Source organism: Ceratotherium simum, chromosome 12 (assembly GCF_057802395.1).
Source record: "Ceratotherium simum simum isolate JZ-2026a chromosome 12, ASM5780239v1, whole genome shotgun sequence".
NCBI lineage: Eukaryota > Metazoa > Chordata > Mammalia > Perissodactyla > Rhinocerotidae > Ceratotherium > Ceratotherium simum.
In genome coordinates this window covers 17,383,215-17,527,393 of record NC_141911.1, presented here as the reverse complement: position 1 = coordinate 17,527,393, position 144,179 = coordinate 17,383,215, and the positions used below count along the sequence as shown (strand labels likewise).

At 40.2% G+C, this 144,179-nt stretch overlaps 3 protein-coding genes across 6 annotated transcripts; 1 reads left to right on the top strand and 2 right to left on the bottom strand.

Moving 5' to 3' along the window:
- Nucleotides 1–50,627: 50,627 nt before the first annotated feature.
- MFAP3L (microfibril associated protein 3 like) lies at nt 50,628–89,464 on the bottom strand. Of its 2 annotated transcripts, none has more exons than XM_087437430.1 (3): nt 89,304–89,464; nt 66,147–66,572; nt 50,628–53,390 (listed from the first exon to the last, which is right to left on the bottom strand). In XM_087437430.1, exons 2-3 carry the CDS (start codon nt 66,439–66,441, stop codon nt 52,459–52,461), a joined length of 1,227 nt encoding a protein of 408 aa, XP_087293556.1. In that variant the 5' UTR covers nt 66,442–66,572; nt 89,304–89,464; the 3' UTR covers nt 50,628–52,458. The 2 variants fall into 2 exon arrangements, with proteins under 2 accessions (XP_087293556.1, XP_087293555.1); XM_087437429.1 differs by lacking the exon at nt 89,304–89,464 and adding an exon at nt 80,859–82,011.
- A 213-nt stretch (nt 89,465–89,677) lies between these two features.
- Nucleotides 89,678–121,769, top strand: LOC147915788 (uncharacterized). Of its 3 annotated transcripts, none has more exons than XR_015553781.1 (5): nt 89,678–90,112; nt 91,180–91,230; nt 101,824–101,925; nt 120,598–120,733; nt 121,640–121,769. XR_015553781.1 is itself a non-coding variant. In XM_087437428.1 (5 exons), the coding sequence occupies exons 1-4, from the start codon at nt 90,720–90,722 to the stop codon at nt 120,730–120,732; spliced, it is 321 nt and encodes a 106-aa protein (XP_087293554.1). In that variant the 5' UTR covers nt 90,486–90,719; the 3' UTR covers nt 120,733; nt 121,640–121,769. The 3 variants fall into 3 exon arrangements, 1 of the variants encoding a protein (XP_087293554.1); XR_015553782.1 differs by lacking the exon at nt 89,678–90,112 and adding an exon at nt 90,486–90,801; XM_087437428.1 differs by lacking the exon at nt 89,678–90,112 and adding an exon at nt 90,486–90,752.
- On the bottom strand, nt 119,359–142,005 carry AADAT (aminoadipate aminotransferase). Its single transcript, XM_014789881.2, has 13 exons — nt 141,696–142,005; nt 140,846–141,014; nt 139,527–139,659; nt 135,704–135,778; nt 131,212–131,421; nt 129,223–129,288; nt 127,778–127,860; nt 127,211–127,307; nt 125,919–125,980; nt 125,593–125,657; nt 123,714–123,820; nt 120,689–120,790; nt 119,359–119,731 (listed from the first exon to the last, which is right to left on the bottom strand). Exons 1-13 carry the CDS (start codon nt 141,760–141,762, stop codon nt 119,690–119,692), a joined length of 1,278 nt encoding a protein of 425 aa, XP_014645367.2. The 5' UTR covers nt 141,763–142,005; the 3' UTR covers nt 119,359–119,689.
- Between the last annotated feature and the right edge of the window lie 2,174 nt (nt 142,006–144,179).

Here is a 144,179-nt window from a genome sequence, read left to right as displayed (position 1 = left end):
GGTGGTTATGGGATTTAAGCAATGTAAGGAGGCAAATAGTAGGCTCAATAACACTAAGGGAGTGGTATAGAAAAGAGAATTTTGAAAATTCTTAATCTTATTGAATTTCCAACAAAATTGGAGACACTTTCTCCTTGAAATACTCTCCTCCCTTGGCTTCCATAACATGTACTCTCTGGGTTTCTTCCTACTTCTCTGGAGTCTTGATCTTGTTCAGCAACTCTTGTTCCTCTGTTCATCCTCAGGCGTCTTCCCTAGGCCCGTTTCTCTTCTTATCCTCTCAGGGTGATTTCATCCACTCCCATGGATTTAATTACCATCTAAAGGCTGCCAACTTCCCAAAGTTACATTTCTAGTCCAGATTTTCTCATTAATTTCAGCTTATGCCCAGCTGCCTGCATGTCCCACAGGCACTAAAGCTGGACATTTCAAAAATAGAAAGCATAATTTCTCCCTCTCTCTTTCCCCTCCCCTTTCTCCAATGTTCCCTATTTTGGGGAATGGCACCAAAACCCACTTATTCGCTTAACTAGGAAACTCAGTGTCATCCTTGAGGCTACCCTTTTCTTCACCCTATATTCATCTACAACCCTTTGCCACTTTCCTCTCTTCTGTATTTCTGCTCTTCTGCTCCAGCTACCATGATATTTTGTCAGATTATTCCACCAGGCTCCCACACTGCCTCACTACTTCTAATATTGATCCTTTACAATCTATTTCCCTCCTTATAGCCAAAGGGAGCTTGCAAAATGCAAATCTTATTATATCAATATACCCCACCCTGACACATATACACCACTTAAAATCCTTCATTGACTTCCTATTGCCCATAGAAAAAACAATAAAGGATAAGATTTACTGAGAACTTATTTTGTGCTAGGCACTAGGATTCACACTATACAGGTTAAAGAACAACTCCCTTAGCAGTGTATTTCAGGACCTTCATTATCTGGTTTCAGTGTGACTCTCCAGCCTCATCTCTGTCTCTACCGCCCTCTTCACCTGGCTCCTTCCAACTCACCCTTCAGGAATCAGCTTAGAGGTTACTACCTCCAGGAAACCCCTCTTATCCTGGATTCTGGAACCTGTCTTATGGAACATAAACTTAGCACATTATATAGTATTAACCTTCTCATTTGTCATTCTCTAACACTACTCTGTCTTATTAGTTATTGTTCCTGCAATGTCTTTTACAGGACCTGGTTCATAGTAGTGCTCAATAAATATTTGTTGAATGAATGAATGAATCTTAGAGTTAAAACAATTTCAAGCATTGACAGAGTTCAAAGGAGTGGCTCTATCTGTGTGTGGCTCCAAAGCTTCTCTTATCATTTTCCATGTTGACAACCTTTTTGTGTCACATTTTGATAATAGATGTCTAATATTTAATTTTAAGTTTTATTACATTGGGAAGTTGTGAAATCCCCTACTATTACCCACAAATCTTCAGTATAGCACACAATACAAGAGGGCCTTGAATGAGGAGTGTTTGGGAAGAAATACAGGTTCAACAGCCATATTTCCCATGCTGGTGATTCAACTATGCAGATAAAAGGTCAAATTCAAGAAGTGAGGAATGAGAGAGATCTAGAATTGAGTAGAGAGAAAATGGTAGCTAGAGATGACTAGGCAAAAACATAACCCCATGAAATCCATAGAGACATTGGGAGGGTCAGAAGATTTCCCAAAATATATGGGTTGGGGATTTGAGCCAATTTTATCTGAATCTTGAAGCACAAAGTGACTCCAATTCACACTGAGTTTTGAAAATCAAGTATATGTCTATGGATATCCTTATCGTTAATATTATGACTGCAAACCATTCAGCATTGTTTTTAGCTACACGGAGCAATGGAAGGGATGGGAAGAAAGAATTATCCATACATTTGGGTAAAGACAGTATATTTTTGAGAAGATTCAAACAGAACTTCTGTAAGTGAGATAGCTTTTATAAGTCTTTGCAGAGTAGCTCAAAGGAAGGCATGCCCTACCTTTGACAGAGTGTAAATTTTGGTGTTGTAGAATGCATGGGAAATGTATTTTTTATTTTCTTTCTTACCAACTAAATGTATGTCTTTCCTCACTTCCATTTTTCATAACCCCATCTCTTTGTTATGTTCTTATTTTTTCATTTAATTACTTTTTTTATTGAGGTAACATTAGTTTATAACACTATATAAATTTCAGGTGTACATCATTATATTTCGACTTGTGTGTAGACTACATCGTGTTCACCACCCAAAGTCTAGTTGCTCTCCGTCACCATATGCATGTCCTCCTTTGCCCCTTTCACCCTCCCCCTTCCCCTCTGGTAACCACCAATCTACTCTCTATGTCTTTGTGTTTGTTGTTGTTGTTTTAATCTTCCACATATGAGTGAAATCATACAGTATTTGGCTTTCTCTGTCTGACTTATTTCACTTAGCATAATACCCTCAAGGTCCATCCATGTTGTTGCAAATGGCAAGATTTCATCTTTTTTATGTCTGAGTAGTATTCCATTGTATATGTATACCACATCTTCTTTATCCATTCATCCATTGATGGGCACTTAGGTTGTTTCCAAGTCTTGGCTATTGTGAATAATGCTGCAATGAACATAAGCGTGCATATATCTTTTCGAATTAGTGTTTTCATGTTCTTTGGGTAAATACTCAGGAATGGAATAGCTGGATCATATGTAGTTCTATTCCTAATTTTTTGAGGAATCTCTATACTGTTTTCCATAGTGGCTGCACCAGTTTACATCCCACCAGCAGTGTATGAGTGTTCCATTTTCTCCACATCCTCTCCAACACTTGTTATTTCTCATCTTTTATTTTTTTAATTTTTTGGTGAGGAATATCAGCCCTGAGCTAACATCTATTGCCAATCTACCTCTTTTTTCTTGAGGAAGACTGGCCCTGAGCTAACATCTGTGCTAATCCTCCTCTATTTTGTATATGGGATGCCGCCACAGCATGGCTTAACAAGTGGTCTGTACGTCCGTGCCCAGGATCCAAACCTGTGAACCCTAGGCTGCCAAAGTGGAGAGCACAAGCTTAACCACTAAGCCACCAGGCTGGCCCCATATTTCTTGTCTTTTTAATAACAGCCATTCTAACAGCTATGAGGTGATATCTCATTGTGGTTTTGATTTGCATTTCCCTAATAATTGGTGCCATTCAACATTAAAAAAAATTTATTGAGGTCATATTGGTTTATAACATTGTGTAATTTCAGGTGTACATTATTATATATCAGTTTCTGTATAGACTGCATCATGCTCATGACCAATAGTCTAGTTTTTATCTGTCACCATACATATGTGCCCCTTTACCCCTTTTGCCCAACCCCCCACCCCCTTTCCCTCTTGTAACCACTAATCTTGAAGATCTTTTCATGTGCCTGTTGGCCATCTGTGTATCTTCTTTGGGAAAATGTCTGTTCAGAACATCTGCCCATTTTTTAATCATGATGTTTATTTTTTCATTGTTGAGTTGTATGTGTTCTCTGTATATTTTGGATATTAACCTATATCAGATACATGACTTGCAAATATATTCTCCCAATTGGTATGTTGTCATTTCATTTTGTTGATGGTTTCTTTTGCTGTGCAAAAGCTTTTTAGTTTGATGTAGTTCCATTTGTTTATATTTTTGTCTCCCTTGCCAGAGGAGACATGATATTCAAAGAGATACTGCTAAGACTGATGTCAAAGAGCATACTGCCTATGTTTTCTTCTAGGAATTTTATCGTTTCAGGTCCTTACATTCAAATCTTTAATCCATTTTGAGTTAATTTTTGTGTATAATGTAAGATAATGGCTTACTTTCATTTTTTTGCATGCAGTTTTCCCAACACCATTTATTGAAGAGACTTTCCTTTCTTCATTGTATGTTCTTGGCTCCTTTGTCAAAAATTACCTGTGCATAGATGTGTGGGTTATTTCTGGGCTCTTGATTCTGTTCCACTGATCTGTGTGTCTGGTTTTCTGCCAGTACCATGCTGTTTTGATTACTGTATCTTTGTAGTGTATTTTGAAATCATGGAGGGTGACACCTCTAGCTTTGTTCTTTTTATTCAGGATTGCTTTGGCTATTTGGGGTCTTTTATTGTTCCATATACATTTTAGGATTCTTCGTTCTATTTCTGTGAAAAATGTCATTGGGACTTTGATAGGGATTGCGTTGAATCTGTAGATTGCTTTAGGAAGTATAGATATTTTAACTATGTTCATTCTTTCAATCCATGAGCACGTAATATCTTTCTAATTCTTTGTGTTTTCTTTGATTTCTTTCAACAATGTTTTATAGTTTTCAGTGTACAAATCTTTCACCTCCTTGGTTAAATTTATTCCTGGGTATTTTATTCTTTCTGTTGCAAGGGATTGTATTCTTTATTTCTCTTTCTGCTATTTGGTTATTAATGTATAGAAACACAACTGATTTTTGTGTGTTGATTTTGTACCCTGCAACTTTACTGTATTTGTTGATTATTTCCAATAGTTTTTTGGTGGATTCTAATAGTTTTTTGGTGGATTATTTAGGGTTTTATACCTATAGAATCATCTCATATGCAAATAGTGACAGTTTTACTCCTTCCTTTCCAATTTGTATCTCTTTTATTTCTTTTTCTTGCCTAATTGTCCTGGCTAGGACTTCCAATACTATGTTGAATAAGAGTGGTGAAAGTGGCTGTCTTTGTTTTGTTCCTGTTTTTAGAGGGATAGCTTTCAGTTTTTCACCATTGAGTATGATGTTAGCTGTAGATTTGTCATATATGGCCTTTATTATGTTGAGATACTTTCTCTCTATTCCCATTTTTTTCAGAGTTTTTAACATAAATGGATGCTGTATCTTGTTGAATGCTTTTTCTGCATCTGTTGAGATGATCATGTGATTTTTATTCTTCATTTTGTTAATGTGGTGTATCACATTGATTGATTTGCGGATGTTCAACCATCCTTGCATCCCTGGAATAAGTCCCACCTGATCATGGTGCATGATCCTTTTAAAGCATTGTATATGATGTGCTAATATTTTGTTGAGGATTTTGGCATCTATGTTCATCAGTGATATTGGTCTATAATTTTCTTTTTTTGTGTTGTCCTTGTCTGGTTTTGGGATCAGAGTAATGTTGGCCTCATAGAATGAGTTAGGAAGCATCCCAGCCTCTTCAAGTTTTTGAAAGAGTTTGAGAAGGATAGGTATTAAATCTTCTTTGAACGTTTGGTAGAATTCACTGGGTAAGCCATCTGGTCCTGCACTTTTGATTTTTGGGGAGGTTTTTGATTACTATTTCAATATCCTTACCAGTGATGGGTCTGTTTGGATTCTCTATTTCTTCTTGATTCAATTTTGGAAGGTTCCATAATTCTAAGAATTTATTAATTTCTTCTAGGTTATCCAATTTGTGGGTGTATAGCTTTTTATAGTAGTCTCATAATCCTTTGTATTTCTGTGGTATTTGTTATAATTTCTCCTCTTTCATTTCTGATTTTATTTATTTATTATTTACTTTAAAACTTATTTATTATGATTTTATTTATTTATTTATTGTTTTATTAATTTATCTTTTTTTCTTAGTGAGTCTAGCTAAAGGTTTGTCAATTTTGTTTATCTTTTCAAGATCTTAGTTTCATTGATCTTTTCTATTGTCTTTCTAGTCTCTATTTTATTTATTCTTGCTCTGATTTTTATTATTTCCTTCCTTCTACTGATCATGGGCTTTATTTGTTCTTCTTTTTCTAGTTTCTTTAGGTGTAATGTTAGATTGTTTATTTGAGATTTTTCTTATTTTTTGAGGTAGGCCTGTATTGCTATAAACTTCCCTTTTAGTACTGCTTTTGCTGTATCCCATAGATTTTGGTATGTCATATTTTGATTTTCATTTGTCTCCAGATATTTTTTGATTTCTCCTTTGATTTCTCCATTGACCCAATAGTTGTTTAGTAGCGTTTTGTTTAATCTCCACACATTTGTGACTTTTCCAGTTTTCTTCTTATAGTTTCTTCTTGTGATTTCTAGTTTTATACTGTTATGGTCAGAAAAGATGCTTATTTCAGTCTTTTTAAATTTATTGAGACTTGCTTTGTGGCCTAATATGTGATCTATCCTGGCGAATGTTCCATGTGCATTCAAAAAGAATGTGTATTCTGCAGTTTTTGGGTGGAATATTCTGTGTATATCTATTAAGTCCATCTGGTCTAATGTGTCATTTAAGGCCAATGTTTCCTTATTGATCTTATGTCTGGACAATCTATCCATTGATGTAAGTGGAGTAATAAAGTCTCCTACTTTATTGTGTTCCTGTCAATTTCTCATTTTATGTCTGTTAATAAATGCTTTATGTATTTAGGTTCTCTGATGTTGGGTGCACAGATATTTTCAAGTGTTATATCCTCTTCTTGGATTGTTTCCTTTATCATTATGCAATACCCTTCTTTGTCTCTTATTACAGTTTTTGTTTTAACGTCTATTTTGTCTGATATAAGTATTGTTACCTCAGTTTTCTTTTCATTTCCATTTGCATGGTATATCTTTTTCTATCCCTTCACTTTCAGTTCATGAGGGTCCTTAGGTTTGAAGTGTGTCTCTTGTATGCAGCATATATCTGGGTCTTGCTTTTTTAATCCATTTATCCACCCTATGTCTTTTGATTGGGGCATTAGTTCATTTACATTTAAATGATATTACTATCATAGTACTATTGATAAGTATGTACTTATTACCATTGTGTTTTTTTTTTTTTTGTGAGGAAGATCAGCCCTGAGCTAACATCTGCCAATCCTCCTTTTTTTGCTGAGGAAGACTGGCTCTGGGCTAACATCCATGCCCATCTTCCTCTACTTTATATGGGATGCCACCACAGCTTGGCTTAACAAGCGGTGCATCGGTGTGTGCCTGGGATCTGAACTGGCAAACTCCAGGCCACCGAAGCAGAGTGTGCACACTTAACTGCTTGTGCCACCGGGCTGGCCCCCATTGTGTTACTTTTTTTCTTGGTATTTTTGTAGTTCTTCTCTGTTCTTTTCTTTTTCTCTTGCTCTCTTCCCTTGTGATTTGATGACTTTCCTTAGCATTATGTTTGGGTTCCTTTCTCTTTATTTTTTGTGTATTTACTATAGGTTTTTGGCTTGTGTTTACCACGAGGTTCATATATAATAACCCATGTAAATAGCAATCTATATTAAGTTTATGGTCTCTTAGGTTTGATCTCTTACTAAAAGCTCTACACTTTTCCTCCCCCCCATTTTTTTTTTTTTGTGAGGAAGATCAGCCCTGCACTAACATCTGCCAATCCTCCTCTTTTTTTGCTGAGGAAGACTGGCCCTGGGCTAACCTCCATGCCCATCTTCCTCTACTTTATATGAGATGCCGCCACACCATGGCTTGCCAAGCAGTGCGTTGGTGTGCACTCGGGATCCAAACCAGCAAACCCCGGGCCGCCGCAGCGGAGCGCACACACTTAACCGCTTGCACCACCGGGCCAGCCCCCCATTTTGTTTTTGACATCACATTTTACCTCTTTTATTTTTGTGTATCCCTTAACCTCTTATCATAGATATAGATGATTTTAGTACTTTTGTCTTTTGACTTTCATACTAGCTTTATAGGAGGTTGATCCACTACCTTTATTGTATATTGGCCATTACCAGTGATAGTTTTTCTTTGGTAATTTTCTTATTTCTATTCGTGGCTTTTTCTTTTCGACTGAAAGAAATCTCTTTAACATTTCTTGTAGGGCTGGTTTACTAGTGATGAACTCCTTTAGTTTTGGCTTGTCTGGAAAACTCTTTATCTCTCCTTCCATTCTGAATTACAACCTTGCCAGTTAGAGTATTCTTGGTTGTAGGTTTTTTCCTTTCAGCATTTTGAAAATATTGTGCCACTCACTTCTAGCCTGTAATGTTTCTGCTGAAAAGTCAGCTGATAGCCTATGGGGTTTCCTTTGTATGTAACTTGTTGCTTTTCTCTTGTAGCTTTTAGGATTCTCTCTTTATCTTTAGTTCTTGATATTTTAATTAGAATGCATCTTGGTGTGGGCCTCTTTGAGTTCATCTTGTTTGGAAATCTCTGTGCTTACTCTACCTGGATGTCTCTTTCCTTCCCCAGGTTAGGGAACTTTTCAGCTATTATTTCTTCAAATAAGTTCTCTGTCTTTTTGTCTCTCTCTTCTCCTTCTGAGATACCTATAATGCAAACGTTAATATGCTTGATGTTGTCCCAGAGGTCCCTTAGACTGTTCTCATTCTTCTCTTTTTTCTTTTTTCTGTTCAGCTTGGGTGATTTTCTCTACTCTTTCATCCAGATTGCTGATCTGTTCTCCTGTGTTATCTATGCTGCTGTTGATTCCCTCTAGCAAACTTTTCATTTCCATTATTGTATTCTTCATGTCTGATTGATTCTTTTTTATATTTTCTAATTCTTCATTGACGTTCTCACTGTGTTCATCTCTTCTTCTCCCCAGTTCAGTCAGCTACCTTATGACCATTAGTTTATACTCTTCATTAGGTAGATTGTTTATCTCTGTTTCACTTAGTTCTTTTTCTGAGGATTCATCCTATTCTTTTATTTGGAATATATTCCTTTGTCTCCTCATCTTGTCTACTTCTCTGTGCTTATTTCTGTATATTAAGTAGATCAACTATGTCTCCTGATCTTGGAAATGTGGCTTTATGTAGGAGATGTCTTATGGGGCCCAGCATTGCGCCCCCCTCTTGTCACTTGTGCCAAATGTTCCAGGGGTGTCCCCTGTGTGAGCTGCATGTGCCCTTCTGTTGTGATGGGGTTGCTACAGGCATGCAGCTAGGCCGGGCTATCCCCCAGGCCAGTTGGTTGTGAGGCCTGGCCACGTGCAGCTGCCATGAGTGCGTTATTGGGCAGGGCAAGACCCCGGCATGGCTGGCTGCGGGGTCTGGTAGTGCACAACTACTGTGGTTTTGCTGATGAGAGAATCAGGACCCCATTGTGGTTGCTAGGCCAGGGGGGGCACAACTGCTGCAGGGCCCCCAGTGTGGCTGGCTGTATGGATGCATTGGTGGGCAGGGCAGGCTTCCAGTGAGGCTAGCTGCACAGCAGGAGACTGTTGTCAGCTTGCTCTTGGGTGGGGCAGGCCTCTGGCATGAATTGGCTACAAGTGCATACCTGGCACAGCTGCCTTATGTGCACGGATGGGCAGGGCAGGCCCCTGGCACAGCAGACCACAACCATTTCAGGTGTTAGTAGGTGGGGCAGATCCCCTGTGTGGCTGTTGCTGGGCTCACTGGTGGGCGGGGCCTGGAGCAGGCTGCCTGTGTTGCCTGGCAGGGCTGAATTTCCTTGGGTGCAGTAGTGCACAAGGGCAGACCTCTGTGCTAAAAGGCTAGAGGAAGGGTTCCAGTGATGCCTGCCAGCATCTGCGTTAACACAGCTGAACTAGGTTACAATAATGGTTCAGTCCCTGGGGGGTGGGCCCAGCTGCCTCCTGCCTCTCTGGGATGCACTCTGAGCTTAACAAGTGAGTCTCTTTTACCAATGGACTATGCACTTTTCTATCTGGTGTTTTTGTGCTGCTTTCCAGGTTGAGTGAGTCTGTGCATGGGCCCTTTAAGAGCAGATTTTCCTTTCTCTGCAGTTCCATAGTTTTCCTGGGCATATTCCAAGTTGGTTTTCAAACTTGGAATATGGTATTCCAACTTGGTTGCCAGGTATTTTGGGATCTCGTCTCTCTTGCTGGGTCCAAGATCTGGGGTACCTAATGTGGAGCTCTGTACCTTTGAGATCACTCCAGACCATGAAGTGCTGAGCTAGGGTGTCATTTTTTTCCTCAGCAGGGCTGTATCTCTGCCTCTTCTACCCCAGTCTGCGTTGTCCCTTGCTGTGGAGGTTCTCTTTATCCAGTATCCAGATCTCTCTCAGAGGAAATTGCCCACAGGTAGTTGTAGGTTTGTTGTGTCAGTGGGAAGAGGTGAGTTCGGGATCCTCTTATGCCACCATCTTCCAAATTCTCTCATCTTTATTATTTTATTTCTTTTCTTTTTTTTCCCCTGAGGAAGAATCACCATGAGCTAACATATGCTGGCAATCTTCCTCTTTTTGTATGTGAGCCACCACTAAAGTATGGGCACTGACAGATGAGTGGTGTCCCACGCCTGGGAACTGAACCCAGGCCGCTGAAGCGGAACGCACCGAACTTAATTACTAGGCCATGGGGGCTGGCCCTCCTCTTTGTTATTTTAGATGTACCATGCCTGGGCACTGTTGACACTCACTGCCTGGGACTGGAATGGCAGGAAGGGCTTATGAGAAGGCGTGCAGACCTACATGATCCTGCCTAGAGACCAGCATGGGAGATGGGCGAGGGCAGTGGATCTCCAAGTGAGGGACCCAGACAAGCAGCTTCAACATCAACTGAGATGAAGTTTGCTAGAAATGTGAACTCTTGGGCTCCAATTAAGATCTACTAAATCAGAGTCTCTGGGGGTGGGGAAAGCAATCTGTTTTCACAAGCCCTTCGTGAGATCTTGATACATGTCAAAGTTTGAGAACCAGGCTGGGCTGGGTTTTTGCGTGAGTCATTTAGTAACCACAAGTGATAGGTGCTTAAGATTAATTTGCTACTCTCTTCTGCCAAAAGACTTATTACTGAGATGGCTTTGGAAGTTAGATTCCTTATGTAATGAGCAAGAAAAACATATCTTTAGAACATTGAATAGTAGCCTGAGAAAACACGATGGTTGCCAACTAGGCTCTTTTTAAATTTTTTTTGTGAGGAAGACCAGCCCTGAGCTAACATCTGATACCAATCCTCCTTTTTTTTTTTTTTTTTTTTTTTTGCTGCGGAAGACTGGCGCTGGGCTAACATCCCTGCCCATCTTCCTCTACTTTGTATGGGACGCCGCCACAGCATGGCTTAACAAGCGATGCGTTGGTGCGCGCCCGGGATCTGAACTGGCGAACTCTGGGCCCCGCAGCAGAGTGCGCGCACTTAATCGCTTGTGCCATCAGGCCAGCCCCAGCCAACTAGGCTCTTTATGTGGAACAAAGTTTGGTTATGAAATTCCAGAGAGTACTTGAAGCAGAGCAGGGGGTGCCTACTACCTCTCTAACTTCCACCTTCATCATCCCACGTTTTGGGTTTCTGTCATTATTTTTCTAGTACAAGCTATAAAAATCATCCCACTTCCTTTTTCCATTCACTACAATCACTCACAGCATCAATGAACCTCAGTTCACTTTTAAGCGTCTGGGTTTCTTCTAAGCTCCAGAGCAGCCTTTATCCCAGCATTTCTGTCTCCACATGACTAGAGATTAAGATATGTCTATGTGTATGCTCCTGGGCTCACATTTAGTTTTCCTATTGAGGTTGGGTATGAGGGAGTGACGGATAAAAACTGATGACAGTTACTTTCACTCAAAGGGAAACTGGGGGGCATGAATTCAACAAATATTAATCATTATCATTTGTGTGCTATGCAATGAGAGAAGAAGAGATACTCATAAATAGCTAAAATACAATATTATAAGTGGTAAAGTAAGGGTGTGCACAGAAAACTAGATAAGGAGCAATTAATAAAGTGAGGGAGGAGCTAACAGGAAGAGATACAAAAAGGAAGTAACATTGGTACTGGTCCTTAAGGTCCAGTTCAACACCTAGACCAATGGGGGAAGGGAATGCTAGGTAAAGGGGACCTCATGAGCAAAGGGTTGCAGGTACGAGACGCGTTTTGGGAATAGTCCATAGTAGTGCAGTGTGGCTAGGATATAGGGGACAAAGCAAGAGTGGCTGCAAATTAGAAGTGAACCATACTCTAGAATCAGACCGTGAAGGCCCCTTCCTGCTCTCTTAAATATTTTGATATAATCAGGCTTTAAATGATCATAGGGAGACTAGTTTCAGTCGAGTAGTGGGGTCAGAATCCAAATTTGGTGTATAGATTGGGATATGGACTGTAAAGAAGGGGTGGTCATTTGAATAAATGATTCATAGGAGAAAATGGTTTTTGCTGTCACGACCAAAACATAAAAAAATAGAGCCTCCTTGTTTGTTATGCATATTACTAGGGTATTTTTAGCTCTAGCATTGTGTCATAGAAGCAAAGTAAGCTTCAGGTGAGCGTCAACATGCCTCTAAGTATCTTATCTCATTGAATTGGAGTCCCACTCAGGTTAGTTTTCATAGATCCTTCTTTCTTCCCTACTAAGATCCTAGAAGCTAGGAGAATGTTTGAGACATTTCCTTGAAATTATAACATGTCAGAACTTTGGCTGTTGGAGGCATGATGAGCAAAGGTCTTGTAAAAATGCTTGCAAATATTCAGGCTGTAAGGAGAATTATCCTTGTGTATACTGAATCTGTGGTGGGTTGTAACCTTGAGTACATTCTCCCAGACCCAACACGGCTAATCCCTACAAAGACAGGAAACCCAGAAACCATACTCCCCATCCTCCACAGCCCTGAAGAGACAACTAAGTTTTCTGAATGAGTTTATTTCTAAACATGATAGGGAATAGGTTACTCTACATCGATTTTCACCATGATTACAGTTCCCAATTTTTATTGTACATGGCAATATACAAGGCACTCTACAGATCTTATTGTTTCCAACTTGACATTTAGGATATTTTCCAAAGACGGCCACAGCAATATCTCCCAAACTACACGATCATCTGCAATGGAACTTGTCACTCTTACCTTGAATTTGGGCAGGACTTGTGATTTCTTTAACAAACAGAACATAGTGGAAATGACACTGTGCTACTCTAGTCTGGCAGTTTCTTGCCTCTTGAGATGCTCCCTCTGACAAACCAGTTGCCGTTGTCACGAGAAGCCCCAGCCACATGGAGAGGCCGTGTGTGGTTGCTCAACACTCCACTGCAAGCATCAACGGCCAGCTATGTAGGGAGCCATCCTGGACATCTAGTGCAGTCAACGCTTCAGATGACTGCCAACACAGCTAGCATCTGACGGCAACCTCAGAGAGACCCAAGTGAGAACTACTAAGCTCAGCCTAGAGAGAAAGAGCAATAAATTGTTTTAAGCCATAAAGTTTTTAAAATTAAAGCAATTAAAGCTTTATTGATCTATAATTCATACACTATAAAATTCATCTTTTATAAGTGTAAAATTCAGAGTTGTGTAACCATCACTACTGTCTAATTAAAAAACATTCTCATCACTCCCAAAAAGAACCCCCCTATTCATTAGCAGTCACTCTCCATCTCCTCCACTTCCCACCAAGTCCCTAAAAGCACTAATCTACTTTGTCTCTATGGGTTTACATATTCTGGACATTTCATATTGATGAAATTAAACAAAATATGGTCTTTAGTGTTTGGCTTCTCTCACTTGGCATAATGTTTTCGAGGTTTGTCCATGTTATAGCATATATCAGTACTTTCTTTTATTGTTGAATAATATTCCATTGTATGGTTAGGCCACATTTTATTTATCCATTAAGCCAGTAAGTTTTGGTGTGCAGCCATAGATACCTGGGGTACAACAGGAATCAAATATAGGAAGCATGAAGAGAGCAATTTTCATGTCCTAGTGATTGAATTGTAGTGCACTGGGTGCATTTTATGATTGCCTGGTCCTTAGCATGCATGATGTTTTGCACTAAAGCCATTATGTTCTTCCAGTAAAATGCTATGGTACATAGTAATACATTATTTTTGCATGTGTTTTTATTCATATAAAACATGAATGCTACATTGAAACATCCATATCTTAAGTATTAAAATGCAAGTTAATTCAATGAGTGACAAATGATAATAAAGTGTAAGTATATATTTCCTTGCCTGCTACCTAAAACTGGAGTTAGGCCCAAAGTCATAAATGACCAGTATATATATTAATTACTATATTCATGAGAAAGAAGTAAATCTTAACCAACATCCAGAGCATTACCTTATGCGATATAGAAAACTTGGGTTCCAAACACATAAACACATTGGGATTGTAACCATTCTCAGAGAGGCTTTTGTATATAAAGTGATCCTCTGCAGCCTTTTGTTTCTTCAGAGCACCTTGACACATCCTATTCTTTTTTTTTTTCGGCTGAGGAAGATTGGCCCTCAGCTAATATCTTGTTACCAATCTTCCTCTTTTTGCTGAGGTAGATTGGCCCTGAGCTAACATTCGTGCCCATCTTCCTCTATTTTGTATATGGGACGCCACCACAGCATGGCTTGATGAGTGGTGCGTAGGTCCGTGCCTGGGATTCAAACCTGTGAACCCTGGGCCACGGAAGCGGAGTACGTGAACTTAACCACTACACCACTGGGCCAGCCCCACACACATCCTATTCTTTTTTTTTTTTTTTTTTTTTATTGCAGTAACATTGGTTTATAACATTGCAAAAATTTCAGGTGTACATCATTGTACTTCTATTTCTGCATGGACTACATCATGTTCACCACCAAAATACTGATTACAACCCATCACCACACACATGTACCGAATTATCCCTTTCACCCTCCACCCTCCCCCCTTCACCTCTGGTAACCACCAATCCAATCTCTGTCCCTATGTGTTTGTTTATTGTTGTTATTATCTACTACTTAATGAAGGAAATCATACGGTATTTGGCCTTCTCCCTCTGACTTATTTCACTTTGCATTATACCCTCAATGTCCATCCATGTTGTCACAAATGGCTGGATTTCATCGTTTCTTATGGCTGAGTAGTATTCCATTGTGTATATATACCACAGCTTCTTTATCCATTCGTCCCTTGATGGGCACTTAGGTTGCTTCCAAGTCTTGGCTATCGTGAATAAGGCTGCAATGAACACAGGGGTGCATGTACCTTTGCAAATTGGTGTTTTCAAGTTCTTTGGATAAATACCCAACAGTGGAATAGCTGGATCATATGGTAGTTCTATCCTTGATTTTTTGAGGAATCTCCATACTGTTTTCCATAGTGGCTGCACCAGTTTGCACTCCCAACAGCAGTGTATGAGAGTTCCCTTCTCTCCACATCCTCTCCAACACATGTTGTTTCCTGTCTTGTTAATTATAGCCATTCTGACAGGCGTGAGGTGATATCTCATTGTAGTTTTGATTTGCATTTCCCTGATAGTTAGTGATTTTGAACATCTTTTCATGTGTCTGTTGGCCATCTGTATATCTTCTTTGGAGAAATGTCTGTTCAGGTCTTTTGCCCATTTTTTAATTGGGTTGGTAGTTTTTTTGTTGTTGAGATGCATGAGTTCTTTATATATTTTGGAGATTAAGCCCTTATCAGATGTATGGTTTGCAAATAGCTTCTCCCAATTGTTAGGTTGTCTTTTTGTTTTGTTGATGGTTTCCTTTGCTGTGCAGAAGATTTTTAGTTTGATGTAGTGCCATTTGTTTATTTTTTCTATTGTTTCTCTTGCCCGGTCAGATGTGGTGTTTGAAAAGATGTTGCTAAGACCGATGTCGAAGAGCGTACTGCCTATGTTTTCTTCTAGAACTTTCACAGTTTCAGGTCTTACATTCAAGTCTTTAATCCATTTGGAGTTAATTTTTGTGTATGGTGTAAGGTAAGGATCTACTTTCATTTTTTTGCATGTGGCTATCCAGTTTTCCCAACACCATTTGTTGAAGAGACTTTCTTTTCCCCATTGTATGTTCTTGGCTCCTTTGTCAAAGATTAGCTGTCCATAGATGTGTGGGTTTATTTCTGGGCTTTCGATTCTATTCCATTGATCTGTGTGTCTGTTTTTGTGCCAGTACCATGCTGTTTTGGTTACTATAGCTTTGTAGTATATTTTGATATCAGGGAGTGTGATACCTCCAGCTTTGTTCTTTTTCTCAGGATTCCTTTAGCTATTCGGGTCTTTTGTTCTTCCATATGAATTTTAGGATTCTTTGTTCTATTTCTGTGAAAAATGTTGTTGGAACTTTGATAGGGATTGCATTGAATCTATAGATGGCTTTAGGAAGTATGGACATCTTAACTATGTTAATTCTTCCAATCCAAGAGCACGGAATATCTTTCCATTTCTTTGTGTCTTCTTCAATTTCTTTCAGAAATGTTTTATAGTTTTCTGTGTACAGATCTTTCACCTCTTTGGTTAAATTTATTCCTAGGTATTTTATTCTTTTTGTTGCAATTGTAAATGGGATGGTATTCTTAATTTCTCTTTCTGCTACTTCGTTGTTAGTGTACAGAAATGCAACTGATTTTTGTATGTTGATTTTGTATCCTGCAACTTGACCATATTCGTTTATTACTTCTAAAAGTTTTCTGGTGGATTCTTTAGGGTTTTCTATATATAAAATCATGTCATCTGCAAATAGTGACAGTTTCACTTCTTCCTTTCCAATTTTGATCCCTTTTATTTCTTTCTCTTGCCTGATTGCTCTGGCTAGGACTTCCAATACTATGTTAAATAGGAGTGGTGACAGTGGGCATCCTTGTCTGGTTCCTGTTCTTAGAGGGATAGCTTTCAGTTTTTCACCATTGAGGATGATATTAGCTGTGGGTTTGTCATATATGGTCTTTATTATGTTGAGGTACTTTCCTTCTATACCCATTTTATTCAGAGTTTTTATCATAAATGGATGCTGGATCTTGTCAAATGCTTTCTCTGCATCTATTGAGATGATCATGTGATTTTTGTTCTTCATTTTATTAATGTGGTGTATTACGTTGATTGATTTGCGAATGTTAAACCATCCCTGCATCCCTGGAATAAATCCCACTTGATCATGGTGTATAATCTTTTTAACGTATTGTTGTATGCGATTTGCTAGTATTTTGTTGAGGATTTTCGCATCGATGTTCATCAGTGATATTGGCGTGTAATTTTCTTTTTTTGTGTTGTCCTTGTCTGGTTTTGGTATCAGGGTAATGTCAGCTTCGTAGAATGAGTTAGGGAGCTTCCCCCCCTCCTCAATTTTTTGGAAGAGTTTGAGAAGGATAGGTATTAAGTCTTCTTTGAATGTTTGGGTAGAATTCACCAGGGAAGCCGTCTGGTCCTGGACTTTTATTTTTGGGGAGGTTTTTGATTACTGTTTCGATCTCCTTACTGGTGACTGGTCTATTCAAATTCTCTACTTCTTCTTGATCCAGTTTTGGAAGGTTGTATGATTCTAAGAATTTATCCATTTCTTCCAGATTGTCGAATTGGTTGGCATATAGTTTTTCATAGTATTCTCTTATAATCTTTTGTATTTCTGAGGTGTCTGTTGTAACCTCTCCTCTTTCATTTCTGATTTTACTTATTTGTGCCTTCTCTCTTTTTTTCTTGGTGAGTCTAGCTAAAGGTTTGTCTATTTTGTTGATCTTTTCAAAGAACCAGCTCTTGGTTTTATTAATTTTTCTATTGTTTTTGGTCTCTATTTCATTTATTTCTGCTCTGATTTTTATTATTTCCCTTCTTCTACTGATTTTGGGCTTTGTTTGTTCTTCTTTTTCCAGTTCCTTTAGGTGCATTTTTAGATTGTTTATTTGAGATTTTTCTTGTTTGTTGAGATAGGCCTGTATCGCTATAAACTTCCCTCTTAGAACCGCTTTTGCTGTATCCCATAAATTCTGGCATGTCGTATTTTCATTTTCATTTGTCTCCAGGTATTTTTTGAGTTCTTCTTTGATTTCTTCGTTAACCCAGTCGTTGTTCAGTAGCATTTTGTTTAATCTCCATGTATTTGTGGCTTTTCTGATTTTCTTCCTATAGTTGATTTCTAGTTTCATACCGTTGTGGTCAGAAAAGATGCTTGGTATTATTTCAATCTTCTTAAATTTATGGAGACCTGTTTTGTGGCCTAATATGTGATCAATCTTGGAGAATGTTCCATGTGCATTTGAAAAGAACGTGTATTCTTCGGTTTTTGGATGGAATGCTCTGTATATATCTACTAGGTCCATCTGTTCTAAGGTGTCGTTTAAGGCCAATGTTTCCTTATTGATCTTCTGTTTGGATGATCTATCTGTTGGTGTAAGTGGAGTGTTAAAGTCCCCTACTATTATTGTGTTACTGTCTATTTCTGTTTTTATGTCTGTTAATAATTGCTTTATATATTTAGGTGCACCTACATTGGGTGCGTAGATATTTACAAGTGTTATATCCTCTTGTTGGATTGTTCCCTTGATCATTATGTAATGCCCTTCTTTGTCTCTTTTTACAGTTGTTGTTTTAAAGTCTATTTTGTCTGATATGAGTACTGCTACCCCAGCTTTCTTTTCATTGCCATTTGCGTGGAGTATCTTTTTCCATCCCTTCACTTTCAGTTTGTGAGTGTCTTTAGGTCTGAAGTGTGTCTCTTGTATGCAGCATATATATGGGTCTTGTTTTTATCCAGTCAGCCACCCTATGCCTTTTAATTGGGGCATTTAGTCCATTGACGTTTAAAGTAGCTATTGATAAGTATGTACTTACTGCCATTTTTTAACTTTTTTATTTTTTTCCTCAGTGTTTAAGTAGTCCTTCTCTGTTCCTTACTTCTTCTATACAGAATTGATGGTCACTTTAGTTTGACCTCTGTCTGAAAGCTGTACTCTTTAACTACCCTCCTCCCTCCTTTTATGTTTTTGATATCATATCTAACCTCTTTTTTGTGCATTTGTATCCATTACGTTCTAATCGTGGAAATAGATAATTTTTCCTATTTGTGGTCTTCTCTTTTCCCCTTAAATCAGTCCCTTTAACATTTCTTGTAACACTGGTTTCTTGGTGACAAACTCCTTTAATTTTTGCTTATCTGGGAAAATTTTGATCTCTCCTTCCAGTTTGAACGATAACCTTGCCGGGTAGAGTATTCTTGGCTGTAAGTTTTTTCCTTTTAGCACTTTAAATATATCGTGCCATTCTCTTCTAGCCTGTAAGGTTTCTGCTGAGAAGTCAGCTGATAACCTTATGGGGTTTCCTTTGTATGTAACTTGACATTCTCTTGCGGCTTTTAGGATTCTCTCTTTATCTTTAATTCTGGACATTTTGATTATGATGTGTCTTGGTGTGGGCCTCTTTCGGTTTATCTTGTTTGGGGCTCTCTGTGCCTCAGATACTCAGGTATACAAGGTACTCAGCATATGCTCCCATCCTTGCATCTACCTTTCTAAAACACAGATAGCTGAAAAACTCAAACCAGCAGTTTCTTGACTCCCTTGCACCTAGGGTTCTGGATATGAACACATTCCAGCAATGAATTTGTACTTGTGGAAGGTGGGAGAGGAACAGAGGTCGTCTTTGTGCTTTTGAGGCTGCTGCCAAGCGAGGCCATCGAGGCACGGAGGTTTACAGCTGGACTCAGCATTCCAGTGTGTAGTCCTCAGCCCAGTGAACGTGGGAGGCATTCGTGATCGCAGCAGGAGTGACGATAGGATCTGCCTTCTGGTCTCTGAACCTCACTAATGGTGGTGTATCGTTGAAATCAGGAGTCTGGTGGTGGCTCCCTAACTCCTCCTGCACTAAGCTATGATTTTGTAGGCACTTGATATCCTGTATGAAATTGCGTTCTGCTTGAAAACCCTGACTGCAACTGTTCCCTTGGTTAAAAGCCCATTAAGAGTGAATCAATTTCACCCTATAGGACTGCTTTGGGCTCTCCTTTACGACATAGGAAGCTTAACACATGAGTGCTGAATAAATATTTATTAAATGCAGTACCTATCCAATATAAAGAAGGTTTATTGGAAAATGAAATTATATGTTCTACATTAAGCAACTTAGAGTATTTTAAAATATCTAAATATTCCAATATCTCAATATATAAGACAAATATGGGGGATACAAAGATGATCAAAACTCACTTCTTACCTTAAATAAAAGGGATACTGCTCTTCATGCTATCACATAGATATAAGCAAAGTACCAATAGATCATATTTACAGTTATTTTCTTCTCCCCTCCCTGGAAGAGGATTAAACATCTCCACCCCTACACCCCAGTGATGCGCTCTGGCCAATGGAATGTGAGAGAGCCAGTCATGTGTCACCTTCAAGCAAAAGATGTAAGAGTCATTGTGAGTTTCTACCTACTCACTTTTTCTTTCTCTCAGCACAAGAATAACCCAGATTGGGCTGCTCCTTTAGCCTGGGTCCCAGAATGAGAGGATGTACAATCTACATGTAATGAGAGTAAGAAACCTTTACTGTAAGCCACTGAGATTTTGGGGTTGTTCATTATTGCACAGAAATAGATTGATACCCAGGGAAGAGAGAAATTTTATTTTACTGGCAGATCTTGAGTAAGTATTCTGGGAGGAGGTGCAATTTCGAGGTGTAAATAAGATTTCAGCGGACAGAGAAGGCAGAGGGGAGAGGATATGCATATACGCAAAGATACAGATGTGGAAAAATTCAGGCAGTTTGGGGCATAGGGTAGAGAACAACAAGTAATCTGATAGATCTAGAAAATACAGTATGAATGGAGGGAAGTGGAAGACAAGGTTGGGAAAATTCTTTCAACCATATTTAGAGGGACTTGAACACCATGCTTGGGGGTTCAACATTTCTTGAAGTAGACATTGAAGTGGGTCTCTGGAGGAGATAGCAGTCAATGGAGATGTTTCTAGATTTAAGAATATTTATAGGCTGAGGGGAAAGGACCAATTCAGAGATGATATTTGAAGATACAAGAGAAAGGAAAAGTGGGATCAAAGATGGAGCCTCGGAAAGTTTTTCTGAAGTCAGGAAAGAAAAACCACAACCAATACAAGTGAAGATAATGAGAAATTTGGAAGTGCAGTGAGTCACACCAGACAGCCCTGACCTCAGTGAAGGCAGGGGAGATTATTGAAAGTGAGGGACGGGATTTGGGTGAAATAGTCTTGGGAGGGAGAGCCATCACCACACATGAGGAGACAGGCTCAGAGGCATCAAATGACTCACCATGAGGGTGGTGCAAAGTACATGGGCCAACAAGTAAGGTACCTAGAAAAATTCCTGGCACATAATTGGTGCTTGGTAAATGTGTGACCCATCTTTTATTTTTCTTTATGTAATTTATGAGGTCCTGCAATATGGATTCTTTTAAGGCCAGAGCACACAGGTCAGTGGATGCTCTGCCAATGTGTTCTCTCTCCCTGGCGCACCACTTTCCATTGTGAGGTCTTGTAGGCACCGCCCCATCCCAGAAAATCCCACCTTCCACTTCTCGTGGTTCACAGGCTGGCATCCCTCCATAAATCCCAATCTCAAAGTCTGTGATGTCAGTTTTGAGTAAATTTCACGTATACTTTAATCTCAGCCCCTTTATATGCTTGTTGACTCAACGTGGCTTCTTGAAAATCTATTTACAGAATTAGACATTTGAGAAGTGGCAAAATCGGTTTGCATATAGACGCTGAATCAAAGATTTATTTCAAACCCAACAAAATAAATGAAGCCAGGATGAAGCTTCTGCTTGGCATTTAGCAGGGCTGGCAGAGATTTCTGCAGTACAGCACATGGAGGAGCGAGTGAACAGCGTTCCCTGAAGAATACCAGGAGCTCTAAGCTACAGAGTTGAGCCAAATCAGGCTGCTAACCCGATGGAGAAAACTTGGTGTGAATATACATATATATGTTATATATCTATGTGAGCATATAATGTGCATCTATATATAGTCAGCTAAGGCTGGCAATGAAAACAAAAGCTCTGTACTTTCTTGGCTTACTTAAACTGCATAAAAATAGAGAACAATGTGCAAGCTATGCTAGTTAAAGGCTGTGCGCATATCTCATGAAAGAATCTGTTAAGAATTTTGCAGTCTGACTGCCTGCTTGGTTTGGAAGCCAGAGGCGAGCTCTTTGTCACGTTCTGTGCTAATTTAATGTGGATAACTTCAAGAAGGGCTTTGTGCTCAGGCACGATTTATGTGGCAGGGAAGGAAGGTTTTCTCTAAGCTGGTTCAAATTAGGTTATCTCTTTGAGTAAAGAGCCCAATAAATACGTAGGTGCTGGTCAGATGGGGGCAGGGACTCTGGAGTGAATAAATGCACACAAACGTGTGTGTACATTCACATGCATTAAATGTATATGCAGATACAGAAGTACTGCCATCCATTATGTGCATTTTTGAGAATTCATAGAGTTTGAGGCATTGGACAAAACATTCTGGTGATTATAAATATAAATTATATTATAATTTAATATTATTTGACATCTCTACCCTCTAAGAAATAATTTATTCAACAAACATTGAGTATGTCTCATGTGCCAGGCACCATATTTGGCGCTAGGCATACAAAGATGAATGAAGCTGAGTTCCTGCTTTGGAGAGCTCACAATCCAGTGAGTAGGACAAACAAAAATCATTATTCTGCAATATTATTGAGTGCTATAATATTGGTATATGCAAAGTCTTTTGGAATCAGAAATTTTTTCCAATTACTTTGTGGAATAAATTAGCCCGGGACTTAGTGGTATAAAGCAACCATTTTATTATTCTCACAGATTTGGTGGGTTAGGAATTTGGAGAGGGCACAGAAGAGATGGAGAAGAGATGGCCTGTCTGTGTTCCACAATGTCTGGGACTTCAGCTGGGAAGACACAATGACTAGGACTGCCGACAGAGCACATACACATGACCCCTCCATAGAGCCAGCCTCAGGCTCCAAGACTATGTGTTCCAGCAAACAAGGTGGAAGCTGCTTCACCTTTTAAGACCCAGCCTCATGAGACACTAGTGTCACTTCTGCCACATACTCTGTGGGATGAAGCAGCTACCAGCCCACCCAGAAGCAAGGGGAAAGGACATAGAAACTAACTCTAAATGGCAGGAATTTCAAAGAATTTTGTGGCCATTTTTAAAAAATCTTTGTGAAAAGAGAGTGCCTTACTAGCTTGGGAAGTCAGAGGAGGCTTCACAGAAGAGGTGATATTGAAAGAGGAGCAGAAATTTGCTGGGAGAAGTGGTAAATGAGAAGTGATTCTTCAGAGGGAACAACATCTTTCAGGCTCACACATACACAGGGAAACACAGAAATACAAGAAGAAGGAATAGGAGGGGTGACTATGAAGTGGATCAAGCATCAAAGCAACATCATTCTCATTGCTGTCAGACAGCTTGAATACACCAACATGTCTGAACTGGTAACTCAACTCAACAATTGTCCATTGATTCTTAAACCATATACATTTATTTGGGAAAGCATTGTGGCACAGAGGGGTTTCAAGTCAGGGTTTCAAGTGAAAGGACTACTTTTTCTTTTTCTTTTTTTTTTGTGTGAGGAAGATTTGGCCGTGACCTAACATCTGTTGCCAATCCTCCTCTTTTTGCTGAGGAAGATTAGCTCTGAGCTAACATTTGTGCCCATCTTTCTCTATTTTGTATATGGGACGCTGCCACACATGGCTTGATGAGCTGTGAACCCTGGGCCGCCGAAGTGGAGTGTACAAACTTAATCACTATGCCACCTGGCTGCCCCAGGAATACTTTTTCTTTGACAAACACATAGCACTTATTCTTTGTCAGGTACCATACTAAGGACATGACCATTTCAACTCACTTAATCCTCACCACAGCCCTACAAGGTATGTAGTGTTATTATCTCTCATTTGCAGATCAGGAAATTGAGTCTCAGAGAGATTAAGTAACTTGCCCAGGGTCACACAGCTGGCTAGTGGCAGACCTAGGATTCAAAGCAGGTAGTCTGGTTGCAGAGTCTGGTCACCTTACCACTACACGAGGTCACCCCTCAGACAGTTGGATAAGAACAGTGGCTGAAATTGACGGCCACACTAGGACCTTGAATTTTGTCTGTATGGCAACTAGTAGCCACCTAGGGCATCTGAAATGGCAATAAATGTGATCTAAATTGTGTTCACATAGCTAGTTATTGACTGAGCCAGATAAGAAAACAATTCTCTTGCTTCTTAGTTCAATGTTCTTTGCTATTCCCTAAAGCTCTTGTGCTTGGAGAGAGTATTTTATGGTTCAGTACCACTTCTGAATCTCTTAAATGTTGACTTAAGAGCCTAGACTTTTAAAGAAGCAAGCAGTGAGGAAACTCATGCCCTGGCATTCGGGATTTATCTGCAGGGTGCTCCCCAGGTTAGGTCAAATCAGCTGACTTATGTGAGATGTTTTAAGGCAAATCTAGAACAATGCAAAGCATATTTCTACAGTTTGACTCTCAAAGATAAAACGCAGTATGTAAATAGAAGCAGTTTAATTTCTCCATCAATTCAGCACTGTTTTTTACTGCCATGAGCTGTGGCTGACCTAATATTTTGATACATGGTATGGTGCTATTTAAATACATATGCTGACGTCAGGACAGACAGCATTAATGTAGGCAATATATCTGAAAAAAAAACACAATTATATTATCAAACTGAAAAATGGCTATATCAGCAGAGTATTAGGGATGGAGGCTGAGTAAAAGAACATTAACCTTGCACTCAGTTTTACTCTCACATCTCTGACTCACTCATGTACTTATTAGAGAACATGAGATGCATAATGGTTAAAGAAAGGGTAGGGGGAGGCACACTGTAATGGCTACCTCAGAAAAATGGTAGGAGCAGTTGGCAGCTTAATTTCGGGTTTTGTGAAAGTGATTTTTAAATGGACATTGTGCTAATCATTTTGTATAAAAAATTTAAACCTTTTACTTTGTGATGACTTTACACTTTCACTGAAATATATTAGAAAGTGATAGGAATAATAAAAACAATGAAAACCATAACATCAAACCCCTGTCTCAAAAATGTCCACCACACAGACTCATGAAAAAAGACTGGACTACGTTAAGTTGATCATTCTGAAATTGAAGGTGGTTTATAAGAGCAAAGCAATAGTTCTAGAATTTGTATGTACAGTCAGTAAAGACATGACATGGGAGAAAAGTCAGGCTCATTTTGGTAGGAGAGGTGGAATCACTGGGCTGCGACTTGGTGGGACCAAAGTCATGTGTCCTTAATCTTACGAATCATCTCTGTTGAGTTTAAATGGACACCCAAATGTATATTTTTGGTGTTTTCTAAAAAGTGGTTAACCAAATAACTCTAAAACCATGCTGCCTGCAAGTATGTATGTATGTATGCATGTACGTATGTATTTCATTACATGTCTTTTTCTACGATGAAATGATCTGCACGGTGCCCTACCCTAGACTCTCTAGACCCACCTCCAGCTGACACGGAAATGGAGAAATCAAAGTATCCAGTACTGGTTTGTCAGTCAGACAAATGGCCAGCACAGGGATCTCCTTCTTTTCTTTCTTGAGCCCATTAAACATGTGTTTTTTGTGCAGAGTAAAAGAGAGCTGAGAATACACATTTGTATGCCACAAGCCTTCTCCACAGACTGTTATTTAAAAAGGACATTCACACACTCTGTACTCATCTCTTGGAAAAGCTAATGAGAATTTTCACTGATTTCTAAGCTGTAATTTCAAAGACACAGTGGTGGGAAAATTGATCTACAAGAATTAAAGTGTTCTTGGTTTTGTGGCATTGAGGTGACAGGAAAAGATCACATTCTCTTCTAGACTAGAATCTATTAAGTACTTATTCGAGTCTATTATAGACATTTTAATTTCTCTTTAGAAAATCTTTCGTGCTGACAAAACTAGGGTGTCACTAACAATGGAATATCAAAACTTCTACATAGATGGGCCCAAAGCACACATAAAAAGGAATATTGAGCATTTCTCTTTATTTGTAAGTTATCTTGATAACCAAGGGTTATCAGGAAGGATGTATCGTGTGGCCAGGGCATTTAAATCACCGCTGTTCCCAGCTCTTATGCTCTAAGTTTTTCATACATGTTAAAACTTGGCTACTAACATGGTTACTCCATGTTGAGACCATATATGGGATGTTTGGAAAGAGATTGTTATTCAATAGGTTGAGTTTTGGGAAGGAGTTTGTTTTACCTTCCAGACTGAATTGCTTATAAGAAAATGAGGCTATTTTTGGATTCCTTTTTATTCTATTAATGTCAGCTCTCTTGAAGCTCTTTGATTCTTCTATCTTGTTGCTTAGAAACATTTTATTAAATATTGTCAGTGCTTCAATCTGATCTGATTTAAAACGTTACTTTTATTTGTTACTGTAGAATGAAATTTTGCTTTGCTATTTTTTCCAGTAATGGCATTCTAAGTTATTTATCATTATAAATATTTTATTGACAGAAGAATGATAGGTAAGAGTGAACCAATATCTCTGGCTTATCTATTTTAAGGGCATTGGTTGGGGGTTGGTCTCGCAAAAGACTGTGATAGGCAAAAACAGGATTGATGGGGTGTTCTTAACATTCTTCATCTCTGACCTTCAGAACCTAAGAGTAGGCAGATGGGAGATTCACAATCCCCATTTCAGTTCCTTGCAACCACCCCTCCTGGATCCAACTGCCTAACCCCATCTCCTGGAAATTCCACCATTAGTGATATTTCTTTGATCTTGTTTTAAAAGTTATCAGGGTCAAACTTACTTGGAGATTTGCTAAATAGCCGGATGAGCATAAGATAGGGTGTAAGATAGGAAGTTAGTGAAAGCAGGGTCCTTAGGACTCAGGAGAGAAAATGAAAGGGAAGATGGAAAACTGACAAGACCGAGATTACATAGTTCACTTCCCCCCATACACACACACACCCACACACACTTTTATTTAATTTGGCCTGATTTCCTCAAAGAGCTACTTCATAAAAGGGTTAATATTTTTAAACTTTTTTTTTTTTTTTTTTTTGCTGGGGAAGAGTCGCCCTGAGCTAACATCTGTTGCCAATCTTCCTCTTTTTTTTCCCTCCCCGAAGCCCCAGTACATAGTTATATATTCTAGTTGTAAGTCCTTCTAGTTCTTCTATGTGAGCTGTCGCCACAGCACGGCTCCTGACAGACGAGTCGTCGTTCTGTGCCCGAGAACTGAAGCTGGGCAGCCGAAGCAGAGCACGCCAAACTTTAACCACTAGGCCATCAGGGCTGGCTCCATAAAAGGGTTAACGTGCCAGTAACTCATGTTAACCCTGAACTGCTAGTCTTGGAAAACACCAAATACTGTCTTTAAAAGTAACACCTAACTCGTACCTTCTAAATAATGAAACAACATTTGTTATCATAGCTACATTTCAAATTAATATATTTATATTATGCCCATGAATATAAAGGATTTTAGGTGGTTTAGAACTGTTACCTTAAGACTTGAAGCTTATTTAAAACCAAGTGAATAAAACTTCCTAAATGATCATTCCAATTAAATACACACACACTTCACATTTATATAGTGATCCCTGTACTTCATGCTCCCTGTTAGATAAAGGGCATTGTTTTGTTATACAATGGATTTGACCATTCTGATTGTAATACTCTGTGTAATATGTAATTCTAACTGTTTCAGAGTCTCTTATCCTGCTGGGTGATTGGCTTTGACTTTAGAGCCTTAGACCTAAAATAATAGTAGCTAGATCTCACACTAATGTTTTATAATGAAAAAGCTTGTTACTATAACTTATGCAGTAGGTCAGACTTTCTTAGGTTCAAGTTTTATGGGTAAACTGCCAATGCTTAGGAAAGGCTACTTTGTTCATTTATGAGAGGATTTCTAATTGGGAGCTGCTAATAGGGGCACAAGCTAGAAAGAAAATATTCAAATTGGTTGTAATTTGATTATGTCAATATCATTTGTAAAAACTAATAGATCTTAACCATGATTCAGGCAGCACAAGCTAATAATAACTTGGTGTGGAGTTACTATTTTTGCCCATATGCTTCTGGGTGGTTGAAGCAATCTGATTGTATGATTAGGCAAAAGTCCAATCTGTAGAAATACTATGGTCTAAAATAGTTATGTGGGAAACCATTGGAAATGTGTCTCAGACTCTGAGAGATTTCAGCTTGGTGAATCAGTACATTATTTCCCTGATATTTGATGTTTATACTTCATTGGCAAACAAGCACACAAAGAAACATAAAAAAGCATGTTTTCCATCATTTTATATTAATGGCCACAATCATGGTTGATAATATTGCATACTCTAATATTCTGGGGAGGGCTGGCGCTGTGGCTTAGCGGTTAAGTGCGTGCGCTCTGCTACTGGTGGCCCGGGTTTGGATCCCCGGCGCGCACCGACGCACTGCTTCTCCGACCATGCTGAGGCCACGTCCCACATACAGCAACTAGAAGGACGTGCAGCTATGACATACAACTATCTACTGGGGCTTTGGGGGAAAAATAAATAAATAAAATTAAAAAAAAAATTCTGGGGAGCTCATCAAGTTTGACAGTTATATTTGCTCACTGATCCTTCAGACAGCTGAGAAGTATAAGGTAACGGCAAGATGCTATTTCCAGACAAAACTTGGGCCATCTAAGTGGAAAGCTATTCATAAATAATAAATCTGTAGATAGATGGGATTTAAAAACCTGAGCCTTCCTTGTGAAATGTTGCTGTTTGTGTATAACTTCAACTTTTAAATTTCGTGAATAGTCAAAACGCACAGCACGTATTCTTAGTTTCCTTTTTTTCTGTTGTTTTAACTGATTGCCAGTTTCAGTGCCCTTAGACCTAGTAGACTGAAAAAGAATTGTCCCTTGACAGCTCTAGTGAGGTGGCTTGCTTACATAGCCTGACATACTGAAGATAGATGAAGGTTTCAAATCTGGCAGGGACTTCTGGAATTTTTTTTCTCTTTAGCAGCAACTGAGGCAGTCAAAATGCTAGATCAGAGAAAAAAGAATAGAATTTTCATAGATCCAAGGTTCTTTGGTTACAAAAACCATGAACCGATTTCAGGGATGACAATGGTAATAGGAATGCTTTAGATTTAGAGAATTGGAGTCTTTTCCCTGCATATATGGTCACTTAATTTATGACAAAAGGGCCAAGAATATAAAATGCAGGAAAGGATACTCTCTTCAATAAATGGTGTTGGGAAAACTGGACAGCCACATGCAAAAGAACGAAACTGGACCTCTATCTTACACCATAGACAAAAATCAACTCAAAATGGAGTAAAGACTTGAACAGAAGACCTGAAACCATAAAATTCCTAGAAGAAAGCACAGGGGGTAAGCTCCTCAACATTGGTCTTGGCAATGATTTTTTGGATTTGACACCAAAAACAAAGAAAACAGAAGAAAAAATAAACAAGTGGGACTACATCAAACTAAAAAGCTTCTGCACAGCAAAGGAAACCGTCAACAAAATGATGAAGTAATCTATGGAAAGACAAAATATTTGTAAATCACATCTGATAAGGGGCTAATATCCAAAATATATAGAGAACTCTTATAACTCAATAGGAAATAAAAAATCTGATTTAAAAATAGGAAGACCTGGGGCCAGCCCAGTGGCATAGTGGTTAAGTTCACACACTCTGCTTTGGCAACCTGGGGTTTGTGGGTTTGGATCTCAAAAGTGGACCCACACACTGCTCATCAAGGCATGTTTTGGTGGCATCCCATGCACAAAGTAGAGGAAGATTGGCACAGGTTTTAGCTCAGGGAACATCTTCCTCAAGCAAAAAGAGGAAGATTGGCAACATATGATAGCTCAGGGCCAAGAATAAAAAGAAAAAAAAAAAAAAAAAAAAAAAAAAAGGAAAACAAGAATAAAAAGGAAAAAAAAAAAATAAAGGGACCTGAACAGACATTTTTCCAAAGAAGACATATGAATGGACAACAGGTACTTGAAAAGGTGCTCAACATCACTAATCATCGGGGAAATGCAAAGGAAAACCGCAGTGAGATATCACCTCACATCTATTAGAATGGCTGTCATCAAAAAGAAAAGAGATGTGTGTTGGCAAAGATGTGGAGAAAAGAGAACCCCTGGTGCCCTGTTGGTGGGAATGTAAATTGGTGCAGCCACGATGGAAAACAGCATGGAAGTTCCTCAAAAAACTAAAAATAGAACTACCATATGATCCAGCAATTCTACTTCTAAGTATTTAGCCAAAGGAAATGAAATCACTATCTTGAAGAGATATCTGCACCCTCCTGTTCACTGCAGTATTATTTACAATAGCCAGGACATGGAAACAACCTAAGTGTCCACTGACAAATGAATGGATAAAGAAAATGTGATATATATATGAATATGATTCAGCCATAAAAAAGAAGGAAATCCTGCCATTTGTGACAACACGGATGGACCTTGAGGGCATTATGGTAAGTAAAATAAGTCAGACAGAGAAAGAGAAACACTGTATGATCTCACCTGTACACGGAATCTAAAAAAACCAAACTCATAGAAATAGAACAGATTGGCAGTTGCTAGAGGCAGGGAGTGGAGGGTGGGCAAAATGGGTGAAGGGGGTCGAAAGGTACAAAATTCCAGTTATAAGATAAATAAGTTCTGGGGATGTAATGTACAGCTTGGTGATAATAGTTAACAATACTGCATTGTATATTTGAAAGTTGCTAAGAAAGTAAATCTTAAAAGTTCTCATTACAAGAAAAAAACTTTGTAACTATATGAGGTGATGGATGTTAACTAAACTTATTGTGGTAATCGTTTTTCAACATATACATATATCAAAGCATTATGTTACACACTTTAAATTAATACAATGTTATATATCAATTATATCTCAATAAAACTAGGGGAACAAAAGAGTACAGAAGAAAGTAGATGTGAAATGTTATAAATATCCCATGTATTCCAGCAGAGGTCTCACCATATAAGGAACTAAATACTCTCTCTGCCATTATTTATTAAATACTCTCTCTCTACATTAAAAAAACTAAGACCTGATGGACTGATGGGTTTTGGCGGTTCCACTGTGTTCTGTGTCCATTTAATCATAAAGGAGTCTGGGATAAAGGAACACAAATTCAATCAGACATTAAACCCAGTGCCTATTTCTTTCACTTATTTAACCAAAATTCATTTACTGTGAGCTGATATTAACCCTGACACTGAGGAAGCATAGATGCGCAAGGTCCATCTCATCTTGGTAGACTGACTGTCGCGAAGGGCAGAGAGATTTACGAACAGGTATGATACGCTAACTGCAGCCCCAGAGATATTCAAAGGAGGATGAGCACTGCCTCAGACTAGGAAAGAAGGGAAGCATTCCAGAGAGACGATTCAGAATGAGCAGGAGTTAGCCAGGGATTTGTACAGGGAGGTTGGAAAGAAAGGTAAAGAGAAAAGGGAGACAAGGCATTCCAAATAGAAGGATTCCCCTCAGCAAAGATACAGAGGGAAGAAGCACCAGAGTATTCGAGTTTCTGAAACATAAAACTAGATATTAGGAATGGCAAATTATAAGGGTGAGAGAGATATGACTGAGGAGACTGAGATAAGCCTGAGAAGGTTGAAATAAAGATAGGGAGGGAGGAGACAGGCAGGCAGCAAGTCTTCAGGAGCCTTGTAGGCCAAGGTAAGGAGGGTTTTAAGTAGAAGGCAATGTGATCAGATTAGCTCAATTGGTAGATCTTTCTCTGAGCAAGTTGGAGAATATATGTGAAAGGGACATGACTACAGACAAGGAGCTAAGAGAAGATGAGAGCTGAACCTGGGTGATAATAATAAGGATGGAATGCGGAAGATGAGTTTAGCAGTAGGTGGAAGGTGTGCAGTTGGCCCTGATGTGAACGTTTGCCTCCCAGGAATGAGGAGATTAGCTATGATCCATTGAACCAAGGTCATTTGCATATATCATATTTTATTGACTTGTCTGGGGGATAAGTACTCAGGCGAGGTTGGTGTTTGTGCCAATCACAGTTGTTAGAGGCAAGCAACTAAAACTAACTCTGGATAATTTAACCAGAGAAAGAATTTGTTAAAGGATATTGGGTAGCTCATAGAATTTCTGAGAATGCCTAAATACCCAGGCTTAGGGACTGCACAGCCAGGAACAACCTCATGGCACATGGTTTAATAAAGACACTTGCAGTGATTTTTAAATATGGCTGCAAATTCTTTCACATTCTTCTCATCAAGAGGTGGAGTCTATGTCTCTTCCTCTTGTAGTTGGGTGGGCTTGTGACTGCTTTGAAAATTAGAATATGACAGAAGTAATGCTATGTAACTTCCTAGGCTAGGTCATTTGCTCTTGGAGCCCTGAGCCACTGCCAAGTCCAACTTCCCCGAGGTTTTGTAGAGAGACCATAGGAGTGGTCTCTGTGTGACTACAGAGAGAACGAGATGTTCAATAAGTTCACAGTTTTTTGAGTCACACCAGCCAAACACCAGACATGTGAGTGAAGAAGCCTCCAGATGATTCCAACCCCCAGACATTAGAGTCACTCTCAGGTATTTTACCTATCCCATCCATGGGGCCAGAAATCATGGAACAAAAACAAGCCATCCTCATTGTGCTTTGTCCAATTCCTGAACCACAGAATCTGTGCCTATAGGCAAATAGTTGTTAAGGGATGGTTTTTTGTGCAGCAATAGAAAACCAGAACAACACACTGCCTCTGTGGCTGGGTACAGACCCTGCAACTTATACCTCTACTATCATTTGGGCCAGGATGCAGAGGATGACAGAACCTCTTCCACTGCTGGCCTTGGAGGAAGAAAAGATGGAGGGTGCATGGCTTCTGCTTCCAGAAGTCACTACCTTCCTATTCAACCTCTAGGGAGGGTGTATCTTATTTGTAGAGCCATGTCCTAGCGGCAAGGGAAGCTGGTAGAGTATTAGGCATTTTCAGCTTCTAGAGTGAAAGTGAGGCTCTGTCTCAAAGGGCAGGGGATTCTTCAAACACAGGAAGGGGGTTTAGATACTGAGCTGCCTAAAAGAATGGCAAACGACCACCACAGGATGCACTGCCGAAGCCAGAGTGGAAAGGGGCAGAATGAACTACTCTTGGCTGGATGCTGCAGAGAGCACAGGCTCTGTACCGCAGAAGAGTGGTACAAAGGGATGGGGTTCCAAGAAGAGGTGCTGTGTCTACTGAAGGCAAGACTTTAGGGTCATTACACCACACGATTTCATTTTAATGCTTGGACTTTAAGTTATACTTAAGTTACTTCATTTTGCAGATTCCCTAGATCATGTCATTCCCGTGGTCAAAGTCCTCCAATGGCATCCCATCTCATGTTAAAGTCACGGTTCTTAAAATTGCTTACCAAGGCCTGTGAGATCTGCCTCTCCTCCCCTGTCTTACCTCCTGTTCCTCCCCCATCAGTAACTCACACTGGATCCTTGCTGTTCCTGGAACACACCAAGCCGTCTCCTCTCTGGGGATTTTGTATTTGGTCTCTCCTCTGCCTAGAAAGTTCCTTCTTCAGATATCCACTTTGGTTTGCTCTGTCAATTCCCTTAGGGTTCTGCTCAAATGTTACCTTATTGTTGAGGCCTTCATATAAAGACCACTACGCATGGAATAGGGACCTGTCTCCACCTTCTTTTTCTCTATACCCTACATTATTTTTCACCTTAGCACTTATCACTATCTGATAGATTACATATTTGTCTATTCCCATATTGTCTATTTACTCCCACTAGAACATTACCTATGTGAGGGAAGGGGCTTGGTTTTGTTAGCTGCTGAATCTCCGGTGCCTAGAACCATGCCTGCCTGGTACACAGCAGGCACTCAGGGAATATTTGTTGGATAAGTTAAAGAATTGCTAGGTTTGATGCCCTTGGTCTGATGCAACTTGTTATTATTGTAAAATATAATCTTAGACTTTGGCCAGTGAAGAGAGGTCTCTGAGTGGTTGCATGGACATCTATAATAAGGGTTTTAGTAATAATTTCTAAATAAGTGTGTGTGTGTGTGTGTGTGTGTGTGAGAGAGAGAGAGAGAGGGAGACATATACACATACAACAGGTTATGTTGTTATTATAACTTTCTACACAATTATACTGATTTATTTTCTTCATAGCACTTATAACTTTCTAAAATTATCTTATTCAATTGGTTGCATGTTTACTGTCTGTCTGTGTAAGATTGTAAGCCCCATAAGGGCAGGGACTTTGCCTTGTTCTCTGCAGTGTTTCCAACACCCAGAAGACTACCTGGCATATACGTTAGTAGGCAATTACTAACATTTATTAAATGAATGATAATTATCATCATCATTACCATCATTATTATTTGCTGTGGTATCATATTTTTATTTTGGTATTTTGATTTATATTATTCATACTGATTGATATGAGTAGAAGAGAATGGAGAACAGTACAGCAAACAAATAGGCCAGGGCCTCACCTGGCTGCTGTTGTATTTGTAGATGACCCAGCAAGTCGAGACAGGGTCTATTAACTTGCCGGTAAGGATAGGTGTCCAGTCAGTTGGATTTGGACACTTTGGCATGAAGTTTTCAAGGCCTTCATATTGCCTAATGATGGAAAATGCACAAATCTATCAACCTGACCTGCTAAAAGTACCATGTGCACTGACATGAAGATACCAAGAGCTCAGCTGTGTATGCAATATTTATCTTCCCCAAACTTTAGATGGGTATCAGCCATCACTAATCAAGTAAGAAAAGTCCCAGAGGCACGACAAATGGAAATGAAAATTGGATTCATGGGTAAATACTTTCATGAATCTGAGATGGACGGGTTTAAACAAACCCCAGACAGTCTAATTTATTGGGATGCTTTTATCAAGCGAGTGTAAATGGAACATCACAGGAGATAGGGCTGGTAGTTCTTTAGGCTGCAGAACTTGCATTTCTATTCTAAACCACACCATAATGATCATTAGTCATTCATGGTAGAAATCAATGATTCCACTTTTCTGACAGTGTTTGTTCGCTGTTCCCAGGAACTGCCTTCTCTCTTCTCTCAAGAGGGCATTTAGAACTTGAAGCTCTTTCCCTCGGCTTGTTTATTGTGTACTGTTCATTCGCAGAGTGGCTACGGCATCCTGTGCCAGTTTGGCAGCCTGAGGAGGACTCACTCTCACATTCTCCCAAGGATAAGCGCTAGCTCTCTGGTGACTTAGAATTCTCTTCCAAACAATGGCTGTGGCTGGAGAGGCCAAGAACTTTATTCCAATCAGTCCTAGTTTCTATAGCTACGAAAGTCCCCTGAAACAGTGACAGAAAATAAGGGCAGATTGTTCTCAATTTCTGAATTCATTGAGATAAAATGTTTTAAAAAATCCACCTTCTCACTCCTCTCTCAAGTTGATTATTCTTCTCTCTCTCTCTCTCTCCTACCATTTGGATTGTAGCAAATACCACTGGTTGCCCCTCAACCACCATTCATTTCTACTGTCTTCCTTTCTAGTATAACCCTGATTTTGTTCAGCCCTTTTAATGGTTGTGGATTTCAGGGGGAGACTGGTCCTATTGACAGAGTGTTTAGTATGATTGATATAAGCCAGTGACTGATTTAGGGATGGGCATTTCACTCAGTCCCGGACAATGAGATGTGAGAGGAAACCTGCTCAGTGTACTTATGAGAAAGACTTCCCTTCCTTAAAACTAAACAAATAAACCAACAAACAAGAATAAGGAGAAATAGCCCTTTTGTATTTTCTGTTTCCAAACGACAAGCATGAACAGGCCATGACTGCAGTTGCTTTTGCTGCCTGGAGACCATGAGGGAACCCACTGAAGGTCCAAGGAGAAAATGGGACTGTTGAAGGCTGGAGAAAACCTTAGTACGAAATCATTTGGATGATTTAATCAATCTGGGAAACTCCCCACCTCCAGAGTTCTTGTTATGTAAGAAAAAAAAATCCTAATGTTGTTTAAGTCATTCTGAATTGGGTTTTCTCCTACTGGCAGCCAAAAGAATCCTAACTAAGCTATTTCATTTCTAGTTGTTTGCACAACATGTCTTTATAATTACCCTTTCTTCATTGGTTTTGGGACTTTAAGACTTTCTAGTAATTAATCAAGATATCCAATATGATGAGTCTCTATTTCCAACAAAAGACAAATTATTGATTCTATTTTTATGTGCTAGAAAGTCCAGTTTTTTGTATTTTATTTTCAATACACAAAATGCCACTGCATATTTTCATATCACAACAGGCTCTTAAGGTCCTGCCGTGTGAGGGAGTCCAAGGACAAGACGATATTCAATAATTCCAAATGTCCTGGAGCAAACAATTCTGTCAAATTACATGTTTATATACACATATATGTCAACCTTAAGGAGCTAAAATGGACTTTAAAAAAATCACAATATTAATAATTATAATTGTTCTAAATGTTCTATTTTTTTCATGTTCTATTTCTGCTAATGGCACTATAATTCTCTTAGTCATCTAGGCTTAAAATCTCTGATTTATTTTTGGTTCCTCCGGCTCTCTTGCTACAGAAACAATCTGTTGCCAACCCTCAATGATGCCATCTTAGAAATATCTCTCACATCCCTTCCATTTGCTCTGTCCTCACTGCCACTAACCTAGTTCAGATCTTCATCAAAAGCCTTCTGAGTTGCTTTACAGAGAGCTTCCACTTTCTCCCCATTCACCTTCCTAAAGCAGAGATGTGTCATGCCCACCCTCTCCTTAGTGAGTCCACATTGTCCAAGGGTAAAGCCTGAACTCTGCATACTGGTGTTCAAGGTCCCAAGAGCAGGCTCCAACCGACCTCTCAACCTTCCTTCTCACTGCTGCCTGCCTCACATTCTACAAACTAGCCCAATAGAAAGTCCTGTGTTGCCCTTTATTGCCTCGACCCCTCATCTCACATTGAGTGTCTTCCTTAGAAATTTCCTCCCTTACCTTCATCTGTTCAAATCCTAACTACCTTCCACAGATTATCTGAAATTATTTTTTTCTTCACAAACTTCTCCCGATTTCTCCCAGCTAAAAGTACATTATTCCTCCTTTGAATTTTACCAAAAGTTCATCTATTAATGAAAGCATTTATTACTTTCTTTACCCTCTATTATAGTCATTTACTACATATCTTATGTACTTTCTAAAAAGGCGAAGTTCTTGAGGACAGGAACCCTCATTTTTATGTTCTTTTTGGAGCTTAATATTTACTTGACTCTTACAAACACCCAATAAATAAAGTTGAATTACTAAGGAGTGAATGGCTTTCTGTTGAATCCTCTTTTGTATGTGCAAACCATATCATCATCTGATTAATTAAAATATAATACAATTTTGGGGAAAAAAGGGTAATTATTTGGTTCAGCTGGTCAGTAATTGACCACAAGAGGGACAATTCTTTAAGGAATGATGAATTCAGAATCGTATTAACTACAAAACAGGGTAAATAATTTTGTTTTCTATTTCAGACATAGTCTTAATCTGAGAGTTTAAATAACATATATACTTCAGGATTATTCTCCAAATTTATAAGTACTTTTTGGTCTTTCATCTGAAGATTATCACTTGACCTTTACAGAAGAATGATTGTTTTGCTTTACTGAAAAATACCACTTTTCATTGAGTCAAGAGATCATATGCATCAATATCAAGAGGAAGGATAATTTTATAAAAAAAAAATGCCTATTTCTTCCCTGGGTAGATTTCCCTAGTTATTAAGGTTAGTGTGGGGCTATTCACTTGTAGGCATCATGATGAGATGCACAATTACCTAGTTACCAATTAACACAAGAATATCCTGTTGAATCTCAGGAATCTCTAACCAGCTGCTCTGAAGAAAAACAATGTAACATATACCCATGCATGGGGGAATTCTGAGAAATACCTAGGATTACTCTCCACAAATTTTTACTCTTAATTTTTTTTTTTTTTTTTTTTTGTGAGGAAGATCAGCCCTGAGCTAACATCCAAGCCAATCCTCCTCTCTTTGCTCAGAAAGACTGGCCCTGGGCTAACATCTGTGCCTATCTTCCTCCACTTTATATGGGATGCCGCCACAGCATGGCCTGACAAGCGGTGCCTTGGTGCATGCCCAGGATCCGAACCCGGGCCGCCAGCAGTGGAGTGTGCGCACTTAACTGCTACGCCACGCAGCCAGCCCCTACTCTTAATTTTTTTTCTGCTATTTAGCTTAAATTTAACACACAATATAAAACAAGTAAATCCAGAGGTTATTAAGTCAGGAAAACTGTATAGTAAATACGCTATATTCTTTTTGGTGAGTTTATTGCTTATTGGATAAGAAGATGATGTAACTCAATACCACAGTAAGATTTGTTCTGACGGTTTAAGAACAGATCACAAAGCAAGCACTTGATAATTGGTAAAATTAAATTCCTGAGTATTTAGCAAGAACAATTAAGATTGTATTTGTACAATATTCTCATAAAAGTAAAAACCAACTGGGCCCACCTTTGATCCTTATCTGGATCTAACACTTCCTTTATCAGGTGCTGATAAAGAGGTCAAGTGGAGTTCAGAGAAACACAGGGAATAAGGAGAGAGAAGTGATTTACAAAGAGAGTTCAAAAGGCTTTCTACCTCCTAGTTAAATAATACCTAAGGCCCAGCCTCTCGTGACTCTGCAAATGCTAGAAAAGAGGATTTACAATGAGATTGGGCAGGGCCGATGTTACATAAGAAAGCAGCCGCTGAGCCACTGCCAGATGCCAGGTCAATGGAGAGCTCTGGGATCCAAGACCCTTCTCAGATTCGTGAGCAGTGATTATGGAACTAGGCCATTCAGGGGAGTGTGACAGAGTGGCTGCAAATGGACTCTAGGAGAAATAAGTCTGGACTCTGGCTCTGAATGCCACCTTCACGACTACTTCTAGAATATTATTAAACTTTAGGATGGGAGGGTAGTATTAGTACCAAGGCAAAGAACTGGCTGACTTGATTATGAGTGTGTTTCTGTCCGGATGGGGTGTCATGGAGGATGTGAGAAGGGATAGGTTAATGGTTGCAGTTATTATTTCCACCATTGCAAGATCATATGTGTGTCATATCATGATGTGGTTCTGCCATTATAAGACCCGTCCTCTTGATTTTCCATAGTTGCTATTTCTGAGAACAATCAGAACAGCTCACAACCCTGTTAGCACTTTTTCCTCCTCTTTGTCTGCCTCTGGTTGCCAGTGGAATGCGGGGTTGTGTGTATGTGTGTGTGTGAGCGTGCACATAAGAATACATGTGCAGGTGTGACAAGGGAAGCGGTTCAGGGCCCAATAGCTCCAGGCTTCTAAGACGAGTTTTCTCAGTGTCTGGGAGAACAAGGATGAACAATGATGAGGATGTTCTGAGGGTGGTGACAACATCAGGACTCAAGAATCAAGAAGAGGAGAATGTGAATGACTTTGTGAGGTCCAGGGATCAGGACAGTAAGGAGGAGTCAGCCTAGTGGAGATAAATTAGGCCTGATCAGTTGTGACGTTTAGAAAGAGAGGTGGAATTAAGGAAGTACGCAGGCTTACCTTTCAAAGGCCCTTGTAAAATATGGGGGGAAAGTTAACCCACAGCATTGAAAGCAATTAATATTTGGACATTTTTATGTGTCTTAGTGGATGCATATAGTGACCAAGTGGCTGGAGGGGACCAGAGATAATTATGGCAAAAATATGAGAACCAATAAAAGCCAATATCTCCTGGGGTGTATTGAGAAGTTACCTGTGTGAATTTGAGCACCAGGCTACCTGTGAAGCATCTGGCTAACTTCAAGATAGGAGGGAAACAAAGGTGTTCATTACCCACTGGGGGCTGAGGCCAAAGAGGGATAACGGTCCAGCCTACCCCATAACAAGACCGAGATGGAGGGGCATAAAAAGACAGGGGAAACTGGATTTCTTTGAGGAAGGAGGAGGAGGTGGGGGAGGAAATGGTGGATCCTTGAGAAAATGAATCAGAAGCAAGCTGTGGAAGCTCTTCATCTCCCCGTGAATGGAGTGACCGGTGGCCCTTCACAAACACAGGCACTGGCTGTGTAAAGTAAAACCATATGGGCAACACCTAAGTGCACAGGCTCACGATTCTGGAGTCAATACATGCTTAAGTTAGTATATTGTGCCAGTTATGTTTCTATCCTCTCCCTTCTCAGTCTTTAAATAATTCTCTCACTTAATGAGTTGCATTTTCCTGTTCCTACAAAAAGGTTCACGTTTGTGCTCTGAAAACAAATCAGGGAAGAGAAACCCCTTATCATTCAGGAAATAAAACTTTAAACTCATCAGCATTTGTGGATTAATTTTCCATTGGAGGCAGTCTGCCTTGGTGAAGGTTAAGGAAAAGGTAGCACAGGCTCCAGGAACCGGATTCTCCAATCCTACTTTTCACTAGAATTTCGTTTTGTTTCTTCTGAGGTAAAACAAACCTAGAACAAAGCCAGGGCCATCTCAACAGTTAATGTATTAACCTATGACTGGGGTGCTCTGACTGTCCCCACCAATATCTGCACTGCAGAAAGGATGTGGGTTTATTCTGCCCCATCTTCCAGTGACTGTAAAGTGCTTGCAGAGAACATGACACACAATGACATAGAAGTAATTTCAATGTCACAATTCATTTCTCTTGAATTCACTGCTGATTTCTTTTTTTTTTTTTAAAGATTTTATTTTTATTTTATTTTTTCCCCCCAAAGCCACAGTAGTTAGTTGTATGTCATAGCTGCGCATTCTTCTAGTTGCTGTATGTGGGATGCGGCCTCAGCATGGCCAGAGAAGTGGTGCGTCGGTGTGCGCCCGGGATCTGAACCCGGGCCGCCAGCAGCAGAGCACAAGCACTTAACCACCAAGCCACGGGGCCGGCCCTCACTGCTGATTTCTAATTGTAGAAAATTGTCTCACCAGGACACCACTAGAGTGGACCAAAGACTTTAAACAGCCCTTTCAAATATTAGGTGAAAGTGTGAAAGAAGAGAAAATGGGAAGAAATGTAAAGTTATAGTCTACTCTGGAAAAAAGAAATCCATGCAGAAAAACCATCCTGAGAACGGGGGAGTCTGCACAAGTGTGGTTTTAGGTTCAAAGAGATTCTTCAACATGTACTTTTTACCCTTCACTGAGCCCTATGAATGAAGACATTTAATCCAATTCCAATAAATCCCAATTAGCTAGGAGACATATTTGTTTTCATCTAATTAACATTTACTAAAGGCCAGTAATCTTTAAGGTTCTGTGGGAAGCACTGTGGTGAAATGGATGTGCTTCCTGTCTGTATAGAGCTCACAGTCTAGTAGCTGAGGAATCTATTATGGTCTTGGGAAAATTACTTAACTTTTTTGTTCTTTAGAACATGGGATCATCTATTAGGCTAAAGTGCCTAGAAGACAGGGAGCAAGAAGGGTGTGTATTGTTATGGAGGAGAAATGAAAGAAAAGACTTAAAGGTTTACCTGGCTTTATCTAAATACTCTGATACAAAAATGTCAAGAAATGTTACAGGGCCAGCCCCGTGGCTTCGTGGTTAAGTGCGCGCGCTCCGCTGCTGGCGGCCCGGGTTCGGATCCCGGGCGCGCACCAATGCACTGCTTCTCTGGCCAAGCTGAGGCCGTGTCGCACATACAGCAACTAGAAGGATGTGCAACTGTGACATATAACTATCTACTGGGGCTTTGGGTAAAGAAAAAGGAGGAGGATTGGCAATAGATGTTAGCTCAGAGCCGGGCTTCCTCAGCAAAAAGAGGAGGATTAGCATGGATGTTAGCTCAGGGCTGATCTTCCTCACACATACACAAAAAAGAAATGTTACATCCCACTGTTGATAAACGACTATAAACAATTTTGTAAGACTGTGAAATACAGCATGTCCAGAGAAAACAGAACAGAACTTAGGTAATACAAAATAAAGTTAAAGGTCATAGTTAAAATATGGTGTATAGATTTTGTGCTTACTCCTGAGTTTTAAGTGGAAGATACAGAACAGCGATGTTAATGATAACGGCAATTATAAACATTTTGAACTTGATGGAAATAAAGTATCCTAATTAACGTATCACACTCAAAATAAACAAGCATTTGAAAAATGCTTTAATGTTGCTGCTTAACTGAAAGTCTGCCTTTCACTATCATTGGGAATCATTTCTTAGAAATGATTTAATAACTTGATTTTATAATGGGATACTGCTGATTAGCTGAGACCAAAATGCTTTAAGCATTGAGATTCACGTCAATGAGAAGACTGAGAAGACTTTAGTCCTCCAGGACTAAAACTGGAGGGATTTCTTGATTAGAAATTAGATAATGAGTATAATTTTCTATGATTTTAATGATTGATTCACATAAGCTAACACATATACTATTTGCCATATTTTAAAAATTCACTGATATCTGGGCATGGCTGGTCTTGGCTAACAGGATGAAGTAGAAGTTATTTTTCAGTTTTCTCATGCTTCCCTTAGGCAACTCCTCTTATGCTTCTAAGAGGTCAGTATTCATGAGATACTCTCTGGCTGCTCAGGACCTCCATCCAGGCCTGCTCTCCTGGAAGTCTTCTTGGAGTCAACATCACTCTTCTCTACTCTCTTAAACACTCCTGCCCCAAAGGCGCTCAGATTTCAGTTGGTTGTTAGGTAGAGTTCTAGGATTAAACCAATTCATATTATGCATTCATAATGCCTGACAGAGGCTGAATGTGATTACAAGTCTAGCACATTTGCATAATAAGAAAAAAATGTTACTCTGAAAGAATGAATCTTTCATGGTGGCAATTCAGTGGCTTTGAATGAAGACCTTTCAAGACTCCTTGTGACCCCGTTCAGGAATCTGCCTCCTGCACCTTCCCTTGAGTTGGGTAGAGGCTCTTTTCCCCCAACACTGTGGCCAGTTGTCTTAATTTCAATACTTGAGATGGTAGTTGGCATTAGGTTTTTACTAAGGCCCTTAATATAACATCAGAATTGACAGATATCTCATTATGGCCTAGGTGCTGGGCTCTAAATTCTAAGTCTCGTCTTACGCAAGGGAGAAGAATGCAAGGCTAACAAGGTCACCAGTATCACAGAGGTTGAGTCATTACTTATGATTTTTTACCACTCTGTGCCCTTAGTTTTGGAACTTCTGGAGTGGTGGTGAGTACTAGACTTTCTAGACACTGGAGGGAGTACTTTGTCTTTCCTTGAGACCTTTAAAGGCCTGTAGGAACCATGCCTTTGTTCTCTGTTCTGCATCTTTAGGCTGCGAGAGCAGTTTAGGGTGTGAATTGAATGTCCAAGTGTTCCTCCACCAAGACACTGTGACCTATTGCTGCCTCAGATCCCCTGCTTCTCAAGGATTTTCTAGGATTTCAAATATATGGCTGTCCTTCTGCTGTGTTTCAGAAAAAAATGTCTTCCTTGTATAAGTCCTTCTAAAGTGACAGGAAATCAGACATCAAGAAACTGATAAATTTGAACATATTTCTATGGAAAAACGCACTTATTACAATTGGTTCCAGATAAGCTTCAGTTATCTAATTAAGTAGTTTGCTGATTTAAAAAAATGTGTTCTAGGGAGAGAGGTGGTTATAGAAGACCAACATGGAAGATCCTTGTGGTGATGGAACTGTTCTGTATCTTGACAATGGTGGCGGGTGCACAAACCTACATGTGATAAAATTGTGTAGAACGAAATACACACAGGCAAACGAGTACATATAAAACTGGAGAAATCTGATTAAGATTGGGAATTGTATCAATGTTGGTGCCCTGATTGCGATAGTATACTATAGTTTTGCAAAATGTTACTATTTAAGGAAACTGGGTAAAGGGTACACGAGATCTCTCTATACTACTTTTTATCACTGCATGTGAATCTACAATTATCTCAAAATAAAAAGTCTAATTAAAAATGCATTTCATGTTCTAGGTTCAGAGTATTTAGAAAGATAAAATTCATACATGCAACCTATAAGCAAACACATATCTTCACAAACAGTAGTTAAGGTTCAGCCCACCATAGGGGGTACATACACATTTTTGGTACCAATTGGAGTGAGACAATTTCATGTTTAGGTAATGGATGGAATCTAAATTTGGTGTCATAAAGCACAGCCATCCTCTTTAGATCTCATACAAACAGGACAATCAGGACTATAATTTCTCTATGCTGGTGAATGTAAATATTTAATGAAGAAGGAAAATAATTTGAAGGTTTATAATTCTATATATATACATATTTTTTTTTTTGTGAGGAAGATCAGCCCTGAGCTAACATCCATGCCAATCCTCCTCTTTTTGCTGAGGAAGACTGGATCTGAGCTAACATCTATTGCCAATCCTCCTCCTTTTATTCCCCAAAGCCCTAGTAGATAGTTGTATGTCATTGCTGCACACCCTTCTACTTGCTGTATGTGGGACGCTGCCTCAGCATGGCCAGAGAAGCGGTGTGTTGGTGCGCGCCCGGGATCCGAACCTGAGCCGCCAGTAGTGGAGCGTGTGCACTTAACCGCCAAGCCAAGAGGCCGGCCCCCTATAATTATATATTTTTATCGATTTTTATATGGACGTGTTTAAAAAAATCTCATAAGGAAAATGTTTAAAAAGACAATCCAAATCCATATTTAAGAAATTGGAAGGAACACTGCATATTTTATGTGTTCTTGCACTGTTTTCCACATACACCCTGTCTTAGTCCATTCTGGCTGCTATGACAAAAATACCATAGATTGGGTGGCTTAAACAACAAATATTTATTTCTTAATGTTCTGGAGGCTGGGAAGTCCAAGAACAAGGCATTGGAAGATTTGGTGTCTGGTGAGAGCCCGCTGTCTGGTCCACAGACCAGGTTCACCTTCTTGCTGTTCCTTATATGGCAGAAAGGGCCAGGGAGCTCTGTAAGGGCACTAATCCATTCATGAGGGGTCCACCCTTCGTGAACTAATCACCTACCAAAGGCCCCACCTCCAAATACCATCACACTGGGGATTAGGATTTCAACACAGAAATTTTGGGTGGACACAAACATTCAGTCTATTTTTGAGCATATCATAACAGAAAGCCTTCCATTTTTAGCTACAGATTAAAAAAAACATAGATCATCCAGCTGTTCTGCTTTATAATCATACTGTAAATCTCTCATTGATTCAAAATATTGGGAGCAAAATGTTTGATTAATAATTAGTCTGGTTATTGACAGTTAATAAGCTTGAACGAAATAGCAATTACCAATTTCAACGGATTCACAGAAAGTAAAACATATTTAACTCAATCACCTCAAATCCATTATGGAACGAGAGAAGGTAACAAGATATTTAACATGTCGCAAGAATAATACACATATATTTTTTAATTTGGGGTTAAATTTGGGGTTTTTTTCAGGATCTGGCAGAGTTTCAGAAATATCATTAATGTATCTCAATAACTACTGTGATGACAAAAAAATGAGGAAAGTTATATTCTGCACATTGAAAAATTTAACCATCAGAGATTCTCCATATCAGCTGTCATTTTTACTTTTTCCCACAAATAGAACGTATTTAAATATTCTGCAATTCTTGAGGCCTTAACATTTTCAAATTTCTTGATTAGATAAAGACATTCCTACAAGTACAATTTCAGGTCATAATTTTTGTGATGCTTCAGTTTTAAAATAATTTCTAATACAACCAACATTAAAATTTACCTCTTTTATGTTAAACTGATAAAATATCTACTACATGGTAGATGAATTCTCTCATAGAAGCTATTGTGCAATCAAGCATTTTACTTCATGCAAACAACCTGGTCCACTGGCTAAACAGCTGAGTTAATGCTGGCAGGGAAGAGAAGGGAAATATCATCCAACAATGAGGGCAATCTGTACAGCTGGTACAGAGAATTTTACCTTTTTCTTCTGAAAAACTTATCATTTTTGTTCCCATTTCATGTAAAAACCTTGATGGTTAGAATAAGGAATCTTCTTAGAGCTTCAGGACAACTTTGTCCATCTCACCAATGCCTAGGTGGAAGAAGTATGATGTACCAGCAGACACAATAATCAATCAGACTTAAAATGAGAGGCACCTGTCACTTCATGTGTCTCCAATACAGATCAACTTCATATGATCTTTTCATGAGTCATATGAATCATGAAAATTTTCAGAAAATAGATGCTGAACAGCATTTACATTGAACAACAACGCAATGTTGTTCTAATGGTTGTGAGAGTTCTACGGGCAGGTGATTTTTTTGCATAATTCTCTGGGATTCCTATTCCATAATAAACTTTAAAACATGAGTCAATTATAAGAAAAATCACTCCATTGGTATTGAGAAATTTGTTTTTTGAAAAATTCATATTGTTATATCAACCATCATTCATATTTTTTAGCTTAATATTTATTAGTTATTTAATATTAGGAAAATTGTTATTTTACCCTTGGCATCTTCATTTTACCTAATAGTGTAAATGCAATTGGTGCCAGCTGTAATTCAATTGCTATTTAAGAATTCCTCAATATGCCACTTACATATATACACTTCTTTCAGAATGTCAATTCTAATGGTCCTTCAAAAACATTCTAATCTACTGAGGCATTAATCTGTTGGTTCATTCATTTTTTTTTTTTTTGTCTGGCTGTTGAACCATCCTTTATTTAATAAGCTGCAGCCTTAGGGCATCTCAGGGGCTGGGAGGAGCACATGATTCACCTAACTTCTGCCTCTAACACCCCATTGGCAGAAACCATTCACTCAAAAGGGTCTGCACCACATGGCATGTAATTAATGCAGTAGTATCAGGAGCACCCCAAATTTTTGTAATAAATTTTATATAAATACATATATATGTATATGTATTTTATATACATACATACTTTTATATAAATACATCTATAATTTTAGTTTTGTGTAGATAGTAAAAAGACAATTTCATTGTGGCAGGACTAACTCATGCTTTCAGCTTCAGAGAGCCCAAGGACCAGTGTGGTACTACTCTTATGATTTTGACTCAGCACTCACAACCTATCAACAACAGAACATGCTAATGCGTAAGGTAATGAGCTCCCTATTTATCAGAGATTTGCAGGCAGAGCTGAACCACTATCTATTAGGCACATTGTAGGAAAGACATATAAATCAGATAACTTCACACTTTGTTTTCCAACTCTGTGACTACATGCATCTTTGAAAATCACTCAGATTAATATTAAGCCTTACCTAGCTCCTTTGATTAAGGCCCATGCAAAATATGGCATTCCAAAATCTGCAAAAAAATTTAGCAATTTGTTCTGGGTCTGAAAAAATGCACCAGTCAAAATTACCTGGTTAGAACAAAAGTTTCCTATTTTCTCTTTCATGATGACATAATTGTTAATTTTTCCATTAATGCCAACATAGTTCTCTTAAATCCTTTTTTGCTTGAGAGAACCTATGGATGGTTCATTATACACACAGTTTATTGGATAACTCAGTTATTTTGTTTGGCTCTTTAGTCTACTGTAAAATACTGACTTTCTGCCCTTTTTGTTTGTCTTACTTTCCCATTTGGTTGTCTCCTTTCTCATTTGGTAGTTTTGCTTACGTGCCCCACATTTTATCTTATCTGAGAGGAATTCAGCTTTCGAAGCTTGATTACTGATTGTCAAAGGAACCTACTTAACACGTGCTTAGATTTGGCCTGGATTTGGTGGTGTTTAGGTGTTTTGTGGTAGATTTATTATGCATGTCTTCTCCAATGGAATGTTCTAGGTATGTGAGTTTCCTGGTATTTTGGGATTATCTACAGTAAGCTTGATATTACTTGTTAAAAATTATTTCTTGATATAGATAAAAAATGGCTATAATGTTTATCAGAATGGAGTTAAGGTTTCTGAATTTGGATAAAATTTGTAGTTTTACATAGAAATTATTTCATTTTTCCCAAGATACGCTGCAGACGCAAAAAGGTAGGGATAAGAATTGATTACAGATTTCCCATCATTGGAAAGAGTAAATCAGGCCACAATCACACACCCATCAGGTGGGACACAACACACATTCCGCATACCTGCGCAAACCCTTTATTAAAGCAATAATCAAAATACAGGATGGATCACGTTTTTTGTTTTTTGCTACTATAACATCAACTTAAATATTAGCTATTTGTTTACATCTTTAAATTATTTGTAAAAAGTGAACATTTATAGTTCACAAAATCACCAGTTTGACACTTCCGCCCAGATAAATTTTTTCATCTTATTTTCCGATTTTAACAAAGGACATCCAGAACCAGAGATACAGCAAACCAAACATAAGTGCAAGAATCTTCTTTGACCCTAAATCACTGTAAGCAGCTCTGTGGTGGCTGAGAGATACATTTGAAGTCTTTTATTACTGGTTAAATAAAAATAATTTATGCCAGAATATTCTTAGAATTGTTCACTTTCTATTTTTGTATTTTCTAAGAGCTTCAATTTTGATTGTGGTATTTTAAGTATTCGTCCCCTTAAAAATGAAATCTCTAAAAAAATCTCAGTTAAAGATCATTATCACCCTCGATATTTTCTTGTATAACAGACCTTTGGAAAACATAATAAGCAATTCTGTTTTGTTTGATTTTTTTTTTCCCACCACTGATTCATTTAATCTGAACCTGATTACTCACCGTAGAAACCCTAAAAAAGTCATTAGGAAAATGAACTTCGTTATCTACTGAAGGATTTTTAAATGAAGAGGTGAATGTAAAAATGACCAATATCTTGAAGCTATCAGGGTGCTCAAAATATGTGCGTGAACATAGAATGAGATTTGGTAGATATTTGAAGAGTACCCATAAATTAGTTTAAAAAGCAAGAATAGAAACAGGGATTATAATCTTAAGGGACAGCCAAAAGGATATGTGAAGACGGGTACAGGATGTAAAGACAGGTACAGGATAGTAATTGAACTGTGCTCGGTATAAAACAGAAAAACAGAGTATCTGAAAGATAAGTTAAACGCCCAATTTTCTTACCAAATGAAACACTGAGAGGAAATCTCCCATTAAGAGAACCACAGGGGCTGCTGTTTACGAGTTTTAACACTGATACAACACTGTATTTCAATCTGCGAATAAAAGGTGTCTGATCTGCCTTCTAAAACGGTTCCTCTAGTGGCTGGGGTTGGTGTTTCTAAGCTGATCTGTGTTGGCTGCACTACCTTTAGAGTGTGCCTGTTCAAAACATGCAAATATTCTTTGTGCCTTATATTTTCTTCCTGTGCTAAAGAGCTGAGCAGATGCTAGATCACCAATAAATAACAATCCAAGCATTAGAACATGTTATCAGTCCACTGAATAATTTACATAGTCACAGTTCAATTCAGTCTTTCCATCAAGTTGCTTTCTTATCTCACGTTTGCCCTTCAAACGGAAGTTTAGACAACACAGACTTCTACAATTAAAACGAAACCAACAATAAAACAGATACAGAAGGAAAGAAGATTCAGAATCCATTGTGCGGGATGTTAGGCCTTTTAGCCTTAGTTTTGAAAAAAGGAATGCTCATAAGCATCTGAGACAAATCATTCTGGACGTAATGACACAGCACAATATGCTTGGGATGGGTGAGAACATTCAGATATTTTTAGAGCGATTTCTATACGTTATATATCACATTTGGTTCCTAGAGATTTTAGTCAAGTATTAGTATTTCTTTTGCCAAGTATGATATACAAAAAGATGAGAATAGTCGATGTGCCCTAAAGATATGAAAATATAATATATAAAACAAAACCATTATAAATTACATAGATTTTCAGTATAAAATTGTTTTCTTCCGTTTAGAATAAATACCATCCAAGTCTACAGATCATCTAAGTGAATTAAATATGTACACGTATCTGAATCATTTTCAGAATTTCAAGAAAATAAAAACTGCTAGAGATATGACCAGATGACTCAGAAACCAGAAATTGTCTAATTTTGAGAATGACAACATAAGACCCACAGGACATGGCTTGGGATTTAGCATTAAGCTGTTAAAACTGCCCAAATGGGTCTGACATGCATGTGCACACATACATACAGCCATACTTCTATGAATTTCTATGAAGCTGAACAGTTCATCTTTGAAAAATCAGCTGAAAGTCACAAGGTCTTCTTCATTTCATATTCTAGCAGGAGAGCCTTTCTCATTTCATACAGAAGATGCAGGATGGATAGGAAGAGTGTAGAATTTCTGGAAGGAGAAATCTCCATTGTAAGCCAACCTCCTTTTAGGTTGGCTATTATTATATCAAGAGTTGTTTGATGCCTTAAAGAAGGGGAAAGTTTTGAAAATCTATATAATCTCCCCAGTCTAAAGAAGCTAAAATCAACCTGGAAACATTCTTTGGTCACACATTTCTGCTCCTGCTTCATAAAAACTCTGCCCATTTTAAACTTTTTATCCCTCATCAATGTCTAGATGGAATAGATGCCTTCTCCTATAATTTCCATGTGGAAACTTGCACATGGGTTTGGGTGGAATGAGAACTGAATAGAATGGGAAAAAGTTCACACAATATCACAAAATGAACTTAAGTCTCCATTGTTGTTTTGGGTGTATAGATCTGTGGTAAGAAGTTGTTGATTTCCATAACAAGTGGAAAATATCTATATTCTAAGAGGTGGAGATAAAACTTTTCTGCAACCCAAATACACAAAATCCTAGTCCAGACAGCCCAAACAGGAGTCATGGTTTCTCTTGACTGCTCACTACTAATTTCTTCATGTGACCAACCAAGACACTTCTAACTAGGTGCCAAAAGTTCATTCCTTGCCAAGAGATGTTCGATCAAACTCCATGTCTTGTCAGATTGTCTTCCACGCCAGTTATTTATGAATAAAGAAATTGTCAAGGCTATCCCTAAAGCCACACCCACTGCCCTCAACTACAGAGCCAGATCCATTTGCTGTCAAGTTTGGACAGCAAAAGCATCCAATCTCATGCACCCATTTTTGCTCCCAAGGTTGCTTGTCTCTTGAATGGGGCCATCATGGGCAATTACAAACTTTCCATAAAACTATAAACATCTGAGCTAGAAGGGATCTTGTGACTCATCAAGTACAACCCCATATTTTGTAGATGCAAAATACAAAATATGGGGTTGTATTTCCCATATACAACACCCAATCACCCCTCCACCCCACCCCCCCACCCCCGGTAGGGAGGGGAAGAGAGTTGTCCAAGGTCGCTTAACCAGATAGTGACAGAGTGAGAACTAAACATCTGGGTCTGCTCTCTCATGACCAACATGGTCCACGTAACCTACAATGTCATGACCCCATCACTTGATGTGGCTATGACCCTGATAATTACTTTAAGGTTAGTGTCTCCCCTGCTCCTAAGTAAAAATGAAATAACACCACTCATTCTCACCACAATTAAATCTATACTGCAGAAGTGGTCCTAATGATGTTTTAGGGGAGAAGATCCACGACTTGCTTAAAATGCTATGATTATTTGAAACTGATCCTCTTTATTTGAGTAAGTAATGAGCATAAAAAATATTAGGTGAACCCAGAGATGAAAGTGAAAATCTTTAACATAACTGCGAAAAAGAGCAAGGATGATAATATTGGTTTGGATCTGTGAGAGAGTGAGGCCATTTAAATGGCACTCAGAGCTCATCTGGTCTGCCCCCTCTGCCAGATAAGGAAACTGAGACCCAGACTTGCCCAAAACCAAGCAGCTGGTTATTGGCACAGTCAGGAAAGGTGTTGGCCTTCAGATGACTAGTTTTGTTTTCTTTCCATAAAATCATTCTGCCTCACATATAACTGCTTTCTTGTGAGACTACAAACTAATTCAATACTTTTGGCATCAAATTTGATGGTACAGTTATGCCATCATTCAAACCTTTCACTCTCTCCTTTAAGAACCAACAAGTCAGCTACTCAGTTCACAAAAGTGGATCTGGTCACACGACTTCACAGATCCTTACATTTGCTGCCCCAAATCAAGTATTTGAGTCACCTGATGGCATATGGTCCCTGTAAGCCCTTCTGGGAAGCCAATATTCTACAACTAGGAGGGATTCAGCAAACGTCTCTGTCTTTGGAAGCAATAAATTTCCCAGATAAAGACTCAGTCTTTGTTTGAAGGGTGATGGTACTTAAATGTAAAAACAGCAGTTTTCATGGGTAGAACAGGTATATTCAACCTTTCACAATCTCCCTCCAACCTCAGCTAAGCTCACCAAAATGCTCTCAGAAATGGACAGGTAAACACAGTTTTATTTGCCTATTAAAGTGCTATTCCTGGGCAAAGTTTTTCTCAGTTTCACAACAGCAGCTTCACTGGAAAGAAAAAAAAGCAATGTATGAAAATAGGCCTGGGGAATAGCAAAAGTAATGAGCCTAGTAACTATTTGGAACATTATAAATGACTTGTAGATATCAGTCCTGGTACTGATGACTGACACCAAAGCCTCTGAGGTAAATGTTCTAGGGGAAAATAAGGACAAAGTGGCAAAGAAGACTAAGCCAGAAAGAACAATTAGTATTAAAACAACAACAAGTACTCCATTATAAAGGAACAGTGAAAGGAATAAAAAATGAGAAGAAAGTGCAACAAACCCACGTACGTGCATTTGCTATTGTAGCAGACCTATAATTTTTTAAAGGAAAAGCAATGCAGTGTGCATCGGACAGGGCTCTTGAACTCAGAATATCTTACAGTAGTGTACTCATTGCCAAAAGGACATCACCAATTAAGGTATTTGGCAGAGGACAGCCTCTAAAATTCGTATCACATGGACAGACACTTTCTGTCCAGCAGTATCAATTCTGCACCCTGATGTTTCCCGCATCCTTTTCTACTGGGGTAATTCCAGTCACAGCAACTGCACGCAAGTGCTTCCCCTTTGGACATGGCATCTCTCCTACCTAAGGGATGAGAGTCCTGGTAAGGCTTAGCGGCAAGTGCGTACTACATCGGTACCACAAGGAGCAGCCCCTGATTTTCTTGATATGCATAGCTTTTCGGAGTTGATATTAGACATGGCTTTCATAAATAATGCAGGTGTTTCTGTCATGTGCCACTGCTGGCTCTGTAGCTCCCAGGTGAGCTGGTGGCAGGACTCTATCTGATGCCTCAACAGGCGTAGGCTCTTCTGACGTTAGCTCCGTGGATGTTACATCTGTAGAAGGTTCCGCAGTTTCTGGGGAACGTTCAGCTGATGGTTCTGTCTCCTCTTCATCTTTGACTCCAAACTGTACACCCTCTTGGTCACCCATGTGATGTTTTTTGGACTGTGGGTGAACGGACACCTTGATGGCAATCTGCTGAGGCTGCTCGTGCAGCGAGGAGGCGTCCGAGTCGGCGGTGGGGGAGTCACTTCTCTTCAGAGAGTTTGGGATCGTGTAAACCTCATCCCCGTCGGGGGCCTCCTGGCCTTCTGGAGTGTGCCGCACAAAATTCTGCCCCTGCTCCTCCAGCCCAACCACTTCCATAATCTCCTCCATGATAGTCCTGCAGTTCATAATGAGAGGAGGCAGAGGCACACTTCTGGCGAGCTCTTCAATATAGCGGGCAAACTCCATGGTTTTGAACTGGGTGACTTTGGCAAGCTCTAGAGTTTTGGCTGAGGTGATGATGGGGATCCGCTTGGCGATCTCGAATGCCTTTTGCAGCTTCTCTGCACCTTCTGTCCTAAAGAACTCATTGATGGCTTTCTCGGTCTTCTTCAGGTGGCTGCTCATCATGCACAGGCGGGTGATGTTGAGAATCATGACGATGGTGAAAGCCACGAGGCAGACGACCATGTAGTAGACGCCCATGTCTCCAGAGGTAAAGATGACTCTCAGGGTCACCGTGTTGTTCACAGTGCCATAGATGTTAGAAGCAACACATGTGTATTTACCTCGGTCTGAAAAAGACACCTTGGTGATGTTCAGGAGGCCGCTGTCATGCATCTGCCATTTTCCTGTCAGAAGGGAGAGGAGAGAATTCAACCAACTTCCTATTGCAGTGACTACAAACTCGCACATCACTATTACTACCGTTATTACTAATACTAATGATAATACTAAGGACAGTGAACATTTACTCAACGTGCTTACCATGTGCTAGACAATGACATGTATTACTTCATTTAATCTTCACAACAACTCTGTGAAGTAGGTACTAATACTAGCCCCATTTTATAGGATGAAGAAACTGAGGCACAGGTAGATTAAACCATCTTCCCAAGGTCACCAGTTTGGAAGCAGTAGAGCTAAAAGATGAACTTAAGCTTAAGGGGCTGTACTCTTAACTACCAAACCATACTGTGTAATTCCACGTCCTAGTGAAAAATACAAAACAAACCATCTGGAAAATGCTGTGCTCTCACTAGAGAATTCCTTAACCGTAGCATCTGATTTTCTAACCTGCCGGTGAGCATGACCACTGAATATAAGTTCACAGAGGAGTTTAATGCTTCTCAGAATATAAAGTATTTTAGGATCAATATAAAATCTGGAGTAAATCAATTAAATTATAATTGTTTACCTGGGTTTCTCATATTTGAGATTGAAGTTATCCTTGTATGAGCTCAGTTAATTAAAACATAACTTATATCATTAATTTTGACAATCTACAATGAATTGTCTATACTAAAGTTACAACCTAACAATGTGAAGATTCAGAGGCGGGATATGAATTAATATCAATTTCTTTTAGCCTTGCAAATAAATTACAGATCCATTAAGTTGAAAATAAGCCTCATACGATGGAGAATGCATGTCGGTAACTGCAATTCTTCTTTACCCCTCTGGCCTGGAAAGGATCTAGCTTTGCCCTGGAAATAAGGTTCCGAATTGGGCAAAACTCTTTAGTTGGGATTAGTTCTTAGTCTGCCTGTGTACCCTCAGATCAGAGGAATCCTGATACTAGGTTTGGCTTCTAGGTCTTGGGTCTGAGCCTTTCTGAAATCCTACTACCTTCCTAGTCTGTCCTATAGAGAAAGGAGGGTCCAGGTCAGGCCTCTTGGGAGTTCTATGTAGCAGGCAGATATTTCTCCATAAAAACACTCTAGTTCCCTAAGCCAACTAGAGGAACCTCTCCTGAGAGACGGGGCTATTTAACATGTAATTTCAAGTATCTATGATTGCATTGTATTTTTACTTGTTTCTTCCCCTTCTGGCAGTGACTTTTAATTCTAATTAAAAGTCTGATATTTCCCAAAAGCAACAAGCAACATGTTCCTTTTTTTTTTTTTTTTTTTAAACTTGAGAGCACATAAGTGACCAGGATCTCAAGAGACTGTGGAATGAAGTAACAGAGGGCCTTCTTTATTCCAGCATTCTCTGCTCCAAGGAACATTCTTAAGGAAAAGCTAGACGGAACAGTGAGGTGCCTTCTGGGGGCCGGCAGTCCCTCCTAATTGCTAGCCCCGGTGAATCTGGCAGGATGCCTCTTGTAGATGCTGTCATATTACTCTGCCTTCTGAAAGAACATCTGTGAAGAGCGGTTCCTGGTGTCCCTGGGTAACCCTTTTCTAACAATTCAGCCAGTGTGTTTTCCCTAAGACTACAAAACACTGGTTTGGGAAATCTAGTGAATTTTCAGTCTCTTGTGAATGTATATGAACAGACCAACCTAGCACCTGGTCTATGAAATTTTCTCTCATTCAGACAGGACAGGGGCAAGCCTTCTATCTCTTTCATTCCCTGAACATGAATTTTAATACTTCAGCTGCAGATTTATCTGAATATACAATGACCTGAGGCAAGGGAAATGGTCAATTAATTTTCTTAAAATTTGCATGTTTCATAAAAGTAGACTACAGCAGGCAAAGGAAAAAAAAACTCTAGTTGATTGAAAGCTTCTTATATATAGAAGGTATTGGGTTCCAGAGAATTATAGTGTATGCTTGTAGTAGTTTCTCATATTTATCTTCCTTCCTTTGTTGGAAAATATAGCAGGCAACAGGGTGGAAAAGAGTGAGAAGGTTATTTGTATGGGGAATAGTTAGAACCAACATGTCCACCTCCTCACCCCCCACCACTCCTTTTATGGAGGAATTACCTGTAAATACAAGGATAGAGTTGTCTGAACTGGGGTGTAGAAGAAGAAAAGCAGACAATAACATTAAATTAGAAGGCAGCCATCTGATGGTTATATAAACAGCTTTCTCCGCACACCTAAATAATAATTTTAGCGATAACTGTATTCTAATTCTTATTGAAAAATGAAATGTGAAAATACATACTTTCCTCTGCTATTTAAAAATGTTTGTAAACTTGAACATCATACTTATTTTCAGATATGCTTTTAATTGTCTATTGACATGTATTTATCTATCCTGGAGCGAAGTGATTCAATTCAGATAACTACTTAAGACACTTCAGAAGTTTCTTGTCCCATTGTCAAAAGAGGCATTGTTTGGAACATTATTAGGTGACACTTGTGATTCATTTGGGGGAAACTTGTGTGATGTTCAGCAGATAAATTATTATCTTAGCCCAGAACAGTGGGTCCTTAGAGAAACATCTTTTATATATTATATCCAATAATTAATCTCATTGTTCTTAAATTCTGAAGCCCAGCCATGTATTTGTGAAGTGACTCTATTTGCTTAACTATAAACCATGACAAATATGAATCCATATATTATGATCCTAAAACAGTTGGGTTATTACCTATAATCTGAGCTACAAGTGACTGTGATCACCTCTCTCTCTTCCAGCAATGTCTTGTTTCCAATCTATGACAAGGACACCAAGACATCTCTGTAGTTTTCAGTCCTTTCCTAGATTCCTCTTGGAACAAATATCATATTTATTTATGGATTAAATATAATTAAATATCATATTTATTTATGTAATATTAATACCACTTAGGCTTCCTCTCAGATTTGATATGGTGAAATGAATAGGTGACCTAGAATAAACATTTTATTACCAGATCTCAAACCAAGTCTTTGGAAGCCAACACACACACACACACACAGCCACCCAAGGACTACAATGTCAGAAGAGCCAAGATTCAGACCTCAAAGGTGAAGTACGTCTGTATCGCTTCTTTGGTAAGGGCTGACACCTTCATTCCTTTCCAGGAACTAAGACTCTACACATTTCCTCTCAGCCTCGGCTTGACTTTTGATTAGGGAAAAATCAAGACTTCTTTATTTTCTACCACCATATGCAGCCCTGAAAACTATGAATATGGCACAAATTCCACTTTGGGGGTCCTCCTACATCAGCTGTGGGCCTAGGCTCATGAGGAATCTCCATATGATACCTGCCCAGCCGGGATCATCTTGAGCACATTTTCTGTGCCCTTCACCTCAGCCTATAAATACCTTGCCTGAGATGCATTCTGGTAGGGTCCTGACTTCAGCTGTCAGAAAGGTGAAGAAGTGAAAACACCCACCATGACTGTCACAGGAAACCATCACGCCATATACGCAAAGTGGTATAAGTGGTGCTATTCCCGTGTATTTTAAACTGTAACTGAGTGGGAACGTCAAAGGTTTGTGTGTTGAATTTTCATTAAGCTGCATCATTTTGGCACAAATAAACAGCTAAAATGTCAGCAGCTGATGCCAAGTCCGTTCTACACGCAATGATTTTGGAGGAAATAAAAGAGGCAGATGTTTAACCATTACTTTCTGAATATAACATGAAAGAGTATGTGTGAAATATTTTCCTAACACTCCTGATGCTCTTTCACTTATTCACGTCCAGTCCTGGCTCAGACTGTAGCTCTGCCCTTGGAACGCCCTGCCCCATGTCTTCTCTTCCCTTTCTGGTCCTGTAAGGTGACACACCCCTGAAGGCTTCGGGGTAAAATACTGATACATGCAGTAGGAGAAGGGGCTCTGCATCTCTACTGGAGTTGCCCAGGAATCTGTCACAGTCTTCCCCAAGAAACTTGAGGCGCAGGAATCACACGTGAGCATCTCCCACGTGTGAATGGAAGTGTTATGGTGACAGTCTCTCCTTTGCAAAGAGAAAAGCTAACAGATGTTATTTCTTAGCTGTACTGCAGCATGTGTGCTATGCTCCACAACAAAGCTGACATTTTTAGAAGGGCAGTGATCTTTTTTTATCCTGTTCACGCTTTCACTCAACAAATATTATTGAATAAATTGTCTATACACCAGGCTCCACGCTGGACTATGTGAATACAAGGATGAGTAAGACATGATCCCTGACTGCAAAAACCATCCAGCCCAAGGAGGGACACAGACTCCAACAAACAACCGTGGGATCACGTGGCAAATGCACTGGCAGGGGCCAGTGGGGTGGAGGGGGGAACAGCGAGGACAGGCTTCTTAGAGAGGCGAGCAGTACTAAGCAAGGGTGGGCTGGGGTGGTGCAGGCAGGAACAGGCATGGCAGTAAAAGGAAAGGACTTTTAAGGCCAGAGGGGGATGGGGGAGGGGGAAGCATCTGACCAAAAGAGGGAGGCCAGTGTATGATGCTCAGCTGACAGACCATGTATAACCAAGAAGGGCTTGAGTGGAGACAGGGCTTGAGAGGAATGCAGGGCCAGAAGGTTCAAGAACTTGATATTTATCCTGTGGGAGAACAGGAGCCCCTTGTTTTACAGGACTTCCCGTCTGACAGACTCACCTTATTTCATGTCTTACAGGTGCCTCAGGACCTGTGCACATGCCTCCTCTGCCTGGAAAGCTCTCCTCTCTCCCCACTTCAAGCCCCCTACCTCATACATGCTTGGCCCAATTAAGACATCACTCTCACATCTCACCTCCTTCCTGAGAAAGCCTTCTCTGACTCCTCATTAAATCAGTGGAGAAAATCTGAACGTCCAGAAGCAGATGCCGGTAAGCATGGGAATTTTAAAAAGCAGGAAGAAGTCATTTCAAATCAGTGGGAAAAGAATATTGGGATAATTGACTATTCATTTGAAAGAAAAAAAAGGTAAATTCCTACTTTATATGATACATAAAAACAAATTCTGGGGCCGGTTCAGTGGTGTAGTGGTTAAGTTCGCGCACTCCACTTCGGTGGCCTGGGGTTCACGGGTTTGGATCCCAGGCACAGACCTACACACCGCTCATCAAGCCATGCTGTGGTGGCATCCCACATACAAAATAGAGGAAGACTGGCACAGATGTTAGCTCAGGGACAATCTTCCTCAACAACAAATACATAAATAAATTCCAAGTACTCTGAAGACCTAAATGTAAAATTAAAATTTTAAAATTAATAGAGAATATAAAAACATTTTTATAACCTTGGGATACAAAGGCCTTTTAAAGTATTTCAAGAATCCAAGAAACTATAAAAGAAAATTTTGATGGATTGGATTTCTCCCAAACTAAAATTTCTTACACTATAACATATGCCATACTAAAGTAAAGTTAAAAGCAAATGACAAAGTGGCAGAAAATTCTAGAATATTTGACAAACACTTAATAACTATAAAACGTAAAGAACTCCTATAAATCAAGACAAATAACCCAAAAGAAAAACACGGGAAAAGTATATGAATGGATAAGTCACAGTAAAAGGAATACAAATGGTGTCCAAGCATACAAAATCACTAATGATTAAATTATGATTAAATTTTAAAGTAGTTTTAAAAAACATATAACTGTTTTACCTTTTAGAGTGCTAAAGAAAGGTGGGGCACTGATTATATATTACGTTGCAGTGAGAACCCAGAAAAGGACACTCCCACACACTGCAGGTGGGAGTTGGGTTGATAAAACCCTTGGAAGGTTGATTTGGAGGCATCTATCAAAATTTAAAATGAATGTAATCTATGACTCACTTTCAGACTTCTTGAGCCTCTTCAAACCAGGCAAGCCTAGGTTGACTGAAAAAATATTAATGAATGTAAGAAAATCAAGGGAATGAAAATAATTTCCTTTTTGGAATAGTTTTTCACCCCAGGAGTGTATCTCTAGAGCGTTCCTCCCCTGCCAACATTCTCTGGGAGAAGCCATAACCTCGGTGCCGCCTCAGGAAGGTGGCTGACCTGGTGCCTCTGTGCTCGCCATGGGGCATGCACAAATGGAGGGGGAAGTCACTCAAGGCAGCACAACGTCATGTCAATAGGTCAGTGTCAGGTAGACTGTCTAGCAATTAGAGAAGCAGATCAACAGGTTTGTATGGCTACAGTTAAACCTGTCAACATCAAGAAATTCTACAGCATAGGGGTTATTGTGACTCACTGTGAAACCAATATACAGCACCAGATCAGAACCATCACTCACGCAAACATCTTCTGACCAAACTATTGCTGTATAGAAATGAGCAGCATCAACACCTTCTGGAACTGAACCATAAGGAAAGTAAGAGCACAACTTACAAAGACACTATAATTACAGCCTTTCTCCAAACACCATCTTTACTGAAAACCTAAATCTTTCCAGCTTTTCCTGAGGATCACTGAGCATTAAAAGTTAACATTATATCCAAATGCTAAGCTCTCAGAATTTCCCTCAAATTATTAGAAGGATTTATTTTTCCTTGGAGATATCTTTCTGTGACTGTGTAAACAAACTGATGGATAGTTTGTCTCTATCCCCGGTGAGTGGTATAAAAAGATTAAAACTCTGTTCACAAACCCATTTAGATACTTAGGCTCTTAAGCTTCACATGCCCATGTTTTTCAAGGAGGAGAGTTCAATCTGCCAAAACAAGTAGGTTCTCTTCTGGAAACCAACTTAAATAAAAATTTTCAGGTGTTGAGGGTTCCAATCAATGTTTATGCAAATGTAAATGAAGTACAACATCCACTTGAACGAGTATCGCATTGAATAGGCACTCTTAAATAAGAACAAAATGCGCGCGCGCGTGTGTGTGTGTGTATCTCTATAAATGTGGTGCTTATCTTCCAATATGGGAAATATAGGTTACTGAAGAGAAAGGATTCATATGCCTTTTTACAAAACATAATTGAAAACAAATTTAGTACTGCATGGCTGCACCTGTTACAGGGCTTCTGCGGTAGATGACAGCTCCTTGAAGCCATTGCAAAGAGTCAGGTTATAAACATCTCATGCTGCTGCAAGGGCTCTTGTGCACCCCCTCCCCAATCCTCCTAAGAGACCTCTTCAGAGAGTACTAGGGCAGCTCTAACAAGCTATTTCCTACATCATGTGGAGCAAAGGTGGCCTGGGATAATACAGGCTTAGCTCAGCTTTCAGCTCAGGAAGGTGGGGGTGGGAGGGCTGTTCTGTTCAGAGCCTGCGGTTGTGCTCTGCTTAAAGGTATAAATAATACCTGAAAAGACTACTGTCTTTCCATTTCTTGGTAAACGAAACATCTGACCCTTCAGCTAATTTGATTTGGTAATCTTAATTTTTTTAAAAGTGCCAAGCATGTAATTCCCCGCGGGCTAGTGACAGTCTTTTCTGACAGTAGTACAGGTGGTCCTCCAAGACAAGAGCACCCTACACTCGCTTCACATAAATAACTTCCATTTTGGGAATCTCAGCTGTCATCCTTATCTGAAATGGATCTAGAAGGGTCTTTTCACTGCTAAGACCAAAGCATTCTGGACTCACATCCCAAACGGAGCACAACTCATTAAAAAAAACAGTACAAATGGTGGTTCGTTACCAAGTTGGCCCTTAATATGACTCAATTTGGAAAATGAACCAAAGTACCATAAATTAACCACATTTATGGGAAAATACCTTATGAGTTCAAACAACTGACTTGAAGACCTACTTTGGAATGACTCTTTAGTTAGTTGAGGGGTGCTTCTTTGGGTTAGACCAGGGTTTCTCAACTATGGCACTACTGACATTTTGTGCTGAACAATTCTTTGTAGGGGTCTACCGTGGGCACTGCAAGATGTTTAGCAGCATCCTTGGCCTCTTCCCACCAGATGCCATTAGCATAATCTTCCCCTTCCTTCCCCTCCTCCCCTCAGTTATGACAACCAAAAATGTCTCCAGACTTTGCCGAATGTCCTCTGGGGGGAAAAAGGCCCGAGTTGAAAACCACAGGGTTAGGCAAGAATAAAGTTCATAATATACTTTGTAATTTCCACATACACTGCTTTTTCAGAGGTAGAAGCATATTGGATATCGATGGATCCTTTGTACACAAAAGTGCTGTGCCGGGAAAGGAGAAGCCTCTGAGGGAGGAGAGGAGTCCAAACTTGCTATTACAGCAGGCACAACATTATTTTGAAACTTCAAATAACATTTAAGGGATAAAATTTTTTTTGTATTTTTTAAATGTTTTTTAAAAGGTGGAATAATTGAGATAGAGAATAAGATATTACCCAGAAAATTATTTCCTTTCTTTACAAAACACACTGTAAGATGAAACAGAGATTTAAGCGCTAGAATCTATGATTGTGACAATAAAGGACATGGGCAATATTACCAATGACAATAACAGCAGTTGCCATTTACTGATAACGTGGTATGTTCCAGGTACTATACTAAGCATTCAATACACAATAGTCTGTTCAAGACTCACAGGCACACGTCATAGTAAAAAAGGATTATCTCTATTTTACAGATAGGCAAACTGTGGCTCAGAAAAGTCTAAGGAACTTGCTTAAAGAAAGACTATCATGGGATTCTTCCGAATTTCTAAAAATATATTCTTCATTACATAAATTTTGTTTAATGCTCTTTTGATAAGTTGATTTTTTTATCTCAAATATTTAATGTACTAAAAGAGGAATTCAGTATAATATTTTTGTAAGTTAATGCCCTACTTCACGCTGATCTTAGGGGAAAAGGATAACTTACATTTAATGCCGTGGGAACTGACCTCCTCCTACATATATCAAGTAGGAAGGTGATACATTACCGTCTTAGAACTTGGCTGGCACAGCTTGTTGTTGTCCCTTGTAGAAGTAGTTAAAAGACATTTCACAGTCTATTCAAACAATTTGCAAAAGTAGAGCAAAGAAAACAGAGTGATGTAAACTAAATGCAAAATTTATAATAACAAATACCATTAAGCTAGAGTAGTAGTTGCGACAATTGAGAACTTTGTGCACTTCAGCTCAGCTTACTCTGTGCGTGTTTATTTTTAAAGATAATTCTTAATTGTTTTTGGTGACAGCACTACAAAAGTTTGGAAAACAAATTCACAGAAAAGTCTAAAACCTAACATTAAGGAAGAATTTCAAAGTTAATCGCTAACAAGGCGGACGTGTTTACAAAGGCCTATACCAGCTGACTTTCTTGAAATGCTTGTTAGTTATCATCTGATAAAGGTACTAATATGCATTTAAATGGCTTAAAAGTCAGAGTAAGTAGCCACAGCAAAAATACACTGGATAATTAGTACCTAAAATAACCTGGATTTTTTCATAATACTTTCTGGCAACTATATATTCCTAGGCACTATTAGCAAAAGGAAATTTGAAAACAGTACATTTCGTGGCTATTTGTGGTTATTCACGTTATTTGACTTCTGAGTTACTTCTGTAATATGGTTGGTGGACCACCCCAAACATGTCCTTTGGTGAACTGCTGAAAAAACTCTTCCTCCAGAAACAGATTACACTCGAGCCTCTCCTGATCTTGTGGAATTGAAATGACAAGCACCAGGGAAGCAAAGCGAAGCAGCTGCTCCTGCCAATGACAGGAAATAGCCCCATTCTTTCTAGGACCAGCGGGGCTGGCAGGAATAACAGCTGTCTCACTTTTTCAGCATAAACAAGAAATGAAATTGTTCTTTTCCAGGCTCAGCACAAAGCGAATGGCAGTGTGCTCCTAGAGCAACTCCCCAGATGATTTTGAATACATTTGTGTGTGTGTGTGTCCATGCCTCGTACACACATTACAGCACACACCCTAATGCCGTCTAACTGTGATGGTAGTGGTTACAATGCCTTTTCTACCCAGGAAGTCTTCTCTCATTCACTCAGTCTGATTTTTCGCCTACAGACACCTATGTCCCAGGTACTGTACTAAGCATTTAATACACAATAGTTTGATTTTTCACCCACAGACACCTGAAGATGAGCAGATGCTGGTCAGGCACGGAGGGAGAATAAATACGGCTTGGCCATACTCTGGTGGTGTACTATCCTCTCCATTCACCTGGTTTCTCATCTGTATACATGAGGATTAATAATACCTGTTATGCTTATGGGAAGGATTAGAAATAATATCTGTAACTTGGTACAGGGGCTTAATCAATGGTAGGTGTCATTAATGAAAATTACCTTAATTTTGTTAGCTTGGTTTTAACAGCAGTCTAATGTATCTAGGTAATGCCAGGATATTAGCATCATTTTTCATACTATATTCAATCACTTCTTTGCTGGGTTATAAATGAAACACAGCTCCATTTAAACTTCTAGCCTTTCAGCCTGAACTGAAATCTACCTCTGTGCTTATAATAGGGGCATTTTCCCTATCAGAAATGAAGAGTTAAAGATTATGGGTCCTCTAATAGGTCATTCTAACACTAAAATTCTAATATTTTATGACGAGGAGTCTCGTTTCTGCTATTTCCTGTCTTCTGAGTTGTCAGGTATAGTGTTTTGCACATTATCCTGTGTTACTTATGTTCTGAAATTACTATTATTAAGCACTGCAATTACAAAAGCTGAGCTGGAACATCAAGTACCAGTATCACGAGCTCTTTTTAAAAATCTACAGTGCATCTTCCTCTTGTGATTTAAAAACAGCTAACTGATCTACCAGCAAGGCTGCAGGCTACACACATGATGCGAGTGCTGAGTTCTGATGGAGCAGTTCTCTGTGCCAAAGGCTTTCCACTGGCTACCACAGACCACCCGAGCACCCAAAAAACCAAAGAAAATGGAGCCAAATGTGACTTCCATCTAGTTCAACCTCCCCATAAACAGATGAAGAAGGAAAGGTACAGAGTATGCTTGCCAAGACTGAGTCAACCGTTACAAGGACTTTTTCAATTAAGACATCACGTGATCTCTTTGAAGCAGCAAGGACAACACTCAAAATGCTGCGACTAAAACTTGGGCCCCAATACTATGCTGTTCCCACAGTTTTCTTCCTCTCTAGGACTCAGGGGTTCAGTGCCCCAGCCCCAACTGTTTAATACCCAGGATAACCTTTGGTTCAGGGTCCACGTGAAAGGTAGATTCAGGTCTGGAGTCCTTGTTCCCTTCAAGTCAGTCACCTTGATATTCCTCACAGTGGCCCAGCCCTGTAGAAAGACCTGATGAATTACAGGGACCTGCGTGTATATGTGTTACCGGGGTTACTGCCCCCCTTCACAAGTGTGATGTCACTTCCTTCTGACTTGTAGTCTGGGAGGAAGGAACTGTAGGAATGGAAACCAATTGTGGACTGGGGACTCAGGCTGTTGGTGTCTCATCTTTCCATTGTCAGTAGTGAAGGTTCTAGTTACAGCCACTTAATAACAGCAGAGCCTTGGGAAAAGGTGAATAGAAGAGGGATTTTGGCTACATTGTCTCTAAGGTCCTTTTTAATTTAAAAATTCTGTGATCCCATGATTTTACTTGGTAGGGAAAGAGTTCCATTCCACCAAGTTAAACAGACAAACACACATATGATACACAATATATAATATTTTCATTAAAGGGAAGAAACTTTATTACACTGTGCATCTTTGAATGGCTAACCAAAAGCAATGTAAGTGGTATCACTACAGTGAAATCCCACATCCCAGGTAGGTAGACTTCCAGCAGCCTTTACCATGAGGAACACAGCTGTGAACCTGAAGTAAGTAATTGCAAGAAAACTCCATTCACTCAGCTCCTAAGGAGACATAAGACATTAGTCTCTATTGGTTTTCTGAGCAATTAAGATAAAATGAGGGAATGAGATTAAAAATGTAGGTTTTCTTGGAGCAGAAACTCTACTGGGGATTGTTCATTGGTTAAAGGACTGTGGATTGGGAAGGGCAATATGAATGAAAGGGTGACAGAAACTAATAAGCTGCTACTTCAGAACAATGGTCTTTTTACTCCCCTGCCCCCAACCCTCTATTCATCACACAGTAAACGCTGAGGAAAGTACATTAACTCCTTCAGGTCAATCGGATCAGGCTTGGGTTTTCAGACAATCACTTCTCACATCTAAAACAAGAAATGTACTGATTCCCAATGACCCAATCAATCTTCTCTCTGGCTGGAGTCTTTCCTGAAGTAAATTCGGTGCTTAGGTAGGTGACTCACACTTTTTGGCCAGAAACTCATTCATTAAAAAACAAGCATTCCCCTATTGCCACATGTTATTTCTTGCTATTGCATCCTCCCTCACTCTTGGCCTCAGCTGCAACAGACAGTCTATAAACTTCAGCCAGGTCTCCAGGAGCACAGAAAGATCTCTAGCTGGTGGCTGAGAACTTGCACCAAGAATTCTTTTAAGAAGTACAGTCTTTAAATCCACAGTCAATGAACTAAACTGACATTTAATAATAAACAACTGCCATATTGTTTGTTCAAGTCAGGTCCATGCAACAAAATATAACTTCCTTATAAATGGACCATATACTTAGGGAAAATCCATTTTATATTCATCCCTACAACATTTTGTATGCATTATATTACAAAATTCCAAGAGGTCTTTTAAAAGACTTTTAATGTTTGCCCTTGTCTTCTGAGTCAAAGAGTGGAAAAAAATGAATTAATTACTGCTTTGAATCCTTAAGGATATATATTTTTCTCTCTTAGAAAAAGAAGACAAAATGAGATCTTTAAATGACTTTGAATAAGAACAACTAACATTCACAGTGCTGGCTCCAAAGTTGGTCTTTATATTTTACGACATTCGACACAACTGTAAAGCCTACCTCCTCCTCTCTCCTTCTCATCCTCTTCTTTCAACAGCTTGCCAATGGAATTATACCACTTGAACTGTGGATCAGGGATGCCATAAACACTACAATTAATCAAGGCACTGCTTCCTTCTTTGACTATGATATGGTCAGTTCTGGCAATGATTACGGGCACAGAGCCCAAGACCACGTCAGTGCCATTTAAAGTGCTGTTAGTCGCACTCTTAGCAGTCGCTAGAGTGGATGTTAGGATTAGAAAGGGCACAGAAGGTAGCAAGCACACAGGCAGATGGCTCTTCAATTGCTCCATCTTCTTTGCTTGCTCTGTAAGGCAACAGAGATGGTTTGCCAATGGAATCTTCTATCAGACAACTGGCTGTTCAGAGCAGGCCATGGGACAAACCTGTCCTGGATCCATAGAGTTGGTTCTTGATTAAGAACCTGTTAAAAAAACAAACAAACCATACACACATAAATATTAGCATTCATACTTTACAAATATTATTTACAAAATGTTAGAAACCCAGCTAAAACACAAATGTACACAATTTTTAAACAATACACAAATGCAGATGTTCTAAATATTAAATTATATTTTTCACAGAAATCATAACAATATAATTTTATTTTTGCTACTGAAACATACAGCCTTTAGTAGGAACAAATATATATTTCTTACATTAAATTTATATCACGTTACTTCAGAGAGTTCAAAAAGCAATTCAGACTTCTTTCATTTAGCATTACGAGGTTTCTTTCTACCTGTCTTCATCGTGGATGACCTGATTGTTCACCTGGGGTGTTCCTTAACCTCTTCTCTTCCAGTGGACGTGACTTCCAGTCTATTCCAGTGGTCACAGTTTGGGGTCTGCCAGCATTTGGAAGGGCTCCATCAGAATCAGTCTGGCATTCTCCTAACACCCCGTTACGGCTTCCAGGATACTCCTTCTCCCCTTTCATGCAATTGCTCATGCTCCTTTGAGCTTCACACCATCTACCTCTCTCTGCTCCATGTAATTGTTATCTAGCAACTCCTGATCACTCACTGAACTCCCTGGTTTCAATCTTCATCTGCCTCCCAGAGGCTAGGGAACATCAGTATGTATGGGGTGATGTGCTGGGTGGCTGCACTTCTGTGTCCAAAGATCTAACCTTCGCCTACACCTCTATCCTCCATTTCATCCACTAATCGTACAGCCACACCCCGGCCCCTTCATCTCTCCAGATTCTAAATTCTGAAGTTCCAAGTAATTCTGAAGTTCTAGACAACCATCTTTAACTGCACCCTCCCAGTCTTCCAGATCTCTTACTCCTCTCACCGGACTTTCTAGTGCTTCGATTTTTCCCAGTTTCTCTCTATCTCCCTCCCTACCCCCACCTGCGTTCTCCATTTCTGTCTCAGTCTAGACTCAATCACGTAGACCAAAATTCCCAATATCCTCACCCCTGATCCTTCGCCATAATTCCTCTGGCAGTATATAATTGTGATCAAGCCCATCACTTGTCCTTGCTCCTACACCCAGGAGGCTGGAGCACTGCTGGTGATAAAATACAGCCATGTAATTATGGCCAAAATAAAGGAACCACCTCCAACTCTAGCCAGGCCCTCGGTGACATATGGCAACCTGTTTATCAGGGCTTGGTTACTTCAGTATCCTCTTTTCACAATGCCTATAGACACCTTCAGCTTTCAAATCAAGCATCTTAGCCCAGTGGTATTTCTACCTTTCTCAAAAGACACCTTTTTCCTAGTAGGGCTTGCAGGCATGAATTCCCACTTTGCTACCTTTTGGAAAGAATCCTGCATCTTATCCTAAATTCCTTGCTGGCATTTATTCCCCAAACTACTACAATCTGTGTTTTGCCTGCTCTTTACTGAAACAGCTCTTACTCAAGTCACCAGTCACTCCTAGTTGCCAAGTTTTCAGTCTTTTCTCTGTGGCAATCGCCACTATTAACTCTTCTTTCTCAAAACTCTCTTTCCATGGCTTCTACACTCTGCTCCTCCTAACTGCTCTCATTATTCTCTACCACTTCCTCCTCTTCTCCTTCCCAGTCTTTAAAAGTCAGTTACCCCCTAGAGCTTCATCATTGGCCCTCTTCTCTTTTTACCCACAGCTCTTCCTAACGCTTCATTCCCATGCCTTTATCATCACCTACAACCTAATAACTCTCAAATCCGTGTTCTCAGTCCTGGCTTTTTCCTCAGTTTCGGACTGGTATTACCAAATGTCCACTGGACATCTCTACCAGGATGTTCTGCAGGTAATGCAAAGTTAACATTCCCAAACCAAACTCACCTTAGCTGCTAACCATGCTACATTTCCTGGATCCCTTATTTCAGTTCAGGGTAGCACCATCTACGCAGGTATGCATGGGTATAATTCTCAATTTGACTATTCCCCTCATACCCTTAGACCATCAGTACCTATGTGTGGTTGATTCCACCTCTTAAATGTTGCTTGGATTGTTCCCTGCTTTCTGTCTCCTCTGAGTGAGCCTCAGTTAAGGCCTCCCTATTTTCTTACCAGAAATGGTATGGTAGCCTTTCACATGATCTGCCTGCCTTCCATCTTTCCCCAGTGCCCAATCCAATCCCTAGAATCATTCTACAACACAAATCGTATGGTGCCATTTCTTTACGTAGCAGCCTTCAATGTTTCTGCATTGTCTACATTATAGAATCTGAATTCCTTACCCTTTTTATTCACTCAAAAAATAATTATTGGGGCCAGCTCCGTGGCCTAGTGGTTAAGTTCAGCACGCTCTGCTTTGGCGGCCTGGGTTCAGTTCCTAGGTGTGGACCTACACCACTCATCGGTGGCCATGCTGTGGTGGCGACCCACATACAAAATAGAAGAAGACTGGCACAGATGTTAGCTCAGGGCAAATCTTCCTCAAGCAAAAAGAGGAAGACTAGCAACAGATGTTAGCTCAGGGCAAATCTTCCTCAGAAAAAAAAAACAACAACAAACAAAACAACAATTATTCAACATCTACTATCAGGCAGACATTATTCTAGGTCCTAGAGATAGAAGAGTAGACAAGACACATCTTTCCTCGTATTTGGAGATTATAGTCTCATGGGGAAAAGCAGACAATAAGTAAATACCATGTAAATAAGAATTTCAGCTCATGATGCATGGTTTGAAAAACACACCATGATGTGCTCAAGTGCTGAGTCAGGAAATCTGGGAGGACTTCACTGAGGAGGTGGCCCCTGAGCTGGGGCCTCTTTAGGAATCAACCACACCTAGACCTGGGAGAAGAGCATTCCAGGAAGAAGGAAAAACAAAAGGAAATGGAGTGCTACCTGATGGGTCAGAGAAGTAGGCCCAGATCATGCAGGGCTTTGTAGGACAGGGTAAGGAATCTGGATTGTATCTAATGTTCACTGGAAAATTTTAAGTAAGGGAGTGATATGATATGATTTCTCTTTTAAAATCAACTTTATTGTGGTATAACTTAACAATAAGATGTGCCCATTTTAGGTATACATTTTAATGGGTTTTGACAAATTTATACACCCACGGAACTACCACAATCAACAAGATATAGAACATTTCCATCACCACCAAAAGTTCCCTCGTGCCCTTCCCAGTTGTAGCGTTTACACTGACCATTCCAGTTACTTTTGCGTATGGCGTGAGGTAAGGGCTGAGGTTCACTTTTTCCCATATGGATATCCAGTTGTTTCAGCACCATTTGTAGAAAAGACTATCCTTTCTCCAATGGATTATCTTGCCTTCTTGTCAAATACAATGAACTATATAGGTTTGAGTCTATTTCTAAACTTCTTATTCTGTTCTACTGATGTTTATGTCTATCTTTATGCCCATATCATACTGACCATACTGTCTGTCTCATTTATCTTTGTTTCTGCAGTGTCTGAACTTGTCCCTGACACTTTAGATGCTCAATGAATTGCTGAATGAATGAATCTCACTCCAAAAGCAGAAATTATTATTCCAAATCTGTAGACAATAAAAGTGAAGAGCTATCCTGGGGTGATAAGTTAGCTGCAGACCACATATTTCTTCAGCGGGAAAGACAAGAGTTTTCTTAGTGCTGTCGACTTCCAAACTCCCCCCAGACTTGAGCACTTTCCTGCCCAGAAAAGTTAACACATTACCCCACCAGCAGGAATCATTGGCTGAGGGAGATAGCACAGGCTGCAATGCATGACAGATACCCTGCTATGACTCTGTAACTGTTTCTCCTTACTTGGCTAAACTTGTGGTTTCCTTTCAACAGGAAGTCGTAAAGCTGATCTATTCAATACAGACGGGTTGTTAAGAGCATGGCCTCAGGTTTTAGACAGAATGAGCCAGGATCCTGGGTTTAACCACCTTTATTGGTTGTGTGTTTTTGGCCAAGTACTTCCCAAGTACAGGACAATTATAAGGATTCATGATGAAATGTTCATGAAGTATTTAGATACTGCTCAGTGTGATGTATAAGAATTATTAACATAAGGTATAAAACATCCTTTAGTGAAATTATGCTTCTCCACTTGTTTTTGGTTTTAATACATTAGTGACTGCCATCCCACCACCAGAAATAATTACAAATGATTTTCAGCACTGGGTCCTTTTGCAGGGACTCAAGTCTGAAAATGCATGAGCTGCCCCTCCAGGCAGACGCTGCCATGAGCATCTTGAGGGCAGAGGCTGGGGTCACTCATCTTTTATTTGTGTGTCTGTGAGGAAGACTAGCCCTGAGCTAACATCCATTGCCAATCCTCCTCTTTTTGCTGATGAAGACTGGCCCCAGGGGCTAACAATATCCGTGCCCATCTTCCTCTACTTTATATGGGACACAGCATGGCTTGACAAGTGGTGCGTGGGTCCGTGCCCAGGATCCGAACCTGGGAACCCTGGGCCGCCAAAGCAGAACACGTGAACTTAACCGCTACACCCCCGGGCCGGCCCCTGGGGTCACTCATCTTTGACTCCTTGATGCCTATACCAGAGCAGACACCCGATGAAATGCCTTGGGAGAGAATCAGAGACAAGACAAAGTGGAAGACAGGTTCTAATAAATATGTGTAGTAAATATACCATAACATTTTTTTCACAATTAGAGAGAATGCAGCAAATAGAAGATCAAACTGAGTTTTAAAATGCATAACTTGAGAGCTGTTTTCTAACAAAGCCCAGCCACACTGGTTTTCCACTTTCAAACACATCATGTTAGCAAGAATAAAGAGGAGGGGATACTGCTGTTCTATTATATTTTAATAATGTCCGTAGGCGCTTTGGGCTAGAAACTTAGCAACTGATCTGAAACTGCATCTAGTTCCCCTAAGAGACCTTAAGATGTACAGAGGCGGAGATTTTCATTGTAATGCAGGAATGGCAGTTAGCAAACTCATTCCTCCCTCCCCCCATTCTCACTCCCATTCTGAAAAGTTATTAAAGGTACAGAAACCATAAGGTGTAATTTACAGGTTGCTTGAATCAAAGCATTTTTACTCTAAAACACTGTGAACATTTATTTTTGAAAATAAACCATTGAATTGATGAACACTAATCAATTAACAGTTTTTAGTATGAATTCACCATATCTCATACCATGCCCTTTCAGTTCAGATTTTTTAAAAAAGTATTTACTATGTGCTGAGCGCACTGCCAGGGGTTTGGGGGCAGCTTGGGAGTGCTACCAAGCTCATGAGCCAGAGGCCATGTCCATTTACAATCTAGCAGGGAGAGAAAGACGGATAATTTCCGTATGTTCTGCAGGTGCTATGAATTTAGGGGTGGGTAGGTGGAAGGAGCACCGGCTGGTCTAGGCGATACTTAGAGATGTTTGTTGATTGCCTACCAAGCATCCATTCCCAGTTCTATCTTCCCCTTCCCACGAGTCCCAGAGCTCAGAGACCCCAGTTCTTCTAAACTTCCCACAGCACTTGCAGCTTGTACCAACTTCCGACACTCCTCCCTGCCCTATGATCTTGCACTTTTCTCAGTTTTGTGTTGAGAAAACTTTTCAATTACAAAGAAAGCTCTTGCATACAGTTCTGTAGAACTTCCTTAATACTGGGCACCCATAGCAATGCTTACACACTTGCTGTTAGAAGCCACCCTCACGTGGACCCCAACGGCAATTGTTTGAGAGTAAAGTCACAGTGAGCTGCCAGAAGAAAATAAAGACATCGTGTCACTTTGGACACTGGGAAAATATTCTACCACTGTACTTTGTTCAGCTTGTCAGATTTTACAGCGAGCATCATGAAAAGTTCAGTTAATAACACTATAACATTGTGAAAGACATTTTAGCCACTAAAGAATAAACCACGAGTACTATAATCCAGCAGCTTAAAACGCAGCCCTTCAAAACACAAGAACAAAGGCCACAGTTTCCAAAACCAGGGTTTAACAAAAGCTACAATGAACAAATTGTTAAGCTTCACGTGTTTGCTCATGGCCTTTGGGAAAACAGTCATAGAATACTTTTCTTTTTTCTATAAATAAAACAAAGCAAAAATATTTAGCAAACATCAAGTGTCCTTTCTTTAACTCGACCCCTTCCCTCCTCCCAACAATTGTATTTTATTTAAAAACGTTTCATAAAATGCTTGTTGAGTCTTATCTTTTCTTTCTCCACCTATAATAAAACACGACTATTGCCCATGTATTTCTGGAGATGGGAGAAAAAGGGCCTCCTGTTTAAGGGTGTTTTGAACTAAATGAATATACATTATTGTTGTTTCTTGGCAGTGTTCATGCTGGCATTTTTCCATCAACTATGATGAATAATTTCATAGTTACACAACTGGATTTTATAGCAACATCTACTGAGAGTTACTACTATTTTAATCTGTGCATAAATGATGCCACAGGCACAAAGGCTGCCTTTCAGTTTAAGACACATTCTTGATAGGTTTTTACTCAGGAAGCAAGGAGGGGCAATCCCGACTTCATGTGAAACGGAGAGAGGCTCTAAAATACTCATTACATCATAAATGCTAACTTCTCCAAACTGGTAGCCTACTGAGGCCATTTTAGTTACGGATATATTTCTGTAACTTTCTTTCCCATATAACATAATTAACGAAAATATCCATACTAGTCTTTTTTTTTTATATACATATATTTTTTTACTTTGGTGAGCAAGATTGGCTCTGAGCTAACATCCATTGCCAATCTTCCTCTTTTTTTGCTTGAGGAAGATTGTCCCTGAGTTAACATCTGTGCCAATCTTCCTACGTAGGATGCCGCCACAGCATGGCTTGATGAGTGATACATAGGTCCATGCGTGGGATTTGAACCTGTGAACCCTGGGCCACGAGGTGGAGCATGCGAACTTAACTGCTACGCCACTGTGCCTGCCCCTAGTCTCTTTTTTAAAACAGCGTTTTTTTTTTTTTTTTCGAGGAAGATTGGCCCTGCGCTGACATCTGTTGCCAATCTTCCTCTTGTTCTTTTTTCTCCCCAAACCCCCAGGACATAGTTGTGTATCACAGTTGTAGAGTTGTAGCTCTTTCATGTGAGACGCCGCTCCAGCACGGCCCAATGAGCGGTGAGTAGGCCCGCGCCCAGGATCCGAACTGGCGAGCCCTGGGCCACCAAAGCAGAATGCGCGAACTCAGCCGCTACAGCACCGGGCCGGCCCCTTAAAACAGCATTTTAAAATGATTTTCTCGGGCCGGCCCCGTGGCGTAGCGGTCAAGTGCGTGGGCTCCGCTGCTGGCAGCCCGGGTTCGGATCCTGGGCGCACACCGACACACCGCTTCTCCGGCCATGCTGAGGCCACGTCCCACATACAGCAACTAGAAGGATGTGCAGCTATGACATACAACTATCTACTGGGGCTTTGGGGGAAAAATAAATAAAAAATTAAAAAAAAAAAAATTTTCTTTTTCAATGTTTTAAAAACATTTTAACAACAAAATTTTCACTAGCCTATTCTTTCCCCCCTAACTTCTTTCAAGATAAACATATACTGGTTTTTAGGGAGTTAAGGTGAGCCCTGAATATGGACTACAGGAATCCAAAGTCAAAGGCCCAGAAATCCGTAGAACAAGAGTGTTCCCGTAGCAACCACCACAGTCCAGAATCAAACCATTTAAGTGCTAAATCAGCTAAGGTTTATCTCAGTGTCCAGTCATATCACAGAAAGAGATTCATGCTGTCCTTCCTTCTTCCCGATACACGTTCTGGAACCTATTTGTGTAGAGATTCTTGATGCCTCTAATCACACAAAGGTAATTCCTGACTCAGATGGCAAACGGGATCATTACATGAACGTATGAAGAGCATCGTTTTTAGGTTACTTTTAGAAGCACCCAGACAGATCAGTTCAAGTCAATACACATTAACTGACAAATATCTCTGTGCCAAGCACACTGCGAGGGGTGAGGCGTACAAAGGTAAGATGCAGTCCCTCTCATCCAAGAATCTAGTGGGGGAGAGAGAAAAGTAAATCAACAATTAAAAACAGTGTGATAACTGCCCCATCAGAGAGGTGTCAAGGATCCACCGTGGTACAGGAGAGGAGACCCAAGGGGTCTGGAAGGGCCAGGAAGAACTTTCTAGAAGAAGTGACCCTTTAGTTTAATTATAAAGGCGTTCACCAAGTGGACCGGGGAGAGAAGCTGACTCCAAAAGAGGAAGAGCATATTCAAAGACATGGTGATTAGAAAGAACCTGGCAAAACTGGGGAAATGTGTGTAATTAGGCACCGCTGGGTGGTGTGTAGAAGAAAGGAGGGAGAAGTAGGCTGGAAAGGTAGGCTAGTCCAGATAACGAAGGGAACGGTATGGAATACCAAGGATGGGTGCACCCACAGGTTCCGGAAGGGGGAAGTGACACGGCCAGTTTTGTGTTTAGAAAGATCACCTTGCTCATAGTGTGGCTGATGATGTAGAGGTGGCTAGGAGCCTACTATGTTATCCAGGAAGGAAGGAAAGAACAGGGGCCCGAACTAAAAGCAGTGGGGAAGGAAAGAAGTGGGCAGATCCAAAAGAGGTACAGGAATTAGGATGTAAAGGATTAACGACTGACTGACTACACAGCAGGTTAAAGTAACACCAGACCTCCTGAGCAGAAGTGCCTACAGTTACAGTGACAGCTCTCTGAGGAGAGGAGTGTCACATTCGCCAAGAGCCAATGCCCGTCACTGTAAGTGGAATACACATGAATACGTGAATTAGGAATTTCCACTAACGACTCCTTTGGGCAGCACTGCCTTCTCGCTGCTATCCTTGAATAAAGGCCTGTCTGCTGGCAGTGGCTGAGCAGAGTCCATAGTGGCCCCTTCCTGGTCTACGCCTCATCCAAGCTTCGCTCTCTCCTCTCTTGCAACGCCTGGCTGATGGAAGGTGGTGTGATGACAAGCAGCAGCAGTGCCACTTAAATTTATGATTGTCACAAATTGAGAGCTATATGGCAGCATGTCATGGGAAGAATTAGGCCTGTCTTATGAAAGTAGTTGGCCCCTAGAAGAAAAAAGAGACAAAGGGAAGGTGACCTCATGGCATCATTGATACATCATTTGTTTATTAACTGTGTGGTATTAGGATAATTTCCAGCTACTTAACGGGTAGAACAAAACACATACCCTGACTTGCTGGACTGCTGTGAATGACCACCAGATGAGCTCTTTAAGCTCATCGAGCAATTTAGAGGGATCCAGAAACAAAAGGTCTCATTCCTACTCTATCAACTACACTAATGTTAAGGCCTCTACAGAATTTTATTCTTTGCTATTTTTTGGATACACAAAAGGCACATACTTTTCAAAAACTTGATCTGTTTTAAATCACTGTTTTTCAAATCTCAAAATGAACTATAGGCCCAGAGATGTCATCTTTGTAATACTTTATTTTTGATGGTGTGTAACACTAAGAAACCATTCTTGGATCTTCACCACATTTTTTTCCACACGGTAGGTTTTCCTGATTAAAAGTAAGAATGACATAAAGCTCTCAGAATTATAATGATTAATAAAGTAGGAAGAGAAAATAATTATATTAAAGACTTCCCTGTATATATATAATGATTATCATTAGGCAAGATAAAAACAGGTCTATCATACATATCTCTTCACAGAACTAGAATATTAGATCTGGAAAAACTTGGATGTCTTTTCACAAAGGTTTTTCTTCATACAACATGAGAAAGGGAGGCTCAGAGAAGGTAAGCGATTGCCCAGAGTCACACAATTTAGTGGCTCAGAACGAGGATAAAAAGCTTGCGCCCAGATTGGGCCTGACACTACGTTAAAATCTCTTGGTTCCATAAAGGCCATTTTTAAGCTGTTCCAGCAGTTGAGACATGCAACGAGGACTATTCTAAGCACAGGTATATCTTTCAGAAGAGTTTACTCTTCTGTGTGTGTTTCTGTGTGTATTTAATTTCTTCGAATTCTCATTCTAAACGAATAGTCTAAAATAGTTTTGGGCCCAATTAACGTAAATCCTTAATTGATCAGAGAATCCTATATTTCCTCAGAAATCTGATGATCTAGGGAATAATCCAAATCTTGGAACTGAATACAAATGAGACAGATGCACTGGTGGATGGCGCCTTCATGCTACCTCACCAATCCCCAAAACACATTACGATGCAGACAAAAGGGTCAGGATGCTGTCTTGGCATTTTTCTTTAATCTTTGACACCATCATTATCAAATTCTGTATTCAACCTAAGGCTGGTTCAGAAGCTGTTTCTGTCCTTCTCTGCCTCCTTCCACCACTAGATATTTTTTCTAGCATCTCTCCCCTCAAATAAATTGTGTCCTTTCAAAACATGCTTCCTACTGATTTGGAGTGTGTATATAGGGAGATTAAATTTTCATTCTAGTCCAATTAATTTATGTTACCTGTTAATCTACAGCACTACTTCTGCCAACTTTCAATTCTTCTTTTAATTTCGTCTCAAGCCCATTTCCCGAGGAGCTCTTGATGTATTTAGGAGTACATAATTATAGGAGTATACAAGCTCCTATACCCAGAGTGAAGCCCGGCAGGAGCTGATGGATATCAGGAAGCCTGGCCACATCTGTGAGTCAGAACTTTCCTCCAGCCTGGAAACATGGCCAGAGGATCCCATGTGTCAGGGAGGTGTCTTATTCAGGTGCTGCCCGCCTGCAAGCCCAGCTCAGCCAGCGCTCTGCCTGGATGGAGGAGGCAAACACACATCCCCCGTGCAGCCTGCAGAGCATGGTGGTCAATAAATCAGAGAGCAATATTCTTAATTTCCTAAATATGATTCACGGCCAGAAGCAATTGTGAGTTTACATTATCTTGCTGTTTCTGGCATACTTTGTCAACTCTGAAGGCCTTGATAGTGAAAGTGCCTTTTTCAATTCCCCCATGTGACTGTATACAGACGGCTTCCCAACTGGCCAAATATAATGCCCTTGTCTGGAACTGGGAGGGCAGTTTTCCATAGAAACAATCTTATCAAGGTTGGTTGATTATTTTATGGTGGGACAGCCCATGATAAAGCTATTTACCTCATTATGAGTTTGAAGGACAATATTAATAGTACCCAAGCAAGACAGAGAGGAACATCTAATAGGAATACATCCAGTGTTCCAAGTGACAGCTAGTGTGAAGAGGAACTTGCTACAGGTCTCCCTGTAGCCAGGAAGCTGAGAGCCTATTACAGCAAAGGGGTAGAAATAGGTTCCTGGGATAAGAAACGGGATGGGCCCCGAGGTTAACTTTGGGGTGAGGTGTGAAGAGGGGACCAGTTCAGCATTTTAGCAGTAAGACCCACAAACTGGGAGTAAGGATACTAGCTCCTTTCCTTAGTTTTGCCATTTACTAGTAGGTGACCTCTGGGAGTCAGCTGATCCCTCTGAGCTGCAGACCCTTCCAAATCTGCCATTCTATGACCACAACAACCAGGGGTGTGACTGGAGCAGACGAAAGGAAGAAACGGTCAGGGGTAGAGAGAAGAGAGAGAAAGAGCAAGGAAGTTTTTCGTATACACATGATCTCATTGCAGGAAATTCAACCAGGGCAAAGTACTGCGATCGCCAAGCCATTTGTGATATGGCAGATGGCCCAGGAAGCAGCTTGTGCACCATACAGCACATGGTACCTTGTTCTCCAGAGGGAATGCAACTTCTTTTGTGTTCCTTCATCCCGGACAATATCGTAAAGGAGAAAACTGACTCAAGCTCCCACAGCCTTTGGACCCCTCCCCCCATCCACATCCTCCAGATGCCCTCATCACATTGCAGAGGTGAATCAGCTCAGATTCCTGTAGGGCTCCTTTACTGGTGGGCACGACGGGCTAGCTGGGAGGCTGCCAGGGAGGGATGCTCCTCAGGGCTACAGCTGCAGGCTTCTCCCCTCAACCCCACTCCTGGGGCAGCTCAGAGCAAGGACTGAGCCTCGCTGTTCTCACCTTGCTACCTGGACTAAGGGCCCGTGACTATCTTAGCCCCTGTGGCCCCACCACTGACCCAGTCTTTCCTCTTCAGACCAGGGACCACTGGCTGTGTAAACCTTTGCTGTACTACTGAGGGGCTGACCAAAGCACACCATCGCCTCCATTCGGGGCCTTAAAATCTTCATTTCACTCGATAATTCATTACAGACTGGTCTGCTCTTGCAATTTGGGGGTATAATTTTCATCATTAACAAATTTCCACTATAAAAAAAGTGGTTGGTGCTCAAATACTTGTTGACTGTCTAGGCACCAGGCATTCATTACTTATTGTTTTAAATGATTAGTAACAACCTGTGCATGGGGAAGCCTCAAAGAAAATTAAAATAAAACAATAACACTCAAGTTATTACAGTGTACATTTCCAGGGGTTCCTCATTCAAGAGTAAAAGCCGGAGAAGGCCTTCCCATGGCCTCTACGATATCTGGCCCCTGGCTGCCTCGCAGTCTTCATTTCTGACCCCTCTGCCCCTCGCTCACTCCCTGCCAGCCACACTGGGCTCTGCTAATCCTGGAATGTGCCAGGTACACCAGACCCTTGCACTCAAGATTCCTTCTGTCTGGAACGGGTCTCCGGGGTACCTGCAAGGCTCACTCCCACACTGCCTTTCTGACTCTCAGGCCTCTGCTCAAATGTCACCTCATCAGCAAGGCCCTCCCTAGTCATCTTACATAAAACATGTGCCCCATCACTCTGTCCACCTTTACCCCGCCTTTTCCTTCACAGCATCAACTACCCCGTATGTACGCACGTGTCTGCCCTACCAAGATGTGAGCTCCTGGAGGGCTGGGGTTCTGTCGACGTTGTTCACTGCCGTATCCCCCATGTCTAGAAATACGCTTCGCTCACAGCAAGCACTTGGATATCCGCTGAGCATATTTATACTAGTTCTATGTCCTCTAATTTAGACATATTACTAACTTACTGGGCATTTGCCCTGCATTTCCTACAAATTACACCCATTTCTTAGAAATCTTAGGTAAATATGTCTATTCTTTACCAAAAACTAACTTTAAAATATGAACCAAGATTTCTTTGAAAGTCAGTCTTCAGAAACACATCCTTTCCTTACAGTGAGCCCTGAGAGGCTCTGAATACGGCCCCGGGAGCAGAGGCTTTGGAAATCTGGTCTGTCAGAGGACTCAGGGCTGCTGTTTGAAATGAGTGTAGTTCATGGGGACTATTTTCACGCCTGAAATATACATCCTTATTATTGTTGAAATGAAAAACAACTGCCTACTTAATTTATACTTCAAAACGCCAAAACCATCCCTCACTCCTTGTCTCTCTGGTCATTTGATTAAGACCACTCAGATTCACAGCGTAGGAACTGGATCGCCTGGGGTTTCCTCCTTCATCAGAATAAAATTTCATCTGTTTGAAAAAATATGCTCAGTAACTGGAGAGGGTAGTTTAAAAAAGCTTTTCCTCCTTCCTCCTCTACCAGCCCATTATCACAAAGTGGAATTGCATAATGAACATTTCTCTGAATTACACATGCCAAGTGCTTTTAATAGACTCTCACTAAGTACTAGATCTTAGTGAAAAACAGGTCAGAAGAGATCCTGTAATTCAAACTCTACTTGATTGAATTCTTTTTTTTTTTGGTGAGGAAGGTTAGCGCTGTGCTAACATCCGTTGCCAATCCTCCTCTTTTTTTTTTTCTGCTGAGGAAGATTGGCCCTGAACTAACATCTGTGCCCATCTTCCTCTAGTTTATATGTGGGACGCCTGCCACAGCATGGCTTGATAAGCAGTGCATATGTCCGGGCGCAGGATCCGAATCCGTGAACCCGGGGCCGCCGAAGTGGAGTGCACGCACTTCACCACTATGACACTGGGCCAGCCCCCTGATTGGATTCTTATTAAGAGCATGACAACAATGTCTCTTATGCTCACCCAGCATTTATGGTTTACAAACCACTCTCACAGATGTTTTCCCATCTGAGCCTCACCGCTATCCTATGACACAGGCAGGCCTATGTGATTCTGTTCACATCGACAGTGCAAGCAGCAGAGGCCAAGCCAGCAACCCACAAGTGGAAGCCCCTCGAGAACCACGTCTTCTGATTCTCACTCCAGGGCTCCTGTAACCTGTACACAGCCATCAATGAGTGAATACCACAGCTTAGGAAAATTGTCTAAATGCCAGAGATGTCCAAACTCTCACATTGTTATTACTTTAAAATTTTGTACATAAGAGCAATACTTTTCAGAATTTGGTTGGTCCTGGATAATCTTCTGGCTGACTTTAGTGCATATCCTAAGATTAATCTTCCCCCAAAGTTAAGTGGTTTTCATTGCGACAATATGGAAAACTACCTTAACAAAACACCAGAAGCAAGTTGAAAATATGGACTCCATGGTTTCCACACCGAATTTTTGAAGGAAGCTTTGCTTTTCTCTCAGCTTTGATGGGAAAAGGCCCTGCTAGGCTGACATGCTTTCCAGGTGTTCTCAATGATTTCTCGGCTGGGCGGTCAGATTCATCTAAGTGATAAAAACAATCAGGAGCCAGTCATAGCAATTAAGCTGAACTCAAAGTATTTCTGAAGCCACTATGATCACTTTAGTACCAATTGCTGCAGATATTAAAAAAAATGTAAGGCCAGGTCTTTACCCTAAAGGTGCTTAGAATCTTGGTGATACCTGCATACAAAGCAAAATATAATTAAGCACCAAACTGGGTAAATACCAGAAAAATTCACAGGAGGGTCAGCTGGAAAGGTCAATGTTCCCTGGGGTTGGCCAAGTCCTGAAGGATGAATAAAGGAGACAGGACAGTTTTCCCAGCAGGAGTAAAGGCTTAGTTTAGACAAGTAGAGGTAGAAATAAACACAATATGCCAATTAAAAATAAAAATCTACATTAGAGTATGTTTTAGCAAGGCTTATGCAGTGGATCTGCTGTGCATGCCCATCTTGAGAACTCTGAGATATTAGGGCATGCCTCCAGAAATTCTATTTAATAAGAAGGCCTCTAGGGCTTCCTAGGAGAAATGATAAAGAGGACTCTGGGACAGATGATCTATTACTTAGGAAGTAAAAATTAACACCCCAGTGAAAGAAGGCAGACAGCTATAACCTGGAGGTAGAGATGAGATGCCCTACAAAGGCAGGAGGGAATCAAAAGTCCACTGTAGGTCCTGGGTTCAGATATACAAGGAGAAATGCTCTGCCCTCATTAAAGCAAAGAAGTGGTAATACTCAAATGTTTTCTGGGAATTAATTTCAAGTTCCCCAACAGTGTTTTAAAATGGAGAAAAACAGGTTACCTTTGGGAAGTCTAAAAAGAGCTAGACTCACTCAGAGACCAAGTAATCTAGGGTTGTCCAAATCTTGAAGGAAAAAACCTTCCCTCCAACTTGGGACTGCCAGCAGGAAGAACAAAAAGGTGGGAGGGGAGAGGGCAAGAGCAGAAGTGCAGGCATTGCCCGCAACTGGGCAACACAGCCCAGTGCCTGCTTTAGTAGGGAAGCAGAAATTTACAAAGTGAAATTAACAAGAGCAGCTGAGAAGCAAGAACGCTGAATGGTTACTAGACCTTTAAGCTATCCCACTGCCAGGATGGTCAAGACCCAGAAGGAAGTCCTGGGTGAAGCTGCAGCCAAGCACTAATGCAGTCTTCACTCAAATACCTTCCCCTGCTGAGGACCAGGGAAAGTGGGTTTTGCATCTTCAAGAAAGCAGTCGCTGTATATCTACCTACTTCTTTACAGGGGAGCCTGGCCTCTGGCAAGAAAGGAGTTAGCTGGTCAACCTTGAGATGGTCCCCACTGCCACAGATATTAAAGAGCTCTCGCTAGAGTGTACAGAAAGTACAGACTCAGAAATAGATGCATCCCATCTTGTCTAGGTGAGGTACTGCGTGAATGAATGATGACAGTGATCTGAATTAGCCCCAGCCTGGGCCCTCTACCCTGCCTGAACTGGGTGGGCCCTTATCAATGGGTAATTCTAGAGAACTTCACTCTAGCCCACTTATTTCCTTAAGGAGCAAAGCCTTCCCTTACACTTTTTTTTTCCTCAATGGAAGGAAAGAGTTGGGATTATATTTAAGTATCTGCTCAGCAAGCTGCTTCTTTTCCACTGATTACAAAGAGTCAACTTCAGCCCGGCTTCTAAAAGAGTTACCTTCTAATCCAGAATTAGGGAAGTCCACTCCACACCAATATGGTTTCAGTCTCATTTCAGTCTCATTCACTCTCTCTTGAATACCTCTGTCTAGAAGCTGGAGAACCATCAGGGAATTAATTCCTTCCTTCTTTCTTTGATGTCTCCTTTACAAGGTAAGTGTGCCCTGTGACAATGAAATTCTGACTTCTTCCCTCACACACAGCTCTGTCTGTGGGCTTTCCTGCTCTTCTGCTGCTTGACGTCCCTCTAGTTAAGCACATGCGGAGGACGTTAGTCTCTCTGGTACTGCCAAGTCTTGTCCTCTTTCTTTGAGAGGGTGTGCCTTCCACCCTTCTGCAGGACCTGACACGGAGAATCCAATTACATGGGAGTTGTCTAAGATGCCTCCTTTCCTTCCCTGCCCATATGGCCACCACATCCCCAGTCTGTCCCTGGTTTCTGTGCTCATCATCTCTGACTGGCATCACTCTAATAGACTCCTTCCTCATTGACCTGCCTCTAGTGTTGCCTGACTCTAATCCACATAACCATGTTGTTGCTGAAGTCAGCTGACTCTAAAAGATCTGATTTAAAACACATTCCATGTTTTCATTTTGTCACTAGTATAAAACTAAAGTCCTTGGCAGGACATACATGATGCTTCATGGTCTGACTCCCATCCAGCTCTTTAACTTCATCTCTGGAGCTTCCCCCACCCCCATAATGTACCCTTTCCCGAGCTCCCTGTAGCTCCCACAACACCTCTGTGCCTCCAGGCGGCCATCCTGCCGTTCACAATCTTGCATATCTGGCAAACCTCTACTTAGTGGTCAGCAAGTCTTGGGTTAAAAGCTCTCTAAGGTAGCCCCATACATTCCTTTTCTCCCTGACCTTTACCGATAACTTCATATTTCACTGTAATTGTATTTTTGCACATCTATCCCTCCATTAGATTATAAGCTCTCAGGTTATCAATATTTGTTGAATTAATTGATGAATGAATTAATGAATGGATGATAGGGACTTATCTGAAGATACAGATTTGGAGACACTGGTGTATGGGCTACTGATGCAGTCAGGAAATAAATAAATCACCCAGAAAGAATGCAGTAGGCCACAAGATGAGAAGACTAAGGTTAGAACCAGGGACAAGAGACACAAACCCTCAGTGATAGGGCAATTAAAAAAAAAAACAAAACCCCACAAAAAACCCCCCACAAAAATCACGGGGAGAACTAGGGGCATGTATCCCAGAAATCAAGGCAGAGAAGATTCAAGAAAAAGGTTTTTTTCTTGAAATAGTTTACACTGAGCTAGTCCTTACAGTGGAAAAACAATAATTATTACATCATTATATAAGGAAGTTTGGGTAAAAGTCTTATAAAGTTATGCAAATGGATACACAATATAGATACACAGTATTGTTTTTATTAGGATAAATCTTAATCAAGTCTTACTGTTGTTTGCAGCATCAGATTTTGCCAGCCTAAGGCTTCCTTTACCATGTTGTCTGCAAAATGTATTCTCCTCCCACTAATTTTTTCTAGCATATAGTTTAGTTTCAATTCAGAGCCACTCTTGTAACACTAAGGTAGAAAATTTCTTCAGTTTAGGTTTTCCAGACATACCGAGATGTCAACTCATCCAAACTATAAGTTTTTACAGGACAGGCATTAAGCCTTTGTACATAAAAGAGACTGAATAAATATTTGGAAAGAATGACTGAATTTCTTACATTTAAGCACAGAAGTTAGGTCATCTGGTATCATAGCTGTCACCCATCCTCTGGCAAATACAGAGCTCAGGGCAACACTGCTAAATGACTGTGGCCATTTCCTAGCGGAGCCTGTACAAGCCCACAACACTGCCAGCAGCCACCGCCAACTGGTCAGAGTTGGCCCAGGTGACATCGCATCATTCTCAAGTTAACTGTGTTAAATTTGAGCTTTCACAGCTCTCTGCTCATGTCTGCATGGTATGTAGCCAGCAGAGCAGCTGCCTGCTAAGAGGACAATGGGCAGAAAAAAAGTAGTCAAGATGTGACTTGGCCCTTCTGTTTTACTTTCTATGACCTTCTTCTATAACAAACTGTGAATAAACATTTTCTTAAGCTATTAATTTCACACATGCATTCAAATGTCATTTCAGATCAATTCAGAGAACTGAATTATATAATATGCTGGTTCCAGATCTCTAACCATCACTGACCACCTCTGGTGAGACACCCTTTGTCAAACTGCCCTGTGAAACTTGGGGTTTAACTCTACACTGCTTTCTTAGGAAGATAAATCTGGCAGCAGTCTGTTCATTGCATATTCCTGTTTAAAAATCCTTAGCTGGTTTCCCAGTGTTGATCTATAACAGGATAAAATCCAAACTCCTTTGCATAACATGGAGTTCATCACAACGAAAGGACCACTTCATTCCCCTTCTCCTGCCCCTGCCCATCTTTCCATCATATCAAATCTTTCTTTATATATGGTTGTATTAGCTTTCTATGGCTCCTTTCTATAGCACTAAGTCACAAACTTAGTGATAACACACAAACTTATTTATTATCTTTCAGTTCTATAGGTTAAAAGTTCAACATGGGTCATGATGGGCTAATCAAGGAGTTGGCAGAGCTGGTTCCTTCTGGAGGCTCTAGGGGAGCATCTATTTCCATGCCTTTGCCAGCTTCTAGAGGCTGCCCACGTTCCTTGGTTCGTGACTCCCTTCCATCCTCAAAGCCAGCAATGGCCAGAGGAGTCTTTCTTATATGACATCATTATGACACTGACTTCTGCCTCCCTCTTTAACTTATAAAGACTCTCATGATTACACTGGGTCCACTGGATAATCCAGAATCATCTTTCTATTTCAAGATCCTCAACTTATTCACATCTGCAAAGTCCCAAAGTGGAGATTTTTGTAGGGCATTATTCTAACTACCACAATGGTGTTCTTTCTGCCTGGAGAGTCCACTTCTCTGCTTATAAGACTCCTACCCAATTCCTTAAGATTCTGTGGAAATGTCATTCTGTTCATGAGGCCCCCTCCTCCTCCAAGCCAGGAAGCTCATTCCTATGTCTCCTTAGTCAGGTACATACATGTCTCCTGGTGTACTTACTTTGTACTGTAGCTTATTTGTCCTCAAGCATATCTCTTTGACTAGATTGTGAGTCACTAGTTTTATTCGTTTTTGCAGCCTCAAGGGCCTAACTAGAAAAAATTGTGGGGAAGAAAAATGAACGTGAAATTTTAATGAGTAAAGACCTCAGGTGGAGGCAGAGGCAAGACCAATAAATTCATAGGACTTCTGTTTTGAGTATAACTTAGAAAGTAGTTCTGACAGCTCTTAACTGGTTATTATCACATAATCAATAAAACTCCTTAATCCTTCAACCATTCCAGGGAAGTATAATAGTGTAGGGGATCAGAATTTGCCACCCCAAAATGTGTTTCTTTGGCTTGATTCTTTTTAAGAACAAAAGACTCAGAAAGAAACTTTGTTCTCGCTAACTTCCTAAAAGAATTTAAGATAGAAGGCATGTTTCAGGAAGGAGCTATTACCACAGATAACCATAATGGTAGAAAAGGAGGAACCAAGCAAGGCCCGTTTGATCAAAGTCCTCCCCAGGTCCCACTGTCTTTGCAAGGTATGGCAAACATTTGTTTACCAAACATTTGCTTTTCCATCTCCATGTGAATTACCTTCCTCCCTGCTGAATTCCAAAACCACATCCTCCTTTGTCTTTAGCTGAAGAAGGTATTTAAAGTGGTGGCTTCAGCCATTTTAGCATGTTAGTTTTCCCAGGTTTCTCCCATGTATACATGTTATTAAATTTGTTTGATTTTCTCTTGTTATTCTGTCTCATGTCAATTTAATTCTTAGACCAGCCAGAAAAACCTAGAGGATAGAGGTATATCTCTTCCTCCCCTATAACAGCAAACTTAAAACCAACCATTTGCATCTAAGGCTATTTCTAACTATGAATATGATTTGCATGGATCACAAAATGTTGTCAAAGTTTTAAGTGTCCTCCTGGGCTTGGTTATAAAAGGGCAAGCCATACCCCAAGTGCTTGGTTAGATGTCAAGTTAGGGAAGTGATATTATCTACATGATTCTGAATTCTAAAAAATTATTGTCTAACAAATCTGACTGTGCTGTGTTGGATGTTAAAAGCAACTTTGCCACAATATTTATTTGGCATTTCAGTATCTGAAAGTTCTCGCATTGAAAAAATAGAACAAAAAGTTCAAATTAAGCAAAGTTTAAATAGCCTCAAGTATTTAAATTGCAAGCCAAACAAGGAGTTGAATAAATTAAGGTCATGTGAATGGGGGGAAGATCTATTTTTAAAGACAATAGTTTGCTATAAATATCTAGTGTCACTAACAACACCCTACAGTATAGAACCTAAAGACATGGAAATCAAACTAAAAATTATGTGCCTAGCAGCTGAATTGCAAGAATCCAACAGTTAGGTACAAAAGAGCAGAAATCATCACCGGTTTTCTAATTCGAATACAAAGTCTACTTTACTATTTTTCTTTATTAGCAATAATAAAACCCCTCTTCAACCTAAATCTGTTGGTTTTGTTAGTTTTCGGTTAGGAGACTCCATTCTCTTGTGGAGTTCTTGAAGCCATGGGTGGTGTTTAAACATGCCTTTTGTTAAATTTCATTGTCTTTCCTAACACTGAAAAAACAGGATTTTTAGATCCAGAAGGGGGCCTGTTGATCTGTATTAAACTTCACATTCACAAAGGGGAAACTAAGGCCTCACTGCTTCCTCTAGGTCAGGAAAAACCCAAGGCTGAGGGGAGATGGTACTGACGTCCCCTTGGGAATGCAGCCTGAGAACACGAGACCTGCTGCACAGATAGGTTGGCATATACATAGTACTTCACCGCAGATTTTAAACTTGATGCATTTTTATAGAAAAGGGAAGCACAATTTCTTAATATTTGCGTTGGGTTTTCTCAAATTTCTAAATTTTTCTATACTGTATTTACAAATACATTTGGGAGCAATGAACACCACCAACCAAACTATTTGGCTAAAACGGAGGACTGCAGGTCTAATTTGTAGAAATAGTAAGTACGTTGTTGCTACTGTTGTTGTTGTCTGGACATTTCAAGCCTTTCCTGTTACTAAATCTCCATTATGTACAGGCATAGCCCAGAGCCCACCTGGGAAAATCACCCAGAGTATCTGGAATTAGAGCCAGAGCTATCTCAGGCAAAAAGAAACATTAAAGGTTATTCATAACCCAGTGAAAAGTCAATGCACCTCAAAAGTCTATTAAGGTCTACCAAGAACGCAAACAAGAAGTTTTGTAATAAGCTTAATAAATAAAACGACTGAACCCACTAAGTGGTGCTTATGAAAACAGGCTTTGAAAATTAGCTTTAGTTAGAGGTAGAACTAGTTCCCACTAGAATAAAGATTATTTATCTTGCTCCTATTAGATCCAATAATCCTACGAGTTGTAATGGTACTAATGTTTTAGGAAAAACCAACCTCAGAAACCACAGTGGGACCCACAAATTGCATTTTCCCTATAAGTAAAATACCAGTAGAACTACATTGTTCTAAGTTACTCTCTCCTGAAAATGAATTTCCTTCCATCTTGCATTTCGTCCTGAACAATTTTACTATGTTCAGCATAGTAGCAACTGAAAAAATGTGTTTCATCTAGAAACAAAAGTGAGAAAACTTTACCAAAAACATTGCGCTTCTACAACACTAGGTTTCCAAGTTCCTAATATAAAGCTAACATAACGCAAAATAAAGATTGCTACAGTAACCAAACTTCTCTGTTAACAAGTATCCTTTAAAACAAAGACAATTCAACCGTAATAAATTATTTTCTACAGTGTGAGCAGATAGTGGAGCTGCCAACATTCTTCATTTTTTGCTAGCTTGCCTTATAAATCTTGCAACTTGCAAGCTCAAGATTTTTGGAGGGGAAGGCAGGTTAATGATCGCGCTTAAAATAAATCTGCTCTGCAATTACTTTGTTTTTTAAGCCATGAAGCACGTTTCCCATTTCACGCCATGAAGCAATTCGATGTCAACTTGCTATGGAGTCAAATGCGACAAACTCTGAGAGCTCCAGTCGCGAGGCGGCGGCTCGCGGCGCCCACAGCCTCCCGCACTCCTGCAGCGTCAGGACGCGTACTCTCCCGGCTCCAGACGCGGAATCCGCACTCAGGGCTTTCGGGGCCCGGGCAGTACACCCTCCCCTCCGTCCCGGGGAAACTGAGTCACGGTGACTCGAGCGATCTGGAGTCCGCGAAGGCCCCCGCCGCTGCTTGGCTCCCCTTCCCCCCGGAGACTCGGGAGTCTCCTCGGCAGCGCGCGGTAGACACCGCGCTCCTCGCCGTAGGAAGGTTATGGCACAAGCCCGAGACACGCTATCCCCAACCCGCCGACCTCCCGGTCCCGCCCCGCACGGATCTCGAAGCATCTCGCGACCCCCAGGAGCCTGCTGCTGGGACCTCGCGGCGCCTCCCACGGCGCAGCCTCCGCCGGGGGCTCCGCCAGCCCACGCGCCCGAAAGTTCCACGGCCCCGGCAGCGGCAGCGACTCGGCCGCCCACCCCGTGCGGGGCTCCCTGCCACCTGCGCCCCGCCGCCCCGGCTCGCCCGGCGCCCCCGCTAACCTGACGCCACCTCGCCACTCAGGTGGCCGCCGTGCGCCCCTCGCCATGGCCAGCCTGAGAGCTGCCGCTGCGCCGCGCTCCGCACGCGGCGCCCCGCAGCGCCTACTGCGGGCGAGCCGCCCTCGCCGGCGCCTCGCGGGGATGCGGGCTGCGCCGCGGGAAGCCGGCAGTGCGGAGCTTCCCACCTACTGGAGCCGGAGCTGGCCGGGGCCGAGCATGCCCAGTGCGGCTCGCCGGGCGGCGCGGAGGCTGGGGCCGGGCGGGGTGTCGCCGCCGGGTTTTCGCGGCAGCCACGGGCGGGGGGCGGAGCGGGCGGCGCGGGCGACCCGAGGGAGCGGCGGGCCGGCCCGCAGAGGAGAGGGGCGGGCCGAGGGTGCCGTGGAGCCCTCAGGCGGTCGGCGCAGCCTCCGGGCGGGACTCTGCGGCCCCCGGGGCTCCGCTCCAGCGTGCGGCGGTATTACCGGAGCGCAGGGCACCTATTTCTGACGCTGCCGCGCTTGGGCGGCGTGACTGACAATTGTCGGGGGGCGGGGCGCTCCCGGGGCTCCCACCGCAACTTTTCTGAGCGTCGCGTCGCACTGGTGTTCAGGGACACCCGGGAACAGGCTTCTTAGGCTTCCATCCTGGGACGCGAGGGAGAACCAACCAACCGATCCCGAACATACCCTATCTCCAAGGCCGTCTGTCGAGCCACCTTGCAATCAAAAGCTTCGCAGGCCTTTCCGGGTACCTCTGCTGTCAATTCTAAAGCCTGCACACAAGAGACTGGAAGAAAACGCAGCAGGACGTTCACTGGTAGCTTCTGAGTGGTGGGTTTCCAGGGATTCGTAAATTTTCTCCTTTTTCGATTATTTGTGGTTTCTAAGTTTTCTCTAATGAACAAGATGATGCTTTTTTAATAAGAAAGATAGATTACTCTAAACTTATAAAAAACACCTGCAGAACAGAAGTTTGGGTGCACGATCCTGCAATGTAAGCAGCCTATTTTTTTTTTTTTAGACTTGCGAGAGACCGTCAATTTCGGGGACCGGGACCCGGCTCCTCCTCCCTAGCTCCTCTCACCCCGCCCCTTGGCCACGCCCACTCCGATCCTTTTACTCTGGTACCTCCCTCTCCTCCTTCGGTTGCTGCAAAACCCGGAAAGGTGGATTTTACACACTAACGCTCCTGGTGGCTCCTGCAGCCAGACTGGGCATGTTCCGCCGCCGGGTCAGGGATTGCTGTCAAGGAGGAAGGAGGCTTTAAGCAACTCCCAGTTTCTCTCCTCCTCCTCTCCGTCCCTGACAAACGAACAAAGTAGCGCCCCCGACCCCCTGCCCCGAGCTCGGACCTGCAGAAGTGGGTCAGGACCCGACTGAGCATGCTCGGGGCAGTGCCAGGCTGCCACACGCGGCTGCATCTGGCTGCTCAAGGTTGATGTGGCTGCGCTCGCTTATCACGACATCGAAGGTCAGGAGATGGACTCTAGTGGTGCAGGACAGCCTCGACACGAGGACAGGTTGCCCCCGCCGAGGCCCTTGTCGGGGGGGAGGGGTGCGTGGGATCTGGCTTACAAGTGAATCAAAGGCTGATTTTTTCCCTAAAAGATTGAAATTAGAAATCGTATTTTACCTTTAGTTTTTATGGCATCTCGAATTTTAGCTCTAAGAACTTTTCAACCCGTCTTTCTTTCAGGAAACCTAAATCTTCTTTCTTTTCAAGTACTTAATAAGCGTTCTTTACAATTGCACTAGAACACTACATTTTCACCTGTTTTATCAAAGATTAATTCTGTATCTTCACTCTCGAATAATTCCGCAGTTATTATATTCCTTTTTTTTCTTCAGACAATTCTGCATTCATTCTCATACTCTCCTTCCTTCTGCCTCCCTTTCAGATTCTCCGAGAACCTGCAGAATGCTCCCGTGCCGTCTTAGAGCCGCTTGAGGCAAGTGTGGGGAATTGCTTTTAATTTTCCATTACAGAAGAGAAATGGAGAAATGTTTCAGGAAAGAGCTTTTACAGGCTTGAGATGAATAAACTCGAGAACCCAGAGACAGCCTTTCATTAGCCCAGGCAAGTGAGTGGGATAGGTGTCTGTTTTCTGTCTGCAGAGGAGGAAGATGGGCAGGCGGTTCAGCCGCCCTGTGAGGCTTGGTTGATAGTGGGAAATAGCCTCAGTGAGGCTGCCTTCATGCCAACCCCCCCTCCCCAACACTCTTCAGCTTCAGAACGGTGGGAGACACCATCTTTAGGTATCACTCCTGGGAAGGGTAAGTTTAAGTGCTTCCTCCTAGAATCCTAACTTGTGCTGGAGTCACCTTCATACGTCTTCTGAGCTTTGAAACTCCATTGTTGCTGGTACCACCTGAGCATTGCTCTTGAACTTGCCCAGGTCTCCGTAGACATCCACACCACAAATAGTCCAGCCTCGGAAGGGATGGGTAAGACATCTCCTGCATAGTCCATACTGTCCCTCCTCCCTATCTGAAGCTTTCTGCTCCCCAGTCTTCCGTGACACGAAACTTTGTTGGTTCTCTGATCTCTCTGACTGTTCCTTTTCATCTTCCTTCTCCAGGTTCTTTTCTTTGGCACTACTCCATTGTAGGTGTTCTGTCCTGTGGCCTCTTCCCTTCTCATCCCTCTGAGGACTCTCAACCACTCCAATGCTTGTCAGTACCAAGGTGGTGTTCAGTTGGTGCGTGCACACGTGGTCACACTAGTTGTTTATGGCTGTGATCCTTTCTGATCAATCAGGCACCTGTTCTGATTGGTCAGTATCTATGCCTGACTATTTGTCCATACCACTTGTTAGTACTTGGAATATTATCTTTGCCCCAAACCATGACTTCTTCTAAACATCTCCCTGAGTTCAGACCCTTATATATAATCTACCAAATATCTTAACTGCTGTGACCCTCAGGAAACTTGAGCCCAGTATATCCCAAACAGAACTCACGAGAACTACAGAACAAGTTTAGTTGTTCTTCTGCCTGTATGTGCTAGCTTGGTTATTGGTACCCCCATTTTCTTAGCTATACACACCACAAATACGGATGTTATCCCAGATTTGTCCATCTGCCTTTCCCCTACCATCCAGCTAGTCACTGGCACTGTCCCCCTGCCCTTAGACATCTCTCAGTGTGGACCCTCTACTTTCACTGCCCTCTTCAGTCCCCATCATCCTTTCCAGAAGGATCTTCTTTCTGTGTTCTCTCCAATCAAGCCTCCATGCCTCCTTAGACTTTTCTTTTTAAGCAAATTATATTTCAATACGTCTGCTAAAAATCCTTAAATGGATTCAGAGTGCCTTCAGGATAAAGTCCCAGTTTTAAGCATGAACTGGCTCCTGTCTCCCTCTCCAGATTAGCCTCCAGCCAGTCCCCCCTAGTGTCCCATATCCTAGCCAATCCTAATTACTTGCCCTGTAAATTCACACCTCCATGTTCCTTCAGTTCTTTTATCTCTCCTTTCCCCTTGCTCACCCCTTGGCAAACTGTTATGTCTTCAAGACCCAGTTCAGGCTGAGTCTCCTCTGCCCTCCCCAAGATGACTTCCTCCTGAATACTTCACTTGTACCATATACCTTGTCTCCATTTTGACACCTAACCTTGATTTATTTTCCTTCATCTCCTCCACTACATTGTAGGCAACATGACGGCGAGGGCTTGTCTCAACCATCTTTGTATCTTTGTTTTCAGTCCTCAATAAAATTTTACTTAATAAATGAATGATAGACATATGCACCCATATAATATTTAAAATTCATTTTTAAAAAATTTCTCCTAAGAATTGTAAACAGAGTGCAAAGAAAAAATACCAGAACAAAGTCACCTCATATACAACATGCTGAATGGTTATGTTCTTCCGATGGAAGTGACATCTCAGATTTGACCTTAAACACAGTGAATTTTCCTCAGCTTCAGAAATCGGGAAGTGTTTTGTGAGCCAGTCTGATGTATTTATTTTATCAGTCTGTAACTGCACAAAGATCAGCGCTGTATTGCTAATTAATCCACAAATTCTATTGTTCTCTGTCATTGTGTTTCCTTCCACAAAGTAGGTATAACCTTCTATTATATGGTTACTCCTTAGAATAGATTTTATTTTTTCTGTTGAAAGTATGGCATCCTGGGAGGACAGATTAACCATTTAGGAATGAACATATTTTTTACAATTCTACCAGCTCCATTGTCTTGCTGAGAGCCCTAGAGCTAACTATGGAGAGACCAACCACCTGCTTCAGAGTCACCTGGGGGATGATGAACTCATTCCAGACCTCCTGGAGAGAGTGGTCCATGGGGCAGTGATTTTAACAAGCCCTCCAGGGGATTTTGCATACTATATTTGAGAAACACAGTTCTAAGTCATATAGATAAAAGGAAAAGTGATAACTGTTAGTCCAGAACTTCAGGTAGCTCCAAATTGATTTTCTTTTTTGGCAGAGAGATATATGTGGGTGGAGAGGTTATCGGTCCCTTTTCAGAAGTGTCATCCATGTTTGTGCTTATCAAATAGCTTTGGCTCATATTAAAGAGTTTGGAGAATATAGAAGAATGCGTAGTAAAGTAGCTGCTTGTTTTTCTACGTGTGGAACCACACAGGGATTTTACTGACCCATGCAGGCCAGGTGTCATTCTCCAGCACATCTTGCCTAAATCCAGCCTCCTTTAACAGAGAGTGAGTGGGGCAGTGGAAGTTCTGACCTCACCTCTTCCTGGAAGAGGACAGTAAGAGGTGTATGACCCTACATTAGGCTTTTTCCTTGTTCCTGGGAGTCTAAAAGGGCACAATTAGGAAGGGGGATGTTCGGGGGTGGAAGTGAAAGCAAGCAAATACTTCTTTCACAATCTTGTGACTTGCTGGCCAAGGAGCACGAAGCTTCTTGAACAGTCTGAGTCAGCGTTAGGAAAATATGCCCTTCCTCCTTATGGGTTTAGATTGAGCGTTGATGTTGGTCCTTTGGAGGTGTGTGTGCATGTGTGTGGTCTAACCAGTTAGCCAGCTGCAAAAATCAGGAAAGCAGATGGCATGCCTGCAACTCACATGAGGCAGAGGACCCAGCTTAAAGGGTCACACCCTTTCTGGACCTCCCTGTGAGACCACACCAGAACCCTGCCCTCCTGGACAGTTTGCCAACCTGCAACATTAATGATCATTGCAGCTGAGCCCGCCACCCCCAGAGTTTCATTCCGGACAATGACTCAGATTTAGGGACCTGAATTATTGGCAGGAGAAGGGATAAATCCAAGAATCACCTCCTGGGTGTAGGGCCTTCTGGAAAGGCGGGCGGATATCTGCATGGGAAGGTTTGAAGAGGAAACCTCTTGGTGAGGGAGGTGTGAAAAGAGCCCTGGAGAGGCTGACTGGGGAGATGAGGTGAATCCCAGAGGCGACCCCTTTGTAAAAGCTTGACTTCACAGGTGCTTTTCCCTTGAATTCTGGAAAAGTTCTGTCTTGTACATGGCTTGAAGTTTTGCTCTTTTAGTTTATAATTTCCTCAGGAAGGAAGGAAGGCCAAACATCCACTTTCCCACCATAGGCTGGAGGAGGTCGAAGTTGGGTGACCGTGCAATCAAACTAACAAACAAATCACAGTTGACAAGTGGGAAAACAAACACCCAGAGAAGCCAAGATGTTCTCCGGGAGTGTGGCCCCCGAAGACAATCCTTTGCCCTAACACTTGGCAGGGAGCCCGCAGCACCCACTTGGAATGCTGCTCAGAACCGAGGGGCTCCCAGGCCCAAGTGAGCTTCCACAGCTTCAGTGCGACCTCAGCAGGATTACCTGAGAAACCTGCACAATGAGAGATCCAGAGTGAACTCGGAAAGTTGAATTGTCATTTTCGGTGCTGGTGATTTTCATGCCTCTCTCTTTTTGAGTAGTTATTTAGTAGAATTAAGAGGGAAGGAAAAGAAATTCTATATTTTACCTTTTTGTGTCGTGGATAAATGTGACATTAAAAGTTTCAGTGTGGACATAGGGGCTCCTGCCAGGGCGAAGGCTGAGAGGTGGCCCTGAGTGTGGCTGAGGCAGGGAGGGCACAGGCCGAGGTGGATGACAGGGTAGTATAAGCCCTTTTGGGGGTTTAGGGGACTTACAGCGGCAAGAATGGGGAGAATAAGATGCCAGCATGGCGGAAGGTGGAAAGAGCTGGTTTTCATTTGGTAGGATTTGAAGGACACTGGGAAGCTAAGAAGCCCTGCATTAGGTGTTTATCCGGCTGCTTTTCTCGGGCCTTCTCCTGTGCTAGGTGACGTTTGGATAGAGCAGGGCCCTGCTGTCCAAAGCCCAGGCCCTTCCCTGAGGGCTCCATAGTAGGGAGCATGGAGGCCCTGGACATCTATAAGTGAATTGTCACCATGGGAAAGAGCTGAAGTGGGGACTAAAATTTAATTTTTTTTTTTTTTTTTTTGCTGAGGAAGATTAGCCCTGAGCTAACATCTGTGTCAACCTTCTTCTATTTTATATATGGGTTGCCTCCACAGCATGGCTGATGACAAGTGTAGGTCTGAGCCGGGGATCCGAACTGGAGAACCTGGGCCACCAAAACAGGGCGTGGTGAACTTAACCACTACACCACGGGGCCAGCCCCTAAAATTTACTTTTGATGCTGTTACAATTGTGGCCTGAGCCAACCCTAGGAATGAAGTTTTCTAACAAATTGAAACTCTTCTTCCCCATCGGAATAGACACAGTCCAAATGTGCTAACCTTCAATATGATCCCCACCCTCCGTCCCCCAGCTAATAAATACAATTTCTACCTGTAATTACGGGAACAGTTGTGTTTGGTTTGTTCTCCCTCATGGATGAGTGTGCTTATGAACAGTTTTTCTCACTTATGGACCATGCAGTGGCTATCATATAACTGCAGTTATCCAGCTGAGGGAATAGGTTTCTTCATTGGGACCACACTTGCTTTTCAGGCATATATAAACTCTGCAACTTCTCTTTATAGTAGTTTTTTCAATTTAATCTAGTATATGGTTCTGGCACATATTAGATGCCAATAAATTTTGTTGGATTACGTGTTGGAAATTGGTGTTATAACGACATATTGGAGTATCTTGGAGGCAGGCCTTTTAAAATACAAATACCATCAGCCACTTGGTTGGTCTGAAACACCATTCAGACTTTGGCCTCAGTTGGTATGATATTGATTCTGCTTTTCTTTCTGATGAAGTGTTTCAGATCTGTTACCAGCGTATTTCTTCCTGATTTGGGTCAGCTGGCAAAAAGGCAAAGCTGCTAATAAACCGTGGATGAATGTATGGCCAAATGCATGAAAAATTTTGAAGGAGAAGGTTACTAAGGAATAGTTAGTGGCTATTTTTTCAGGATCATAGTTCATGGGCTCTCTGTTGTAATAGGGTAGCATTTCTGCTGTTAATTTCAATGAGTCTTCCTTTTTGCTTTCATAGCAATTTTAAAAGTGACTTGAAATTAACCATCCCTAATACTTGAGAAATGTTGTGATTGTTATTTATGAACTAAATGGACCAGGTTCCTTAAACTGAATAGAAATTAGGATTTGCTGATCACAATTATGGAATGTAGGGTAAGGTGGCTCAGAAGTGCAGCTAAGAATTGCTAATAGGCATAATGACTCTGGCCAGCAGTGACCAGGAGAAAAACAGAGTGAGTATCAAAGGGCTCCACAGATCTGTCTTAACGTCATTGATTTCAAGTGATTTATAATTCTGTGTGTGTGCTTTGGCCTGTAGTACTAATTACTGAAAATGGATTAAGCTTCAAAGGGGAATACCCAGCCCATCCTCAAGAATCTTCGACTGTTACATGAATATTACATTTAATTACATTAAAAGTCCATTATTGCTTATTGCCCATAGGAGACACGGTAGGTAATGAAATCCCTTGGAGCAGAACTGCCTGTCGTCTCTTAGCCATTTACCAACCTGTTATTCGCCCAGCACTGGACTCCATTCTTGAGGGCACCAGAAAAGGAGGAGAAACAAAAACAGTTTTGAAATTGTTAGATTACAGAAGGGCACCAAAATAGTTGTTCATGGGAACCTCACACCCCTTCACCCTGCCATACACTCATTTTACAGCTTGGAGTTGTTGGCGTTTTGAAGTTCCTATGTACTCTTTTCTATACTTGGTGCTTTGGGTCTTCTGTCTGTCTCTTATTTTCACTTGGATTTACTCTCACGCTGTTTATTTTTTTGAGAGTGTAATTTGCTTTTCTTTCGTAATGTTATGAGAAGAGTAATGGGGAAATGAAGGACCAGAGTCATTACTGGAAGAGTCTGAGAGACTTCTCAGATGCAAGCCAGGCCGTAGCCCTCCAACAGCATTCCTATTGGCCTGACTTCCAGGACAGTTCCCCAAGACCACATGCTTAAATAGTCAATTTGATTTATTTCTTATAAGATTCTGGCCCAGGCACAAGTTTCCTTTAAATGGTAGTTGTTATCAAACTTAAAGTATTAAAAATGTGATACGACAGGCAAGTCAGGAACATAGAAGTTACATAATTCAAGCGTCACCAACTTTTTTGACCCACATTAAATATACCTTTTTGGTATTGTGACATCTACTTACAAATTCATTTGATGGTTACGAAACCACGTTAAGAACTCAGGACTACCAGCTTCAAAGAGGCTGCTGTATATCAGATCCCTTCTTAGGCTTCCCTTGCTCAACTGCCCCAGCTTTCCCCTGGTCCTCTCACCCCTGGCTCCACCAGGGTCTCACTTCCCCTAGGAGAAGGCCGTGGTCTAAGTGGACCTCTCTGCGGCCAAAGCCTGGGTGCCAGGAGACTGAAGGCTGAAAGCACAGGGTGATGGGGAGCTCCAGGGTGCTCAGGGTTACCCGGCTCTGGAGTGTCCTGTCCTGCTCCATGCTCCAGCTGTTTGCTGGCCGCTGTCTTCTGTCTTCGGGGTTGAGGGTGATGGAAGAATGCAGTGGTCATTCGCCGCTGCCCTTAACTAGCCCCAAGCTCCCAACTCCTGTGGTGGCACCAGGTTGGAGCCTGGTGTTGGGGCTGAAACGACTCTTCCACTGTCCTCTTATTGTCCCTGCTTCCCCAAGCATAGGCTGATGAGCTGCTAGTTTCTAGTGCTGAGGCACTGTTACACCTGACCCAGTCCTATTAAAGATACCTGGCATAGACTGTATCCTGTTAGGAAAAAATGTGTCGGATGAACCAAACACAACCACTGTGGATGTTTATAGTTAGTAAATTCTACCTTAATAATGATTGCTTGTACATATATACTCTTAATAAACAGTAAGCTCCTTGAAAAACAAAAGGTACCTGGTGTCTGTGGATCACCCCTGGGGATTTCCTCAGGCCCGCCAAAAGCCAGTAGGCCTCCCAGAGTTGCATCTCTATCTGGAGTTGTGGTTAGAGCTGTAAGTTCCTTGAGAGCAGCCTAGAGATGGGACCATGGAGTGATGATGAATAGGAATTTACGTAGGGGGTATGTATTTCTTCACTTCATACTCTTGTCAACTGAGTGTAACTTTTTTTAAACTGAGATATAAGTGACATATATCATTATATTAGTTTCAGGTGTACAACATAATGATTCAATATATGTATACATTTCAAAATGATCACTGCAGTATGTCTAGGTAACAACCACCACCAAACGTAGTTACAAGTTTTTTTTCTTGTGATGAGAACTTTTAAGATCTTTTCTCTCAGAGTGTAACTTCTTAATGGCATCAATACCTTTAATATCAATAAAGGCATATTGATGGTTTTGGAGTGAGAGTATTTTTCATTTTTTGCGTTAACTGTCACACTGGATCATCCTAAACGTTCGGCTGACTATAGCTCACCAGCACGCCTGTGATGCAGTGTTAGACTGGACAGTGTCATATGAGCTTCACTACGATTTGCTCTTACTGTCATCACAGGAAATTAGCCATATAATTCATGAGTTTGAGATGGATTAGATGCGATATTTTGGACCAGTGAAACTAATATTGCAAATAAGTGGGAAAATCAAATCTAATGCATGCGTTTTAATTTATTATAAAATAAATATGCCAGATTTGTCTAACAATTTAGGAACATTGCATAATTTATAGTGACAGTTCATTTACACAAGAACTAAGATGCCTTTTTTTTGAGCTATAAAACAATTTGGAGAGTGACTCTTATCCCATGAGTTATTTATGGTGGAAGATTAATAAAAACATTAAGCGTGATGAATGAATTTCCAGTGACAGGACTACAGCAAGAATAAATATCACCACAATAAAAATATAATGAATTTTACAATTTTAATCAGTCTAAAGAATTTTACTAAACAGCAAATTAAGTGATTTTATTTTTGTCTTGTACAACATTAAAATTGTTTTATTCTGCAAACCACATTAAACATACATTGCTTATCCTCCCAAACTTGTTAGAACTCCTGAGGATGGAGGCCCCATCTCATGTGCTTGCAGCCTGTGCATTCAGGGTCTTATCTTTCATGTAGTAGGTACTTGCTAGATGTCTTTTGAATAAAATATAAACTTAATAGTGATTTATACAGTTTTCAAAAAAAATAGTCTATATTAGGAAAGGAGGTATATGAAAGAAAGGCAATGACTTCATTTTGAATTGTTGTTTACCTAAAAAAAAAAAAAAGAATGATTATTTGGTTAGAAGCAAGTGGGTTTTTGGGGAGTTGGCGTCTCTTGTAGGGTTAGGTTTTAAAATTAGTATATAGTAAAAATTAATCTAGAAAATCCTCTACATTGACCATAAAATTTAACATACCTGTTTAAGTATATAATTTATTTCCAAAGAGAGGGATGAAAGGAAATTCTCCATACAAATGTCTGGGCAGTCAGATCCATCTGCCTTGAAGATATCTATCAAATTCCCAGGTGAATGGAGAGAGCCAAGAGTTCCTGCTTGCCCACAGGATTTACTCCATTCTGTCTTATTATTAAACCTTTATTACATATCACTATGAGGATTAAACATAATAAGAGGTCACATTTTCTGAATCTTATGTAGGGAAGGGTCAGATGCTGAAGTCAGAGACTCCACTGGCAAGGAGTCAGAGACTCCTTGTCTTATGACTAGGTTTTTTGTGATGTGAAGAGAAACTGGAAGTCCATGGCAATTCTTCGATTCAGGTAAGTTATTGGAGAGTTGCTGTAGCTCCATGCTGTACCCATCTGGAACGGGGTTGGCACAGAGAAGTTTTGATCCAGCTTTAACTGTTTGATGAAGGCCTGTCCGCTTAGTTCCTGCTTTCAGATCACAATACACTGCAGCGTGACAGTAAAACCAAGATACCATTTATGTTTGGAATTTAATCTCACTTTGTTCTGGTTTTAGGAAGACTGTCCAACCGTTTTAAGATGGTCACTAGGGAGATTGCATAAGGCACAGTGGTTTAGTGCAACTTGTCACCATTATTAGAAAAAATGTAAAATCTAGTGGGCAGTCTGAAGTTGATTATGTGTCTGAAGTTCATCATTAATAATGTTTTAGGACAGAAGGTTCCATTTGTATGAGTGCACTGTACATTTCTCAGCCTTTCCTTTAATGATATCCTTACTCATTTAAGTACCATCCAGGGCCCTGTTTGTAACATGCTTAAGAAACCTGGATGATCAAAGCTGATGTAAGATTTATCCTGAAACAACTTGACAGTTGAGATGCCAGGAATGCTGACTTAAGTTTAGGCTCTGAATATCAGGGGCCACGACGGCTTATCTTAGCAACAAGATTTATTCCTGACAGTACTGTAGAGAGCTTCAGCTAACCCCCAGAATGGTTTTCTGGGGGTCATAAGAGCACTAATACTTGCCATATTGTTGAGTAAAAACTGAATGATGGAGAGCATGGATTCCAGGAGCCCCATGAATATTTATGCTCTTCTCATTTAATTACACTTAATATTTCCAACCTAGAGTGGACTATAATGAGCCCCTTTCCAACAGGCCTGGTGTTCCATGGGGGCAGAGTAGCTGGACCTCCATGGGCTGACTTACTCAGGAGTAAGTCTTATACGTACTGCTTGTGCTGCCAGCATCCTCTGGCCAGCCTGCTGTGGATGTTTCTCTCCTCCCACTGGTGTATTCCTACCCTGTGAGTTGCTCTTCATTACAAAATGGGCCGACTGGTCCTTCCCTCAAGTGCTTGTGGTCTTGTGTATGAAAGTGCTGACTGTCTGGTGTATGAATGTTCATCGTAAAGCTCTGTACACAAATTACATAACATACCATCACTTTTGAGGTGAACGTGCAGCACCATCTTAGCCTGAGGTGCAGACTGAGAACCCATTGGTTTAGTCCTACTGGGTTTGTGTGCTAACTGTAGACATATGGGTAATTTATTTGAGAGAGGACCTTGAAAGGTGGGCAAAATTGGATAAATCCTGTGTACGTGCTGTGGGGACTGAGTTGTGTCCTCCCAAAATTCATATTGAACGCCTAACCCCCAATGTGGTAGTATTAGGAGGTGGGGAGTGGGAAGTAATTAGGTCATGAAGGTAGAGCCCTCATAATGGAATTAGTGCCCTTATATGAGGAGACATGAGAAGGTCTCTCTCTCCCCACCAGGTGAGGATACAGCCAGAAGGCAGCCATCTGCAAGCCAGGAAGAGAGCTCTTACCAAAACCCGTGCTGGCACCCTGATCTCAGACTTCCCAGCCTCCAGAACTGTAAGAAATAAATGTCTGTTGTTTAAGCCACTCAGTTTATGGTGTTTTGTTATAGCAGCCCAAGCTGACTAAGACTAAGAGTATGTTTCCAGAAAGTATTTGTCTAGAACATAGTGTCATCCTCCAGGGTAATATTCTTACCTGAATCACGTCTCCCAGTATAGAGGAATCAGCTTACAGCAGGACAACTGATTAACAGTTTAAGAAGGGGCCAACATTGGTGTCACATTAGTGAAACGTGCTGCTGTGATGAAGGACTGAGAAGTTTTCCTTTTGTAAAGATGCAATTTAATGAAGCTTACAGAACAGAGCATGCCGTGTTGCCATGGAGTAGTTTGAACGTGGTACATATGCAACTGTGATTCAAATGCCAACATAGCATGTATATGTCTTTTCTTTCTTTTTTTTTTTTAATTTTTTGTTTATTGCAGTAACATTGGTTTATAACATTGTAAAAATTTCAGGTGTACATCATTGTACTTCTATTGCTACATAGATTACATCATGTTCACCACCAAAATACTAATTACAACCCATCACCACACACATGTACCGAATTATCCCTTTCACCCTCCTCCCTCCCCCCTTCCCCTCTGGTAACCACCAATCCAATCTCTGTCCCTATGTGTTTGTTTATTGTTGTTATTATCTACTACTTAATGAAGGAAATCATACGGTATTTGACCTTCTCCCTCTGACTTATTTCACTTTGCATTATACCCTCAATGTCCATCCATGTTGTCACAAATGGCTGGATTTCATCGTTTCTTATGGCTGAGTAGTATTCCACTGTGTATATATACCACATCTTCTTTATCCATTTGTCCCTTGATGGGCACTTAGGTTGCTTCCAAGTCTTGGCTATTGTGAATAACGCTCCAATGAACACAGGGGTGCGTGTACCTTTACAAATTGGTGTTTTCAAGTTCTTTGGATAAATACCCAACAGTGGAATAGCTGGATCATATGGTAGTTCTATCCTTAATTTTTTGAGGAATCTCCATACTGTTTTCCATAGTGGCTGCACCAGTTTGCACTCCCACCAGCAGTGTATGAGAGTTCCCTTTTCTCCACATCCTCTCCAACACATGTTGTTTCCTGTCTTGTTAATTCTAGCCATTCTGACGGGCGTGAGGTGATATCTCATTGTAGTTTTGATTTGCATTTCCCTGATAGTGATTTTGAACATCTTTTCATGTGTCTGTTGGCCATCTGTATATCTTCTTTGGAGAAATGTCTGTTCAGGTCTTTTGCCCATTTTTTAATTGGGTTGGTAGTTTTTTTGTTGGTGAGATGCATGAGTTCTTTATGTATTTTGGAGATTAAGCCCTTATCAGAAGTATGGTTTGCAAATATCTTCTCCCAATTGTTAGGTTGTCTTTTCGTTTTGTTGATGGTTTCCTTTGCTGTGCAGAAGCTTTTTAATTTGATGTAGTCCCATTTGTTTATTTTTTCTATTGTTTCTCTTGCCCGGTGAGACGTGGTGTTTGAAAAGATGTTGCTAAGACTGATGTCGAAGAGCGTACTGCCTATGTTTTCTTCTAGAACTTTCACAGTTTCAGGTGTTACATTCAAGTCTTTAATCCATTTGGAGTTAATTTTTGTGTATGGTGTAAGGTAAGGGTCTACTTTCATTTTTTTGCGTATGGCTATCCAGTTTTCCCAACACCATTTGTTGAAGAGACTTTCTTTTCTCCATTGTGTGTTCTTGGCTCCTTTGTCAAAGATTAGCTGTCCATAGATGTGTGGGTTTATTTCTGGGCTTTCGATTCTATTGCATTGATCTGTGTGTCTGTTTTTGTGCCAGTACCATGCTGTTTTGGTTACTATAGCTTTGTAGTATATTTTGAAATCAGGGAGTGTGATACCTCCAGCTTTGTTCTTTTTTCTCAGGATTCCTTTAGCTATTTGGGGTCTTTTGTTGTTCCATATAAATTTTAGGATTCTTTGTTCTATTTCTGTGAAAAATGTTGTTGGAACTTTCATAGGGATTGCATTGAATCTATAGATGGCTTTAGGAAGTATGGACATCTTAACTATGTTAATTCTTCCAATCCAAGAGCACGGAATATCTTTCCATTTCTTTGTGTCTTCTTCAATTTCTTTCAGAAATGTTTTATAGTTTTCTATGTACAGATCTTTCACCTCTTTGGTTAAGTTTATTCCTAGGTATTTTATTCTTTTTGTTGCAATTGTAAATGGGATTGTATTCTTAATTTCTCTTTCTGCTACTTCGTTGTTAGTGCACAGAAATGCAACTGATTTTTGTATGTTGATTTTGTATCCTGCAACTTGACCATATTCGTTTATTACTTCTAAAAGTTTTCTGGTGGATTCTTTAGGGTTTTCTATATATAAAATCATGTCATCTGCAAATAGTGACAGTTTCATTTCTTCCTTTCCAATTTGGATCCCTTTTATTTCTTTCTCTTGCCTGATTGCTCTGGCTAGGACTTCCAGTACTATGTTAAATAGGAGTGGTGACAGTGGGGATCCTTGTCTGGTTCCTGTTCTTAGAGGGATAGCTTTCAGTTTTTCACCATTGAGGATGATATTAGCTGTGGGTTTCTCATATATGGTCTTTATTATGTTGAGGTACTCTCCTTCCATACCCATTTTATTCAGAGTTTTTATCATAAATGGATGCTGTATCTTGTCAAATGCTTTCTCTGCATCTATTGAGATGATCATGTGATTTTTATTCTTCATTTTATTAATGTGGTGTATTACGTTGATTGATTTGCGAATGTTAAACCATCCCTGCATCCCTGGAATAAATCCCACTTGATCATGGTGTATAATCTTTTTAACGTATTGTTGTGTGCGATTTGCTAGTATTTTGTTGAGGATTTTTGCCTCGATGTTCATCAGTGATATTGGCGTGTAATTTTCTTTTTTTGTGTTGTCCTTGTCTGGTTTTGGTATCAGGGTAATGTCAGCTTCGTAGAATGAGTTAGGGAGCTTCCCCCACTCCTCAATTTTTTGGAAGAGTTTGAGAAGGATAGGTATTAAGTCTTCTTTGAATGTTTGGTAGAATTCACCAGGGAAGCCGTCTGGTCCTGGACTTTTATTTTTGGGGAGGTTTGTGATTACTGTTTCGATCTCCTTACTGGTGATTGGTCTATTCAAATTCTCTACTTCTTCTTGATCCAGTTTTGGAAGGTTGTATGATTCTAAGAATTTATCCATTTCTTCCAGATTGTCGAATTGGTTGGCATATAGCTTTTCATAGTATTCTCTGATAATCTTTTGTATTTCCGAGGTGTCTGTTGTAACCTCTCCTCTTTCATTTCTGATTTTACTTATTTGTGCCTTCTCTCTTTTTTTCTTGGTGAGTCTAGCTAAAGGTTTGTCAATTTTGTTGATCTTTTCAAAGAACCAGCTCTTGGTTTTATTAATTTTTCTATTTTTTTGGTCTCTATTTCATTTATTTCTGCTCTGATTTTTATGATTTCCCTTCTTCTACTGATTTTGGGCTTTGTTTGTTCTTCTTTTTCCAGTTCCTTTAGGTGCATTGTTAGATTGTTTATTTGAGATTTTTCTTGTTTGTTGAGATAGGCCTGTATTGCTATAAACTTCCCTCTTAGAACCGCTTTTGCTGTATCCCATAAATTCTGGCATGTCGTATTTTCATTTTCATTTGTCTCCAGGTATTTTTTGATTTCTTCTTTGATTTCTTCGTTAACTCAGTCGTTGTTCAGTAGCATTTTGTTTAATCTCCACGTATTTGTGGCTTTTCTGATTTTCTTCCTATAGTTGATTTCTAGTTTCATACCATTGTGGTCAGAAAAGATGCTTGTTATTATTTCAATCTTCTTAAATTTATGGAGACTTGTTTTGTGGCCTAATATGTGATCAATCCTGGAGAATGTTCCATGTGCATTTGAAAAGAACGTGTATTCTTCGGTTTTTGGATGGAATGCTCTGTATATATCTACTAGGTCCATCTATTCTAGTGTGTCGTTTAAGGCCAATGTTTCCTTATTGATCTTCTGTTTGGATGATCTATCCGTTGGTGTAAGTGGAGTGTTAAAGTCCCCTACTATTATTGTGTTACTGTCTATTTCTGTTTTTATGTCTGTTAATAATTGCTTTATATATTTAGGTGCACCTACATTGGGTGCGTAGATATTTACAAGTGTTATATCCTCTTGTTGGATTGTTCCCTTGATCATTATGTAATGCCCTTCTTTGTCTCTTTTCACAGTTTTTGTTTTAAAGTCTATTTTGTCTGATATGAGTACTGCTACCCCAGCTTTCTTTTCATTGCCATTTGCGTGGAGTATCTTTTTCCATCCCTTCACTTTCAGTTTGTGAGTGTCTTTAGGTCTGAAGTGTGTCTCTTGTATGCAGCATATATATGGGTCTTGTTTTTTTATCCAGTCAGCCACCCTATGCCTTTAATTGGAGCATTTAGTCCATTGACGTTTAAAGTAGCTATTGATAAGCATGTACTTACTGCCATTTTTTAACTTTTTTTTTTTCTCAGTGTTTTAGTAGTCCTTCTCTGTTCCTTTCTTCCTCTATACAGAATTGATGGTCACTTTAGTTTGACCTCTGGCTGAAAGCTGTACTCTTTAACTCCCCTCCTCCCTCCTTTTATGTTTTTGATATCATATCTAACCTCTTTTTTGTGCATTTGTATCCATTACATTCTTATCATGGAAATAGATAATTTTTCCTATTTGTGGTCTTCTCTTTTCCCCTTAAATCAGTCCCTTTAACATTTCTTGTAGCACTGCTTTCTTGGTGACAAACTCCTTTAATTTTTGCTTATCTGGGAAAATTTTGATCTCTCCTTCCATTTTGAATGATAACCTTGCTGGGTAGAGTATTCTTGGCTGTAAGTTTTTTCCTTTTAGTACTTTAAATATATTGTGCCATTCTCTTCTAGCCTGTAAGGTTTCTGCTGATAAGTCAGCTGATAGCCTTATGGGGTTTCCTTTGTATGTAACTTGACATTCTCTTGTGGCTTTTAGGATTCTCTCTTTATCTTGAATTCTGGACAGTTTGATTATGATGTCTCTTGGTGTGGGCCTCTTTGGGTTTATCTTGTTTGGGGCTCTCTGTGCTTCCTGTACCTGGATGTCTGTTTCCTTCCTTAGGTTAAGGAAGTTTCCATCTATTATTTCTTGAAATAGATTCTCTGCCCCCTTGTCTCGCTCTTCTCCTTCTGGGACACCTATAACACGGATGTTAGTGCGCTTGATGTTGTCCCAGAGGTCCCTTAGACTGTCCTCAGTCTTTTTAATTCTTTTCTCTTTTACCTGTTCACCTTGGGTAGTTTCTTCTAGTCTTTCGTCCAGCTCACAGATCCGTTCTTCTGTATCCTCTACTCTGCTTTTGAGTCCCTCTAATGAGTTTTTCATTTCCAGTATCGTATTCTTCATTTCTGATTGGTTCTTTTTTATATTTTCCATTTCTTTGTTGACATTCTCACTGAGTTCATCTATTCTTCTCCCCACATCAGTGAGCATCCTTAACAGCTACGTCTCCTGCTGTTGGATAGGTGACCTTATGTAAGTGATGCCTTAGGAGGCTTCCAGTGTGCTTCCCTCAGTTCTCAATGTTCCAGGGTTGACCTGTATGTGGGCTATGTGTGTCCTTCTGTTGTGGCCTGTTTGCTCTCTCTGTAGGTACCCAGGGAGGCTGAGTTATGCTCCTGGCCAGCTGTTGTAATGCTCAGCTGCTTGTAGTTGTTGTGGGCCCTTCAGTCTCTTTATCAGGTGTGGGGAGCCCCAGCACATTTGGCTGCAAGTTCTAATACCACATTTGTGTTGCAGTATTTCTTTTAAGTGAGTAGGCCCCCAGTGTGACAGGTTGTTAGGCTCAGGGCCTTACAATTGCTGTAAGCCTCTAGCCTATTAGGTCTCTTGTCAGCTCTCTGAGGATTGCAGCTGGGTGGGGCTGCCCTCAGGCACAGGAGCACCCAATTGTTTCAGACTTTGAAAGGTGGAGCAAACCTCCTATGTGGGTCTTTGAGAAGCACAAGTCTTCTGCAGCTGACAAGCCCTGCTGCCCACAGGTCCACACACACAGTCAACACAGTCTTGCCCCGTGTGAGCGCCCCGACCTCCCCAAGCGGACCCAGTCTCTCCACGGCGGAAGCCCCACACACTCCGCCACCGCCCCACACTCTCCACCCGCTCCTTGTGCACACCCTGCCCTGCTCAAGTTGGCTCGGTTGCCAGGCTGCAGAGAATCCAATCACCAATCTATGCAGGCCCACAAGTTGCCTGAGGGCTTGTTGTTGGGTGGGGCCAGTCTCTAGGGTGGGCTACCTGCCCTGGCTGAGCTGGATTAAATCGGTGCTCTAGCGGGTGGGGCAGACCCTGGGCTAGCAGGCCTCAGGGAGAACTCCAATGGCGTCTGTGTCAGCATGCCCACACCAGGCCACTATGGCCGCTGTCAATGTCCCAGTCCCTGGAAAGGTCTCACCTCTCACCGAGATGCACTCAGGGCCTATTAGATGAGTCGCTTGTCACCAAAGCACTGTGCACCTTTCTTTCTGGTGATTTTAGGATGCTTTCTGGAATGGGTGAGTTTGTGCGCGGGCCCTTTAAGAGCCAGTTTTAGTTTCTTTGTGAACCGGGTTTTCTGGGGGTACTCCCCAATGTTTTAGCAGCAGGCAAAGTCAGATATTATGCCGCTGGTCTCCATTGTGCTGGGTCCACAAAATGCCCACAGCGGGGGCACTCCCCGGCTCAGGGCCCCACGCCTCCAGGGAGGGCTGCATACCTGTAAGCTGCTCCCGGCGGCCGTGAAGCTGGCGGCTTGTGAAGGCGGCGTTTTTCCTCTCCAGAAGGGAGTCTCTGCCTCTTCCACTTCAGTTAGGATTGTCCGTTGTTGCAGGAGTTCCTCTTATCCAGTTTTCAGTTCTGTCTCACGGGTAATTTTTCCACGAGTAGTTGTAAATTGGCTGTGTCCACGGGAGGAGGTGAGTTCAGAGTCTTCTTACGCCGCCATCTTGACTCCGCCCCCCCATCATTATTATCTGATGGGGTTTGTCATTTTAATTTTGACTAGTATATGAAATATTTTAAATATTGTAAAAATTGCAGCCATAGATTAACCTTTCTAAAAAGTTGAAAATAAATGTAATATTTATCTATAATGAATGAAACCTTAAACATTTTTAAAAAATTAAATGAGACTTATGGGACTATGTAATGTAAAATTATACAGGTCTCACATAAGAAGGCACAATGTATTAAATATCTTCATGGGAAAATCAATATTTAAATATATTACTTTCCCCCACTATGACTTACAATGACCTAGTTGTTATGCTTTATATCTATTGTGCGGAAATATGTCTTGGTGTTGAATTCACTTAATACCTGCAAGTATTATCTTGTATTCTTGTAGCTAGTTGAATGAACAGTTTTAATCAACATTGGTCATGAAATTTCAGGCCATGGAATGATTAAATAGTATTGTCTTCACAATTCTTGCTAAATATGAGATATATTTGGATTTTTGTAATGATATCACTCAGAATAAAAATTTTACCCTAATTTATTCTCCGAGGCTTTAAATAAATCATCATGAGGTAAGCCTGCCACCTGCTGGTCAAGGTGTGTTACTTCATTTTACACTTTAAAAAGCTTGGCATTTTTCATTACAGCATAGGAATGGAATACAATTTGAAGCAATCCTACATACAGACTTTTGAGACTTCCTCGGTTGTCACAAATTATTGAAGCTTGAACGTCCTAACAATTATCATTCCCACAAGCCTTCCATGTTTATTCTTCCCTCTTGATGACCATCAATAACTAATCTATGGTTGCATATTTCTGAGTCTTTGATATAAAGCCTAAGTTCAATTCAGGGTTCTTTCTCTTGAGCAATTGTAAGCCAAGACTCTATCTGTGTTACTGTACAAAGATAGGGTTCTCTTGTTGGATGTGCATAAAAAGCCAATTATTATGGCATCAACTTTTGAGAAAAGAAAAAAGCTTTATTGCAAGGTCAACCAGCAAGGAGACAGGAGGTGAAAACTCTCAAATCTGTCTCCCTGATCCAGTGCTTGGGGCAAAATTTATGGAATGAAGGGCAGGGCGGTCTGGGTGTGGAGATAGATGATTGGAGGTAAGGAGAAGTGAGGTAATTGATGATCTGCGCAAGCATAGTCAAGCTTCATGGCTCTTCATAGGATGCATGCTCACAAGATGGTGGGGTTAACATGATCTGAGGGTGGAGTTTTCAGCCCCTTGACATCAAAAGGGTCATTTACTGGGTATTTGTGCAGGCCCAGTTGATGGGTTGGTGATCTCAACCGGCCTGAACTGGACAAGGGGTCGACTCTCGGTTCCTGAAAAACAACTCTTAATTACTCTGTTGATAAGATGGGGTCAGCTGAACTGGTCCTAGTGGCCTGTGGTTACATTTGTAGGTGAGAGATCCCTAAGTGCTGCTAAGCCTGCTGAGGAATTTTCTCCTCTGCCACTTCATTTCCTGACCACTATTTCACAAGCACACTGGTAATACTGCTGTGCCCCCTTCTGGGACCCCAGCCTGCTGCTGCTTCCCACTCCTTTTGCTAGCCCTCAGCCCCACCCTGGGGTCATCCATCACTCAGGCCATCCTAGCACCCCATAATCCTGCTGCCAGTTGTTTTGAGCATTAAACTAGGTAACACATGAACGGCACTTAGCTTCATTATTGTTATTCATTAACCTTATAAGATTCTACTATCCACGTCTATCATCAGTAGTTAGAATATTCACCAAGATATAACAATATGACTTTTCTGCTCGTCTATGTTGCCAAATGCATTTTTGAATTCTTCTTATCTTCCCTTTTGTACTTGGAAGTCCCCCTTCATCGGCAGACAGACTCCGCAATCACAGAGACTAGGAATTTAGCCCATCACCATTAACAGGACGGAAATCATCTGGAGGCTGGAGAGAAATGCCCCTGTGGGTCCTCCAAACATTTGAAGCTTCTGCAGCTTCATTCGTTAATTATTCTGTGCTCATTAAACCTAACTTTGTATTTGCTAGAAAGAGGGGATAATCATTATGACTATTTCAGTAAAGAAGAGCAAGTGTGGTAATTAGTTCAATAAATGTTAATTAAGTGCTAACCATATGCAGCTGCTGGGAAAAGAGTCCTGGCCAGAAGCAGTTCCCCCAAATCTGTCAACCATTTTAATCCCAACAACAAGGTAATTTTCCTGGCTATTATATAATGTCACATTTGGATTTCCCAAGGTTTCTTTTTTACCTTTTTAGGTATTTCAAGCTTCAAGTGCCTGAAATTTCTCATGTTCGCCTTCTCTCCTCAGTAGAGTTGATGGGTATGTCTGCTGGATGGGCCTCTGGCTATCCTGGATAAACGGTGTTCACAGTGCCAGTTAAGCATTTGGCAATCCCATTCATCTTTTTAAATGCAGTGTTTAGCAAGTGCTTGCTACATGGAAAGTGTTCCCTAAACACTTGTTTTAATTATTGAAAATAATTTTCAAGTTGTCAGGGTACCATTTAATTTCAGAATATTCAGTAATTGCAGTTTGGGAACAGCAGACAGGATGTGCAGCATTTGGTGTTCTTGGGAATACGGAGAAGGTGGGGCAATGTCTGGGGACTGAGGCTGACACCTGAGAACTTTCTATTTCTATTTCTTAGACCCGAGCCCCTTGGAGCTAAGTCAGGCCAGAGCAAGTTGGAGGTTGAAGCATTTAGAGAGGGATGTTGATAATAATTTTATTTTTACTTATTGTGGAAGGGGTACATGCTCATTTCAGCTAAGCGATAAAAAGATACAGGGGACAAAGCCTCACCTGTAATCCCATGACACAGAGATATTGTTTGTTCACATTTTCATGTATGTCATCAGGCTTTTTACAATGAACACAGCTGTGTGCAATTCTTTTCCTCCCATTTTCTCTTAAACCCACTCCAATCAGCTTTTCAAACCCCCTCTTCTCCACAAAGCTGCTTTTGTCCAGGTCACCAATGACCTCTGCTCTGCGTAATCCAGTGGCTTAGTTCTCAGCCCTCAGCTAATCGACTGATCAGTGGCACCTGGCATAGCTAGTCATTCTTGCCTACTTGCTGCCCTCTCTTCTCTGCTTCCAGAGCGCCACATTGGCCTGGCTCTTTCTGCCTCATTGGTTCCTCCTCAACTGACTTGGTCTCTTCTTTCCTGCAGCCTGTCCATGTGGTTTGCTCCAGGCTCAGTTCATGAACTTTTCTCTCTCCATGTCTGGTGGTCATTCAAGCTCAAGGTTTAAATGCTGTCATTTGCTGATGACTCCCCCCAAATCTCATCTCCAGCCCTGACCTGTCTCCCAAACTCCAGGGGGATATTTCCAACTGCCCATGCCACATCTCCATTTGGATGTTTTATTGGTCAGGAAAACCCAAGAGACTTTATGCATTCTGAGTATGAAGGGTTTGAATAAAGGGAATTGGAAGTTTAAACGATGGTGAGAAGGCCTGGGGGAGGGACAGTCAAATAAATTGTCACTTCTGTTTCAGCTGCAGCAAGCACATGTCTGGAAGCCACCGCAGATTTCAGGATCCTCCCACCAACTCTCTCAGGCTACAGTCGTAAAGTCCTGAAGATGCTGTGAATAACAAGCACCCACCACCAGCTATCCCAGATGTGGGCAGTTTTCAATAAGCTCACTCAGAAGCTCCTTCCAACCTCGCTCTGGCTACAACCACTTGCAGAGCATAAGGGCCTCAAATCTCAGGCCTCTAATTGGCTGGCTCTGATGGAGAAGGGGATTCTGGGAAATGTAGTTCCCTGCCTCTTCTCAGCCTATGCTTTAGAAGCAGGTGCCACTGCTAATGAGTTGAAAACAATCTAGCTCAGACGTCTGGTTGATGTCTCAAAAATAACACATCCAAAGCTAAACTCCAATTCTTTCTTTTCTTTTTAAAGATTTTATTTATTTTATTTTTCCCCCCAAAGCCCCAGTGGATAGTTGTGTGTCGTAGCTGCACATCCTTCTAGTTGCTGTATGTGGGACTCGGCCTCAGGATGAACGGAGAAGTGGTGCCTCGATGCGCACCCGGGATCCGAACCCGGGCCACCAGCATCGCAGCGCGCGCACTTAACCACCAAGCCACAGGGCCGGCCCCAATTCTTTCTTTTCAAACTGACTTCATCCTCTGCCTTCATCTTTGTTATTGTCAACTCCATCCCCCAGTTGCTTAGAACAGAAACCTTGGTTTTCGATTCTTGTCTTTCTTTCACATCTCACATTCAACCTATTAGGAAATCCTATTGGCTCTATTTTTAAAAATCTGGACACTAACCTCTCCTAACCACCTGTTCTTGGATCTGAGCTGCCATCGTCTCTTGCCTCTGCCTTTAAACAGGCCTCGTTGCTTCTCCCATGCCCCTCAACTCAGCAGCCAGAGCCATCCTCTCAAACAGATCGTCTCTTTCTTCTGGTCAGAATCCGATGATGGCTGCCGGCCCCTCATAGAGTGAAAGCCGAAGTCCTTACAATGGCAACAAGACGCTCTCTCGCCATGCCACCCTCCTCCCCTAATGCACTCCCTCTTGTAGGCTATGCTGCAGCCATGCTGGTCCTGGCTGTTCCTGGAAGAGAAGAGGCTCAAACCTGCTTTGGGGCCTTGCTCCCCCACCAGGTACTCACTTGGCTAACTCCCTCTCTTGAGTCTTTGCTCACCTTCTCAAAGGACTAGGCCAACCTCCCTATCTAAAACTGCAATATGCTCCTCCCTGGCACTTCCGAACCCTTTTCTGCTAATCCCTCTCCCCCTACCCTCTTTACCTTCTAACAGACTATATAATGCACTTATTTATTATGTTTATTACTTATGGTCAGTCTCCTGTGCTTGAATGTAAGCTCCATGATGACAAGGATCTTTATTCACTGATGTATCACAAACACTTAGAACTATGCCTGGAAATGTGGGCATTCAATAAATATTGGTTAAATATATGGATATATTGGGGGGCCGGCCCCATGGCTAGTGGTTAAGTGCGCACGTTCCACTCCTGGTGGCCCAGATTCGGATCTCAGGCGTGCACGACGCATCGCTTCTCCGTCCATGCTGAGGCGGCATCCCACATACAGCAACTAGAAGGATGTGCAACTATGACATTCAACTATCCACTGGGGCTTTGGGGAGAAAAAGGAGAAGGATTGGCAATAGATATTAGCTCAAGGCTGGTCTACTTCAGCAAAAAAAGAGGAGGGTTGGCATAGATGTTAGCTTCCTCACCAAAAAAAAGATATATATATGTGGATATATCCTTTGGTTAAGCAAAAGAAATTGTCATCATATTGTATAAACTGATTTATAAAAACTCTTTTGCATAATATTTCTTGAATATTTTCCCATGTCAATAGACATACTACTCAAATATTTTTTTAACTATATTGTATGCCACTGTATGGTAATTTTCATTAATGTTTAATTATTGAATTAATTTTCTAATTTATGTTTTAATGGTAATGTCTTTTTTTAACAGCTTTATTGAGATGTAATTCAGATGCCATAAAATTCACTCATTTAAAGTGTACAGTCCAATACCTTCACATATTTATTAAGAGCCTGCTCTCTGTCAAGCACTGTGATAGGCTCTTAGGATACCGCTCTGAAGAAAATGGACATAGTTCCTGTCCTCATGGAGATTATGGTCTGGGAGGGGGAGGGGACAGACAGACACTAACTAATAATTGTACAAATAATTACTTATTATTGTGGTAAGTGCTATGAAGGAAAAGATAGGGTGCTATATGAGTAACTAACAGAAGGTCCTAACCCAGTCTTGGGGCCCTGGGCAGGGTTCCCTCAGAAAGTGGAATTGTAACTGAGCCCTACCGGATGTGTAGGAAGTAGGGCCAGGTGCGGACACTGGAAGGAAGCTTGTTGTGGCTGGACATCTAGGCTATTTCATTCTTTCACTAATATGTGCTGTCATGAATGTCCTTATTTCTTTAAGATAAATTCTTGGAACTAAAATTGCTAGGTCCATATGTAAGCATCCATATGTATGCAAGGACATATCTCGTCCTTTTTTCCTTTCTTAAATTTTTGCTAATGTATTTTCTTTGTAGCACTTATCACTATGTAAAACACTTTAATTAATAAATTTCTTTATTGTCTGTCTTCCCTCACCAACCCTTGCTCCAAATGTAACCTCTGTGAGGTCAAGAATTTCTCTATTTTATTCACTGCTGTATGTTAAGTACTTAGAATAGGCACTCAATAAATATTTCCTGACTGAATAAATAAAATGAATAAATGAAATTTTAAATTCTGAAGCTTAAAAGTAGGATACCTGTAAAGGCATGCTAATCAATACATACGTTTTAAAAATGACGTTCTCCGGGTTACCACTAGATTCCGGAGAAAGGAGTTATGGTTCTTGACTTCAGGAAACTTAAAATCTTAATAAACACACATCACCAGTTTAAAATTAGGTGTTTAGTTGATATTGATTTTCATTAAGACTTTGAGTCTCCAAAAATTTTAATTAAACCTACTTATGATACAGTTAATAATAGCCACCCACTAAAGATTTAGTTAGCATTTGAAAAGGAATATGAAGATATACCATGCTGTACAGGTATTGTAGGAGAAGCATTAAAGACTTTCTTACATGAAGGGGAGGAAATTCCTAAAGTGGACAAATAAATATTCAAATTTAATCTAAAGAAAACCATGCCAAGTGACGACTGTACCATTTTAGGCCAACCTGAAATAGCCATGTTGAATATCACCAGGGCCAAATGCTGCTGCTTCAGTTCACTGTGTACCATGAATGGTGACACCATGGCTGCCACACAGCAGCTACATAGACTAACAGTAGGAAATTTAACCTATGTAATTGACCAGGTCCAAATTGACGATGGTTGTATGGACATGACTTGCAATTTGATTTTCCATTACGTGGTAGTTGCTGCCTTGCTATCCCTAGATATTTTTTTTTATCATTGCCTTAAGGAACCCCTGCTTATCCAACTGAAAAAAGTGTGACTAGTTTGCTTAAGATATTAAAAAATAAATTTATTTTTAAATCATAAAAGTAAAGAGCCATGTCACAGAATAGTTTGGAAGTGAGAAAAAATTACCCAGTTGTTGTCTTATTGGTAGATATCATCTTAGTTTTGTACGTAGTTATAATTAGAGTATATGTACAGTTTTATACTCTGATTTTTCATTCCATATTGTAATCACTTTACCATAATGCTTCGTAAAATGAATGACACTGCTTCATAATGATGATTTAGTGGTGGCCTAAAACTTAGTTAAGCGGATGAACCATAATGACATAACCATTTTCCTATTGTGAGACCTTTAGTCACAAAACCTCTACCCCTACCCCTACCCCCACTGCCAGCTTTTTGCCATTTTAAACTATAATTACTATCTTCATATTTTTTAGTTCCTTCCCTATTTTGGGTAATTCTTTACTGTAAATGTCTAGAAGTCAGATTCCTGGTGGGCAGGAAAGGGTTCACTCAGCAGATTGGGGTCACTCAGACCATGCACTTGCCCAAGACAGGGGGGTTTTCATGACTGCCTCTTGCCTGGCTCCTGGGAACTGAGCTCTTGGAATATTCTGACTAATAAGAATGTGTTGCTTGCCTGGGGTCTTGAGCCATGCTACAACAGTTTTTCCAGGTGGGTTCTAGTAACAATGTGATTCATGGTGAACACCTACTTTCCTTTTCTGGGTGTGGAGCTTCAGTAACTGAGGTCAGTCCTGCAGGCACTGTATGTATCTGAGACTGACCCCCAATAAAAACCCTGGACAGCCAGGCTCAAGTGAGCTTCCCTTGTTGACAACACTTTGCATGTGTTGTCACACATCATGGCAGAAGGAATTGAGCACGTCCCGTGTGACTCTGCTGAGAGGAGACTCTTGGAAGCTTGAGCCTGGTGTCCTCCAGACCGTGCCCCATGCACCTTTTCCCTTTGAGGTTTTACTCTATCCTTTTGCTGTAATAAACTGCAACTGTGAGTACAACTTCTGGATCTTCTGAGTCCTTTTAGCAAATCTTCAGGCCTGAGGGTGGTCTTAGAGACCCTGACACACCTGGCCTGTTGGCATTCAGTTGCAGATAAAGGAAATTACTCTAGCTGGATTAAGCAACAAGTGTTGATTATCTTGTATTTTGTGGTTTCCAAAATTGTTGGAATGGCTGAAAAAGTAGAAGGAGCTTCCAGGAACAATTTCTACCCAGCAGTTCTCTGCTTCTGCCAGAATCAGAAACCCCCAAACCAAGAAGCTGCTTGCTATAAAAGCACGCTGCATTGCATCTTGCCTTGCCCTCCTCTTAACTCAGTTCTGAATCCAGGCATATGAATGAGAGAACTTAAATCGTGCCTGGAACTGTAGCTGGAAGGGCATCTGGAAATGTAGCATTTCACGTCTACAGTGCTCAGAGACACAAGAAGGACATTAGAATTTCTGCTGAGTGAGCCAGTCCACAGTGTCTAACACATTGTGTTAAAGGGTAAAAACATTTTAATATTTCTTGATACACACTGCCCAACTGCTTTCCCAAAAGGTTGGAAAAATTCACAATGGCAACAGCAACAAGTGAGGCTCCAGTTTTCTATGCTTTACAGTATGAGGGAAAGCTAATCTCACTGGATGGAGATGAACACTGAGTAATAAGGGACAGCCTGATCATCTCATGTGTTCTCTCCCTCTTCCCTTCTCTAGCTCTGTTTTTCTTGGAAGAAACAGATTTCTATAGATTGTGGTTAGAGGTAAACCCCTCTTGAAAGCTGGGGATTATAAATCAACTACTCTAAGTTGGTTACTTGAAAACAAAAACAAGGCACTCATTTATATAGTGCTAGTTAAGCAATTCTGGTTATTGTTGAAAACTATTGAATAAAATAAGTAGAAGACTTACTTTACTTTTATTTTTATAAATCTCTCCAATTTACACTTTCCTCTTTCTTTTCTCATTTGACGAATTGTCAGGTTCCTCATCTCAACCTTCCTCCAGGTCCCGTGTCTCTCCAATCTCTCTTTAATAACTACCACTGGTTGCCTCACAAATAGGGATTTGGGCTTGGAGCTGGCTGATCTGATTTGAGCTTTGAGGTGAGATTTTTTGCTCAAGAATTTTAGCTGCTGGAAAATGTGACATCTCACCCAGATCTCAGGAAGATGATAACTATGATGGAGATGTTTTTATACACAAAGGATGGTCTACATGACAATGGCATAAACTTCCTAATTCTTTTTTTTTTTTGAGGAAGATTGGCCCTGAGCTAACATCTGTTGCCAATCTTTCCTCTTTTTCATTTTTCTCCCCAAAGCCCCAGTACCTAGTTGTATATCCTAGTTGTAGGTCCTTCTAATTCTTCTATGTGTGGGACGCTGCCTCAGCATGGCTTGATGAGTGGTATGTATGTCCGTGCCCAGGATCCAAACTGGCGAATCCTGGGCCACCAAAGCGGAATGTGTGAACTTAACCACTATGCCACGGGGCAAGCCCCCTAAACGTCCTAATTCTTTTTTTTTTTTTTTTGAGGAAGATTGGCCCTGCACTAACATCTGTTGCCAATCTTCCTCTTTTTCTTTTTTCTCCCCAAAGCCCCAGGACATAGTTGTGTATCATAGTTGTAGAGTTGTAGCTCTTCTATCTGGGATGCCACCTCAGCATGGCTTGATGAGCAGTGAGCAGGTCTGTGCCCAGGATCCGAACCGGCGAACCCCAGGCCACCGAAGCAGAGTGGGAGAACCCAACAGCTGTGCCACTGGGCCGGCCCCTAAACTTCCTAATTCTTGAAAGGAACTTATAAGTTTACAATTACTGGATCTTGGAACACTATGGTAATTTGTTACACAGTAATCGAAAACTAATACAGGATATTTATGATACATTGTCATAATGAGATCCTGTTCTTTTCTGTATTACATGTATATGCATAGAAAAACATCTAAAAGGTTGGATGACAAATGCTGACAGCAGTTATCACTGGGTGATCAGATAGCAAGTGGCTTTTACTTTATTCCTTATGCTTCCTGGATTGTTTGAAAATTTTACGATGAGCATATTTTACTTTAATAATCTGATGGGAAAAATAAAGATCTGACAACGTGAGAGAGAAAAACCATTAAAAAAGTATATCCTAAGTACCTCAAAGGGGTGTAGATTTATATTACATAACTAATAAGAATGTGTTTTTATAAATTGTGTAGTATTATGAAAATACAACGTAGCAAATTTTCTAAGTCTCTTAATTCCCCTCCTTACTTAGAATTAATAGGTCTGATGCCTTTAGGTGTGTTTAATTTCAGAATTTTATTTTACAGGGATTTCTGTGGCATACCATAATGTCTATGGTGCTCTTACTGAAAATTACTTATAACTGCCAAATTCTAACAATTTTTGCAAGAAGCTCTCATTAAATTTTCCTGAAAACAGAAAAAGCTCACATTGTATACTACATTGAACTTTATTTTCTTACACTTTCAAAATAATTTACTGTAAAATGTTAATTTCAAAGAAAATTTATGGGAAATTATTAAGCAACTACAGAGTTCTTTATAATAAAATCCAGGATAAAAATAATTTTTTGTAGGTTGAAAATTTATCAAAAGGTCTAAGTGGATTACAAATATATTTTAGCAATCTGATGGATTTAAGGGTACTTTAAAAGTTGTCTAGTTAAATTACTGCAGACATGACATTTGATGAAATCTATTCTGTAAGTCTAACACCAATGATCATTTCTTCCTGCTAAAACATAAAAATAATTTATCTGAAAAATCCATAAGTACTATGAAGAGTTTGATGACTTCATAAAGATTCTTTTATAACTCGGGCTAATCTCTCGAAAGCCTAAAATAGAAACGAGATAAGAATGAATGAAATTAGGATGCTACTCAGGAAAAGTCTGTTTTAACTTTAAAAATTCAAACAAAGAGTATCCATCTTAGGTTGAAATAAAGCAATTAAAAGTCAAGTTTAACATCAGCTTTATCTGGGTCAGATGCCATCAATGTCCATTAGTAGTATGTGCAGATATAAGCATATCAGATTCCCAGGATTTTTTTTTTTTTATTCTTATAGCCCTCAAGACCATCATTTTCTGTTTTCCACATAACACAAATTACTTTATTTTTTCACATAATTTCTCACCTGCATATGTATTCTATAGTTTTAATTGTCCAACTCTATTCAAGTATAAAAGCAGAGAGAGCTTATGAAAAGCACATTGAATGACATGAGAAAGCAGGAAATAGAGAACACACCAAGAAACTATCCACCTGCCAGAATAAGTATAAACTCTTTTCAAGGTTAATGGCATTGTTCAATTTATGGCTTTTCTGTTTGGCTTCCCAGGCACATCGTCCTTAGGAACTTACTTCTTTGCTTTTTGTTATTTTTGGTTAAACCTAGATTATGTGATTATTTTAAGAATATTATTCTATTTGACCCTTGCTGATAATTTTTCTTCAGAGAAAGAGACTAATGCCTATCAAGAATTTGTACTTTTGGCTCCTGTTAATTCCATGAAGGAAGGAAAGAGGTTTCTTCATAACATGTTGGTAATCCTACTAACACTGTTCAGTAGGTCTGCAAACTATTCGTGAAAACAATAAAATTTACCTCCAACTTGGTCTCATGCATTTGTCTATTTGCTACCATTAACACGTATCTTTTAGTGGTAATTCATGACTTTTTAACAAATATTTGTTTTTCAGAAACCCAAGGAGACATTAAATAATGTTGTAACTTACAAAATGAACACATGCACCAAATCTAGTGTTACTGTGAAGAGAATATTGTACTCACCACATCCATCTGTTCTGGAGAAGCCAGTGAGAAGGACACTCTAAAGTAAGGGCTAGGAGCTGAATTATCAGTGTAGAAAGCATTTCCAGGAACTACTAATACCTAAGAGAGTTTGTGGAAAATAAGTGAATTACCATTAAAGAAAAACTAAGAAAAAAATAGGTAAATCTAATCTCAGAGTGGGGAAGGACTTTTAAAGTTTAAAAGCAATTAAAGAAATCACAAGGGAAAAATCGATTTCTATGAAAATTCTGTATTGTCATACAATAAACAAAACAAAGCATAGAAACTGGAAAAATGTTTACAATAAATATGGCAAATGCTACCTCTTCTCCATATATGAAGAATGCACAGAAATTGAGAAGAAAAACACTAATTCTAGCTTTACTGGGGAAAGGGCAGCTTACAAAAAAAATAGAAATTGTAATAAACATGAATAAATGTTTAAACTAACTAGAAAAGTCATGTAAGTTCAAACAATGAGATACCATTTTTAAGATATCAAATTTGGAAGTGACTTTTAAGCTGGGACCTGAAAGATAAGTAGGTGTTGACCAAGCAGAAAGTAGGGGAAGAGTATTTTAGGGGGAAGATACAGATTGTAAAGGCCCTGAGATGGGAAGAAAATTGGCCCCCTCAAAGAACTGAAAGAAGATAAATTTAATACATAAAGTGAAGGAATAACAATGTTAGGTAAGTGTGTCAAGGTGGACTAGTGGGAATGACTGCTATTCTTGATGACTACTGTGGCAGACAGCTCACTGTTGCAAAGTACATTTCCTCTGCTTCCTGGGCATACAAATATATTCTATTCCCAGCCTCTTTCTAGTTGTATGTGACCACATGACTGAATGCTAGCCAAAGGATGTGAAGTCATGTATGCGGACTTCTAAGTCCTGGCCCACAAAAATCTTCCCATATGTAATCCACCATGCTCTTTCCATTTTGTAGCCATTGTGGAATCTATGTGTTGAAGATTGAAGAGGAAGAAGATGGAAGGAACTAGAGTCTCTGAACGACTGCTTGGTGTAGAGTTGCCTACAGATCACATCTTTGAAAATTTTATGTGGGTCAGAAATAAACTTGGATTATGTTATAGTCTTTGTTATCTAGTATAATCATGATATTCAAAAGCATTAAGTAACTGCTTGTTGATGCATGGTATAAATCTGGGTACTGTCTGCTAAGATAAGGTGAGTTGGGAGTGAAGTGATTTGGGGTACTCTGGGGAGAAGATTTCAAGGCAGAAGATGGGTTTCTGTGTCCTGATTAACATTAAAATGAAAATCATTTCTCCCAATATAGTGGAAAAGTTTGGGGATGTGCTAGAAGCAAGTTGCTGTAAGAGAGGAAGAGAGTGGTAATAATCTCTTTGCAAGAAGACCAAAATCTGGGCTAAGGCAGTGGTGATAAAGTTGGAGATTATTTGGAAAAAGTAAAGATAGATGCAACAGGATATATGGGATGAATGAAGAGGACTCAGAGAACTACAATAAAATCTGAAGCCTATATCCTTAGCACCTAGCTCAGAGATACGTACAAATAGCCACTTATCAAATGTTTTTGATGATAATGGCATTGATAGAAAAGCAGAGAAAGTATTAAATTGATTTATTATACTAAAATGTATTTCTTTGAAATAAGTCAGTTTTTATTAAGTACCTACTATGTGCTGTTAGTAGGATTAGAACAAGTAATAAAACATGAGTCCTGCCCTCAGGTGAGAAGGTTAGAGGGGATGAGTGACTTTCCCAGGGAAGTGGAGCTAGCACTGTGGTCTAGCCAGTCAGTTTCCAGGTCTAACCTCTAGACCACCTAGTCTCTTATGGATAAGTATTGTGCTTTGCCAACATCAACACAATCTATTCTTTTGTACTTATTGCTTCAAGACAAAAGTGATCCTAGAAACAGATCTTAGTGTTTACCAATGACTGACAGACATGATAAAGGTATCAATCAATAGAGAAAGGATAATTTATTTGGTAAATTGGAAAGCTACACAAAAAAATCTTTAGATTTCTCAGCTTAATCAATGCCCCTGAAAGAAATCTAGGTAGACTTATGATATAAGTACAAAAGGAAAAAAATACCCTAGAAGAAATCCTCTTGGGCTAATTTTAAGTGAAAAAAGCAGGATACAAACTTTTCTGTGCCATTTTAACCATGCAAAATAATTGCACAGCTAAAATACCAGGTATATACAAGCTCTTCAAGAAAATATACCACAAATCGTCACACAATCTGGGTGGTGAAATTATGGGCTATTTAAAAAATATTCATTATACTTTTATGCATTTTCCAATTTTGCTACCACAAGTATTCTTTACTTTCATAATCAGGAAAAAAAATCCTTCTATTTTAAATACTAATGGCTAATATTTAGTGAGCAGTTACTATGTGCCAGGTGTTAGTCTAAGTGCTTTATACTATTAAGTAATTGCATAATAACTCATCATAGCAACCCTATAAGGGAGGGATTCTTATCTCTATTTTACAGAGAAAATTCAGCCTGGGTGAGGCCGGCCCAGTGGTGTAGTGGTTTGGTTTGCGCCCTCCACTTCAGCAGCCCAGGGTTCGCGGGTTTGGATCCCAGGCGTGGACCCACGCACCACTTATCAAGCCATACTGTGGCAGGAGTCCCACATGTAAAGGAGAGGAAGGTGGGCACGGATGTTAGCCCAGGGTCAATCTTCCTCACAAAAAACAAAACAAAACAGCGAGGGTAACTTACTCAAAGCCACACATCCAGTAAGGGGTGGAGCTGGGATTCAAATCCAAGGAGTATGGTGCAGACACTGTGCTCTTAGCCACTAAGCCCATCAGTAGCTGAGATGAATGACTCAATTTCCATTAATTTAGACCAGAAGAATAATTACGTAACCCCAAAATCGATCGTGATTTTAATGAGATAACATATCTGATATTAAAACATGAGTTGGGGTGGTGGGCAATGATAAACATCTCTTGCCATTTTTATTTAAGAAATTACTTTAAAGAAAAAGTATAACTTTTCCTCCTGTTTTACCTCTTTCTTAAGGGCTTTTTCTTCCATCAGATGTTTTACATCATTAATGCCCTTGACTTTAACCCATAAAAACATTCCAGCAGTAGGAACATGCCATTCTGCCAAACCTACGAACAAAAGAAGAGAATAAATATCTCCCAAAGGAATTTTTGATTAATGCTTAATGACATAATTGCAGTAACTGTAAACTAGTAGTTCCAAAAAAGTTCCTTCAGTAATACCATTTTTAAAAAATATAACCTTAAGGAGCCAGCCCAGTGGCGTAGTGGTTAAGTTCACGTGCTCCGCTTCAGTGGCCCAGGATTCGCAGGTTCGGATCCCAGGCGTGGACATACGCACCGCTCATCAAGCCATGCTGTGGTGGGCGTTCCATATATAAAAAATGGAGGAAGATGGGCACGGATGTTAGCCCAGGGCCAATCTTCCTCAGCAAAAAAGTGGAAGATTGGCAACAGATGTTAGCTCAGGGCTAATCTTCCTCACCAAAAAAAAAAAAAAAAACTATATATCTATATATCTATATCTATATACTCTTAAAATTATATCTATATATATCTGCTACTGCTATCTATATACTCTAAAATTACATCTATATATAGATATAATTTTATATTATATCTATTTATATCTATATAGATATAATATATCATAAAATTATATTTATATATTTTATATCTATATCTATAGATATAGATATAATTTTAAGAGTCCTGAAAGTTGATGTTCTGAGTTTTATTTCAAAAAGTGAGTGAGTGAGAGGGTACGAGGGAGGGAGGGAGACGTGTGTATATTTACAATTTCAGTCTTAGGGAAGTGCAAGAAATCGATCGAGTGCCTATGTCTACCTCCCTTAGTTAGAATCAGACTTAAGACAAATATGGCTTTCAATTTTAGAAGAGGATTCTTCAACTCTTTCTAGATTCTTCCAGTGTTTCAATAAATCCCATGATTTATGTAATACTTTAGAAGTCCAATGGATTAGAGTTTTTATCAAGATGTAATTAATTATGAAAAGAAGTACTTAAAATTCAAGAACTCCAGGTGTGCTTGTAGGCTTTATATTTCATTGAGTATTAGGATAGAGAAATCAAGAAGGAAGGATAATTGTTTTGATTTTAATTATCTTTTTTAAAAAAATGTACTCTTGATTAAAACCTTTTCTTCAACTCCACTATACAAAGTAGTAGAATAGTACTCTTATAAAAAAGATGATATTTTGTTTTTACCAAGATTTTATAGGGAACAAGATATGACAGAAATAAGGAACTGATATTTTTTGTTTACTATCATTCATACCAAAGGAACTTTTAATGATATAATTAAAGCCATGTAATCCATTTGGACTTTCTCCCTTAATAGAAAAATTAAATCTAAATGATCCTGCAAGCAAATTAGCAATAGATAATATTAGACACATAAATGAGGTTAATGATTAGAAGGCAAATAATCTGTAGTGAGAAATCCGCCTTAGATTGCACTATTTGTCTTTATACAGCCTGGTTAGAAAAGGAGGATGTTGTTTGACAATTCCTCTTTTATTTGGAGCAAAATTTTGAAATAACTGTAAAACCTTTTGGGTATAGATGTTATTTAGCTTTAAGGAAGTTATTGCTGGTTGATTTTTAGACTAATTTTTCTTTCTTTTTTTTTTAACCACAAATTCTTTGCAGCACACAGTAAAGTAGAGATGGGTACAATTGTGCAAGGGTTTGCAGACTGTTACTTCTGAGATGATTTATAGGGTAACATTTTCTTGACAAGAATACTCCTAGACCCTTGTTTCTTTCCCCTGGGATTATTAACAATCCTATGCAGTGTCTATCACCCACTCATACAGCTGCTACTGCTCATCACCGGACAGGGTGTACGTTCCACTCACCACTTAACCACTTGTCTGCAGCTGCCAACACCGCATCCTTCTGCTTCCTATAGAACTCAGTAACCCTAGAAGAAAAAAACAACAAAAAGCATGTGTTTATTCATTTATTGCAGAAACTAAAAGGCTCTGGAGTCCAGTTGTTAAAAATCTGTTTTCTATCTTGACTCAAATGTTGAATGCTTGATAAGGGAATAGAGCATATTTATTCGAGCTGTCTGATGGTAGACTTTTTACCATTGTCTTTTTTCCTTTATTGTGGAACAATTCAAAAATGAAAATTAGTAAAGCAAAGTCTACTTGTATGTAAAATATGGAACCTAAAATACCTCTCTACATGAGCCAGGAAGCCCTCTTCTCCCCATTGGTGCAGAAGCTGTAATATCAAAATCTAAAAGAGAAAGGACAATAACAGATGTCATGGTTCATCCTCTAAAATGTGTTTTTTGCCAAACGTAAAAGCAAATCACTCTTGATTATGTGTAAACCACCATAAGGAAATAGAACAAGCTGAAACAAGCTTTATATAGTCTGTGATTTATAATAAACATTAATTAATAACAATAAAAAGAAAAAATATTTACATAGTACTTGCTATGTGGCAGAAACTTTTGTAATATGTTAATATATTTTAGCTAATTTAATCTTCATAATAACCTTATTAGGCAGGTTATTATTTCTATTTTACTCATGAGGAAACAGAGGTACAAGGGTTAAGTTAACTTTCTCAAGGTCACACAACTAGTCACAGAGCCTTGATTCAAGTCAGACTGTCTAGCTCCAGATCCATGCCATTAATTACCATATTGTACTGCCTCTCTAAATATAAAAAATATATGGTAGATATATAAAGTTATATAATATATTTGGAGATTATTCTATCTAAAATGAAAGTTCTAAATGTTATAAATGGATAGTGAAGTTTTGTTGATAACACATATAAAAATATGGAAAAAGTCCTCAACTTGATAAAACATGAGGATATCTACTCTTAATGGAATGTACAAAATCTAACAAATGTGCTATTCTAAATAAACTTTTCTATGCATTTTAAGTTGTTAGGTAGCAATTCTGTCTTGATTCTCAAGATTGCATTTGGGATGGATCCATTAATTTCTCAAAGCTTGTGAGGAAATTTATACATTCTCCAGAATTAATTAAAATACATTCCACCTAGTGTCTTTAGGAAAGGTTAGCACATGTGCAATGAAAGCAAACAGTGAGTCACTAGACAGGTTTGTAATTCTTGTTCTCATTGTAGATTCCAAGACAATGAAGCTCAAGTCATATGGCTTCACCAAGTCCAGTTCCATTCTGCTCAGTTCAATAGTTTTTATGGAGTTCCTGGGCTAGATGCTGTGGACACAAGATGAATAAGGTAGCCTGACACTCAAGAAGTTTGGTGTATGCCACAGAATAACACCAGGTTAATTCAATTCTCATTTGTCTTTTAGAGTAAACATCTTCAGTGTCTGGTTTTATAATTCAGTCCATATTGGAACTAGAGATTCAATATCAATGATTTCCCTCCCTGCCACCTTAACTTGATCTTACTTGCCAACATCTATTTTCTATCTTACTTGATTAAAAAAAAAATTCTTATTTCTTAAATTGTCCTTACCTGTGCAAAAGTGCCAGTGTGCAATGATGAAACTTGCGTGTGTAACACAATTCTCTCTATCAAGGGTTTTGGACCAGTTATAAACCCTACTCTCAACCTACACAAAAAAGAGAAAAGGAACAACACCAATGCTGTGTTAACAATTAATACAAGTCACTTTACTGATTTCATTAGGAAGAGAGTTGGGGCCTGGGGGCAAATGGGCCTAGACAATTAAAACATTCTAATAAAACTAACTACTTCTTGTTTAAAATACAAATTTAAATTTAAGTGTACATTTAAAATGTAACGCAAGTCTTACCAAGTATTTCTAAATGGGCTCTTTCATATATAAAACCAAAAACCCGACCTGTCCATCTACAACTTGAGATTAACGGCCAAGTTCTTTTGACTACTGGAGACGAATAGAGAGAAAAGGCCTATATTCATATTAACAATTAAACTGGTGTTTTAAGGTAAGTGGAACACAAGCATCTTAAATGAGAGGAATTGTTTGGACTAAAAGATACTGAGGTACAGTCTCTATCTCTTTTAGATCTAGTCTAAGTTAGAGACACAGGGCCTTACCCAGAGGAAAGGACTTTTGAAAAAGAGTCAGCTCTGATGACACGCCCATCAACGTCCATGGAAAGAAAAGTTGGTGTCCAGGACTTGAAATGGAAAAAAAAATACTGTTGCTTTGAGAACTCTGTTAGTGACTGTATAATCACTTCATGTAGAGAATAGAGAGGGCATGGATTCGAATCACAGTAGCACAACCAACTGTTACCTTGATCTTAACTCTTTAAAATGGAGTAAGAAACAGAGATGCACGTTCTTTTATTAGTATCTGCCTGTCTTCATGCCTTGTCTGCCAAAAACACACACAAGGGTTTACTCATTTGCTCAAGACGCCATTATTATGAATTTAGGGAAACCTCAAATAGGCCTTCCTTGCCCCAAGTGTTGAAATCCAGGATTAACAGATAGATTTAGAGGAAGGATTCAAGAAAAACTAATTTGGATAAGATCAAAACAAAGAGGGCCAGTGGCATTCAGGATTGTTTAGAGAGAGAATACTGATCCTTAGAACAACTAGAAAGATAAAAAAAAAGGATGAGAATGAAGATGAGAAATTTAGTTGATGTGAAATATTGACTTCAATACGGACTTCAAAAATAGATGCATACAAGAAAAGGGGGCCGTGGTCATGCTGAGGGTGGGGGTCAGCAGGCAGACATGATACTTGGCCAAACTATATAGAAAAATCAAAAGTTTGTGTTTCTTTCCAATGGATTTAAAGGGGGAACCAAATCCAAATACACATTCTTTGCAGCCCTGAGAGCAAATAAAGATAGGGTTTGATTTTGAGGAATCAGGCAGTGGGAGTCTGTACCACTACTACTGTCTATTAGGAGACAGTGATCATGAAAAGTGGTGTACATGTATAATGAGAAGGAATAAAATAAAAACCCATTATTCTGCAGGTAAGATCCAGGACCTAAAAGACAGGGGTGGCAAATAGGTGGCATGCTGCCGGTAACACCTTGTCCTATATCCATAATGGATATCACTAATTGAGCACAGCTGTCTTTCTCTTTCAGCTTGAACAATGCTTCCAAATCCTTCTCAGACATCATTCCAGGAAGCCACTACCAAGAGACTGAAGTTGACACCCAAGACGAAACCCATTTCTCATCTCTGGTATGATGTTTAAGGAGCTATGAACCAGGATTTGGAGTTGAAGAAGACCATTAACCCTGACTCACTCTGTTTGCACAAATGCATGGTACAGAGAGTCAACTACTATATTAAAGGTAAATAATTTCTGGAAAAAGCAGTAATATCAGAAATGAAAAGTGCTAATTCCAAGATAAAACTGAAAGACTAAAAGTGAAGTGGTAGCAAATTAACAATAATTTACTTAATTTCAGTGTAAAAGTGGAATAACAGCCAGACTAAAATCAAATGCAATACAATTCCTTACAATAATTTATCTTCTAACTGTGAAATACGTTCACATCGTCACTTACCTTGTTGAACTGGATAAAATAATAAGGATCATCTTCTATTATGAGGAAATCATATTTTCTAGCGAGCTAAAAAAAGTTAAAGTAATATATTTATTTCTTAAGCACTATATAAAATTAAAATCATTTGGAATCATAATTCCTTGTACTCATTCATTCAAGAAGCTATTGACTTGAAGTTCTATTGTCTAGACAATGAAGACAAAGAGAAAAACAAGGCACTAAGGCTCTTGTCCTCATGGAACTTACATTCTAGTGGGAAAGACAGAACATGCATAAACCAATGGATAATGAACAGAAATATTAGATGAGGGGATTCTAAGGGCTAGGCAGAACATTAAACAGGGTGATGTTTGAGAGAGAGAGAGTGACAGGGTAGCTATTTCAGTTTCTATCACTGGGAAGCCCTTCCTGACAAGATAACATGAGAGCTCAGAATGACAAGAAGGAGCCAGTCGTGCAAATATCAGGGAAGACGATTCTAGATTGAGGGATAAGCAAGAGCAAAGGCCGTTGGGTGAGAAAAAAACTTGGCATGTTTAAGGGCTAAAAAGAAGGCCAGTGGGGCTGCAGCAAGAGGATGATAAGAGATGATAGATGACCAGGTCACATAGCTTTGCAAGGCAGATAAAGGAATTTGGATTTTATTTTAACTGCAAAGGGGAAGCCACTGGAGGATTATAAACAGGAGGACCATGAGACTGGCTTTACATTTACATTTCAGCAGGAGAAGGACATGTGTAGCTGCTGTGTGACGAATGAATGGTTAGAGATCAAGAGTACAGGGCAGGAGGGGTCCAGTGAGGAAACCGTAGTTGTAGCAGACCAGGGAGGGAAGGGGGTGTCTGAGAAGATGGTGATAGTAATGATAGTGGAGAGAAACGGATGGATTTGGATAAATTTGTTGGTAGAGTTCACGGAATACATGGGATGTAGGGTGTTGGGGGGAGGAGAGAAGGGAAAGAGAGGAATAAAATGTAATTGTTCATAGTGGCAGTATTTATGGAGATGGAGAATGTGAGGGGTTGTGGATTGGAGGTTTGGGATGTGGCTGGATAAAAATCAAGAGTTCTATTTGGCCACGTTAAGTTTGAAATGCCTATTAGACATTTATGTTGGATGTTGGATACAGAAGTTGGACAGAGAAGTTGGATATAGAAGTCTGGAGTTCAGGGGAGAGGCATTTCCATTATCGAGTGGAATTTACAGCCATAGAACTGGATGAGGCTGTCTAGGGGGAGTGTATAAATAAGAAGAGAACTCAGGGCAGAGCCTAGGCGTGTGTGAAAAATAAGATTAAGACAATGTTTTCAATACATATATATACACATATTCAGGAACTATTTGAAATATTTCTTATGATTCCATTGCACGTGATTAAATTCTATGTGGATTAACATGAGTTTGGTACTTATTTTAAAAAGCTATTTTTAGTGAAAGGCTAGGGAACACAGGTACATAAAATGGACTTTACAAAGGCACATTTCTCTTATTTTTCAAAGATTTCTGTATAGCTCAATATGTGTTTGATACTTTTAAAAAATGTTTGTGATGGAAAGCTTAGGCATCGTAGTCAGGTACCTACAAGAGACTTTACAAAAGGAACATGCCTCTTATTTTTAAAGAATTTCTTTGTAACCTGAAATGACAAGGAGTAAGAAAGAGAAGAGACAAATTGAAAATACAACTATAAAATAATTAAAACCAAACTTTGGGTCAAATATTAAATAACCTCATAAAATTTAACATCAGGCCAAGAATGATATTTTCTTGAAAATATCAATTAAAGGGAAAGAAAAATCTCATAGTTAACAAAGGATGTAGTAATTTCTTATGTTTAAATTAAGACCCTTGGCATAGACAACTTCCTTTTATTAAAAATTATCTTCCTTGAAAGCAAGAGGCTAATAAGAAAGGGAACTTGCACAGTACTCTTCTAAAAAGTCAAAGAGAAACAAGAATATAGCCATGTAACACATTTTTTTAAAATACCTCATAGATTTCCTTTTTGCGGTTAGTTGTTAATGAGTTTCCAGTAGGGTTATTGCCATTGGGGACAGTATAAAGAAATTTGGGGGTGTTTTTCTTGGGGTCCTTTGAATCTTCTGGTTTCCATTTGGAAAGTATTTCTCTAAGGCAGTCTGGAATAATCCCATATTCATCACCGGGAACGTTAATAATGTTGCAGCCCAGTGGTTTCAGCTGTGGAGCACACAGAAAAAAAAAAAGCCCAAAGTTCAGACATGATTGCAAAATATAAGTGCCATTGGTTCTTATACTAACTGAGAATCTTATCATTTATACCCTTAAACGTATAAACCTGCACTCAGCTCTGTGCTCCAGAGGGTTGAGGTTGTATATTCTAATTCTATCGTGCCCTGGGGTAGATTCCATTATTGTTCAAAAATATCCCGTCAATTCCCAGAGGAAGGATTATACTTCTGTACTCATGTATGTCAGGCTTGGCCACGTGTGTTGCTCTGGCCAATAAATTGTGAGCAGAAGTGGTGCGTGTTCCTTCCAAATGGCTTTAAAATCCCACTTGTTTTCTCTATTTTTCTTTTGCCTCTGCTTTAAGACTGGCAATGTTTCAGCTAGAGGCTGCTTCTGGCAACTTGGGACTTGGGATGAAGATGACATAGAGAGAGAAATAGGTCTTTGTAGTTGTAAGCCACTGAGATAGTGGGGTCATTCGTTATACAGCATGACCTAGCCTCTTCTGACTAAATTATCTTTAAAATTATAATTAGAACTGGTTCATAAAGTAGGTGTTTATTAATGAATGTTTTTTGACAAAGTAAATCAATCATATAAAGCATGTGTTATGCTAATACATAAAACAGTTGCAAGCAGAGGTGATATTCAAAATATTTAACAAGAGGCATAGCATGGACACATCAGATACGGCAGCAGGCTGGAATGGAGGCCTGGAGGGCCCCTGCCATGATATGGTATTAACTCTGTTTCATGGGAGGTTCAGGGTGGTCCTAAGAGAGAGGATGAGGAAGCCAGGGTGGTGATGGGGCACTGAGGAGGATCAGGGCAGCAGCTCACCAAGCCATGAGGAAGTATTTCAATATTTTACCAATTGCTAAGGCTGAACCAACAAGTAGTGGCCTTGCTTATAGACATAGTTTTATAAAAATCTTGTGGAATCTCATTCATGGATGAACATAAAGAAAAAAAAATTGGAACTTAAGAAATAACAATAATTGAGTGAGGTCCTCAGAAAAAAATTTCAAAGGATAAGCAAACACTCTAACTTTTAGCAGTCAAATGTAGACTTACGCACTAAGTGGGAATAATCCAGACCCTACATATTTAAAAGTTCTTAAACTTAAAAAGCTCATCTATCATGAATTAAACAAATCAGTATTGGCCCATGAAATAGACATATTGCTTATTAGCATATTTCCTCATAGTTTGGCACACGGTTTCTGTTTGCGGATGTGAAAACATTTGTGAGTGTGTGCATGCATGCTGTTTATGTAGACTCTGGTTTTATTTATAGGCATTATGTAATCTTAAGTCTTAGGAGTTTAGGAAAATAGTTAATAATTACTATCCAATCATTAAGAAAAAGCAATTATTTTACTTTAGCTTTTTTACTGTGGTAAATAGATATCTAAAAATAATTTGCCATTTTAGCCATTTTTAAGTGTACAATTCAGTGGCATTAATTACATTTACAATGTGTGTATTCATTGCTATCGATTTCCAAAACATCTTCATCACCCCAAACAGAAACTCTGTACTCATTAAGCGGTAACTCCCCATTCCCCTCTACCCCCAGGCCCTAACCTCTAATCTACTTTCTGTGTCTATGAATTTGCCTATTCTAAATATTTCATATAAGTGGATTAATAAAATATTTGTCCTTTTGTGATTGGATTTTTTGAGTTGGCCTGTTTTCAAGGTTCATCCATGTTGTAGCATATATTATAACTTTGTCTCTTTCTAATGGCTGAATAATATTCTATTGTATGTAAACACCACACTTTTTTAATCCATTCACCCGTTAATGTACACTTGGGTTGCTTCCATCTTTTGGCCATTGTGAATAATGCTGCAATGAACATTTGCGTACAAGTATCTGTTTGAGCTCCAGTTTTCAGTTCTTTTTGGCTATAGCCTAGGAGTGGAATTGATGAGTCACATGGTAATTCCATGTTTAATTTTTTGGGGAACTGACAAACTGTTTTCCACAGTACGTGTGCCATTTTACATTTCAAGGGTTCCAATTTCTCCACATATTCACCAATACTTGCTATTTTACATTTTTGTATAATAGCCATCCTAATAGGTGTGAAGTAGTATCACACCACTTTTTTAATTTGCAATTCTGTTATGATGAATGATGTTGAGCATCTTTTTGTGTGCTTATTGGCCATTTGTATATGTTTTTTGGAGAAATGTCTATTCAAGTCCTTTGTCCATTTTTTAATTAGGTTGTTTGTCTTTTTGTTGTTGAGTTGTAGGAGGTCTTTATATATTATGGATATTAAGCCCTTATTGGACATATGATTTGGAAATATTTTCTCCCATTTTGTAGGTTGTCTTTTCACTTTCTTCATAATGTCCCTTGATGCACTAGTTTTTAATTTTTGATGAAGTCCAATTTACCTATTTTTTTTGTTGTTATTGCTTGTGTTTTTGGTGTCATATCTAAGAATTTAGTGCCAAATCCAAGGTCATGAAGATTTGCCTTTATGTTTTCTTTTAAGAGTTTCTAGTTTTAGCTCTTACATTTAGGTCTTTGATCCATTTTGAGTTAACTTTTTATATGATGTGAGGTAAGGGTCTAATTTCTTTCTTTTGCATGTGGAAATCCAATTGTCCTAGCACTGTTTGTTGAAGAGTCTATTATGCTTTCCCTATTGAACGGTTTTGGTACCCTTCTTCAAGTCAGTTGGCCACAGATGCATGGGTTTATTTCCAACTCTCAATTCTATTCCGTTAGTCCATATGTCTATCCTTATGCCAGTACCACACTGTTTTGAATACTGTAGCTTTGAAGTTGGTTTTGAAATTGGGAAGTGGGAGTCCTCCAACTTTATTCTTCTTTTGCAAGATGGTTTTGGCTATTTGGGCCCCTTCCAATCCGATATGGATTTGAAGACTGGCTTTTCTATTTCTGCAAAAAAGCTATTGGAATTTTGTGTTGAATCTGTAAATTGCTCTGATAGTATTGACATATTAACAGTATTGTTTTCCAGTCCATGAATAGGTGATATCATTCCATTTGTTTGGATCTTCTTTAATTTATTTCAGCAATGTTTTGTAGCTTTTAGTATATAAGTCTTTCACCTCCTGTGTTAGATTTATTCCTAGTATTTTATTCTTTTGGATGCTATTATAAATGGAATTGTTTTCTTAATTTCCTTTTCAGATTTTTCATTGGAAAAAGCAATTTCTATAATATCAATTTTATCCCTATTTAGGAGTGTTGAGAAAATATACCTTTCATTAAGACTAGCTAATTGCTTTATATGTTGATTCTTACCAAGATAATATTAAATTTGAAAAAAAAAAGAGGATCCATGAAGTTAGAATCAATAGAGATCATCTGATTCAATTCTTCTACTCTAAGCTAGAATTACTTTCACAACATTTGTGGTTGGTGGCAGTTGAGAGTAACTTTGAGCACCTGCAATGATGGGCAATGCTCTACCTCCTTAGGGAGTCAGGTAAGGCTGATGGTTAGAAAGTCCTCATACTGAGTTGAAATTGCTTCCCTGTAGTTTCTACCCTTTTGTTCTAATTCTATCCACCTAAGGGAATGGGCAAATAAATCCAATTCCTCTGTTCCATGGCTGACATTTATACATTTGAGGACAATTCTCATGTCTCTGTTGAGTCTTCTCTTTTTGGGGAAAACAGCACAGTTTCCATAACCATTCATCATATGGTGTGGTTTCTCATTCCCTATTCACTCCGATTACTCTTGTCTGATTGTGCTCCAGTTTGTGTATATAACTATCCTAAAGAATTGGGCCCCAAACAAACCTAATTTTCAGTGGTGTGTTCTGACCAGTGCACAGCAGAGCCAGATGATCAGCTTCCTCATTCTGGAGATTATAGTCTCATTAATTTAACACCGGGGTGAAAGTCCTAATTATACTATATTGGTTTACAGTTATATTAAATTGACATATAACATGATTATACTAGGCATATGGTAATAAAAGATGGTAACAAAAAAATAAGTCTCTGTAAACCAAGTCACATTTCAAGTGAAATATTAAGAAAACTGGACATGATTTTGTACAACTTAATTTTAGCACCTATACATCTAGATTTTGTAAAAAGAAATGTATAAAGCAGAGGGTACATTTAACATATTTTGCATATATCATTTAAGATTCTCCTGTTTACAGATGAAAGATGCTATTTTATTTTTCAGTGGACAGGTAATTATAAAGGTACAATGGTTTCTTTTTAGTTATAAGAAAGGGAGTTGCCTTTTGTAAAAATGTATACTCACAGCTTGAAGTGTTCCTGAATAAACAGGTTCATTTAGGAGGATATTATCTCCAGGATTAATGGTCATTTCAAATACCTAACAAAAGAAGCATAGGTTAGCTTGGATAGCATTGTTTTCATTCTTAGAACCCCCTTTTTTTAAGTTTGAGCTCACAAGGATTCTAGAGTAGGAGTTGCCAAATTTTCTGTAAAGTGCCAGATGGGACATATTTTGTGGGCTATAGTACTGCTGTTGCATCTCTTAATGATGGGGATACATTCTGAGAAATGTGTCATTAGGCAATTTTGTCATGTGTGAACATCATAAACTGTAGTTACACAAACCTGGATGGTATAGCCTACTACACACCTAGACCATGTGGTATTAATCTTATGGGACCACTATTGAATATGAGGTCTGTCATTGATGGAAATGGTAGTTATGTGGCACATGACTGTACTCATCTTTGCCTCTACAGTGAGAAAGCAGCTATAGACAATATGTAAACCAATAGATGTGGCTGAGTTCCAATAAAACTCTATTTACAAAATCAGATGAGGGCTGGATTTCGCTCTCAAACCATAGTTTGCCAACCTCTGTTCTAGAGTAAGATGAACAATAACATAACTGGTTTGGCTCCTAAAATTCATTTATTCCTTCTTTGAAAATTTATTAAATATTTACTATAAGCCAGACCTGTGTAAGGTACAGAGATAAAATGATGAGCATAATGACATGGTTCTGACCCTTATGGAGCTACTAGTTCACTGGGAAAGCTAGACACTAATCAAATAATTACTCAAATAAATATATACTTACAAACAGTGATGAATGCTATTAAGTATAGATGCACAATGTTATAAGAGCTCATTGTAGGAGGACTTGGGTGTTCAGGGATTTCAGGACATTCAAGGAAGGCTTCCTTGAGGAAGTGATGAGTTGGTGTAGGGGGTAACAATAGGTACATTTTGAGAAACAGAAAGAATTCTGTGGCTTGAAGCAGAGTGTAAAGAGGAGAGTGGAGTGAGATCAGAAGAAGTGGGCAGAGACTATACGATGTAGGCATTTGGGCCAAGTGAGGCCAGTAAGAATTTTAAGTACGGGGTGGGAAAGGGAGTCACATTATCAGACAAGCATTTTGAGAAGATCATTCTGGCTGCAATGTGAAAGAATAAAAGAGGAGTGAGAATACATGTGGAAAAGTTTGGGAAGTTTTTAGGATTATTTGGGAAGTTTTTGCTGCAGTCCTGGGGACAGATAAGGGAAGTCTGAACATGGTGATGATGAAGAAATTGGAGAGGAGAACTGAGAGGTATTTAGGAAATCAAAACCAACAGAACATAATTATGGACTACGGGGGAGTGAGGAAGAAGAGGTGTCAACTAACTCCTAGATTTCTGGCTATGGAACTAAATAGATGGTGGGAGTGCTGCCGTTCACTGAAAAACAGAACCCAAAAGTTGTCCATTTCTGAGGGAGAAGATGATGAGTGTGTTTTGCTTTGAGGTGCCTTTGAAACATCCTGTGATGGTGTCAGGTGGACAGATGGTTTGGAAGGAGCTGGGAAGTTACTCGCATATCATTGATCACATGGGTGTGAAGGGAGGTACCCAGGGAGAGTACACAGATTAAGGGGAGAAGAGGTTCAAGCACTGAGCCTTGAGGAACTCCAGTAAATAATGGCTGTGTAGAGGAGGACACTGTGAAGGAAGCAGGGCAAGTGGGCCGGAGGAGAGCTGCCCAATATGGTGCTGAGAGACCCAGAGGAGGAGAGTGTTTCAAAAATAATAGGGAGGTCAACAATGTTAAAGGATATTTAGAGGTCAACTAAGACAAAGCTTGACAAATCTTAGGAGATTTTACGGACAATATTATGCCTACTGACATCAAAAGAGGAGACAATAGATTTTTCCAGCCGAAATCAAAGGGGTCTATGATGACTAAATCTTACATAAGTCACAGAATAATCCTTTATTACCTGTGATGTTTCACGATTCCCAGATCAAGCCTCTCCTTCCTATCATTTTCACAACCTACATCTCATGGCAAACAGTATGGCCATTATCGATTGAGATGGAAGATTTGACTTTTGTTTCCTGATTTGCATAGGATGTTCCATTTACCTTTTCCTTATGAGCTTTTGGCATTTTCTGACAAACAGTATCCTCCCCTGAAAAGTTTCTAACTGATTGGGGCTTTACAGGACCTCCTAGGACCAAACAAATTACCTGGGTGGCATGTGCATTATCAATAGACCAACTAAAAACCTAATTACATACATTTTTGATGTCAATTAGGGGATATGAGAATGTCAAATATCCTAAATGAAAAGGGAGGGCTGTTTAGTATCTGGCAGCACTGTTTAATAGCTGTAGACAGAAACACAGGCACCTAAAATATCCACCTTGGAGACCAAAGTAGAAGAAATATTAAATGAAATTCCCACTAATGCCTCTGTAGTAAGCATGTCTATCAGTAAGTGAGTTATTGATGTATTTGGCCATCTATGCTATGTTCCTTCTTTGATATAACTGATGTTGTGACAGATAAAGAAGAAACTGTCTTGAGCATCCTTCTTGAAAAAAAGTTCATGGTATACCTTCCTAAGAAAAGAATTTCATTAAAAAATTTTTTTTCATATTAGTCTATGGAATCACAAATGTTTCTCTTCAAGCAAACACTCAAATGGTAGCTAATCCTTTTATTTTTCCTAATTAAATACAAAAAGAGGAAGGAAAAATTACAAAGATTCTTATTACTTCAATACATTATTCTGAAATAATAATTTAAATTAAATTCATTAAAGCTAACCAGATTACAGCTTTCACAATTACATAAAAAAGAAAAACAAAGCTACTTTGGTTTAAGATAAATAAGAGTCATATTTTAATTTAGATGTGAAGACTGAATATAGAGAATCTTTATCCAGGACTAATTATCCATGAAAAAGAAAAGAAACAAACAGATGAAACTGAGAACCATAGGTGCAGTCTCTTTATTTTGGGGACCCCTGAGTGGTGGTTACACCTGTGGAGTTCCTGGAACCCAGGAGAGAGGCAGATGGAATAATTGAGAGATAAAGAGAGAGAGAACATGAGAACCTAGAGAGAAGTCAGAGATACAGACATATACATAGATATAGAGAAGCAGAGCCAAGAGAGACACAAGGCACAATCAGTGGTGAGCACAGATGATTACATAAGCAGACATGCAAAGGAATTACATTTCATTTCAGGAGTATCAGGATATGCCCTCTAAAGAATTTGAAAATCATATTGAAATTTCATAACTACAGGCATACATCAAAATGTAACCTGAATCTTTGAACAAGATGAAATTAAGCAGTGCTCCCTAAGTGTCTGGTAGGAGTTGAGTACTCCCTTAATGGGAATCTTGTTGTTTTTTTTTTTTTTTTTTTTTTAAAGATTTTATTTATTTGCCCCCCCCAAGCCCCAGTAGATAGTTGTATGTCATAGCTGCACATCCTTCTAGTTGCTGTATGTGGGATGCGGCCTCAGCATGGCCCGAGAAGCGGTGCGCGCCCGGGATCTGAACCCGGGCTGCTAGCAGCGGAGCGCGCGCACTCAACCGCCAAGCCACGGGGCCGGCCCGGGAATCTTGTTTTAATGACTCATAGCTCTGGGTCATTTGACCACATGATCCATGTTTAAGGAAAATCAAGTTGGTGAATGTCTTTAAGTTCCCTGTTTATAATTCTAAGTAAAGACAAGACAGACTACCGGTAACTCACAAAACATGAGCCTCTTGTGGTTAAGCGAGAGATGACTGTATTTGCAAACATATTTGATTCTTAATGTGGGGTACCCTTTCTTTTCAGTCTTACCTTACAAATACCGTCTTGGCAGCCAGATGTGACACATAGGTCCATTTGTCCTTGGCTGGCTGGATAATTGATGGTGGGAGGATTATGCAATTTTATTTGTAATTGCTTCAGCCAGGACAACAGCTCTGGGATTCTAAAGCATAAAATGTATTTTTAAATTTATAGTAGTCAAAATCATAATAGTAGACAGGAATTAAATGGTAGCTTTATACCAGGCACTTTATACATTCAATTAAAAAATCCTTAAATGCTTTTTGCCAATATTAATATCCGTATTTAAAAAACAAGGCAACAGACTTAGAGATTAAGAAATTCACATAAAGTCAATCAGCCAGTGATTAAATAAGCTGAGGTTTGAACCTGTATCTTTCGTATTCCAAAGCCTACACTCTTTCTTTTACACTAGAGCATTTACTGCATGATTGATTCTTTGTTCTCTTTAGGAAAATTTCCATAGGCCGCCTAGAAGTTCAGGCTTAACAAGTTCTTTGTCTTATGTAATCATAATAACATGTATTATATTTCAATGTACTTTTCAATCACAGAACAAAGAAGGCTTTATTTTATTGATTTTTTTGGTGCAGAAGATTAGCCCTGAGCTAACATCTGTTACCAATCCTCCTCTTTTTACTGAAGAAGTTTGGCCCTGGGCTAACATCCGTGTCCATCTTCCTCTATTTTATATGTGGGACGCCTGCCACAGCATGGCTTGATAAGCGGTGCCTAGGTCTGTGCCCGGGATCTGAACCTGCGAACACTGGGCCACTGAAGCAGAGTGCACTAACTTAACCACTACGCCACCAGGCTGGCCCCCAAAGAAGGCTTTAGTAAAGAATAACTTATAAACACTCCATAAATTATCCTTTATCATTGGAAGACCAGCTAAGGAAAGTCTTAAGGTATGTGTTCCAGCTTCCTTTTAAGAAATTAAAGACATCTGAACTGAGGACAAATAGCTGCCTGAAACTATTAAGGGAACATAATTATTAGAAAATTGCCCTGGGACTTAAAATTACTGATTCCTGGATCATCCTTTTCCCCTTTTCTCCTAACCTACTTCTTCACCTAGCTGTCTCATTTTTTCCAGTCTCAGCTCCAATGGTACTTCCTTCTAGGAGGTTTCTCTGACTTGCCCAGTCATTTAAGGTTGAGAAGCAGTTACTAAGGAGTGTGACACATTCAATATCCCTCTTGTTCTTAATTATTCTTTGAAAACTCTTCCCCTAACCTTGCTACCTGTCGAATATGCAGTTACAAAAGACACAATCACTGAGCCTTAGAATATTTCTCATGAAAATGAACCAACTATTGATAACTACCCAGCACTTGCGGAATACTGAAGTGCTCTCTTCATCATCTCTTCATCAAATTGGATGGTCTCGCCATTTTCTACGGTGATAGCAGCGGTCTTAAAAGGAAACATGTTCGGATTTGGTGCTCCAGGAGCCAAGGAGATGACCGATTTGGGCACCTTTCCCAATAGCTCAGCTACAATAAATATGGAAGAGAAGAAGAAATACTTTCGTTGAAGACTTTCAGAAACAGAGATAGTTCAGTATGTTACATTATAGTCAATAAAACTGTCAAGTCTAACAATATCTAGTGATACAATGCTAGTCTAAAATAAACATATAAAATAACTTTTTCTCGACCTACCTCTCTGGTGGAGGAATAAGGAACAGATATGTCCAACTAACAAGGCAGAGTGATCAGGAAGTCAAGCAAAGGACCACAGTAACAGAAACCCTCCTCCATTTAGCCCCTACCTGCCTGTCAAGCTTCATGGCTCACCCCGTCTCTCCCATTTACCAGGCCATCCCCGCTCCATACACCTCTGCGCAGTGTGCCTAACCCCCACTCATCGTCCCAGAAGAGCCTTTCTAGAGAGCACGCCCTCTCTCTTCCATGGATACAACAGCCCGTGCCTCTCTATTGCTGCTCCCACTACAGTCAAGCAGAGATACCCAATTCCCCGCCTTCCGTTCCAGCCCGAGTTCTGTGAGAACAAGGACTATGCCTGGTTTACGTCTGCACGCAGAGCCAGGATCACAGGGAGCTTTCACAATTGAATGAATGAATGCAACCAGGCGGTGAGAGTAGGCGCCGCACTTAGAGGCGCTGGGAGGAAACCCCCAGCCCGGGAAGGGGAGCGCCAGCCCCAGGACTCACACAGGAGTCGGATGGGAGAAGGCTCTCTTGCTGCGCTCGTCGTCGTGAGGAACCGTGAGTAATTCATGTCTCTGATACCCAAGCACCAAGCACCTTCTTCAGTAGTTGAAAACTGGAAAAATCAAACAGCCGCGTCAGGGACTGCCTCCTAAGTCTTGAAAAGCCACCTTAGCTGTCCCCCCGCTGCCCCTGGGTTTCCGCGCGCAGTCCCGGGAGAGCGCCGCTGAAACTCCCGGCCTGGAGGCTGCGCTCGGTCTCTGGATCTTGAACGGGCCTGGCACGCGTAGCAAGACTGGCAAAGTCCAGCCTCAGAGGGAGGGTCCGCGGGCTCTCCCGAGCCCGCGCCCCCTCCCGCCCCGCGCCGCAGCCTATGACCGCGGCCGGGCGCGCCCCCTCGCCCCGGGTCATGGCCCTTTGCACGCGGGGTGGGCGGGGTGAGGGCCGGCCGCGAGGCACTTGCAGCCCTGCGCCGGTGCCAGAAGCAATTAGAAGCGGGGACTCTGGACCTCGCAGCGGGGAGTTGCAGCTAGAAAGCGTCCCGGCTGGCCTAAGCGCTGGCCTTGACTCTTGCCCAGCAGCTAGTGGAGGGGCCCGGAAGTCCTCGCGATCCCAATCCTTGAGTACCATCTGGCGGCTGCTGTAGTCCACTGCAGCCGGCTCCCTAAACCCCATCGAGCCAGGCGCGCCACAGCGCGCTCCTGCGCTGGGGGCTGGCTACCTGGCCTCCTCTGGCGACGCAGGCAGCGCGTTTCCCCCCTCGGATCCGACCACTGCTCTGTCAAGTACTGTCCTTTCATGAATATAACTATAGGCACTATCTTGGGAAGTCACCAAGGCGACCCAGATGAAGCCCAACGTCACTTTCTCCAAGATCTGAGCATTTTAGAGTGAGGGTGGAATGTTGATACAAATTTTTGAAGAAGCACTCTGAGGTCTCTTCAAATTTTAGTGTCTTGCCTCCCCGTGGATTTTCTGACTATTCATTATGGACTTAGGTTGGAAATGTACATCCAAAGAGATTCATCTCTTTGGATCTAGCACCTTGCCCTCTTTTCTTACAGACATGCCCCTCTCCCCCCATTTTTCTCTTGTGATTTCTTCTTGAATCACCAAAATGGAATGCACAGGCCATGTGAGCAGTTAATGAGAGAAAATGTTGAGATAATCTCTCTTTTGTTATTCTTAAGTGAGTATAAAGTGTCATTTATTTTTAACAAGTTCCAAACTGGATTCATTCAGAACATTTATTGAGTACTTCCTGGATGAGTAGTGACACGCTGCCAAATGGCTCTCTTCTAGACATAAATGGATTGGCCAAGGAAACCCTTCTGCTCTTATCTAGGTCCTGACAACAAAAGGATGAGATAACCCAGTGAAATCTTTATGCCAGCAGCTAAGTAACAGAAAGCTGTTAGAAACCCAAGAGGCAATTGAATTCTGGTTCAGAGACTTCAAGTGGTTTAAATCCCACTTGATGATTTACCAGCTGGGTGTCTTGGGAGGAATTACTTAATCTTTCTGTGCATCAGTTTTCTCACAGGGCTGTCAGCAGGATTAAATGAGAGAATCTATGTTAAGCTCATCAGCACAGTGGCCTGCACATTGTAAAAGTCCTTAATAAATGTTAGCCATTATTATGAGTAGTAACAATGCTTTTAGCAAACCTCAAGGACTCAGCCTCCAAATGTTTTTGGCTAGAGAAACTATTTGCTGACTTTTAAGGGAAATTGTGTCCTTAGTTAATTCATGTATGCAATTAAGGATCTTTTTGAGATCGCGTATTTTAAAAAAGGTTACCCCTGAGTGTTTCTAGAAATTAGCTGAAAAAGCTCTGAGTACATCTAAATAAGGTATAGACCAAAGTTAATTATGAAATGTAACTAGAAATATTAATGTTACTGGTGACTTGAGCTTCCTTTTTGGCTCTAATTTGTGTAATTCCCTCAGATACTTAACACAAGCTTAAACTTATTTCCTTTGGTAGTAGAAACCTATTGGTGAAAGGAGTTTGAGTTCTGGCTAAGGAAAACACTAAAGATGAGCCTTTGCAACCACATTCATGCACAGGTTTGTGATTCTTGTAGTAATTACTATATGCAGATATTAAAAATATGCCCAACTAATTTTTTCCCCCTTTCCAATCAGTGGTAACAAAATTCAAGGAACCAAAAACTAAAGAGACTTAAGACCATCAAGTCATAAGATGCAGGTTCTCAACTTTAAACAGCTTCCTGAGTCTTCTATTTGGCCTGCCCTGGAGTTGGATAGGTGAGACGGTTGAGGGTGCTGACTGATTATAAGGTGGGTGATGATTTAGGCCAGGTAGAGAGGCAGAGAAGTGGCCATCAGGGCAGGCTAATGGAATGCAAGAGAGCTGAGAGTTGTGTCTAGAAAATGGCCTTGGTGGTGGGAAAGACACAGGCAAGGGTTAAGTTAGGGAGAGCTTACGTGACAATCAGAAGTTGAAAGGTGAAGATAAAATTG

What these genes read in the sequence shown, in the direction of transcription:
- MFAP3L (XM_087437430.1), bottom strand. Translation starts at nt 66,441, where the DNA reads ATGGAGCAATTGAAGAGCCATCTGCCTGTGTGCTTGCTACCTTCTGTG. An exon ending in TGAGAAGGAGAGAGGAGGAG is followed by an intron (nt 53,391 to 66,146) that starts GTAGGCTTTACA and finishes CCCTTCTGACAG; the next exon opens with GAAAATGGCAGATGCATGAC.
- LOC147915788 (XM_087437428.1), top strand. Translation starts at nt 90,720, where the DNA reads ATGTGGCTGCGCTCGCTTATCACGACATCGAAG. An exon ending in CCGTCTTAGAGCCGCTTGAG is followed by an intron (nt 91,231 to 101,823) that starts GCAAGTGTGGGG and finishes TCTCCCCACCAG; the next exon opens with GTGAGGATACAGCCAGAAGG. An exon ending in ACTTCCCAGCCTCCAGAACT is followed by an intron (nt 101,926 to 120,597) that starts GTAAGAAATAAA and finishes TTTGTTTTTCAG; the next exon opens with AAACCCAAGGAGACATTAAA.
- AADAT (XM_014789881.2), bottom strand. Translation starts at nt 141,762, where the DNA reads ATGAATTACTCACGGTTCCTCACGACGACGAGCGCAGCAAGAGAGCCT. An exon ending in TCAAAAGTCCTTTCCTCTGG is followed by an intron (nt 127,308 to 127,777) that starts GTAAGGCCCTGT and finishes TTTTTTGTGTAG; the next exon opens with GTTGAGAGTAGGGTTTATAA. An exon ending in TGCAGACAAGTGGTTAAGTG is followed by an intron (nt 123,821 to 125,592) that starts GTGAGTGGAACG and finishes TTTTGTTCGTAG; the next exon opens with GTTTGGCAGAATGGCATGTT.